The following is a 144,179-nucleotide window of genomic DNA, read 5'->3' as shown; positions in this document are numbered from 1 at the left end:
TCAAGAACAGATATCCTATTCCTAGGGTAGATGATCTTCTTGACAAGCTTAGAGGATCAAAGGTCTTTAGCAAGATTGACCTAAAGTCTGGGTATCATCAAGTTCGCATGACTAAATCTGACATATTCAAGACTGCATTTAGAACCCAAACTGGTCATTATGAGTTTTTGGTTATGCCATTTGGTTTGACCAATGCTCCAGCTACTTTCAACCGTATGATGAATCGCATATTCCTTAAGTTTCAAAGTTTTGTTATAGTGTTCTTTGATGACATTCTTGTTTTCAGCAAGGATCGACAAGAGCATGAACAACACTTGGAACAAGTGTTCAACCTTTTGAGAGAAAATGAATTGTATGTCAATCCTAAAAAGAGTTCTTTCTTTCAAAAAGAGATTGAATACTTAGGTCATATAGTGTCGGCTGAAGGGATTCGTGTAGATCCTAAGAAAGTTGAGTGTATAGCTTCTTGGCCTAAGCCTAGGAACATACATGACCTTAGATCTTTTCTTGGCCTATGTAGTTATTATAGGAAGTTCGTCAAGAATTTTGCTTATATTGCTCATCCTTTGACTGAACTCCTTAAGAAAGCTACAAATTTCAATTGGACTTAAAAGCAAGATAAATCTTTTACAACACTCAAAAATGCTTTAACACAAGCACCAGTTCTAACACTACCTGATTTTCAAAGACCATTCTTTATAGTAGTGACTGATGCTAGTGGCAAAGGATTTGGAGCTGTTCTTATGCAAAGACAACCATCCTATTGCTTATCACAGTAGAAACCTTAAGCCTGCAAAGCAAAATTATAGCACATATGACAAGAAATTAGCAGCAGTAGTGCATGCTTTGAAAATCTGGAAGCATTACCTAATGGGTTCTGAATTTCTTATCAAGACGGATCAACAAAGCATTAGGCATTTGCTTACGCAACCCCTTATTTCAGATAGGCACATCAAATGGGCATCTTTCATTCAAAGTTTCCAACCTATGATTCAATACCAACCTGGAAAAGAAAATGTTATTACCGATGCTTTGAGTCGAAGACCAAATATCAACAACATTTCCATTATTGAAAGTGAACCATTTGTACTGATGAAAGAAACTTATGAAGTTGATCCAGATTTTTCTGAAATATGGATCAAATTCCGTGAAAACAATTGGACACCTCAAGGAAGTTATTCTCATAATGATGGCTATCTTTTCTTTGAGAAAAGATTGTGTGTTACTCAACCTTATAGACAACTTGTCTTGGAAGAGATGCACCAACCACCATTTGTGGGACATAGAGGAGTTTCCGCAACACTTCAAGTAGTTTCTTGAGAATTCTTTTGGCCTCATTTGAAGAATGATGTAGCTAAATTTGTAGCTGAATGTAACATTTGCCAAGCAATTAAAAGCTACAAAGGCAAAGCTTTAGGATTGCTTATGCCTCTACCCATTCCAGATAGACCATGGGAACAAGTGTCTATGGAGTTCATTACTGGTTTTTCTACTACTTCCAGTCATCATGACATGATTTGGACAATAGTGGACAGGTTTAGTAAGTAAGCCTATTTCATTCCATGTAAAAAGACACTAACTTCTCAGCAAGCCGCGAACATATTTGTCAAGCAAATCTTTGTTCATCATGGACTACCCAAAGTGATAGTTTGTGATAGAGATTCTAAATTTTGTAGTCACTTTTGGGTTGCTCTTTTCTCAAACTTAGGCACTAAGTTAGATTTTTCCACGGCTTTCCATCCGGAATCGAATGGACAGACCGAAGTCACAAATAGCACTATCCTAGATATGCTTAGAGCCTATGTTTCCCAGCAACCTAGTGCATGGGATAAGTACATACACCTACTCCAATTTGCTTATAATAATACTCCTCATACTGCTACTGGTCGAGCACCATTTGAGATTATCTATGGTAGAGCTTTGCCTATTCCGGCTACTAGACTCTCCCATAAGATTGAAGTTGCTGACCAATATGTTAGAGACTTTGATCGCATTTTATCTGAAGTGCGTGATTGTATTGCAAGAGCTCAAGAGAAGTATACATCTCAAGCAAATAGGAAGCGTAAAGATTTTTCATTTCAAGAAGGTGATTATGTACTTTTGAGAATTGATTATGTACTTTTGAGAATTGAAAAACGGCGATTAAAGAGTGTGAAAAAATTCCCTGCAGTTAAGCTAGCGCCTAGATATTATGGGCCATTTAAAATCCTTCAAAAGATTAATGATGTGGCCTATAGACTAGAGCTTCCATCTAATTGGAATATCCACAATTCTTTTCATATCCATCTCTTGAAACCCTTTCACGGAACACTTCCTACTCACCCAACATATGAGGAACCACCTCTTATTGAAGGAGAGGAAGAAGTACTAGTTCCTGATGCTATCATTGACCAAGAGATAACAACAACAAGAACAGGTAATCAATACTTCAAGTATCTTTTGACTTTCAAGAATCATCCTCAAGAAGATGCTAAATGGATGCCTGACAGATTTTTCCGAGTTTACCCTGAAATTCTTCATTCTTTTCAAACCCAGCAAATCCGCAATTGAGGACAATTGCAAACTCAAGCAAGAGGGATGTCATGAGAATATATTTTAAGTCCTCTAGAAAAATATTATTTATCCTCTCTTGAGTAATTTGGGGACGCCTAGGTTACTCTTGCATCATGCCGGCTAGGTTAATATCGTGGGTGACACCACTATAAATATTAATACGTGCGGTATAGTGACGTATATTTGGGGCCATCTATGATTATTTCAGTTAGGTTCGTATGGCAGGGTGATTCCTGGGGTACTTACGCCTGGTAGTCATGAGTTGGTTATGATTTGTGCCTGTTTAATATTTGTGGGATTAATTTAATTATTAATTGGGCTTATATTTTCAGGTGATGAAGACTATGGGAATTGAAGAGTTTACTTTGGAAGAAATGTCTTGGTTCATCACATTTCATTTTTTGGCAAGCATAGTAGCTTGCAACCTTAGCAAATGATTTTTCCATTTTGAACTTTAGGAAAGATACATTTATAATGTGGAATTTATTAAAGCCTATGGCTTTACCCTAGTCCCAATATTTGACACTCTATTTTTGTAAAAGAAGAGTGCCGTGCTCCCTAAAATCACATTTTGTATATTTTGGGGCTATGGCCTATTTTTGGTGGAAAGAAAGCTAATAAAGAAATACTCTTGTGTGGGGAAGGCCACGCATAAGGGGGGGGGAAATTGCACCCAACATGGTCTATTGAGCTAAGTATTTTAATTTTGTTAAGTGTTTGAATTTCAATTAATTTGATTTAGTTGAAGCTGGCAAAGCATTGGTTTTTATGGTTGAATCAATTCTCGTGAATTCTCTACTCTTCCACAATCTATCCTAGAATAAGATTCCGGTTGCATTTCATTATACTGGTTCTATAGAACCACCCAAGCCTCATATGAGGAATCAAAGTTAACAAAGAATCACTCATGCTGGCACATCAAAGAATCAGTGAAACACACTAGCACATAGAAGAGTATACATGTTCCTTCTCCTCCATGCCAAGGCAAGAGCTAGATCTAACGGTATTGTTTGTAATGGATTCGCTAGATTTGAGGCTGGATTTGGCGTCACATCAACCCCAGTAGCTATCTCCTAGAAGTCATAAGAATGTAGAATGGGTCTTATCTTGAGCTTCAAGAGTGTATAGGTGGTTCCATCCATTTCTAGTTACCAATGTGGTTAAGCCCTTGTGGCTATAGGTTGTGTCATCCCTCTAAATCTACTCCCAAAGAACCACTTACCCCCACCAAGCTTTGTCTAGAGCTTGACATCTAACACCATGTAGGAAAAAGACACTAAGCGAAACTTAAAGACAAAAGAACCTGAAGCAAGAAATATGGAAAGTAATGTTGAATCACTATTGTAACCAAAGTTACTTATAAATCAATGGCGTCTACCCACATACTGTGTATGCCGCCCAACTTTGGGTTCGATGAAAGTTACAACAAAAATTTGGTTACAGGATAGTCTGTGTATAGATTATGAGTTGCTGAATATATGTTTATGTGATTCATTTGCATACAATTGTAGTATAACACATTTACAGTACTACTTTGTTAGAGATTACAGATTTGACACAAATGCAAAAGTTTTTTGTAAGCACTATTTGAATATATGTTTATGTGATTCCTTTGCATACAGTTGTAGTATAACAAATTTACACTTACTTTGTTAGAGATTACAAATTTGATGCAAGTGTAAAAGTTTTTTGTAAGCCTTATTTGATACCTACAAGTAAAGATGTCTCACAATTTATCACATTGTGAGTGAGAGGTTGTGGACAAGAACAATGTCCAAGCATAAAAGTTCAAGATAAAAAACTTCCTCATTAAAACGAATACTAGGAGTTTATTTTAAGTGTGACAAGGAGGGACCGAAGCTTCCTGAAGAAAATGTCACTTCTCAACAAGCGTATGCTTATAAGTCATGGCATAAGAAAGCCAACAAAATGATGTATTAGTTGTGTTTATTAGTGTATCGGATGCTATGATTGATCTTATATAAGATGCTACAACACCTAAGGATATAGAGGATACCCTGGTTAAGTTGTATAGCACAAGTATCAAGGCAAGAAAGATGCAGTTGAAGCAAGAGCTACATACTATGCAGAGAAATAAGATGAGTATAAGTGATTGAAGGTAAAAGGGCTTAAACATGGTGCTACTTTTGAGGTCTGCAGCACAAACCATAAAATAATGAAATGGCAAAATGAGTTGAAAGAAGGTAGCTAGGTCGATAGAGCTCTTATTGGAGTTTAACCTAAAACTCCACTACCAAAGAGGTAAATTTAACGTAGTGTGGTGAATACACTAAGTCACATGTCTCGATGATAAAGGAATTAAGTTTTACCACAATCAAGAGTAAATTCTTAGATTTACTATGTGGAATGTGTGAGCATGATCCTAGTTTTTTAGAGGTATGGCGGCTTGTACTTGTCATCAGCAGCCTACACCTTCCTCGCTCGTCGAAAGGAGCGCCAATCTAGAGCGATTAGTCAAGGTTTCGACAAGAAGAAGAGCGAGAACTAGTTTGGAGAGATAAGGTGAGTCTCTTGGGTTATGTACCGAGACGGAGAGGTCAGGGATGAACCCTTGACAATCACTTGACATTGGTTCATTTGCTGGTGATAAAGTTTGTCGAGGAGAAAGGTAAAGAGAGTATTTCATTCACGCCGATAAGTACCTACTCTATAAGGATAGAGTTTGTGTACCAACTAGTGGTGACTTTTGGCACCAAATTCTTATTGAAAGTCACGACAGTCCGACGAGTGCTAGACATCCCAGGATACAAAAGACCTATGCACTAGTTAAAAGAGAGTTTTATTGGCCTAGTTTCTTTAAGAGTATCCAAGACTTTGTGCTGAAATGCAACAAGTGTCAAGTCAATAAACATGAAATCCTCAAGGTTGGAGGTTTGCCACATCCATTGGACATCCCCAAAGGTAAATGGGAGAGTGTTTCCATGGATTTTATCATTAGTTTACCTAAAATGAATCGAGGGAATGATTCGGTTTACGTAGTATAGTTAAGAGACTGACCAAGATGGTCAAGTCTATGCCTACTAAAAAGGAGGTGAAAACTCCTTCGCTAGGTTATTTATCGAACATCTCTACAAGCTATATGGCCTAGATATAGTTTTGGATAGGGATAGAAAGTTTGATAGTCAGTTTTGGAGAGAAGTCTTCAAAAATTTAAACACTACTCTTAGTATGAGTACAACTAATCATCCCCACAGTCTGACAATCGGATCTAGAGAGTCAACCAAGTCTTAAAGAACATGCTTCAAGCATATGTTAGTAAAAAACAATCCAATTAGGAGGAGCACCTCCCATATTTTAAGTTTACTTAATAGTTCCAAACATTCAGCAAACTGGATTTAGTCCATTCATGTTGATGCATGGTTTCGAGCTGAGATCTCCTATGGCCGTAGGGCTACAAAAGGAGAAGATTCAGTCTGTCAAGGATTTCCTTGAGACATGAAAGATATGCTGAAAGCAGCAGGAGATAGCATTCGTAGTGCACAAGGTCATGCAAAAACATATGCTGACAAGAGAGCCAGACAGAAGTGACCTTTGAAGAGGGTGACTTTGTTTTCGTGAAAAACCTTACAAAGTCGGAGACTCTCAAGATGGGAAAGTGTCGACTCTCCTTCCGTTTAAAATCCTTGAAAAGATTCATACCATAGTATAAAATTTTTAATTGCCGAGAACATCCTGTTTTTCATGTTAATAGACTCTGAAAAACCATTGATCGTACGGAGAATATGGTTATTCTAACACCAGCACGACCAACCAAGATTGCAGAGATTATCTTCCGCTGCTTTTACACAACATGTAGCACAATATCCATCCAATTGCTTTAAAATGCAGGCACTTATACGAGAATCCTTTGGCCTTGGTGGATATGGAAGGAGAGCGCTCAATGTGGCATGGCTTATCCTCTTCTAGCTCTACTATACGAGCTCTTAAATTTCCATTTATCCATCAGGCTAGTCTCTTCAAAGTTGAGAATTTCCTTGAAAGAGAGCAACGATCGGTGTTCAGACGTCCAAGAACAAGAAGCTTATGAGGCCTACTATGTCCACAGGTAATATTCAGATTCACTTAGAGAGGTGGTGCATGTTTAGATATCGAGCTCAACTAATGCGAATATTGGTGACATGCCAAGATGACAACTTTGCACTTACGCCATTGGCATGGTTGATATGCCAGCAATGGATGACAAGATGTGTGACAACCACATTTGGATTACTAGACTATAACATAGTTATAACGCCAGTTCATATAGTCAGGTTCACACTATGCATCGACTTTTGTATGATATAGTAGGAGAGTACTTTCCCTTATAGTATGTGCTCTTATTTATTTATGTTAATGGTTGTAAATAAAAGAAGAGAATAGAAGAAAATTCAACCATCCTTCTCTCATGTGTGCTTAGCTACTCTTATATGTGTATGTGTGTGTTTTCTTGGAATGAGCTCAAGCTCATCCTCTCCCTCTCTTATGATATCAGAGTGCCGATTTGTGTGAAGAGCTCAAGAGGCAAGCAAAAAAAGCGGTATACACTGATATGGGTAATTCTATCTCTTTCCCTCTTTGATTTTGGAACAAAAAATTTAGGTAACTCTATGAGATTTAGGTAACTCTATGAGAGTTCAAGGCAAATAGGAAAGTCATTATCTCAGATTGAGGCTCCTCTTGAATGAAGGAAGACCTTATTGTGTATAACTGAGATTATGCACGTTTCAATCATTTCGAGACGCTCTGTTTTGGCTTTATAAATTTTATGCATTCATTATGAAAGTGTCGATTTTTTACTGTGTATGCCCAACTTTGGGTTCGATGAAAGTTACAATAAAAATTTGGTTACAGGACAGTCTGTGTATAGATTATGAGTTGCTGAATATATGTTTATGTGATTCGTTTGCATACAGTTGTAGTATAACACATTTACAATACTACTTTGTTAGAGATTGCTGATGATTTGACACAAGTGCAAAAGTTTTTTGTAACGACTTTTTGAATATATGTTTATGTGATTCATTTGAATACAGTTGTAGTATAACAAATTTACACTATAACTTTGTTAGAGATTACAAATTTGATGCAAGTGTAAAAGTTTTTTGTAAGGCCTATTTGATACCTACAAGTAAAGATGTCTCACAATTTATCACATTGTGAGCGAGAGGTTGTGGACAAGAACAATGTCCAAGCATAAAAGTTCAGGACGAGAAACTTCCTCATGAAAACGAATACTAGGAGTTTATTTTAAGTGTGACAAGGAGGGACTGAAGCTTCCTGAAGAAAATGTCACTTCAACAAGCGTATGCTTATAAGTCATGGCATAAGAAAGCCAACAAAATGATGTATTAGTTGTGTTTGTTAGTGTATCGGATGCTATGATTGATCTTATATAAGATGCTACAACACTTAAGGATATAGAGGATACCCTGGTGTTGTATAGCACAAGTATCAAGGCAAGAAAGATGCAGTTGAAGCAAGAGCTACATACTATGCACAGGAATAAGATGAGTATAAGTGAGTATTCATTGAAGGTAAAACGGCTTATACTACATGGTGCTTTTTTTGAGGTCTGCACAAACCATGAAAGTATGAAATGGCTTTCAAGTCAAAATGAGTTGAAAGAAGAAAGCTAGGTGGACATAGCTCTTATTGGAGTTTAACCTAAAACTCCACTGCCAAAGAGGTAAATTTAACGTAGTGGTGAATACACTAAGTCACATGTCGATGGATAAAGGAATTGAGTTTTACCACAATCAAGAGTAAATTCTTAGATTTACTACGTGAAATGTGTGAGCATGATCCTAGTTTTTTAGAGGTACTACGGCTTGTACTTGTCAACAGCCTACACCTTCCTCGCTTGTCGAAAGGAGCGCCAATCCATAGCGATTAGTCAAGGTTTCGACAAGAAGAGAGAACTAGTTTGGAGAGAGACATGGTGAGTCTCTTGGGTTATGTACCGAGACGGAGAGGTCAGGGGGGTGAACCCTTCACAACAACTTGACATTGGCTCATTTGGTGGTGATAAAGTTTGTCGGGGAGAAAGGTAAAGAAGGTATTTCATTCACGATGAGTACCTACTCTATAAGGATAAAGTTTGTGTACCAACTAGTGGTGACTTTTGACACCAAATTCTTATTGATAGTCACGATAGTCCGAGTGCTAGACATCCCAGGAGGATACAAAAGATCTATGCACTAGTTAAAAGAGAGTTTTATTGGCCTAGTTTCTTTAAGAGTATCCAAGACTTTGTGCTAAAATGCAACAAGTGTCAAGTCAATAAACATGAACTCCTCAAGGTTGGAGGTTTGCTACATCCATTGGACATCCCCAAAGGTAAATGGGATAGTGTTTCCATGGATTTTGTCATTGGTTTACCTAAAATGAATCGAGGGAATGATTCGGTTTGGGTAGTAGTTAAGAGACTGAGCAAGATGGTCAAGTTTATGCCTACTAAAAAGGAGGTGAAAACTCCTTCGCTAGGTTATTTATCGAACATCTCTACAAACTATATGGCCTAGATATAGTTTTGGATAGGGATAGAAAGTTTGATAGTCAATTTTGGAGAGAAGTCTTCAAAAATTTAAACACTACTCTAAGTATGAGTACAGCTAATCATCCCCACAGTCTGACAACAATCAGACCTAGAGAGTCAACCAAGTCTTAAAGAACATGCTTCAAGCATATGTCAGTAAAAAACAATCCAATTAGGAGGAGCACCTCCCACATTTTGAGTTTACTTATAATAGTTCCAAACTTTCAGCAAACTGGATTTAATCCATTCATGTTAATGCATGGTTTCGAGCTGAGATCTCCTATGGCCGTAGGGCTACAGAAGGAGAAGATTCAATCTATCAAGGATTTCCTTGAAGACATGAAAGATATGCTTAAAGCAGTAAGAGATGGCATTCGTAGTGTACAAGGTCTTGCAAAAACATATGCTGACGAGAGCCACAGAGAAGTGACCTTTGAAGAGGGTGACTTTGTTTTCGTGAAAGTCCTGATGAAGTCGGAGACTCTCAAGATGGAAAAACATCAAGACTCTCCTACCGTTTAAAATCCTTAAAAAGATTGGTACCATTGTATAAAATTTGAATTGCCGAAGAGCTCTCAAGAACATCCTTTTTTTCATGTTAATAGACTCTGAAAAACCATCGACCATAAGGAGAATATAGTTACTCCTAATGTTCTGGTACAACTTCTTGAACCATTGACTACTTCACATGAACTTGAAAAGATTCTAGAATTCAAGGATCAAAACACGAGACATACTATGTACCGAGAGGCACTTGTTAAATGGAAAAATAGGAAACAAGAAACATCTACATGGGAACGTTTAAGTATGCTAACCAAGAACTATCATGAGCTTGTTTTCGCGGGCAAAAACTCTTCTTAGAGGGAGGTAATGTAACAAGGCATGTAACACATGTAAGATTCGACAAGGCTTCGAGTACGCACCGGAGTGTGGGTGATGAGTAACGGGTTCAAGGGTGAGTCGTCCACGTCAGAGTATCACCGACGACGACCACACTAGTGTGGGCAGGCAAGCCACTACATATAGCCTAGCGTGATGGGTGTGTGCTCATTCTTGCTCTATGGCTGGGAGATAAACATGAGCCATTCCTCTCTCGTAGCCACAGTCTTTTCGTAAGAGTTTATAGTGATCGAAGCATCACAATAGATCTATTAAGAAGAGCGGTAATCATCATATTAGGATACTTATGAATGATATCCTTAAGACAAATTTTAGAACTATATACGATTATTATGAGTTCTTCTTTGTATAATCATTTGGACTCATAATGCTTATGTGACTTATTTTGACACCAGCACCACCAACCAAGATTGCAGAGATTATCTTCTGCTTATACACAACATGTAGCATAATATCCATCTCATTGCTTTAAAATACAGGCACTTATACGAGAATCCTTTGGCCTTGGTGTATATGTAAGGAGAGCGCTCAATGTGGCATGGCTCATCCTCTTCTAGCTCTACTATACGAGCTCTTAAATTTTAATTTATCCATCAGGCAAGTCTTATAATAGTTCCAAACATTCAGCAAACTGGATTTAGTCCATTTATGTTAATGCATGGTTTTGAGCTGAGATCTCCTATGGCCGTAGGGCTACAAAGGAGAAGAGTTAATGTCAAAATAGTGGATTTATTCACTTCACTAGAAGTAGAATTCTTCGAAAAGGACATCAATGGTTGAATTTTGATCACCTATCTTGCAAATCAACGGTGCTTTATATAGTAGCCTGTAGCAAATGTATGCATATCTTAGATTACAATGGGAGTCAATTCCACGATGAGAATGACATCCGTGGTAAAATTCTGGTTGTTCGACCACTACAATGTAGACCAAGATGCAAATCTTCACATACCATGTACAAATGGCATCGATGATAAAATTTTCATTGTCCAACCACTGTACTGCAGCCCAAGATGCAAATCTTCACATACCAAGTACCATTTCTCATGCCAATTAAAGTGCCTTAGTTATCTTCTCAAGGTGAACCTTAGAGGTTCATCGTTGTGGTTATGTAGAAAGATGCACCCTCACGTGCATGAGGATAATGATCAATGTTCTGCATGAACATTCTTCTACATCAGTGGTGGTGGTTGCTACCCATGTCTAGTAGGGTAACAACATCCCATTGTGCCATTTAATATATTTCATACATTTGTTTGCCATGTAACAATGTATGCATATGATGACCTACCTAGGAGACAGATACATACGGTATATTAGTACGGAATAGCTTCCAAATTTATCATGATTGATGTTTGTCCAAGGGTAGCTTTGTAGGATGCTCATATGGCGAAGGCTAAATCTCTCTCTGCTTAGAAACTTCTTCATTTAGTCTAACTCTCGTTTTGAGCTACAAAACACTGTTGGTACATGTCTATACACATCCTAGCGCATTGTCTACTCTCATCACATGTCTTTCTATCTAACCTAACTTCGCTACTTCAAAAAGCCCTCTGGTGTATTTCACTTCCATATGGGGAATGAGAGGATCGGGGTAGACCAAAATCAATACAATACATGAGGGGGAGGTCAAACAAGCAAGCCGCCCCGGGGGCAGAAGACAAGGCGAAAGCCTGGAGGGATGCAGGTGGATTAACAGGAATGGTGATACCATATATATATATATATATATATATATATATATATATATATATATATATCATATCTAGCAAAAGTTCCGCTGTTCGCGAGAGTGTTTACGCATTGAATTAACTCTTTAATGAAGAAGGCACCCCGGGTTAACCACCAGGTATTATACCCACCTAGTTTAAATTAAGGTTACGCCCACCTAGTTTAAATTAAGGTTACGCACGTTAACCAGTTAAACAAATAGGACATAAAGCACCTGGAGGGAGGAAATGTGGGCGGCATGGTCTGTCCCAAAGAGTAATGGCAGCGACGCTGCTCTCCAAGGCGATGGAATATGCCACCCCCCACACGCCCCGCACATGCAACCGGAGACAGCAGAGACACCGGAGCATCGCTCTGTCAATCCACGGCTGCAGCGTAGGAAGGGATACTGATGAGCGACGCTAGCGCAGGATCCTACGGCACAGAATTGTGAGCCGCTCCGTTTAGGCGCTCGGCCGGCGCCCCTGCCAAAGGGGTCACCGAACCACGTCGAGAGAGAGAGAGAGAGAGAGAGAGATTGAATGAGTGTGTGTGTCTGTGTGTGTGTGGAGAGAGAGAGAGCGCTCTGTTGCAGAGATGCCTCCTCATACCCTGAGCAAGAAAACCCTAAAACAAGCAGCGTTGAGCGAGAACCTTCTTGTAAAACCCTAAATATGTATAAGATGCAGGCAAGTGAAGCTGTGTGGTGGAGATACCTCCTCAAACCCTAAGTGTGTGAACCCATACCTACACAGATGTATCAGAAACGTAGGCTTTACGAACCCTAAATATAAATATGTACGCCTAACAAGATGCGCAGATTTACACCAGTCCGGCCCGGCCCATGTAAAACTTCTAATAGCCACTCCACACATGTTGGTCGGGCACATGTAATGTTCACACGTTTTGAAAGCTCCAACTCAAGGAATTGTGAAGTTCAACCGCGCCCGTCCGAAGTTCAACTTATAAACTCATTCTCTGTGCAACAATTGCTCTAGGATATTTAATATGGCATGAGTGTTCTTTTTTATGTTCCTTGAGGAGGAGGACAATGCAACCAAGGTTACAAATTCGACATTCAAATGCCTTCACTATAGACGGCCAGGCATCCTACATCTATTGTTCTTCTTCCATCTAAGACTTCGGAATTATTTTCAAAAATTGGATTTCATTGATAAACTGTATTAAATGTGCATTTTTGTCTTGTTGACAAATAATAGCTAGAGCTAGAATTGATAACATTTTGACAACTTCTGGAATTTTTGTAGATGCTATGATAAAAGAGAGTTTCATGAAAATGAACTCTAACAATACACAATTTAGTACACTTTTATGCAAAGGACTATTACTTTCTTTTTCTATGTCAGAAGCCCCACATCAATTTTATCATGATTCTTTTAACACTAATGCATATCTCCAATTTTAGTGCCCCACATCACCCACAACATGTTCAATGCTCACACCTCCTTTCTCTCAAGTTCACATGGAAACTCTCACACCTACCATTTACATTTAGCACTCCCTCCGAGATCTCTGTCTCATCATTCCTCTCTCTCTCTCTCTCTCTCTCTCTCTCTCTCTCTCTCTCTCTCTCTCTCTCTCTCTCTCTCTCTCTCTCTCTCTCTCTCTCTCTCTCTGCTAAAGGGGGGGAGTGGGGGGAGAGTTCATTCTTTGTGTGGATTTTAGTCTTTCTCCTAGAATAAAGTTAATGTGTTGTAAGAGAGGAAGGTTGGGCTAGGTAGAGAGGTATTCATCCTCCTATAGAACTCAAGTAGTGTAGTTGAACTTAACAAAGTGCTATCAAGGTGAGTTTTCCACCCATACTACTTGAACTTCAACCTAGCGTTATTGATGTTGGTTTTTCACGCTTTCATCTTGAAGCTGTGTGTATTCATAGTATCAAGATTTTGGGAGGTTTCTACATAACTTCATGTTCTAAGAGCTTATAGAATTACTTTTAGATTTCTTGATGGTCTCCCCTCCATGACAATTAAAGCTTGGCTTTTTCATCCTTTTAAAGGTTTCAAAGATAGAGTGGGTTGCTTTAGGTGGGAATGGAAACAAAAGAGGTGCAGACGGCTACAAGGACAGTGGTTTTTTTTTGGGGGGGGGGTGGAGGGGGGGAGGGAGATGGGGGTGGCTAGATCATGTATAGGCTTTAGCAAGTACTCTCACTTTACCATTTAGGAAGTACTCTCACTTTACCGTTTCCATGTTTATGCTCCATTTCTTCTCACATTACTAAGGGGTTGTACAATATGAGCAAGAAATGCATAACTTTTCCCAAAATTAAGTGTGGGTGGGGGGGAGACTCCCTATCCACGAGTTGGGTAGGGATGATCTCCCTAAATTTTCATCATTGTCACTGTACAGGGGTGATGATGGGGTTGCTCCCCTATCTCGATAGTCATTAGTTCGGTAGTCCTTATTTCATATCGAGATCAATAGCTTTAGATTTATCTTCACTATGTTGTGTGCCCTTTTTTTAATAGACTAGTTTAGTTTGGTAGTCCTTATCTCATATCGAGATCAATAGCTTTAGATTTATCTTCACTATGTTGTGTGCCCTTGTATCTCTATCTAGAATCTACCTAGATTACCATCAAAGCTCCTTGATAAAGTGCACAAAAAATCGACACTTTCATAACGAGCGCATAGGTCTTTTGTATCATGGGATGTCTAGCACTCGAACTTTCGTGACTTTAAATAAGAATTTGGTGCCGAAAGTCACCACTAGTTGGTACACAAACTCTATCCTTTTAGAGTAGGTATTTATCGTGAAGAATGAAATACCGTGTTTACCTTTCTCCCCGACAAACTTTATCACCACCAAATGAACCAATGTCAAGTTTTTGTGAAGGGTTCACCCCTGACCTCTCCGTCTCAGTATACATAACCCAAGAGACTCACCTTGTCTCTCTCCAAACTAGTTCTCGCTCTTCTTGTTGTCAAAACCTTGACTAATGGATTGGCGCTCCTTTCGAGACGAGCGAGGAAGGTGTAGGCTGTTGACAAGTACAAGCCGCCATACCTCTAAAAAACTAGGATCATGCTCACACATTCCACGTAGTAAATCTAAGAATTTACTCTTGATTGTGGTAAAACTCAATTCGTTTATCATCGACATACGACTTAGTGTATTTTCACCACTACATTAAATTAACCTCTTTGGCAGTGGAGTTTTAGGTTAAACTCCAATAATAGCTCTATCCACCTAGCTACCTTTCAACTCATTTTGACTTGAAAGCCATTTCATACTTTCATGATTTGTGCAGACCTCAAAAGTAGCACCATATAAATAATGTTGACACTTTTCAAGAGCATAAACTATTGTTGCAGGTAATTCTCGCTCATAGGCCGAGTAGTTATGCTGAGCATGGTTAAGCTTTTTGTTTTCAAAGAAAACTGGGCATCCCCCTTGCATTAAAACCACACCAACGACTTCTCCACTAACGTCTGTTTCTATGACAAACAACTCATTAGGGGGGTCGACTATTTTTAACACAAATGCCGCTGCAATCGTATCCTTAAGCTTTTCAAAGCTTTTTCATTGGAGTTTTTCCCAACGAATTGATTTAGCTTTTGTTTTTAACTGGTTAGTCAATCCGACTCTCATGGGATTGCGATTTTTGTGTAGTCCTTCCTGTACATACTGTTGGTAAAATCTTGATAAACCAAGGAAAATTTACAATTCTTCTAGGTTTTTAGGCTTTGGTCATTTGAGAATGGATTCGATCTTCTTTGGTTCCATCCAAATTCCCCTAGCAAACATAATATGACCCAGATAGTCAATCTTTTTAGTAAAAAATAATTCACATTTGCTTTTCTTTGCAACAAATAGTAAATTTTTCCTAAGTAATTCAAGCACTAGATGCAAATGTTGTAAGCATTTTTTGTGTGACTTACTATAAACAAGTATGTCATCTAGGAAAACTATTATGAATTTTCCTAAGTATGGACGTAAAACATTGTCCATCAATTTCATAAAGGCTATTGGTGTGTTCGTTAAGCCAAACAACATAATCAGGAACTCGTAATGCATAAAGCGAGTCCTAAACATAGTCTTGGGAACATCCTACTCTAGTATACGGACTTGATGGTAACTTGACCTAAGTTCGATCTTAGTAAAATATCAAGCTACAATGAGTTGATCAAATAACACATCAATTCTAGGTATTTGATATTTATTTTTAATCGTTTTTTGATTAAGAGTATGGTAGTCTATGCACATCCGCATAGATCCATCTTTCTTCTTTACCAGAAGAATGGGCAATACCCGAGGGCAAAGAAATAGGTTTAATAAAACTCTTCTTAAAATAGTCTATCAATTGTCGCTCCACCTCCTGTGCTTCGGAGTGGCTAAGCATGTGCAGGCTTACTTAAAAGTTTTGAACCAAGCAATACCTTAATGGTATGATTAACAACCCTCAACAATGGAACACCATTTGGTAGGTCTTCGAGAAAAACATCCCTATATTCTTGTGTTGAAAGTAATTACGTACTTTTCATTTTTAAAAATTCTCATTTTTAACTTTGGACTGTTTTATGTTTTGATCACAACAAGCAAATAAAAGAGGGTTTATAAATAGTGGATCTCTGCTAAATTCATTAATGTGTTCTGTTTCAACTACAGAAACAATAACATCATCAAAACAAAGAGTACAAGAATATACCTAATTAACCAGGTCGAGCTCGATGGCGTGGTATAACTTTATGGAAGAAATCAATGGTGATGTCGGTACATCATGCTCACCATGCAAAGAAATAATTCTACCCCCATATCATTGGGAAGAATAATAATTTGCTTGACATGGCACGGAGATATATCCTCACCAAGCTTTATGATGAGCTTTTCTTGATCTTGAATAGGCATTTGTACGTTGTGATCATGGATAATGTGCATCCTACACTCGAGAAAAATGGTGTAAATATCTTTTCACATGTCTCAATGAGATACATAAATTTAATGATTGTGCTTCCTTTGGTAAAAAACATTATGATATTATTTGTTTAAATGGATAGGTACAAAAGATGGAGGTACTTATGTGGTGATTTACTTAGCTTGCATCAAAACATGTGGGATTCCATACATTCTACTATGATGGATGTGGTTGTTCTTTGGAAAGGTCATGGCACAATTACAATCAATGCACAGTTACTCATCTTATATAAAACAATATTCTTGCTCACTCCTCGCATCATGAGTAGTGGGATTATAGTACCTTTAACCTTTCAACAGAGTATTCAATAACGATACATTTTTCTACTTTAGTGCACATTCATGGCTAGTGAAGTGGAGTACCTTGGTCATATAGTTGGAAAGATGGGATAAGAGTGGATCCCAAAAAGGTGGACTATGTGCAAAAGTGGCTTATTCTAACCAATACAACACAATTGAGGGGTTTCTTGGGACTCTCTTCATTTTATAGGAGACTCATTGAGAAGTATGCACATATAGCAGCACCATTGACGGACAAGCTTAAGGAGGAGACATTCTTTTGGGATGTAACTTCGAATAAGAGTTTTGAAGAGCTCAAAAGAATGCTTACATCAGCACCTATTTTGGTGCATCTTGAATTTTCAAAGACATTCACAATAAGGGTGAATGCATGTGGAAGAGGCATTGGGGCCCTATTGTATCAAGATCATAGAGTAATTGCATATGAGAGCTACAAATTGGATGATAAAGACATGGAATGATAAAGACGTCTATGATCAAGAGATGATTTCCATCTTACATAAAATCAAGAAATGGCACCATTATCTCTATGGGAGTCATTTCTATGTGAGAAGTGATCATAGGTTGCTCAAATATTTTATATCACAACCGACTCTATCTCCAAAGCAAAGAAGATGGTTGGTTGTTTTGCAAAACTATGATTTTGAGATCACTTATACAAAGGGAAAAGATAATGTAGTGGCTGATGCTCTTTCACAAATGTGGGCTTGTTCATCGAATGCAATATCTGAGCTACACAAAGATCAGATCATGGATATTCAAGAGGAATATCTCTTGGATGAAGAAGTGCCACAAGTGGTGCAAAAATTATAGCAAGGCACCCATGAAGATTTCTCTCATTATGAGATCAAGAATGGTCTCTTGTACTATAAGCACAAGATTTTATCTTGTACATAATTCATCATATAAGAGCAAGGTGATGTAGGAAATGCATGCAACCCCTATGGTGGCGAGTAATTTGGGTCTCTACAAAACCTTCGACAAGATAAGGAAGAGTTTCTTTTGGAAAGGGATGTGCAGAGATGTGTTACAAGGTGTTTGCTATGTCAATTAGACAAGCTTCTAACACATAAGCCGAGAGGTTTGCTTTAGCCCTTACCTATTCTCGAGGGAAAGCGGATGCATATATTCATGGATTTCATCACAGAACTTCTCGCATAAGGAAGGGTTGGGACATCTTATTTGTAGTGGTGGACCAATTGACATAAACAGCACACTTTACTCTTACCAAGGTCACCCATTTGGCATCCATGGTTGCAAGGCAATTTGTGGAGTTTGTATTCGAGTTACATGGAATGCCTCAACAAATTATGAGTGATAGAGATGCTGAGTTTATGGGTTCATTTTGGAGAATGATATTTGAGATCATGGGTACCAAGCTGACTGCTAGCACTGGCTATCACCCGAAAATGGATGAGCAATCAAAGAGTGTCAATAAGTGGGTGGAGATGTATTTGAGACACGTTTGCCATGATACTCAATTGCTTGGAATGAGTGGTTACCTTTTGTAGAATTTGCTTACAATAGCACAAGTCATGTAAGCATTGGAATGTTGTCTTTTGAGGCTACTTATGGGTACAAAGTGAATACACCGATGATGATCAATAAGGAGGAGATTACAAATCCAAATGCAATGGATGAGGTGGAAAGAATGAAAATCCTCATACAATAATGAAAGGATAATTTGAAGAATGCACAAAGGAGTATGAAGCAATATGCTGATGCCCATAGGATATTTGTGGAATTCAATGTGGGAGATTGGGTACTTTTATGCATACCAAAATCTAGATATGCATCTCTCGAGGGTAACATAAACACCAAACTATCTCATATAGGTACTATGGTCCATACAAGATTGAGAGAAGAGTTGGGCAAGTAGCTTATAAGGTATTGCTCTCGGCAACCACACGTATACATGATGTGTTTCATGTCTCTCAATTGAAAGCTTATGTGGGACCAATAGTGGAAGTACAAGATGAGCTACCTCCAATAAATGAAGAACGTATGATTGAATATATACCGAAAAAGGTATTGGGAACTAGAGAGAAGGTGTTATGCAACTGCTCCTTTAGTGGAGTACCTTGTCAAATGGAGAGGTTTACCCAATGATGAAGCTTCATGGCAGCTGGTCTCAAGCTTGCAAGGTTATGAAGACATTATGGGTGCATTTGGTGGATCAAATGAAGAGGCATAACAGTGGTTTTGCTTGCTAGAATTTCATGTAAATCACTGTTAGAGAGCTTCATACTACTTGGAGATCATGGAACTTACATTTGGAAATGTTGGCAAAGGAGCTATCATCATGGAGAGTAAGTTTGGGGTTGTTTTGCATGCTTAATATGCAATTTTTGGCCATTGGAAGCAATTTACAGCCATGGATCATTTGGGAATGTTCTCACATGAGTCATTCTTTTCCATATACTTGGTGGACATGGACTTGAGTACTTTTATGTGGATGCCCAACCCATTTGGAAGCCTAAATGTTATAAGGTTTCGAGGACGAAACCTATGGGTGGGGATGGTTTGTAATAAAGTGGTAAATGACTATGGTTTTGGGCATGGCCCAACGTGGGGGGCAAGGTATTACTAAGTGTGAAAAGGGGCCAAGGGTATATAAGACAATTATAAGGCCAAGTTGTAAATAATAACTTTTATCATATGTACTCAATATCAATCAAGTCTTTGCTCATGCAAGATTCCATGATGACCTTCACCCATGTATTGGACTCCATTCCCGACTCCACGTTAACTAGTCTCCTTCCTTCCTTCTTTCACAACCTTTGATAAAAATAAAATATATCAAATCTTTGCTTCACTATGGTTGATTTGATTGTATTAATTTAAGTAATATATGTGCACAAATTTTATGCTGCACATAAACTCAACCACGTTAACTAGTCATCTACTTCCCACCCACCCCCCGAGCTAGAGCTAAAAAGAAATTACGAAAAAGCTCGCACCCAACTATAGGCTGCTCTAAATCAAGTATAATGGTAAGCCCCCACCCTGTCCCACACCCCCCAACTAGAGACCAAAGAAACCATAGCAAAGCTCGCACCCTCAATGCCTACATGTGTCCTATACCATGCACCCACAATCCTCTCACAACTGTCACTAGTGCGACTAACCATCAGCTAACCATAAGTTGGATCCATTAGGAGAGGCCCCTCTCCTAAAGTAGATTTCTACATATGAACTCTCTCAAATTAGTCCCAAACCCAACTATATAGCCCATAACCAGTTCACACTAAGTAAACCACGTGGTTGGCCTCTATACTAGCCTCGTTATGTCCACACATAGGACATAACAAGAGGGGCTACTAGAGTCCTTCCCCTTATCTTTATTTATGTTAGGAGAGATGGTGGAATTAAGTGGAATCACCACCATCCCTAATCTTTTGATGCATCTCCTCCTCCACGAGCATGCCACTAAACTCTTCAAAAGTTAAGACTCAAGAGGATTCCTCACGTAATTGTTCAATGAGGTGACCAAGCTATCATACTTTTGGGGTAAGATCTTGATATATCTTCGTGCCAAATCTTCACTTGACTTGTTGATCCCAACCACAACCATCTAAGCTTGAAGATCCTTGATCCATGCAATGAATTTCTTGGTGGCTAGTAAGATCCTTGATCCATCTAATGAACTACTCGACTACTTCTCCATCAAAAAGCTTCTTTGATAATAGCTGATTCTCAAGCATTTGTATCCTTGTCAGATTCATTATTTTGCTATACTAGTTCTATAGAACCACCCAAGCCTCGTATGAGGAATGAGAGTCAACAAAGAATCGCTAATGTTGGCACATCAAAGAATTAGTGAAACACACTAGTACATAGAAGAGTATACATGTTCCTCCTCCTCCATGCCAAGGCAAGAGCTAGATCTAACAGTGTTGTTTGCAATGGATTTGCTAGATTTGAGGCTGGATTTGGCGTCACATCAACCCCAGTAGCTATCTCTACAAGTCATAATAATGTAGAATGGGTCTTATCTTGAGCTTCAAGAGTGTATAGTTGGTTCCATCCATTTCTAGTTACCAATGTGGTCAATCCCTTGTGGCTATAGGTTGTGTCATCCCTCTAAATATACTCCCAAAGAACCACTTACCCCCACCAAGCTTTGTCTAAAGCCTGAGATCTAATACAATGTAGGAAAAATACACTAAGCGGAACTTAAAGACAAAAGAACTTGAAGCAAGAAATATCGAAAGTAATGTTGAATCACTATTGTAACCAATTTTACTTATAAATTAATGGCATCTACCCACATGTGCACTTTAGCAAGGAGCTTTGATTGTAATCTAGGTAGATTCTAGATAGAGATACAAGGGCACACAACATAGTGAAGATAAATCTAAAGCTATTGATCTCGATATGAGATAAGGACTACCAAACTAAACTAGTCTCTATAAAAAAAAGGGCACACAACATAGTGAAGATAAATCTAAAGCTGTTGATCTCAATATGAAATAAGAACTACCGAACTAAAGACTATCAAGATAGGGGAGCAACCCCATCATCACCTGTACACTGACACAATGATGAGAATTTAGGGAGATCATCCCCAAATCGTGGATAGGGAGTCTCCCCCCCACCCACACTTAATTTTGGGAAAAGTTATGCATTTCTTGCTCATATTGTATAACCCCTTATGTAAGGTCCCTCCTCGGCCCCTAAAGATGTATAAGTTCTCCTCTCAGTCCCCTGTGATCATGCCCTTTTTCAGAATACAAGAAAACATGGTTTTCCTTTGTTTTTGGCCTAGAGAGAGATAACAAAAAATTGAAATATTATTGGATAAGTATTTTCTTCCAGTCAATAGAAAAAGATCCCCTGAAATAAAATTTTACTCAGAATTTTCTAAGTTGCATTAGATTTGGACAATGGGTGAGCCAAGGAGTCCCCTAGTTCAAAGTTCTAAGCCTTATTAAATTCTTTTGAATTTAAAAATGTGATACCCTTATTCATTAAGGTTGGAAAATAAGAATTAAAGAAAAATGAGAAATTTTGGAATTATCCACAAAATAATAATAAAGAAAGGCTCACATAAGGTGAAGGCTCGATAATTATGAGCAAGCCAAAAACCAAGGGTAAGCCTAAAACAATGGTGTTTTACTCTCTTCTTGGATGGTAATCTTCTTCCCAACCTCTCTACATGCTTGGGAAGCATTATAATTCACGATTTCTTCTTAAAACCAAGCCCTTATTGATTTATGTTGTTTTGATGAATTAATGTTAATCTCTTATGCTTAAATGTATTGTTTTTGAATTGTAGTCTCTCTTTTTGAAAGAATACTCACTTTTATGGTTAAATCCTTCTTGGAAGGATAAGCTTTAATTCTAATCTCATTTTCTTACCCAAAACTCTAGGCCTAACAAGCTAGAGTTGGAGATTAAACATTTTTGTGATTTTTAGTATACTAAAAAATGAGGTTAATTAATTTAAGCTTGTTTTTATGTTAAGAAAATTCATATTGATTCATTTTAAGATGAAAGAGAGCTTATGCTAACATTCTTATAATTATTTTTTCATAAGGAAGTTATATTTGGGTATTTTTTTAATAAACAAGATGCTTAGATGCAATTATGCTTAGGTTTATACATAAAGAATTTTTATATTAAAAGAGGAAGTCCCACAATATTTTTATGTAATTATGTTTATGCATAAATTTGATAATGCAAAAAGAGGAATTTTCATCATATTCTATGCATAAACATTTTAATGCATAGACGAGGAGGGTGCTGGCGGATCACGTGTGATCGACGAGCACACTCCGGATCGGACAACGGTCGGGCGTATACGGCCTGACAATTCGGTCGGGGTCAAACCCGCGACCGAGGACAAGAGACCTGAAAAACCTAGAGAAGTAGAAGGCGGTGGGGACACACTACGCCTAGCAGACATCTTTAATTCTTGCAAAAAACAATGCGAGAACTCAGAAATTACAAAAAAAAACGCTAATAAAATGAGCAATGGTGGAGAGAGAATAGTCACCCCCCTTTACGGTCGCCTGTCGATTTGTGTTGCGCTGCGAATCTCCAGACAGCGCCGCTTCTCCGGGATGCTCCGATCCGAGAGAAAAATGCCTGCAACTCATAAGAAAAATAAATTTGCTACCTGAAACAGTCGGTTATCCCTTGCCGGGATTACCCCTCCCCAGCCGAGCCGAGAGAGAGGATCCGTTTGAATTTAGTTTTATTTTTAATTTTATTAAAAATGAATAATTAAAATATATAAAAAAATAAATAATTTTTTTCTTCTTCTTTGGTGGCCGCCTGCTGCGCTGGTTGGCTGGCCCGCCGCCGCCGCTGCCTGGCTAGCTGGCCGCGCTGGCCGCCGCCTGGCTGGCCTGGCTGCGCTGGTTGGCCGCCTAAGGGCTGGCCACCTGGTTGGCCGCCCTTTGCACAACGACGCACGCAACCACTGGCTGGTCTTCGCCCCCCCCACGTAGAATCAATATGGCGTTTCAGCAAAACGGGTCCTAGGGCTGGTCTTCCCCCCCCCTCAAACGGCGCACACAATGCTACGGGTGGTCTTCGCCCCCCTCAAACGGCGCACACGCATTGCTTTTAGCAGGTCGTGGTGGGGCTAGCCACCGCAGGCTCTTCCCCCCCCCACACAGTAGAGAGACGGAGCTTACATTAAACGAAAATTTGCTTCGCAGACAAGCTTCCTCTCTCTACCAAACGAAAATTTGCTTTGCAGACAAGCTTCAACGCAGAAAAAAAACGAAATGCTTACCTGCAATTCGCTTTGCTATGTGCGACGGGGAGAGAGAGAGAGAGAGAGAGAGAGAGAGTTCTTCCCTTCAAAAATGTCTTTCTTTCAATTCTGGCCGCCTCCCTCCACACACTCCATTGTGGAGATAAGGATGAGAAGATGAATGGTTGAAAACCATTGAGTGGGCTCCGGTCCCCCGGTCACGTGCGGACGCTGATGACGACCCAATCGAACCGACGCTCTGATACCAGTGTTAGATACCTGTAACGCCGCTACGGGCGTTACAGGAGGGAACGGCCTCTGGCTCACCACCCAGCCATAGAGGAAGAATGAGGATTGCCCCTCATCCCCTACTAGGCTATATAGTGTGTGGCCTGCCGTCCACACTAGCCTGGCCGCCCATGACTCCGCATGGGCGTCCTCTCCCACTGAACCCCGGACATGGCCATCCGGTCTGCCCGTTCACAGGCGTTACAGCCTACGTGACAGTTGTTGTATTGGTAAGTACCACGCATGCTAGGGCCCAAGTGGAATAACCACTCCCTCACTAGTATTACATTAGCTCTAGTCAAGTGTATCACTTGAAAGTCTCCTTGAAATGAGATAAGCACTCCTAAAACCACCATGTCCTAAACAGTCTGATAAAAGTCATTCGCGCTAAGGAGACCATGTACTTATGATCGTTACATGTTTCAGGAAATTTGAATTTCTTAACCAATGCGTGGCACTGTCGTTAGATCATTATGACGACTCTATGGTCATTGATTAAACCGTGCATTCGGATCAAATTATGTGGCCCAAACAATAGCTAGCAAATTGCCTACGTAACACTACCAACGTGGGTGTTATTAGTTTGACAGACTATCACCTCCCTCAACTCTATAGTGTGGAGAGGCAACACTTGCACACCGTGTATACTGGCCTAGAAGGCTTAGCATCCTTCTTACCCTCATTGGAATTTTATTCAGCACCCAGCCCAGCAAGCTACCTTACTATGTTCGGGTTCAAAGTAGTGAAAGCATAGTTTATCCTTTTTTTCTTGCTTATATTGCTCTTTTTTTAAAATGTGCATGGGATTCCTTTATTTGTGAGATTTTTCCGTCTCTTGGTCCAATGCCCCCCTTGTCCCCATTTGCTTTCTTGCTCTCCATGACGCGCTTGCCTGCTTGTACCTTGTCACTCTCAAAATAATTTCTTTTAAATTTTGATGTCCCACTCTCCCGGGCTATTGTCTGAAAACTGACTGTGATCTATAAGATATAGCATTGTATATCTAAGTGTATTTGATCGCTTTGTCGAGGTCTTTAGGTTCTTTGGGTTGCACATAGCTTTCGTACTCAAGTTCTAAATCATGCATAAATCCACACAAAATTTAGCATGCATCGATTCCCTTCAATTTCAAAACTATCGTGCAATACTTTGAAATATACTACGTGAGTATTATGCTCCTCATGGAGCATCTGTCCCACTTACGCCATGACCTCTCAAGCTCGTTCACAGTTAACAATTCCTTGTGGAATGTTCTTTCAAACTCGACACACGTGCGAGGCTATCTAACATTATGGGCTAGGCTCATCCACCATTTGTACATCAAGCTGGTCTCTCAACCACTCTATATTCCTCAGGTGTATGTCTAAGGTTATGTAGAGCAGACTATTTTTGCAAAATATTTTGACTACATGCTTGTTGTGTTCTTTTTCTTCCCCCCCAAAGACCGGCGCTTTGAGATCTTTTAAGATGTTTGCAGTTTCTCTGGACTTCGTGGCAGACGCTACGAACTACCTTTATGAAGATCGCACGAAATCTCGTCAAGTAGAGTCTAAATGCAATCTGCTTAGTTGAGAGAACTCAACAAGAAATGATGGGGCTACTGATTGGCCCCCCAAATGGTGGTGTATGTCCCAAAAGGCTTTCAAGATATCACGTTGGTTAACCCAGCCTAAGATCTATCTTAGTAAAATAACAAGCTACAATGAGAAATAACTCATCAATTCTAGGTATTTGATATTTATTTTTAATCATTTTTTGATTAAGAGTATAGTAGTCTATGCACATCCGCATAGATCTATCTTTCTTCTTTTCTAGAAGAATGGGCGATACCGGAGGCAAAAAAATAGGTTTAATAAAACTCTTCTTAAAATATTCGGTCAACTGTGGCTCCACCTCCTGTGCTTCGGGGTGGCTAAGCTTATTTAGGCTTACTTATTGGTTTTGAACCAGGCAATACCTTAATGGTATGATCAACAACCCTCGACAATGAAACACCATTTGGCAGGTCTTCGAGAAAAACATCCCTATATTCTTGTGTTTAAAGTAATTACATACTTTTCATTTTTTAACTTTGGATTGTTTTATGTTTTGATCACAAGCAGATAAAAGAGGGTTTAAAAATAGTGGGTCTCCACTAAATTCATTAATGTGTTCTGTTTCAACTATAGAAACAATAACATCATCAAAACAAAGAGTACAAGAATATACCTACTTAACCAGGCTAAGCTCGATGGTGTGGTATAACTCCATGGAAGAAATCAATGGTGACATCAGCACATCATGCTCACCATGCAAAGCAATAATTCTACCTCATGCATAAACTCACAACTGTTGTATTGGTAAGTGCCACGCATGCTAGGGCCCAAGTGGAAGAACCACTCCCTCACTAGTATCACATTAGCTCTAGTCAAGTGCATCACTGGAAAGTCTAGTCTCATAACCTTGAAATGAGATAAGCACTCCTAAAACCTCCATGTCTCAAACGGTCTAATAAAAGTCATTCGCTAAGGAGACCATATACTTATGATCGTTACGCGTTTTAAGAAATTTCAATTTCTTAACCAATGCATAGTTAAGAAAATTATGTGTGGCTCTATTGTCGGATCATTATGACCACTCTATGGTGATTGATTGAACCGTGCATTCGGATCAAATCATGTGGCCCAAACAATAGCTAGCACATTGCCTACGTAACACTACCGGCGTGGGTGCTATCAGTGTGACAGACTGTCACCTCCCTAAACTCTGTAGTGTGGAGAGGCAACACCTACACCGTGTATACTTGCCTAGAAGGCTTAGCATCCTTCTTACCCTCGTTGGAATTTTATCCAGCACCTAGCTTAGGACAAGCTACCTTACTATGTCCGGGTTCAAAGGAGTGAAAGCATAGTTTATCCTTTTTTGCTTGCTCATATTGCTCTTTCTTTCGCATGTGTGTGGGATTCCTTTCTTTGTTAAATTTTTTACGTCTCTTGATCCAATGGCCCCCTTGTCCCCCTTTTCTCTCTTGCTCTCCATGACGCGCTTGTCCCTTGTCACTCTGGAAAAAAATTTCTTTTAAATTTTGACGTCCCGCTCTCTCCAAGCTATTATTTAAAAACTGAATGTGATCTATGAGATAGCATCATATATCTAAGCGTACTTGATTGCTTTGTCGAGGACTTTAGGTTATTTGGGTTGCATAGCTTTCGTACTCGAGTTTTAAATCATGCATAAATCCGCACAAAATTAAGAATGCATCTATTCCCTTCGATTTGGGTTGCACATAGCTTTCGTACTCGAGTTCTAAATCATGCATAAATCCGCACAAAATTAAGAATGCATCGATTCCCTTCGATTTCAAAACTATCTTGCAATACTTTGAAATATACTACGTGAGTATTATGCTCGTCATGGAGCATCTATCCCACTTATGCCATGACCTCTGAAGCTCATTCCACAGTTAACAATTCCTTGTGGAATGTTCTTCCAAACACTCAACCCAAGTGCGAGGCTGTCCAACACTATGGGCTAGGCGGCCCATCCACCATTTGTACATCAAGCTGGTCTCAACCACTCTATATTCCTCAAGTATATGTCTAAGGTTATGTAGATCAGACTATTTTTGTAAAAATATATTGACTACGTCCTTGTTGTGTTCTTTTTTGTCCCCCCCAAAGACTGGAATGCGTGGTAGACACTACAAACTGCCTTCATGAAGATCGCACGGAATCTTGTAGAGTAGAGTCTAAATGCACTCTGCTTGGTTGTTGAGAGAGTAACATGCATGTATTACTCGGTGCTGCATACGAGCAAGCTCGACTTGTGTTGTCAAGCTAGAAAGAGATGACAAGACCCTGGAAACACCCCCAAAGGTACCCCCTGCTGAGGTCAGGGTTGGGCTATCACTCGGGCTATCACTCGATGAGATGAGTGCAAATGATAAATTATGCAAAAAGAAAGATGCACGCGTCGACGGTAGTTTATTGTCACCATAGTGAGTGCACACCATGCTTTGACGGCTTAATGTAGCTTCGTGTGGTGCCACAAGAGAGATAGAAAAGTCTTCTTGCGGTTTGATGGCACCCCGAAAGACTCCGGCTATGCGGAATGGCTTGTGTTCACCTCCCCATTGTAGAGCAAGAATGAGCATGCATTCATCATGCTGGGCTATATGTAGTGGCCCGCCTGCCCACACTAGCCCGGTTGCCCCGGTATTCTAACCCAAACGATTCACTCCTAAACCCCTGACTTATTCACCGCCCGCACTCTGACATGCATACTCGAAGCCTGATCGAACCTTACATGCATTACACATTGTGTGACATCTATCTTTGTGAAGTATCATGCTCCATAATGCCCGATCAATAAGGTTAATCATCCTCATTAATGCATATTTGTTCACAATAAAACCCTTATAATCCACACACATTCTTTTTATTTTGTCCTTCTTTTCCATTAGGAGAGCTATGGTGGCTCACCAAGGTGGGTGATTTTCTAGGTCTCACATGCCCCACATTTATAATCATTGTTTAAGACCCTTATAATGCATACACATTCTTTTTGTTTAAACATGGCAATAGTAATTGAGAGTACGTGCTAAATGGTAAAGTGAGAGTACTTGCTAAAGATTATGCATGATCTAGCCACCCCCCTCGTACAAAACCATTGTCATGGCTACCCTTCCCACATCTTTTCTTTGCATTCCCACTCTATCTTGGAAAACTTCCAAAGAAAAAATAAGCTAACCTTCAGGGAGGAGAGACCATCAAGAAACCTTCCAAAGATTAAATAAGCCTTATTTATTCTTTGAAACCTTCTAAAGTATAAATAAGCCAAGCTTCAGTTGTAGTCAAGGAGGGGACACCATCAAGAAAGCTCAAAGTAAAGCTCTTCTTACATGAAGTTATGTTGGAAAACCCCCCAAAATCTTGATACTATAAATATGCATAGCTTTATGATGAAAAGCCTCAAGATGAAAGGTTTGTAACACTAGGTTGAAGTTCAAGTAGTATGGGTAGATGGTAGCACTTCATTGAGTTCAACTACACTATTTGAGTTCTATAGGAGGATGAGTACCTCTCTACCTAGCCCAACCTTCCTCTTTAACAACACATTGGCTTTATTCTAGGACAAATACTACAATCCAACTCCTAACCCCCACCTCGTGGCCCCCTTTAGCAAAGAGAGAGAGAGAGAGAGAGAGAGAGAGAGAGAGAGAGAGAGAGAATTGAGGTCTAGTAGTAGGAAGTGCTAAATGTACATCGTAGTGTTGGTATACACTCAATGCCCGCCTCTCAGCATGTATCTCACTTTGATGTATAATGTACATTTGTTAGGCCTCCATTATGATGAGGAATAACCATGGTGTATATGTCTTTAGTGGGAACCTTGGCTTAGACGCCGATGGGGTCATTATTGTGACCATTGATGATGGTTAGGAGATGGTCAAGGGTACAAGCCTTAGCGGGGGCAATGGTACCAGGAATATTTCCCAGAAATGAGAAATATTCCCTAGAATATTCTCTCGGATACCAAGTTCATCATTAGTGGGCAGTGGTCGGTGGGCCGCGTTCTTGATACACGGGTGGTGATCGTGTCTATGCAGTGTAATTGCCCTCATTGTATACGCGGCTACCACACCGCCTATAGTACTATATATGGACTTGGAGTTAAGGCATCTAATGCTCATGAGTATCCACCCCCCTTCTACACTTCGTACATCCTCCATCCAGAGTCTGTCTAGATCACCACCTAAGCTCTACTTGAGAGCGCATGGGTGGACAGCACCATCACTTGTACCTCTTTGGCGTAATCATAATTTTTTAAATCTCCATTATGTATCTATTGCATTGTCTATTGTGTTTTGTCTTGCTATCTCTCTCCGCTGTGACATATTCTTATATGGTATCACAGCTCAGGTGCTCTTACAAAAAAAGTGCATAAAGCTTTGTTTTTCTTTGCATAGAATCCTCTGAGTGATGGCTTCTATCTCTGCTGCTTGCTGCTGCTGTGTGCTGCACCAGTCTTGCGCATTCATCCACCTGCCTTCATGGAAGGCAAGCTTGGTGGAACAAACCACTCTCTGGAAATTCAAAATTAATGCCATTCTAGACTTTTATGAGCTCCTAGAAACTGTTCTGGGAATGGATACAGAACCAATGGGAAGTCTCGACACCCCAACAACCCTGCAAACATGCTTCCACCAAATGTTACACTTCTTCGGGCATGCAAAAGGTGCAATGCTGATGCACTTTGTGCCATCATCACCAGTGTAAGTGATTCTGTTCTCACTCTAATTCAACATACTACCAAGGCTACAAAGACTTGGATCATACTGAGAAACCATGATGAGACTTGGAATCAAACCAGGATTCAGAACCTGGAGAATCAGCTTACTGCTGAAAAGTTTGATGAAGGAGAATCTGCTGAAGCATTTATGTCATGGATCAAAAATCTACAAGATTAAATGGTTGCTGTAGGGATTACACACACTAGTGAGGAGTTGGCTTAGAGGTGCATCCAAATTCTTCCAATAAAAGTATGATGGCTTGGCTACATTACTAAACACTTAGGTTAGAGTATGACCTTTATCATTTGAAGAATTTAGTGCTATGTTACTTGAGGAGGAGATGCGGCTGAAGACCCGTGATGGTGGTGATGGTGCATTTTGGCCAATGCTAAAGGCAAAGGCATGATATCTTCTGATGAGAAGAAGAAAAAGCCAAAGAAGATGCGGCTGAAGACCCGTGATGGTGGTGATGGTGCATTTTTGGCCAATGCTAAAGGCAAAGGCACGATATCTTCTGATGAGGAAGAAAAAGCCAAAGAAGATGAAGTTTCAAGGGAGTTGCTATTACTATGACAAGAAGGGTCACACTATCAAAGACTGTAGAAAGAAGCAGGTAGACGAGAAGAACATCACCCCTTGAAGTCTTCATGGAAGAACATCACCCCTTGAAGTCTTCATGGAAGGGAAAGGAGTCAGTCAACAATGTTGAGACCGAGCTTGAATGCAAGAAGTAGGCCCACTCATCACATGGAGTAGATAGCAAGGGTGTAGGTCACTATTCTAGATCTCATATGGAAGAAGGTCACCCCCATGAAAGCTTGGGCATGAGCACCAAGAAGACATAGATGCCTATAGAGTGAATATGATAAAAAAGGTACAATGCCTATGAGCCCTATGCCTAATATACCCCAAGGACCCCTAAAAGTACACATGTAAATGACCCTAAGCCCAAGTGCCTATACCCCATTCCCCATGTGTGTGTGCAACCAAATCTACTTCATTACATTGAACTTTGAAGAGGTATGGTCATCTTCTCAAGCTCCAGTTTGTTGATAATTCATGGATTTTAGATAGTGGAGCATCCTAACACATGGCTAGTAAGAAGGGCTAGTATAGTTCTTGGAAGCCTCTACAGGAACCCACTATGAAAAATGAATATGATCAAAAAGGTACAATGCCTATGAGCCCTATGCCTAATATAGCCCAAGGCCCTATGCCTGAAAAGTTTGAAGAAGGAGAAGCTGCTGAAGCATTTATGTCACACGGATTAAAAATCTGTTGGATCAAATGGCTGTTATAGGGATTACACACACTAGTGTGATGAGGAGTTGGCTTGGAGGTGCATCCAAATTCTTCCACAGATGTATGATGACTTGGCTACATCACTAAACACTTACGTTAGAGTACCACCTTTATCATTTGAAGAATTTAGTGCTATATTACTTGAGGAGGAGATGCGGCTGAAGACCCGCGATGGTGGTTATGGTGTATTTTTGGCCAATGCTAAAGGCAAAGGCGCGATATCTTCTGATGAGAAGAAGAAGAAACCAAAGAAGAAGAAGTTTCAAGGGATTTGCTATTACTGTGACAAGAAGGGTCACACTATCAAAGACTGTAGAAAGAAGCAGGCAGACGAGAAGAACAGTACCCCCTGAAGTCTTCATGGAAGGGAAAGGAGTTATTCAACAATGTTGAGACCGAGCTTGAATCCAAGAAGTAGGCCCGCTCATCACATGGAGTAGACAACAAGGGTGTAGGTCACTATTCTAGATCTCATATGGGAGAAGCTCACCATTAAAGCTTGGGCATGAGCACCAAGAAGACACAGATGCCTATAGAGTGAATACGATAAAAAAGGTATAATGCCTATGAGCCCTATGCCTAATATAGCCCAAGGCCCCCTAAAAGTACACATGTAAATGACCCCAAGCCCAAGTGCCTAAACCCCATTCCCCATGTGTATGTGAAATCAAATCTACTTCATTACATTGAACTTTGGGTCGCCTTTGAAGAGGTATGGTCATCTTCTCAAGCTCCAGTTGTTGATAATTCATGGATTTTGGATAGTGGAGTATCCCGACACATGACTAGTAAGAAGGGTTGGTATAGTTCTTGGAAGCCTCTACAAGAACCCACTATGCAAAATGCATATGATCAAAAAGGTACAATGCCTATGAGCCCTATGCCTAATATAGCCCAAGGCCCCCTAAAAGTACACATGCATATGATCAAAAAGGTACAATGCCTATGAGCCCTATGCCTAATATAGCCCAAGGCCCCCTAAAAGTACACATGTAAATGACCCTAAGCCTAAGTGCCTAGACCCCATTCCCCATGTGTATGTGCAACCAAATCTACTTCATTACATTGAACTTTGGGTTGCCATTGTGAAGAGGTATGGTCATCTTCTCAAGCTCCAGTTGTTGAAAATTCATGGATTTTGGATAGTGGAGCATCCCGACACATGACTAGTAAGAAGAGCTAGTATAGTTCATGGAAGCCTCTACAAGAACCCATCAGTGTTGTTGTTAGGAATAATGCTAAATGTCCAGCCGAAGGTCTGGAACCATATCTTTTGTGGCAACTATAGATGAAGAGAAGAACTGCCAGATGTGCTCCATGTATCCCAAATAAAGAAAAATCTACTCTATCAGTTGTTGCGATGATAGATCTTGGGCTTAAAGTACACTTCAAGAAAATTGATGCAGAAATTCTAGATGCTATTGGCAAGGTAGTCGGCAAAGGAGTAAGGCACAACAATCTCTATGAGCTGAATGTCCTTATACGATCTACAGATAAGAGCACAAGCAAGCTTTGGCGCACAAGCGATTTAGTCACATTGGAGTGCTAAAGGAGATGTAGAAAAAGGGTATAGTAAATTTTCCTACATTTAAGAATTGTAGGAACCATGTGAAGCTTGCATGATGGGCAAGTACCAATGCAAGGCATTTCCATAGGAAAGCAACAATTAGGCAAAGACTCCTCTAGAGCTGGTGCATGATGCTGATCTTTGTGATAAAATGTCTACTACTGCATTAGGGGGATCTTCTTATTTTATGCTATTAGTCGACGATTATAGTAGAAAGATGTGGGTTTATTTCCATCGGGATAAGGCTGAAGCTTTTGGCAATTTCAAGTAGTGGCATAAGTTTGTGGAAAATGAGACAAGAAAGAAGGTGAAGAAGTTTTGAACAGATCGGGGAGGAGAATTCCTTTCAATGGAATTTGACAGCTACTGCAAGGAGAATGGCATCAAGTGCCAAATCACCACTACTCACACACCTCGGCAAAATGATGTTGTAGAATGCTGCAATCAAACTGTCATGGAGATGACGATGCATGTTGAAGGCAAAGGGTTTGCCAATACATTTTGGGCTGAAGCAGTCAACACTGAAGTTTATGTCCTCAATCGAAGCTACACAAAGGCACCCAAGGATGTTACACCTCAAGAGGCCTACTCTGGTAAGAAACCTTCAATTTCTCATTTCAGAACATTTGGCTATAAATGTTATGTGCATATTCCAGATGTATCCAGGATCAAGCTAGATGCCAAAAGCAAGAAGTACATCTTTCTTGGATATAGTTAAGATCTAAGTGGTGTATAAGGTGAAACATAATAGTGATGGTAGCATAAGCAGGTACAAGGCTAGATTGGTAGCCAAAGGGCGAAGGCATATCGGCTCTATGATATATAGAGGCAAAAAAGATTGTGGCCAGCCGAGATGTGGTATTTGCAAAATAGCCACACTCAGTGGAGGAAGGAGGTCCGTCCACTCTATCATTAGCCGGAGAAATACTCCACCATGAGCCCAACCCACCAGTCAGATTTCGTCTCAAGGAGGAGGCATTTTTAGAGGATGAAGACTCTCACACACCACAACAGCCTGCTGTTGCACCACAAGGAAAGCCACTTCCAAAGTGGTCACAATAGCTCTTTGATGAACGTAATCCAGTACTTGAGAAGCTAGAATCTTAGCAGACAGACCATGCAGATCAAGGAGAATAGAGGAGAAGAGAAGAGCATCTGATCTCATTATCAATATGGCCTTGATGGGCTGAGATAATGGGAACAGTGAAGGAGCTAGGCACCGTAGAAGAAGCCTTAGCAAATCCAAAGTGGAAAGCCACTATGCAGTGTGAGTATGACAACATCATAAAGAATAACACTTGGGAGCCAGTTGACTGACCACCAAACAGAAAGGTAATTGGTACCAAATGGGTTTCGAAAGCTAAGTATAAGGCTGATGGCTCACATGAAAAATACAAAGCTAGGTTGGTTGCACATGGATTTACACAGGTAGAGGGTTTTGACTTTGATGAAACCTTTGCTCCCACAGCTTGCATGACAACTATCAGGGCGGTACTTGCCTTGGTTGCTCACAAAAAGTGGCCAGTCTTTCACATGGATGTCAAATCAACATTTCTGACCGGCCATCTCAAGGAGGAGGTATATGTAGCTCAGCCACCAGGTTTTGAGATGCACAGATTAGAAAACAAAGTTTGCAAGGTGAGAAGGCATTGTATAGGCTAAAGCAGCCCCCAAGGGCTAAAACAGGACCCAAGGGCAAAAGAAGACATTGTGTGGGCTAAAACAGGCCCCAAGGGCATGGTATCACAGGATAGACTAATTGTTCAAAAACAATGGGTCTATAAGAAGTGCTTTTGATGCTAACTTGTATGTTCTAAAAAGGCATGGCAAGATTGTTTTGATTGTCTTGTATGTAGATGACTTAAACATTTCGAGTGACAATAAAGAGATGATCTAGCAGACAATGGATATGCTGAGCCATGAGTTTGGGATGACACACTTGGGTCTTATGCAGTTCTGTTTTTGGGGATTGAGGTCTGGCAAGAGCCAGGTAAAATCTTCATTTCACAGCAAAAGTATGCTTGGGAGATTCTCAAAGCATTTGGGATGACAAACTGCAAGCCTGTGTCTATGCCAATGGAAGTGAACGTGAAGCTTTTTGCAGAGGATTCTTCATCACTTGTTGACATCAAGAAGTACATGAATTTGGTGGGGAGTTTGATTTTTCTCACTAACACTAGACCTGATATCAGCTTCACAGTTGGTGTGTTGAGCAGGTTTTCCAACAAGCCACGAGAGAGTCATTGGAAGGAAGGGATGAGGGTACTTGAGTATGGCATCACTTACAGCATGGGTTGTGACACTCTGACAGGTTATTGTGACTTAGATTCGGCAGGAGATTGTGATTCTAGGAAATCAGTTTCTAGAAATTATTTTTTGCTTAGTTTCGATGCTTTCTCTTGGACCTAGAAAAAAGCAACCTACTGTGGCACTTTCTTCCATAGAGGCTGAGTATAAGGCAACTTGCTTTACTGCATGTGAGGTAGTATGGCTGAGGAGATTCTTGGTTGACATGGGAGTTCAGATCAGGGAGGCTACAATCTTGCAGTGGTGCGACAATCGGAGTTGCATGGCTATCTCCAAGAACCTTGTGTTTCATGCTCGCACGAAGCACATTGAGATTCAATATCATTATGTGTAGAAGTTGATAGAGAATGAGATAGTGGAGCTAGAGTATTGCTCTATAGAGCAAAACTGCGCCGACATCTTCACCAAGGCTCTTGGGAAGGACTAGCTCACTCGGCATCTTCATCGACTTGGCGTTGGACCAAAAACCTAGTTCTTCTTCAAGTGGACATTGAGGGGGGGTGTTAGTATACACTCAATGCTGCCTGCCTCTTAGCATGTATCTCACTTTGATGTATAATGCACATTTGTTAGGCCCCCATTATGAGGAGTAGCCATGGTGCATACGTCTTTAGTGGGAACCCCAGCTTAGACGCCGATGGGATCATTATTGTGACCATTGATGATGGTCAGGAGATGGTCAGCGGTACAAGCATTAGGGGGGCGACGGTATGAGGAATATTCCTTAGAATATTCTCTCAGATACTAGGTTCATCATTAGTGTGGACGGTGGTCGGTGGGCCGTGTTCTTGATACATGGGCGGTGATAATGTCTATGCAGTGTAACCACCCTCATTGTATATGCAGCTACCACACCGTCTACAATACTTATATGGACATGGTTGCCATGAGCTACCACACCGTCTACAATACTTATATGGACATGGTTGCCATGAGCTAAGGCATCCAATGCTCATGAGTATCCATGCCCTTTCTATACTTCGTACATCCTCCATCCTGAGTCTATCTAGATCGCCATCTAAGCTCTACTTTGAGAGCACACGGGTGGACAACACCATCACTTGTACCTCTTTGATATAATCATAATTTTTTAAAATTCTCTCCATTGTGTATCTATTGCATTGTCTATTGTGCTTCGTCTTGCTATCTGTCTCCGCTATGCCATATTCTTATACGTAGGTGTGAGCATTTCCATGTGAATCTAAGAGAAAGGAGGTGTAAGATGTGAGAGTTGAACATGTTGTGGTGGGTGATGTGGGGCACTAAAATTGGAGATATGAATTAGTGTTAAAAGAATCATGATAAAATTACTCTGGGACTTCTCACAGAAAAAAAGTAATAGTCCTTATCCTTTGCATAAAATTGTACTAAACTCTATGTTGTTAGAGTTCGTTTTCATGAAACTTTCTTTTAATATAGCATCTATAAAAAGAGAATGTTGTTTCAAAAGATGTCAAAACGTTATCAATTCTAGCTCTAGCTGTTACTTGTCAACAAGACCAAAATGCACATTTAATACAATTTATCAATGAAATTCAATTTTTGAAAATAATTGTGGCTGCTTGAAATTCTGAAGTCTTAGATGGAAGAAGAGCAGTAGATGTATGATGCCAGGCCATCTATATTGAAGGCCTTTGAATGCCAAAATTATAACCTTCATTGCATTGTCCTCCTCCATGCATGAAAAAGGAAATTCATGTCATATTAAATATCCTTGAGCAAAAAAGACAAATATACAATTGTTGCACAGAGAACACGTTTATAAGTTGAGGAAATAGACCCTGGGGCGGGAGCGATTGATTAAAAAAGAACTTTACAATTTCTTTAGTCGAAGCTTTGGAAATGTGTGAACATTACCTTACTTTCTTTGTCTTTGCGTGTTCCTTTATGAAACAAAGGAACATTGGAGGACACTATTTTGTCTGCTATGTCATGTGTCCAACCAATATGTGTGGAGTGGCTATTAGAATTTTTACATCCTAAGTGGGCAGCACTGGTGTAAACGGTGCATCTTGTTAGGGTTTAGGGAGCAATGGGTGTACGTAACGATGTTCTCTCATACGCTCGTTCAACGATGCATTTTCTAGGGTTTACTTTTTTTTAGAAAAAAATTGATTTTACTCTAGGGTTTACTTTTTTTTAAAAGAGAAAAAGTGATTTTATTATTAGTAAAAGTTAGTTTTTTTAAAAAAAGTTCTCTCATACCCTTTAAAGTCGGAGCTCCTGGACTCAGCTATTTATCTCACAAGCGATATATCACTTTTTGTTTCTAGAGTTTAGGGTATGAGGAGGCATCTCTCCACAGGAGCTCTCTCTCTCTCTCTCTCTCTTACACACACACACTCTCTCTCACGCTCACCCATTCTCTCCCTCGACGTGGTTTGGTGACCCCTTTGGCAGGGGCGCCGGTCGAGCGCCTCAACGGAGTGGCTCACAAATATGTGCCGTAGGATCCTGCGCTAGCGTTGCTCATCAGTACCCCTTCCTACACTGCAGCCATCGATTGACAGAGCAATGCAAAGCTTCTCGCTTCGGTGTCTCTCCTTTCTCCGGTTGCATGTGCGGGTCGTGTGGGGGGCGGCATAATTCCATCGCCTGGGAGAGCAGCGTCACTGTGCCACTCTTTAGGACAGACCATGCCGCCCACATTTCCTCCCTCCAGGGTAACATTGATTTAAATTACCTTATGGGTGATTATAAAACCATGGAGATTTATCGTGTTAAGCTTGGTTTCATTAAGGAATGGATGTGGGATCTATAGGGAGGAATAACGAGGTGTAGAAAGGAAAGAAATGTCATTATGAGCACGGGCTTGATGTGTCATCGATGATATATGCGTTTCGAGTTTACAATGAAGTCAGCCATTAGATATTGATAATGAAAGGAAGAGATTATTGTTGGCATTGTGTGGATGAATGACCTGCCCATGGAGGGTTGTTAATGGTAGTATATGTTATCGAGGAGAATGTGTTGCGTCAGCAATGTTAGGTAATGGAAGACATGTGATGTGGGTAGACAATGGTTTCCCAATATAGTTAGGGAAGAAAAAAAGACGTTTCTTCCATTAAAAACATGGCAATATGATACCCTCACCAAGCTTCACAATGGGTATTTTCTAGCTCTTGAAATGGCATTTAGGAATTGTGATTATGGATAATGTGCAGCATACGCACAGGGAAGATGTTTATGTGTCTTCCACATGTGTCGATGAGATAGAGTGATTTGATGATTGTACCTCTTTAGATAAATTTACTGTCCAGTGTTGAAAATTGGAGCCTTCAACAAGCATCATGGTTGTCTGAAAACTCACAGGAAGCTTGTTGAAAAATTCAATTTTTGTAGAAAATCCTACCTCAACTGAATGCTTTATCGGTTTGAGATGGAAAGGCAAGACATTCTTAAGGCTTTCAATTTGAAATGGGTTTTTGATGAAGTTTTTTAATGTACTCAGCACTCAAGGTCTACTAGGCAAGGCAAGGTAAAGGGTATGTACTTGAAGGTGGTGAGTTAAAGTGGGTTTGCTTGTCATTGTCAAATTGGCTTTATTTGTTACTGATCAGTATTTCATCAATTATAGTTTAAGCCAATCAATTTGAGGAGAATATGAGAGGGCAAGAAAGGAAAACGCTTAATAGAAGCGAATGTAGTGGGATTATCCTAGTGGTTTAATGTGCATGTGGTTGTGCATGCATTGGTACGACAGGAGGTATGGAGTGCTTGCCTTGCGCATGCCAGAGGTTATAGAATGGTGAGATATTGGGGCAAATCGAAAGATTTTGGAAACGGTGGATAGGGTGAATGGCAATCAGAAGAGGAGTTGAAGTGGTTGGGGGGTAAGAGCTTGAAGGTGATAGTGTCGTGTGAAGAGACGATAGAAAGATTAGATCCCCTCACAATTGGAGGCAACTCAAAATATATGTTAACATCCCATCAGATGTGGTCGAAAGAGAGATTGGTCTATTTTTCATATGTAGTGGCATCTTGTTCTATCTAGGAAAGTCGCCTAACAAGGCAGAGATTGGGAAATGGTTACAAGACAAGGTTTTCCATGAGAAAGTAGTCTCTCAATTCTCTTATCTTGGAAAAGGATTCTTCACTATATTGTTTGTCAAAGGCTAGATGGTCGCTAACTTGTTTGGGAGGGTCATGTTGTTCATGGATACGAAGGTGGTGCATGCAATGTCTTTTGACCTCTCATTCGAAGTTAATAGGAGTCTTCAAGAAGCCTGCTTGTTGTGGGTTGATATACTAGGTCTTCCGCCTTGGCTGAGATTTGCAATGTAGGCTTTGGCAAGTGCTTTAGGCCCAATACTATTTGTGCCAAGGCATGATGATAATGGTCGCTATTCGAATGAAGTCTGTATCTCTTAGAACACATTGGTGGAAACATTGAAACCGTTAGAAATGGATTTGGGGGAACTAGGAAAAATGCAATTGAATATTTTTGGGATCATGCCTTAGATGCGGGGACTTTGGGCACATAGCAATGTAATGTGTATTAGAAAGTAAAATGGAGATGGATGGAGAAGGAAGAAAGGAAGAGAGTTTAGAGAGGAGGAGAAAAGTTGAAACCTCTAGCAGACAAGTCCATAAGGAGGATAAGGGAAAGGGGAAGATGGCTAAAGAGTAAAGGAAACCTGAAGAGGAAGGATGGATAAGGGTAAGGGGTAAATCTAAGGGGAGAAATAATCTCAGCCAAGTTGAAAGAGAGGCTAGGAAAAATCAAACTAAGATGGGGAAAATAGGGGTGAGGAGGGGCAAGCAAAATCTTTGGAAGGGATGAGTCCTCCTGTCTACTCCAATCCAGTTAGTCCTCTAGGTGATGATAGTGAAACTTCTTCTATGGGGAGGTTTAACTAGAGAGTGATCGCAACATGGAGGGAGTTACAAACAAGAGTTGGGGAGCAGAGGGTAGAGATGGGAGGGGGGGGGAAGAAGAGTTGGATGTAGAGATGGAACCAAGCACTGCATCAGAATGATTAAGGGTAGTAGGACTAAGGGGTGTACTTGGAATGTTAAGGGGTTGACGGCGGATAAGAAGAAAAATATAGCTTTTTGGGGGATGGAAAAAGATTGGGGCTTGTCTATAATGGCTATCCAAGAATATAATCTTTTTTCTATGGAAGGGGGGAGGAAGGAAAGTTTTAAAGATTGGGTAAGTGCTGTATGGGGGTATAAACTCAAGATTTAGTGGGGTACTAACTATTATCAAGAAAAAATTAAAGCTCAATATTATTGCTAATCACCCTAAAGGTAGGATATTAGTTGTAGAGATTTAGGTAGATGAAGAGAAGTTGTGGATAGCCAATATGTATGGGGTTCACAATCACAAAGTTAGAGAAGAGATGTGGGAGTGGATTTCTAGATTAGATATTTAGTGTCCTTGTATTATGATGAGGGATTTTAATATGGTTGAGAATCAAGTAGATAGGTGTGGGGGAAGTACAGTCATGATGAGCCAAGAGAAGAAGAATCTTAGAGGAAAGATGGGGTTGATTGATGGCTAGAAAATGAGGCCATGGGGTTTTGATTTGGGACATACTTATTTCAACCTTCAGCATTTTGGATCATCTTCTAGATAGAGTTTTTTAAAAGCCATCAAGCCTCTTGGGTACCACATACCTTCTTAGCTAAAGTGGAAACTTATTTATGTTATCTGATCACATGTCTTTGATGTGGGGGTGGTAGCTAGCTAATTTGGGGGGAGGGGGGGGGATGAGCTCAGAAACTTTCCAATGAGAAAGTTGAGGGTGAATAACCTATTGTTGAAGGATGAATTATTCATAGAAGAGGCAAGCGGGATATGGAGGGATCTTGGAGGAAATTTGCTAATGAGATGCAAGGCTTTATTAGAAGGGTGGGCAAATTGAGGGCTCAACAAAAAAGATAGTAGAGCAAATATTGGGGGGATTTGTTAAAATCACTCTACGAAAGAAGAGGTAGAGGGGACGCTTGTCCAGGATGGAGATTGACCAATATGCAAAGTGCCAAGTGCATTTAAAGAAGAAAGATAACAAGTTAGCCGAGGAAAGAGAAAAGAGGGGTAGGTGGATATCTTTTAACAAGAGGAGAAAACTAGCTAGATATCTATTTGGGTTAGCAAAATATAGAGGGAGCATAGAATTGTAAGGACAAATCACAGATGAGAGGCCAACAACCAGGGAATATTCACCAAATTGCTTTGAAATGGCTAGAGTTTCTAGGTGCTACTTTGAGTCTCAAGGAGGATGCTTTCTAGGAAAGGTTTCAAGCAGAAATTAAATTGCTAGATATGGTTAATAAAGGCATACAAGTTGATAGAGCCACATGGTTGGAGAGGGATGTTGAGATTGACGAATTCTAGGAGACTCTTTAAAAACTGGGTAAGGAGATTTCTCCACAATGGAATGGACTATCAATAGAATTCTTTATAGTCTTTTGGGATTCTTTGAAGGCCTTTACCATGGGGAGGTTGGACAATGATTTGAGGGAAGGGATGGTAACATTAATCCCTAAATAGCCTGCTTGCAGCAACTTCAATCATTGGAGGCCTATTGCTCTATCCATAGTAATATATAAGATTTTAGCCAAGGTGATTGTATCGGTAATTAGCCCATCCCTACAAAGAGGTGATCTCTAGTAAACAACATGGGTTCATTAAAGGAAGATCTATTTATGATGATATCTTATCAGCAATAATAGGCAAAGAAGTAGCTCAAAGGACTGGCTAGGAATGTGTTATCTTCCAATTGGATCTAGAGAAAGCTTATGACAGAATACACTAGTCAACAGTAATGGAGAAACTTGGGTTTGGAAACAAGATTGCTACATGTACCTATACTCTTACATGTTGAGCTTGTTGAGAAATGTGGTACCAAAGAGCACAAGGAAGAGGTAGGGAGTGAGTTGAGTAGGTAAGAAAGTGCAAAGCATAGCATGAAGTCACATGAGCAAAGGGATATATCCCACATTGATGTATAAGCCCAAGGATGTACCTCCTCATATAAAAGGGGGATGTTTTAAGCAATGAAATCACATCACTTTGCACACATCTAAATCCTTTTTATTATGAGAACAAGTCTTAATCTTGTAACCTAATTGTGCTTAAGTCTATTGTACATACTCATCATCACTCATGAGTAAGCTTAAATTACATCCACATTAAAATTTTATACTAATCACATTAGATTAGCATAAAATTAATACTACTAATCATCTTATTCATGCACATGATATCCATGGATTTTGAACCTTGTATCAGAGCCATCCCTCTTTCCATAACTTCTCATTAGCTAATGTATGCATAATTAATATTAATCTCATCATCAAATTCACTAATCATCATCTTATCCATTCTTCCTCTTTGTGGCCCAAACTTCAAGTGCTTAGCATTGCTTGTCCTCTCAACCATTAGATAAGCCTTCTTAGGAGAGTGTTGCTCAACCCTAGGCTAAACCACAATCGAGAGGGTTTCAGTGATTTTGCCTAATCTGCCCAAATTTGGTGCTAATCGTTGGATTGCTCTTTTCGCTCTTTCTCCACGTATGCTTTACATTAGGCAAAGTCCTTCTACATGAAGAAAGCCCATGATATAATCAAAAGTCTCACCAAATAATTTTGCATTTGGAGCACTAGCGTGCTCGGGGCAAGCTCATAAAAACCAATCGCTGAAGATTGACAAAAATTGACCGTTTTTTGTGTATTTTGAGCTCTTTGGCTTAGTCTAGCCTTTGATCCTCATCAAGGGCAAGAAGCTAAAGAAAAAGCCCCTTCAATGCTTCCTCCCTCAAGGTCAATTGAAGCCTCCAATAATTATTCTTGTTAATCATTAGTATAATATTAGTAAAAATTGGGCCAAATTAGAATAAAAAATAGATGATTGGAGTATCAACATATTGTGGAAAGTTTTCTCTTGCATTCAAAACTCATCGAGTTCATTTGCATTGCTTAGTTTGAGTGGTTTTCACTACATTGAGTTCATTTTTAATGCATAGTTTGCAAATAAATCATCTATATCAACTTGAAATCATCATTGCATGAAAAATTCATAGCACATCACCAATCTTGTATGAGATTAGACACTCCTAGTGAAGCAAAACACAAGCCCATTGGTAAGACCTTCTCAAATGGTAAACATTTTGTATTTTAAAGTATCATTTAGGGAAGGGTTAAATCCTTGGGAAACTCATCATGGATAAATACATATGCATAAGCATCAAAAGTAAAGGAAAGGTGCATTAAACACTATCATGAGCATGCTCAAAGCTCAAGTGCATGAGATGACCATAATACACAACATGGCATTCACACTAAAAGCATCAAAGGAAGCATCAAAGCACCAACTATCAAGTGGCAACAAGACGAATGACGTCCACACCAAAGAAGCTGTCAAAGAGCCAAGAGTCAAGCCAAAGAGCAAAGACCAAGAGCCAAGAAGTAGTCAACAAGGTGAAGAAGGAAACGAGATCGACATGAAGAACAAAGGAAGCAACAAGGGATCTTTATTATCAAGCAAAAGTAAGAAGATCTTTAGCCAGCAGAAGCACTAAGCAACATCAAGCTACTAACCACTATCTTAACTTAAATCATGTCATAAAGGCCACCAAATGAGTAGGCCAAAAATTATTTGTTGTATCTACCCGACCACCTGACAATAGCCAGATGAGCACCCAGGGGGGTAATTATTGTTGTAACCCTACTCTTAGAAGAGACCTCTAGACCTCAAAGATAGGTCAAGTCTCTATCAAGGGGAGACCTTACTCCTAGAGATGACTTCTAGGCCTTAAAGACAGGTCAATTCACCATCAAGGGGGGGTAAAAATATGTTGTAAAACCTTGCACCCGACCACCTTGAGTAGCCCAAAGATTTGGCACCAAGGGAGGGTGTTGAGAGATGTGGTGCCAAAGAGCACAAGGAAGAGATAGAGAGTGAGTTGAGTAGCCAAGAAAGTGCAAAGCATAGCATGAAGTCACATGAGCAAAGGGATATATCCCACATTGATGTACAAGCCTGAGGGTGTAGCTCATATAAAAGGGGGCCATTTCAAGCAATGAAATCATATCACTTGCACACATCTCAAGCCTCTCTATGAGTACAAGTCTTAATCTTGTAATCTAATTGTTATTGAGTATTACTCATCATCATGAGTAAGCTTAGATTAATTCACTCTATTCACATTAGATTAGTGTAAGATTACTCATCATCATGAGTAAGCTTAGATTAATTCACTCTAATCATCTTGCTCATGCACATGATATGCATGGATTTCAACAGAGCCCACTCTAAGCTGTTATTAAATGGGAGATTAGTTGGGGGATTTGAGATCAGAAGCTCCATGAGACATGGCTATCCTTTGGCTCCTCTGCTATTTACTATGGCTTCTCATCCTTTGTTAGTGGTCCTAGAAGAAGCTAGAGGGGACTAAAACTAAAAAATGGAGATCAGTTGATTATCCAACACACCACGGATTGATATCTCCACCTCTCCTTTCACTCTCACTCACTCCCTCCTAGACCTAGCCATGTTTCCAACAAACTCTACACTAGAAAAGGATTATAGCCCTAATTAGAGACTCCGATGATGGTACGAAGGTATCAGCATGGTTGGCCTGGGATACAATCAGCCTGCCCAAAAAGATGGAAGGACTAGGGATTCTACACTTGCCTACTCATGCTAAGGCTAGGGTAGTAATTAGCCTTCCTAAATATCTTCAACAGGAAGGAATCTAGACCAGGATGCTCAGAGAGGTGGTGGAAGAATCAGAGGTCCAACTTAAAGGCAAGTGAATTGGGTTGTATTGGAAGGAGAAGTTGCTATCATTTTCTCTTCTGAAAATTGTGAACTTCCCCTTTTGCAAATTTTAGGCTTGAATTGGAAAGAGGTGATGACCTTGATTAAATGGAATGGTTGCACTAGAGTCTCTGGGAACTCCTTCTTCAACCTCAACATTTGGTGGACTCATAGATTTAAACCCCCCCTTGGCTCAACTCAATACTAGGACATCTAGAAGATTAAATAACAAGGGTTTAAGAAGACTAGGGGACCTCTGGGATTGTTCACAAGTGGGATGGAAAGAGCTACATCAGATTGAAAGATAATTTGGAGTACAACAGAGTGAGATTCATGTATTGAACTTTGTGCTAGAAGAGGTTGATGAAGGCTGGACCTCCATATAGTCTTCAATGGAGCCTCTTGGATACATGATTGGGCCTAGTTCAATGGTGTCAAACTGGATAGAATAACTACCAAGGAATTATATGAGGAAATGTCTAAGATTGAGATTAATGTCAAATACTATAATAACAAAATCTAGAAAGTTAGGTGGTGCTTGAGTACTTGGAGGAAGAGGTGAAGTGTAATTTGGGAATCCCATGCTCCAATGAAAGTTAAGACATTTCTTTGGAAAGTATGTTTGTTGGCTTTTCCCCTTGGATTCAAACTGCTACAAAGAAACTTTACTGCTAGAATCTATCCCTAGATGCAAATCAACAATTGAAAAGGGGAAGCATGATGTCGTGCAATCTGGGGGTTTTGGGGTAGGATAGGCAAATGGGTGGATGAGAGCTTGGGGGTTAAGGGGTCCTGGGGTGACTTGGTACTGGTGGGAAGATTAATTAATGGGACAGGAGAGGTGGATTTAATATTATGTATTATAAGATATTGTTGCTTGTGGTGGGGGATTTGGGTCTCTAGGAATTTGCTGATATTTAATAAAGGATCTAGCCAGGGGGTAGATGTGTCAGAGATGATGTTCAAATGTGTGCACTATTGTTGGTATGTACATTATATCAATAAGCTGAATAATAATTTGTTTGTTGAGGCTATTCAAGCATTACAGGTAGGGATTAGTTGATGTAGGCCTCAATTGATGGGATATTAACACATACTAGGGTACCCTAGTATTTGTTAGTATGTGGCAAATGTACACTTGGAAAGATGTGAGGGCCAAATATCTCAAGTTTGGGCCCAAAACTAAAAGTTGGTACCAGAAGGAGAAACAACGAGTGGATATCTTTCTGGCCTTAATTGAAAACCCTGTGGGTAGGAGACCAGTGGTGTAGGTCTCGACTTAGGGGGACTATTTTAAAGAGAAAACCCCTAAGGGATTCACTTCTGATATTTTGTTGATTGCTTGTAGTTGGGCTTCCACATATCTTGTGTGTATGAAAAGACTTATTGTAAATGGTTGTTTTTGCCCTGTAAATTTAAATATATAATTATTGTTCCCAAAAAGGCAATCAATTTGGTGATTATTAATCAAGCATTAATTAAGTCTATCTTCGGGTGGAAGTAGTTGTGCTTATGTTGATTGTTGAAATTTTCCATTTCGATAATGCTAGCGTAGAAAACCCCCATAGGGGGTTTTATGGTCTCTCTCTCCTTTCCTTTGTTAAGAAAACACACAACCAAGGTAGGATTAAAGATGAACATGTGGTTTTTCCTCCAACCATTTATAAATACCAACAAAATTTAGAGTTATTACATTTAGGTGGTAATTTTGATACTATCAAAACATCCAACAAAAAAAGAGAGGAGGGGTTATGTCTTTCAAAAGTAATTTGACTGGTGAGATTACCCTTTAAAAAATACTTTAATTGCAGCATGAATTGTCCATTGTTTAGAGATATAATTCATCCGCTATAGCTATAAAAAGTAGCAAAGGGTTGTCATGAAATTCACTAGCAAAATCATCTGTATGAGCTAAAAAAAACTTCATGATTTGTAATTACAGTGCTCTTCTCTCTTTCTCTCTAGCTCTTTTTTATTTTTCCCATTTAAAATAAAACATAAAACATTTTCTTAAACTAATTCTTCTCTCTCTCTCTCTCTCTCTCTCTCTCTCTCTCTCTCTCCCCCTGTTTTTCTCTTTTCTTTCTCCTCTCTTTTTCTCCCCTTAGAAAGAGCTCATTTTTTATTTTTTCCATTTAAAGCAAAATAAGATAACTTTTAAAAAAATACGATATTTATAGATCTCTCTCTCTCTCTCTCTCTCTCTCTCTCTCTCTCTCTCTCTCTCTCTCTCTCTCTCTCTCTCTCTCTAACTTATTATCTCTCTCTAAAACTTGTTTGTTTCTCTCTAACTCTCTCTTCTCTCTCTTTGGCTTCTTTTTTATTTCTTCCATTTAAAACAAAACAAAACATTTCTTTTAAACTGATTCTACTTGGTCTCCTCCCTTTCTTTTTCTCCCTTCTCTCTTTTTCTCCCTTCCTTCTCTCTTTTTTTACCTCTTAAAAAGTGCATTTTCCCCCATTTAAAACAAAATAAAATCCCTTTTGAAATCTCTCTCTCTCTCTCTCTCTCTCTCTCTCTCTCTCTCTCTCTCTCTCTCTCTCTCTCTCTCTCTCTCTCTCTCTCTCTCTCTTGTTGCCACTCTCTCTAACTCTCTAACTCTCTCACTCTCTTGGGAATAAACACAAATTTTTCATTCAAATATATTCTCAAAATTGAATCTTCTTTCTCTAGACTTATTTTCTCTCTCCAAATTTTTATTAGACAAATAGGAAGACTTCAACTTCCTAGTTTATAGGGCTTTAAGGAGAGATCTTACATCTTTCCCCACCACTTGAAAATTTTGAGATACCCTCATCTCGGAACTAGGAATTCAATAGGTCCTCATCTTTCATCCAGGTGTTCTCTACTAGATAAAACTTTCATTTTACCAGACATTTTCGTAGAATCATGTCTCTAGTATATGGTTTGGATGTAGCATATAATTTCTAAGCAAGTTAGACATAAAGCACATTATCAACTTCCAAGTACAGGGGTAGAGCAATATTTCATTTGCCTAATCCCAAACTTTTTTAAAAAACTACTTGCATAGGGTTCACACAGTATCTTAGAGATAATCTTTCTACTCCCCTAAGAATACGGTGTCCCATTCGGTTTGTATCCACCACAAGGATACCCTGTTGTATGTGTAACAAGTCCTAGGAATCACATCTGTTATGACTCAAAATCATTTCTTAGATACATTCAGGGTCAAATACTCCTATGTAAACAATTCTCAAGGCATCCACCATGAATGTATAATAATTAAAAATAGTCACAACTCTGACAACCATATCATAGCTCAAATATTATAGGCTTTGTGCTTCTGATGTTTAATTATGGCCCATTCATTTTAGCCTACTTGGACTACATATTCTTATCTCGACAAAAAGGTTAGAAGGCTTGGTTGACATTCTTTGCACCTTGTGGGTGTCACTTACACGGTATGTCCCTTTATCAGTAAGGTACATACGTCAGTTTATTTTAGGGAAACAAAGCTTCTTTTTATATAATGGAGGAATATGGCTATAAAAGCTTAGATTTCCTATTGAAAGAAATATCAACCTCAAAAGCAACTGACTAGATATGGATCCATCCTATCCCTCCCCCCATGGTTGGGAAGATAATCCCTGGTTAAATAGGGTAATCCTTCCTTAGGTGGCCTTGCTATCGACATATAAAGCATTTATTATCATGGGAAAGATGGTTGCGTTATTTTTTAGGCTTATCCTTTATGGATAATTGAGGGAGAACTCTTCTTTTTTATCCTATTTTCTAGAAGATTGGTCTTCCTTGTGATCTGGCATCGAGATGATCCTAGCTAGAAGGGGAAATTTTCCCTTTGATGGCCTTGTTGTTAGCATCTAAAACCTCTTCTTTCTTGAAAAGTCCTGATGTGCTATTCACGAGTCGGAGTCTGTCTCTCTAGTTCCGTTATCCATGTTTCCTAACCTTGACTTTTCTCTGGCTCATGGTTCCTCTTAGCCAGGAGTGGGCTGTAGATTCCTCTCAAAATAGGGGAGCCTCTTCTGGTTAAAATGGAAGGATTTGTGTCCTCCCAAGCACAAAAAAGTTTTGACATATTCTTTGGCCATAATTATGACTTCTAAAATAGAGGAGATGTCTTTAACATTCTTAACTAGACTGTCCAGAGGCATGTTGGGTTTTTAACAAATCAATGAATGAAGAAGAGCTATCCCATCCATCGTGGGGGAAAATTGGGGAGAAGTTTGGAAAAGTCTTGGTGGTATTCTTCTAGGGTCTTTAAGGATAACTCCAAAATTCATAGACAAAACCTTTGCTGAAAGTACCCTTTCATGACATCCTAGGATAACTGATCATGGTTCTAATGATTACAATGATTCTTTAAACTCACCCGAGTGTTTCCCATGATTTCTAGATGGCCGAGGGCATACTTGCTTCTTTGTTGTATCTTGCTACATCAAAATAATTATACATGGACTCTATCCAAGCCTCTACCCTTCACCCAATTTCTTTCCTTCTCCCTTAAAGGGTTTCAGTCGGATTTTATATAGGGCTTTGCTGACATCGTTATATCCAAGGGCTCTTGATGAGAAATTTCCTCTTACCTAAAACATTCTATCTAATAGATAATACGAAAAAGTTCTTTATTTAGTAGGTCAGTTTTTATACATAAGTATGGTAGCTTCATGAATTATTCTGCCTAGTAAGTTTATTTTTCGTGATCTAACTCTTCACAAGGTTTAGATTTAACTATTATGGGGGAAATAATACTCCCCTTACATTGCCTATAATGGACTAGGGAAAGCAATGATTGATGATCTTCAAGGTCTAGTGGCCTTATACCCTTGGTCATAACTTTTCCAAAATTATCATCTCATCAAAATTATAGATGGGTAAACTTTCAAGTTTCCATTGGTTAACATAATACTTAGGATTTTTATCAAAATATGAGCCACTGTCTCTTTCAAGATATGGCCTTTAAAAATATGAGCCACTTTCTCTTTCAAGATATGGCCTTTAAAAATTTATATCTTTTTCCTTTTAATAGTAAAGATTCAAGAAGATTAGACAAAAAAGAGACTGAATCAAAAAAACCATTTAAGACTTAAGCTTTCCTTTTCATTTACCATAAAACTACCATGCATGTAAAACCCAAAACCATCAAATACGTGGAATAGTTTATTGTATATTTCTTGATTATTGTTGCTTTTAAGGTGTACTACAAATCACTTGTCTCATAGCATCTGGGATGCCAATACCCAGACATATACTAGCATCCATCATTCAAATATCTTGGTACTCATCCAAGGGTGCTCAAGATTAACACATCTGAGAGCATCAATTTCTAGTAATTACACATCGAGCATTTGAGATACCAACGGGGTCAACATATCTAAGGGTATCATTTTTTGAGAATTGTACATCTAGCATTAACATTTAAGGACGCTCAATATTAACACATCTAAGGCTATCACCTTTCAAGAATTACACATCCGACATTTGGGATACCAACAGGATTTACACATCTAAGGGTTTCGGTTTTCGATAATCACATCTGGCATTCACATCTAAGGGCATCAAGATTAACACTTTCTAGAAATTACACATCCAATAATTGGGATACTAACAGGATTAACACATTTGAGGGATCATTTTCCTTAGGAATTACACATCCAAGGTTTAGCATCTCCTAGGAATCACACATCCTAGTTCATTTTCCCTTGGGAATTACACATCTAAGGTATAACATCTCTTAGGAATTACACATCCAAGGTATAACATCTCTTGGTTCATTTTCCCTTGGGAATTACACATTACACATCCAAGTTCAGACCCATGCTCGTCTAAGATAGGGTCGAGATCTCGAACGATTGCCCTTTGTGTGAGGAATTTGATCAATGACATCCACACCTCAATTATTAAATTCTATGTTCGTACCTTATAAAGGCCTCTCCCCGTGATGATGGACAACACAAGACAATGAGATGTATCTTAATAATCACTTCAGCGTTACCAACAACAGTGGCCTCTTTGATGACTATTTCATTTTCTCAGAGCCTTACATGATAAATTACTCCTAGAAGAATTAATCCTCTCATCTTGTTGAGAAGAGTATTCAAGACATAAAGATAGTTGTCTGTTATTACTTTTTCCTTCACAGACCAGTGCTTAGACTTTTTGAAATTAGTGATGCTAGAGTGCCAAGTCACCTAGTCAAAGTTATTCCACATGAGTTATCAAAGCCTTGTTGTACCTCCCTCATATAAAAGGGGTCATTTTCAATCAATGGAATCAAGAAAGCTCTCAAGCCTCTTTGTGATTATACAAGTCTTAATATTGTAACGTAATTGTGCTTGAGTCTAAAGCTTAATTAGTTTAGGGTATTCATCGTGTTTGTGTTTAGGTATCATACTCCCTAGCTTAGATTAACACTAATCACATTATTAATTAGTATAGGAATAAGTCTTTCTTATCATCACCATCTCCATGGGATCTTAGATCCACAAGCTTTAACATGGTATCAGAGCCAGTCTCTTGCTCCCTATATCTTAGCATTCATCTCCGTTATGGCTCACATTGCATTAATCTCATATCATTAGCTATATCACTCACTTAACCCCAACCTTATCTTCTACTCAAGAGAGAGGCTAAGATTGTAGAGCTCTATTCTCCTCATCCTCTTTATCATTGGCCAAGATCTCTTAGAAACTTACTCTACATCCCTAGATGACTAATCACACCAAAGGAAATTGCCAATTTCATCTTCTATGCAGTGAACGTGACGTACGGCTACCATCGCGATTGGTCTTTTACGCCATTCAGTGCCTACACTCCAAATTGGTGTAAGACCTCTAAGGTGTGTCTAGAGTAGTCCACATCTTGAATCTCAAGGTGTTTCATCAATTGAATGAGGAGAAATCAAGGAAAAACTAGTCGCTACCAGAGCAGGCACAATTCTGCGTGTTTTTAGGATATTTGAGCTAAATCTTGTTACAAATGGCACTTGGCCTCATGAAGAACATTGCTAAGAAAAATTTTCCTTCTTAATCACTATATTAAGAAAGTAATTAAGCTCATTAGACCAAAATTAGTACCAACAATCATGATTAATCAAGGCCAAAATTGAAAGAGTAAGAGTATATTTGGATGTGCCAAGCATCAAGTCATATCAAATTGCACTTTGGGTAAGAGTATATTTGGGTGTGCTAAGCATCAAATCATATCAAATTGCACTTTGGGTGGTGTGGTGAAAGTCCAGGAAGCAAAGAAATCTCATATCTCTGGGAAGTTTTGGGATTAAATCTATATGTTGAGCATTACTAATCTTGCATTATCATCTCCAACACCACAAAATAAAAATATTTTCTTGTTATCACTTCATTGTGCACTTTTCCTACTATCGCATCAAGCTTCACCGAACATTATATCGCCGATTTGTAAGAGAGTACAAGCATTGACATAGAGACTTGGTACAAGCTCATGGTAAGACCCTCTCATGATGGAGCATGTAGAATTTGTCTCAAGATTTAATGATGATGGGTTTTACACATGGCAAAGCAAGACCATGTACTTGCTTATGCGTAAGGTGCTTTGGCACCTAATTGAGGATGAAAAAGTAGAGGTTGATAAAGCACTGGGCCTTATTGATCAAAACCTCGGTGATGATGTGATTTGTCACATTGTTGGCATCAAAGATGCCAAATTTGCATGGTAGGATCTTATGTGAAGATTTTTGATACCGACTCGAAAAGCTCAAAGGTCAACCTTCTTATGCAGTTTTACAAGCTCGACAAGAAGGATACTAAGACCATGGCATAACACATCAGCAAGTTCAAAGGTATCATGCAACAACTTAGTGCATTAAAGAAAGTTATTAAAGAAGATGAATCTATTGTTGTGTTGTTAAAAAGTGTTGATAAAGAACCATATGAATCACTTATTGCTAAACCTAAAAATGTGACCAACACTAAAATTCAAGATATAAAATCATCTTTGTTTGAACACGAATTAAAAGTCAAGAATAAAGAATCATTAAAATCACATTCGAGTTATCAAACTCTATACAAAGGGTGGGAGATTTCAAAGGAAAAATTATTCAACATCTCAACTTCCAAGATGCTATCACTATGGAAAACTTGGTCATACCAAGAATGAATGTCAAAATAAAGATAAACCAAAGCTTGTTTGTGAGACTACTATGCAAAAATCGATCAACCACTAGAAGAAGATTTCTATCACAAAAAGAAGCAGGCAAACTACATCAAGGTCAAAGATGCTCCAGCAAAAACCTATTTTTCACTTGCTTTGGGCAACGCACTCTTTGTTGTTCAAACCATGGCAAATCACCTTGCAATCTGCTAAAGGGTGTTTAGCTATTCTTACTTGATAGGCCTTTCAACACCCCCCCTTGTTGCTAGATTGGATACAATTTTTAGGCTTTCACTCTTCCTCTCTCTCTCCCTTTGTGCTACTTTGGTATTATACCTACTTTGGCTATGAATTTTAGCTTGAGTGCATCAAAGGGATATGCATAGACACATGATTTGGATTATGATGAAACATTTAACCCCATTGCTAAGATGAAAACGGTGAGATCTATGATTACATTGATGCGTCAAAAGGTTGGGAAATGCATCAAATGGATGTAAAGAATGCATTTCTAAATGGTGAACTATAAGAAGAGGTGTTTATGAAGCAGCCAGAAGGTTATGTATGTCTCGATTATCCTTACACATGTATGTAAGTTGAAGAAGGCCTTGTATGGGTTGAAGCAAGCACCACGTGCTTGGACAAATAAGATAAGCAAGTATCTCATAAGCATTGGTTTTCATATAGGAACATCGGATTCTTCACTATATGCAAAAAAGACAGCAAATGGTATTGTGGTGATTATCTTCTATCTATGTAGATGACTTGGTTATGAGACTGGTGATTCAAGTAAGGATATTGCTAGTGTGAAAGCCTCATTGTGTGGTGAATTTAACATGAAAGACTTCGGAGAATTGAGATACTTCCTTGACATTGAAGTGGAAAAAAAAAGACATTGATTTGGTTCAATGGCAATATGCATTAAATATGCTAGCAAAATATGACACGACATGTTGTGAGCCAATGAGCACACCATTGGAGCATAATGTAAAGCTAAGGGTTGACTATGGTGAAGAGATTGAGGATGTGACAATGTATAGAAAGATGGTTGGCAGTTTGATATACATGAATATCACTAGACCGGAGTTATGCTATGTGGTTGGGCTTGTGAGGCAGTTTATGCAAAGCCCAAGGAAACCACATTTGGATGTAGTGAGAAGAATCTTGAGGTATGTGAAAGCTACAGCACATTATGGACTCTTTTATGAGTATAGCAAAGCCATGAATGTTCGTGGATATACATACGCACATTGGGTAGGTAGTTCTTATAACAAAAGATCTAGTAGTATACTTTCACATTGGAAAGTGCAGTAGTAAGTTGGAGTAGCAAAAAGCAACCCACAGTTGCTTTGTCTAGCATTGAAGCAAAGTATAGAGGTGCAGCAATGGCCACATGTGAAGTGATATGGTTAAAGAAGCTACTTGAAGATTTGGAATAGCAATGTGATGGAAAAGCTCTCATACATCGTGACAACATGAGCAGCATATAATTGGCAAGCAATTTGGTTCCTCATGCACGAACAAAACACATAGAGATGCATTACCATTTTGAGAGAAAAGGTTTTGGATGGTTAGATTGATTTGGTATATGTGAAGACGAATGAACAAGTGGCCGACATCATTTACAAAAGAACTTGGGAAAGAGAATTATGAATACTTCCGCACAGACTTGGATTTCATGAGATGGACATGATGAGCTTGAGGGGGAGTGTTGAGAATGCAAGCTTGTCTAGTGATGGTTGACAGTGGCGGTAGTTATGTGCTGTGTGACAACTAGCATTAGTCATGTGTAGCCAATAAATGGCCATGTCTAGCTGGTCATGTGTGTGGACTAGTGTGAACTTATTATTATGTAGATTGTGTGGATATGAGAGAAGAAGACTATGGCTTCTCTCTATGGCTATTAGCATAATGGAATATTAGGTTTTACATCTATCTATGTACTCCTCTCTTGCTTCTATTCTTTTATCAGTACCTCCCCCATATACAAGGCATCATTTTCAATTAATAGAATCAAGCAAGCTCTCAAGCCTCTTTATGAGTATAATTCTTAATCTTGTAACCTATTTATACTCGAGTCTAAAGCATAATTAGTTTAGGATATTCATCATGTTTGTATTTAGATATCATTCTCTCTAACTTAGATTAGTAATAATCACATTGTTAACTAGTATAGGATTAATTCTTTCTTATCATCACCATCTCCATGGGAGCTTGGATTCACACGCTTTAACAAGGCATATATTTGACTCGTATAGAGTTCAATCCATCTTTCTAGTAATTCAAGTCCTCAATTTTTTAATAAGACTACCTTGTCTTTTCTCAAAAGGTTACCCCTAATCTTATATGTCAAGTTTTAATAGTACGGATATCTTGTATATGTACCCACAAGATACAAGAACAATTTAGAATGACTACCATTAGCATGTGAGGATACTCGAACCATCTATATGGGCCAATAGAGATGATTAATTAATTCTTATATGATAACAATCACATTAAATTTTCCAATAGTTTCAAGTAAAGCATTGGATTGGATCTCACTTTGACTAATGGAATATTGTAATGATGCATCCTTCTAAACACCCCATCCATATTTTAGGAGAACAAGCTACAATTACAAAGAAACCATTACAGATTCAAGCTTGGCGACTAGCCATAAAAAAGTTTTAATCATGGAACTTACATCAAGTAGAAGGGGATGTTAATCGCATTTTAGACTTAACAAACACTTTCTACTACAAACGAGAGTAGCACAAAGCATTACAAACATTGATGAGAAAAGCTAGCAAATAACCAGGCTTAGGAGTTTAGGGTTTAAGTTTGGGTGCCCAAGCGTGAATAAGGACCAGTTGTATATACATAAATTTCTCATAACGTAATGGCACAATCTCCCTTTGTACTAAGTGAGCTCTTATCTTCTCCTTACTCTTCCAAGCTCTTATGTGTTTATGGGGGAGAGAGAGAGAGAGAGAGAGAGAGAGAGAGAGAGAGAGGGGGGGGGTGGGGGAGGGGAGTGAGTTGAGAGGAGATGCTTATCTTCTTACACATGTGAGAGGTGAGTCCTAACAGTGCAACAAACTTCTTGGTGACAACAAAGCAAGAGAGAGACTTGGGAGTTGGAGCTAGCCAACCATTGGTGGAGCTTGGAGGTCAAAGAGATCCCGAAAGCAAGGTAATAATCCCATGATGAAGGTTGTTGCATGTTTCACTATTTTCTTGCTCGTCGACACGTCAATGTGATCTACAAAGGTAGCTCTAGCACCCGCAAGCAGCAATTTGTGTGGTATCAAGCATCAACTATATGCATCTGAAAAAAAATATGTATCATCTTTATCCTATTGTGTGTGGCAAGGTGACAATACCATTCCTCAAGTTTTAATGTTAGGTCATAAAATGCATTGCCAATGCACCACATGACTGACAACATTATGGTATGTTCATAACCCATGTAAAGTAACTTGGTTATTTTGTGGTCTTGAACTTATGTTTCAAAGGCTCATTATCTTGGTGATACTCTTGGTGTGTGCAAATCCCTTGAGGATAAGGAAAATTATTTCCCAAGTTGAAATGTTAACTCTTTGAGTAAGTGGTTATTTGGGATAAGTGAGAACTTCTACTGTATGTCCCTAGATTACAAATGTCACTCCTATGTGGCGTGAATGTATTTGAGTAAATGTCAAAGTCAATGGACTTAGCAGAGTCATCCAATCAAAAAATTGGTTTAAAATATAAATCCAAAAAAATCACATAAAAAAGATGCATCACTCCACACTACTCACATTGGGCAAAGGCCCTTGAATTTTCAAATTATTTGAGCAACACCCTACATGTATATGGTGAAGGATGTTTTTATGAGTCTTGAAAATAACTCACTCCACTAAGTGGAAAGTGTTCACAAACTGGATAGTGTTAGTTCACTACCTCACATCTCCTTGTATAGTCCTCTCCATCTGTAAAGGGTTTCCTTGTACTATGTGTACATGGACTAATATGGGAGGATACTTTAATAAGACAAAAAAATTTGACAGGTCCAAATTTCACACTTCAAGCATTAAAATGGAGATGGCCTTAATTGATAGTAATTATGAGTGGTGCATAACATGATTCCATAGATCATAGTTCATTCCAGCCTTATCTAGCAGTTATGTTCCCAAACATAGTATTGTGTCAAAAATCTGTAATGATATTCCAAAATATATCTAGGAGTAACCCGCATCATAGCCACAATCGTGGTTAAAAATACCACATCATTCTAATTTGAGAAAGCTGCCCAAAATTCAAACAATCATCTAAATCAGAGTTCAAAAAAATCCCAGTATAGGATTTTTTTTTGAACATAGCATTTTTTATATAACAAAAATTCCAACCATTCGTGGAATAATGTCCCCAAAACTTAACATAATGCCAATATATCGGCCAGACCCACAGTGTGCATGTTTGCAACAATCTTCTAGTAACAACCAGGTTAATATGCAATTTACATGTAGGTACTACCAAGTCATCCCTTACTAAGCAAAGGTTAACCACCAGTAAGCCATGTTTTTACTTGAGAAGAAACCAAGCATTGAAGTACCTGTGATAAAGCACTTACAGCAATAGCTAGCACTAAGAACATGGTAGCAGTATTGACACACAGAATAGCACACACAGACTAAGTGAGTCAGGAGGACTCACCTGTAGGTTTTATATAGGAAAAGGATGAGCAACTAAAGTAGATGATAGTCATCCAGGTAGGTGCCCCATATCCTTATCGGATCTCCATGTGTAGAGCCAGATTTACAGTGCGTCGATGTGCAGAGCCCAAAATGGAAAGCAAGAAAATAAATGGCACTGGCTCCCCAAAATCCAAAGTTAATCACAATGACATACCATTTATGATAAGGTAGGCAGGGAAACCCCTATAAGCTAGCTAAGATGTGGGCCAAATACTCCATCCATACTAAGTTTATAAACAAGACTCTTAGGTCCCAAAAATTATGTCCAGGGCCACCATCCATCCTAATTATTTCCAAAAACAACAGGCCATAATTCCCACACTAAGCAATATCCCAAAAAGAAATGTGTAAAAAGCATAGTAAATTTAAGTATTAATTAAAACATAGATGCGTGTGTGCATGCGTGCGTGTGCGTGTGCATGCGTGTGTGTGTGTGAGAGATTATATTAATGCCTACAAAAGACTATATGGGTCTATGAGACCAACGTGTGTTCAAAGTTCCATGTGTCAACTGTGGACATCGAAACAAAATGTATAGATGAAATGCACAGAAGACCCTTGTACTACATGGGCCTCCCATGTACATGTGGTACTGAAAATTCTAGAGCAATATAAAAACCTAGTGTTTTTGACAACCCCAACATTGGTCATTGAAAGATAGGAGACAAGTGAAGGTGACAAGATCAATAGAACATCATGAGTGTTCATCACAGTTGTTTTCATGCATATTGATTGTTAATACATACCATTTAGATGTAAACCCATGAGGCTTGTAAAGTTAATGACTTATTGATTAGTTGACACAATTAAATTAAGGATTGTTTGATCTTAAAGGAAAATAAAGAATCTGACGACTTTGGTGCTAGACAAAAAGCTAAGTAAAAATGCATCACAAACTCGAGGTGGATCTCCCCCGTCAGCAACATGTGCATCCCCTCCTCATGTCCTATCTTTAGCCGCAGCTTCACTATTGCCATTTCCCTCTTTGCCTCTGCCTCCCTTCACTTTCTTCCTCTCCTACCCCTCCTACTATGCTCTGCACTGCTCCCCCTACACAGTCTGCCTGCTTCTGCCACCCCCAGCCATCCCGTCTGACCACCCCCTTCCCCCCCTCCCCCCCCCACCCCGATTATCCTCTGCACTATTGCTATCTCCTTGTGCTACCCACCTCCGTTTTTGCCGCTCTCCGCCTGGGCGACTTCTACGCTCCGCCTCTCAGCTCTAAGCTCCCTCTTCTTCTCTAGCCCTCCCTCTTCCATTGCCCGCCATTCTCCGAGCAAGTGTTTTGCTTCCGGTTTGTTCTTATGTTGAAAGACAGTCCGTCGCCCTAGGCAGTGCCACCACCCGCCTCTCTCCAGGAGCGCCACCAAGCAGGTCACCATGCCAGTGGCTCCCTCGAGGTAACGGTTCCCATTGGCAACTGTTATGGGCATTTAGTTCCTAACGAGAAGATGGATGACATGGCGATCCCGCACACCAGCTAGGAGATTCTTGTAGATCTTAGCGTCGCCCTCTGAGGTTCTGGAGCCAATAGTCCCCTTCTCCCCCCAACCTCTATTGTGATCCCCCATGTGGCGTGGTTCCCTCCCCCCTCCTCTCTCCCCCTTCAGATGCCTCCTCCCCCTCTTCTCTCATCTCTGTTCCCCCCACCCTCAAGCCTCCCCTAGTCGTTCCGAGCGCTTGCCCCCTACCATGCCCAACCCCCTCAAAAGTCCATAGACTGTCTCGGCTAGGCTACGACTCCAATTCACAAATCCAATGGAGATGACTATTGCAACCTCCTCGATGGCTGCCCTTCCCACGGAGTCCACATTCCTTTCCCCCATCATGGAGGTGCGTGTTGACTATGACCCGCTTAGATACCTTCCTATTGAGGCTGGATAGCTCTGGGAGATTACGGCTCCTCTCTTCGTTTGTGTGGCCTTCCACCACAACGAAGGCAGTGGAGTGGAGTTCCTCTCTTTCCCTCTCCAGAGACGCTCCCGACAGAGAGTGAGATTGCGAGTCTGCCACTTCCGCCATCCACTCTCAAGCGGTCTCCCTATCTCAGCACATGGGAGATAGCCGTTTGGTTGATATCGTCATCCACATCTGGGCCCTGGCTTACATGGAGCTAGCAGACCGTCGTTGTGTCTGACACCTACACATACTCGTATCATGGTTCCCAGGTTGCATACAATGCACACAATACATCAATGCGCGAGAGAACACTCAATGCTCGTGTGATTTTACCAACATATTGAGCACCATACCAACTCTCATCGGGAGTATAAATGTTGTGGATACATTGTCACATGCACACCCAGTTGTTGTACGTGTGTCATGGCATTCTTAGCATTAAGCATGGCATTCAAACATTAAGCAAGCATTGTGGGCAGCCGACTACAGTTGTGGGCTTTTTACTACAGCCGACAAGGCCTGTTCAGCACCCTACTAGGCAATCCATTGCAGCCGACTGGTATTATTCAGTCATGGGATTTCTCTAGCAGTCGACTGCTCATCAAAGGTAGTTGTGGAGATATTCTGCAGGCCAACAGCCCTACGCACAGCCCGACCAGCAATAAATGCACATATAAAAGCATGGTACAGTAATTCAGTCCAGGAAGCTCTCCATCGTTTTGGTGGTCTTCAGCCCAAGACCCTAGAAAGGTTCATAAGTCAGCATTCAGAACCATATAGTCAAAGTCAGCATCATCATCATCATAGATCTTTTTAGATCTCTATTGTAACCATCTCATTTAGTATAGTTGCATTGCATTGAAACTATTCTTGTGCAGTTTAGTTAAGGCTAAGGTTGTTTTACTACGATCAATCCCTCGCATGTCACATTGGTATCAGATCTCTATAGGGTAACCAGCCTTAGTTCATGTTTAGTCCCTAAGCCATTCAGCATCATGACAGTCGCTTCCACTCAGTTAAATCCAGTTCTCAAGATCTTGCACGCCATCCTTAGGGTTTTCCCCTTAGGCATGCATCAGTAACCCATTCATTTGCATTCTTGCATAGCATATAGGGTCACATATGGTTTGCATCAGTATAGTATTCATCCTAGTAGTCTAGTAAAGATAGTCAATCTAAGCATCTTGCATCTGCAAGGCATACAAGATTTACCCATGAGTTTTCTGGGGAAGAATGGCATCCATCAACAAAGGAGAAAATTTTGTTTTGGGCATCAACTGGCATCAGCAGCAACAAGCAGAGGGTTCTCTTCCACATAAGAAGACGGAAATGGCTCCCACATCGCCTCAAGAGGTTTCAGAGGTCCATGAACGATAGAGATGGTGAGTGAAAGAATTCCACAAACAAGTAAGTGGTGATTCAGGTTTTTCCAAAGCAGATTTATCAGCTTTTGCCATGCAGTTCCCACAGTGGAGAAGTCTTTGGCTCAAAGGATTCAACTCTTGCAGTCGACCTCAATGCCGACATAAGAACACTAAGTGGGGCAATGGTTTCAATGGAGGGGGATCATCAAAAGAGTCGAAGGGTTGTCAGGTGGTACACCTAACAACATTTTAGCAGAGAGAAATGTCACATGCACACCCAATTGGTGTACATGTGGCATGGCATTCTTAGCATTAAGTGAGCATTAAGCATGGCATTCAAACATATTAAGCAAGCATTGTGGGCAGCCGACTCGACTGGGTTGCACACGGTCGTGGGGTTTTTACTACAGCCAACAAGGCCTTTTCAGTGCCCAACCAGACAATCCATTGCAGTCGACTGGTATTATTCAGTCATGGGATTTCTCTGGCAGCCAACTGCTCTCATCAAAGGTAGTCGTGGAGATATTCTGCAAACCGACAGGCCTAGGTACAGCCCGACCAACAATAAATTCACATGGTATAGTCATTCATTCCAGGCAGCTCTCCATCGTTTTGGTGGTCTTCAGCCCAAGACCCTAGGAAGGTGTGGAGTTCAGCATTCAGCAGTACAGCAGTTTAGTATTCATAAGTCAGCATTCATAACCATACAATCAAAGTCAGCATCATCATCATCATAGATCTTTTTAGATCTCAATTGTAACCATCTCATTTAATATAGTTGCATTGCATTGAAACTATTCTCTATCTCTTAAGTGTTTCTAAGTGCAGTTTAGTTAAGGCTAAGGTTGTTTTACTACGATCAATCCCTCGCATGTCACATACATCCCTTACCTCTTTTATCTTTATCTTATCTAGAAGTGCAATGCTTAGCTCATCTAGAGTTATATTCTTTATTCGTCTCTCTAAGGTAGTCGTGATTGTTTGGTCCAACACATGCGACAAAGCTAATGTTAGTGAGAAATTTGGTGTCATCAAGTTGTGGTAACTCGAGCATGTTATCCTCAAAAGTCCATGGCTAATCTGCAACAATCATCAAGCGATGTTGGCTTGGCCAATAGCAAGTAGTCATGCATCTTAGTATCCCTTACGAAGCATAACAATAACATTGCTCGTCTGACCTCTCCCTAAGCTTACATCTTGAGTTTTGATTTTTCAAACGTGAGATGTAATCTCTCATAGATTCATACTCCTCTTGCTTGATGTTGTATAATTGAGCCAAAAGGCTCCACTTACCTCTGCTTCGTGCAAAACTAGGTACGAACACTCTTAAGCCATCCAAAATTAATCATGTCATCTGGCTTAAGCAATCGATACCATTGATAGGCCTTCCCTTCTAGTGTAAGGGAGAACGGGAAGAGCGCGGATGTGCTTGCGGCGGCAGAGTGGGCTACCACAGTGGAGATCATTGGCCCCAGCATGTAGTGGGCTTTGTTGCAGATGGGGAGCCTTCCAACAACAAGGCGTAGGAGCTATCCTCCAAGGTATGCATGGACATGTCACGGTGTCCTTTTGTATGGTTTATTGCCTAAACAACCTCCTCAAGGACATAGGGGCATTGCCATGGATCAGCCCGCTCATTGAGGAGGCAAACACCATGGTCTCCTTTGTTCTCAACCACCAACGACTTCAGCATGAGTTCAACAAGAGGTCCTCTCTCTCTCCCCTCAAATATTCCGACACCTGGTTTGCCTACAACTTCCTCATGTTGGGCCGGTTGAAGGATTGTAGCAATGCTTTGATAGGGCTTTTCCTTAGCGAGATGAGTTTGTTGACATGCAAGAGTCCCGTACAAACACTGGCCGAGAGTGTAAGTTACGGACAGATGACGCCTCTTGGTGGGAGAGTGTGAAGACCACGGATGCTATGCTGAGGCCCCTAGTCCACCTATTGAGGATTGTAGTCAATATGCAACCATGCATAGGCAAGGTCTACGAGGCCATGGATCACATGATACAGAAGTTGAAAGACTTCGTGCCTAACGAAGACAAATACGAGGAGATCCATGCCTTGTGTCTAGGAAGATGGAATTCCTACTACTCTCCATTGCATGTAGCAGCTTATGTGGTGGAACCAGAATTTCTCCAAGGCAATAAGCAGGAGAGCGACCAGGAGGTGAGCGCTGGGTGGAGGATCATCTTGGACCGTCTTGTGCCTGCTGCATCAGTTAGGCGCAAGATTAGGGACCAACTTTCCATGTACAGGTCATTTCATGGCTCCTATGGCTGTCATGATGCACAGATTGAGCGCTCCAAAGTTGGTGCTGCTCTATGGTGGGAGAACTTTGGTTCGGATGAACCGGAGCTGCAACAACTGGCCATTCGCATACTTAGCCACGCCGTCGGCTCCTCTTGCTTGGAGCAACTTTGAAGCACCTACAGTCACATTGCTTCTAGGAAGAGGAACCGAATCAGGGTAGAGCGTGCCAATGACCTTGCCTTCGTCAGCGCGAATTGCGAATGCTTTGCATGAGCGTGACCAAGAAGGCAGATCCTTTCACCGAGTGGGAGATGAGTCAACAAGATGAGCAACAAGAGGATGAGGTGCAACAACAGCATGCCAATGAGGATAACAGTGAGGATGAGCTTGATGTTCCTTTGGCACAAGCTACCCATGACCATAAGACGAGCACTTCCCGTGGATAATCATTCATGGATCATGATTCACGGGCCTTACTACTTAGCTCTAGTCTCTAGGCCTTAGCACTTTTTGTCATTCGAGTCCTTCCATGTATTGTGCCTCCTTAAGGCTTAGTCTTGAACTCGAGTCATGACTCATTTTGTATCTACTTAATTATTAATACAATCAACCGTCAACGCCTTCACTCTTTGATCGGCGTGTTTTATTAATATGACTCAAAAGCTTACCATTTTAGTGTAAATTTGTGCTCATTTTGATGTACTTCCAAAGTAGAATAAGTGTAGAGTAGAAAAACTTTTTAAAAAAAGTATTTTTTGAGTACCATTCCCTCCCCCGTCCCCATTCCCTACTTATGGCCGTCCCCCGTCCCGTTCTCGTTCCCATTCCCCGTTACCGTCCCCCGTCCCTTGTGACTATGTTGGCCGCACACCAGGCTTAGCCACACACCGAGAAGCCTTTGCTTCTCTAGATTAGACCAGAGGATACAGGGACGGAACCTCTCGCGCATTGACAGATTTGAGTGGGCTTGCAACAGAGGTGGTTTGATTGGTATTCTCCCAAACAACATGCTCTGAGATCATTCGCCAGTTGTCTTTCTCGTGGAGACACACGGAGACCAGAGCATCATTAGAGTGTCTGCATCCCTGAGTGCTTGATCCAAGATTCAAAGATCACTAGAAGAGTCCATGAGATTTGGGAGACCCTCACTTTTAGGCCGAGAGAGGCAGCAACAGCACTCGACTCTAGCCTGTAGGAGGTCGACACCCTTTTACAGAGCGCAGTCCAGGACAAACTCACCAAGTTCATGGAGCAGGAGAGGAGTCTCCACAGGGGCCTAGCCTCCCTCCAGTAGCTGCAAGAGCAGACCCAGACAGTCCGTGGGTGGAGTCTCAGATGGAGGCAACCCACACAGAGGAGGGAAGAGTATCTGTCACGATTGTGACTAACTCTCTCTTAATCTCTCTCTAATTACTCATTAATTCCTCATTAACTGTATAGACACCTGTGAAGGGTCACACCCTTGCAGATGGTCACTATCAAAGGACATGCATATTCATTAAAGACACACCCCTAAGTCCTAAGGACATAACCATTGATTCAAGAGCCACACCCCTTCACAGGGATGTGCCTCTTCAGTTGTACCTTTTCGGCCTCTATTTAAGAAAGGCCCCCGTCTCAATGCAATCACTCAATCTTTTCCTGCAGCATTTGTCTTATATTCATTAATTAAATCTTAATCATGTTAATTAAGCTATAAAAGCTTTACAGTATCGATACCATGCCAGGGCCTCCTCTAGGTCACCTGTGATTTCTTTGACACAACGAGCCCACACCATTGCAAATGGGGTGCAGAGGCTGAGCCCAGATGATACCACAGAGGCAGATCCCCCTCAAGTTCAGACCATAGCCACAGGTTTCTTCAGGGATCTCCTCTCAGCAAATTCCCTCACCCCACAAGTGGAGGCGCCGAAGGAGAGAGACTGACAGCATGGAGGAAGCCTCGAAGTCCCCTTGTGATCCCCTTTCTCTCATATCAAGTTGCGAGATTCACTTCCAACCCTTCCAAGGGACAAGCGTCCGGTTAAGATAGCTTCTGTCCATACATTCATCCACATCAATACACATTATCCACACATCAATACACATCATCCATACATCCATTCACGTCAATCCACATTATCCACACATCAACCTACATCATCCATCCACATCATCCACATCAATCCACATTATCCACTCATCCATACACATCAATCCACATTACCCTAATCAAAATTGATGAGAATAACTCTTTTGAAAAAAAAATTCTTTATGTATCTTTCTATGCATAAAATCAAAATTGATGAGAATAACTCTTTTGAAAAAAAAAATTTCTTTATGCATCTTTCTATGCATAAAATCAAAATTGATGAGAGTAATGCTTTTATAATAAAAAAATTCTTTTATGCATCTATTTATGCATAAATTCAATTTTAATAAAAGTAACACTTTTATATAAAAAAATCTTTTATGCATAAAAATCAATTTTGATGAAAGTAACACTTTTATAATCAAAATATTCCCAATATGCATCTTTGTATGCATAGAAATTAATTCTAATGAAAATAACACTTTTATAATAAAAATATTTCTAATATGCATTTTTCTATGCATAGAATAAAAATAACACTTTTAGAATACACAAGCGGTGGGGATTACTCTTTTTTGAATAATAAAAAGATAAAACTTACTTCACCAAGTTTTTAAAAAAATTATCATAACCTCCTTTGTAAGGCTGACCATTTTTAAAAATTTTAGCTCTAAAATCTACTAAAAATTATCTAAGATGATTTAAATCATTCTAATCTAATCAATTTTCACTTTATTAAGAGTAAACAATATGAAAAGTTGAATTCCATCAATTTGATTACACATCTAGGATAAAGAAAGGCTAGATTTAATAATGAAGAGAAGGGGGAAAGCCTTTCCAGCAAGGCATAACATCCATTTTCATTTTAAAGAAAGCAAAAATAAACCATCAGCCGGCACCTACAGCCTGACACGATCCATGGCACCCAAATCAGCTTCATCCAAGATAGGAGCATCTTGGATAACATCTTCACCTTTTGAGAGGCAACAGCTACAGCCAAGCTTCACAGGGACGACATGGTAGTTTTACTTCTGGATAGCCAAGCTTCGCAAGGACGACATGGTAGTTTTACTTCTGGATTTTGAGGACTATGATAGGGTCGATCAGGCTTTTCTGGAGGGCACCATGCTTAGGATGGGTTTTCCGACTGGATGGATTAAAGGTGTCTCCACCCTGTATTCGGCAGCTCACAATCACATCCTCGTCCAGGGGACCATGGGGGATAGGTTTCCAATCTCCGGATCAATCAGACAGGATGCCCTCTTGCCCCTTTCCTCTTCCTCTTTGTGGCAGAAGCGATCAGAAGCTCTCTCCGCGCAGGAGACAGGCCTCCAGGGTCTCCCCTTCCCCATCAGATCCCAAGAGGAGCTACTTGACTCGGAATTCACAAACGACACAACCGCTTACCTCTCAGGAGAGGAGGGGAACCTTCACTAATTTATCCTCGCCATTGAGACTTTTTCTGCTCAACTGCGGGAGGCGCGGAGCGCCGGGGGAGGGGGGTGGGGGGTGGGGGGTGGGGGGGACTCATCAGGATGTCCCTCAAGCTTTGAAACAGACTCAGCCATCCACAACATACTTGGAAGCAAATGGCACATGCAGCTAACATCCAGGAGAGGAGGGGAACCTTCACTAATTTATCCTCGCCATCGAGACTTTTTCTGCTCAACTGCGGGAGGCGCGGAGCGCCGGGGGAGGGGGGTGGGGGGGACTCATCAGGATGTCCCTCAAGCTTTGAAACAGACTCAGCCATCCACAACATACTTGGAAGCAAATGGCACATGCAGCTAACATCCAGGCGTCAACTCCGTCTTACAAGACCAATCTTCCCCAAGGAACAAGGAAGGAACTCTCAGTGGAGAGAGATGTACCAAAAGAGGACTTGCAAATACTTCAAAAAGAGCTGTTGAGTCTTGACCAACCTCATTTGGTGAATCACAAGCTCTGTCAAAGCGCTTTATGGCATCCTTTGGTGAATCACAAGCTCTGTCAAAGCGCTTTGTGGCAGCTGCAATAGCGTTGAAGATTTTAATGCATTATATACCGAGTTTATATCTCTAGTAAACAGAAGCATACAGGGTTACATAACCCTAAACAAGCACTTAATAAGTCTGATTGACATTGTCAAAACTGCAAGTACCAGTTTACTAAGGTCATAAAATTAAACAAAAAGAAACTTAACGCTTGACAAATTCAGAAGTCCACTGTGGCCGTCAACCATGACTTAGTTATAAAGATCATCATCATCTGCACCAGCTGCTTGTACAAAAGTATCTGCATCAGCTGCTCCAGTACCACCACGAACAGGCTGGTCTGGGAAGCGGAACTCTGATCCAAACCCTCGTGACTGCTGCAGAGTCTGCGCAAAAGCCTGGTACTTCCTGATATCAGCATCACTAACACTTCTACGAGCGTACTTCATAGACTCCTCAAAATGGGCTGCTTTTATTTCTGCTACATCGTCAATTTCATCCTCTTCCATTGCCTCCGGGTTTTCTTTTCTCCTCTTCTCCTGCTCAATATCCTGCAGCAGATAACGTACATGATTAAGACTGGTGGACAAGCATTACATAGCATAAGGCTGATAAGAGGGAAAAAATGGCACTCTTTATACAAGTACCTTTTCAATGTTCTCCCTTATGGCATATTTGCAAGCCCGTTGACAAATTTCTGTGATATCAGCCCCACTAAAACCCTGAGTATATCGAGCCAAAGCAGTCAAGTCCACATCTTTTGCAATCGGTGACTTCCGAAGACAGGCTTGGAAAATTTTCAAGCGCGATGCCTCATCTGGCAAGGGAATGTATATCAATTGATCTAGGCGACCAGGCCGAAGCAATGCTGGATCTATGATGTCGGGCCTGTTGGTTGCTCCAATGATAAAAACTGTTTTCTTTGCATTCATTCCGTCCATTTCTGTTAGAAGTTGATTCAGAACTCTGTCAGCAGCACCACCAGCATCACCGACACTGCTCCCACGCTGCAAGATCCCAATACACCAATAAGTGTGGAGCTTGTATCATTCAAGCTAATAAAGCGGAAAGTGCCTTTTGTTCAATCAAGCCAGCATGACCTTCAATAGCTTTGTAGCTTTAAGAATAATCATAGGGAACATTATGATCACCTGCGTAGCTATGGAGTCAAGTTCATCAAAAAACAGCACACAAGGGGCAGATTGCCTAGCTTTGTCGAAGACATCTCTGACATTGGCTTCGCTTTCACCAAACCACATGGTCAGCAACTCGGGACCTTTCACACTGATGAAGTTTGCTTGACACTCATTTGCAATGGCTTTTGCAAGTAAGGTCTTCCCGCATCCAGGAGGTCCATAGAATAGAACACCTTTTGAAGGAGACATTCCAAATTTTTCGAACTTCTCAGGATGCTCAACAGGATATTGCACAGTCTTCCATCACAGATGAAATTTGCAATCTCAGTATATTTCCAACTTCACTATAGTAGCCAACAATAAACAAAATCAACATACCCAGCTCTACACAGAAGCAACCAAATTCTACCTCTTGAAGCTCTCGCTTGACATTGTCAAGACCACCAATATCCTCCCAAGTAACATTGGGGACTTCAACAACCTGAAAGCAGATTTCCGAGTTAAAGCCACGAGAAGAAGCATAGATTGACAATATGTAAACCCATCAAGCTCAAAATTCTTGTACTCACAGTCTCTCGCAAAGCTGATGGATTACTTATGCCCAGGGCTGTCTGGAAATGCTCGTTCGTCACAGCCATAGAGTTCAATATTTCGGCATCAATTGTCTCATCCTCAAGGTCGATAACATCCATTTTCTCGCGAATGCATTGTAATGCAGCTTCAGTGCATAATGCTGCCAAGTCTGCTCCTACAAAACCATGGGTATCTTTGGCAATCCTTTCCAAATCAACCTATACAGCATAACACTGTCAGCATCCATGATATGCCCCTGGGCTTGTTATTACATGATAGAATGACATGGAATAGGTGTACCTAACAAAGTCTTACGAACCACTTACATCCTCTGAAAGCTTCATGTTCTTTGTGTGGATTCGGAGAACCTCAAGGCGTCCGACCTCATCAGGTACTCCAATATCTATCTCCCTATCAAACCTTCCAAAACGCCTTAGCGCAGGATCAATACTGTTAGGCCTATTTGTTGCGCCCATGACAATCACATGAGCCCGAGACTTCAGACCATCCATCAGGGTAAGCAGCTGCGAGACGATACGGCGCTCGACTTCACCATGGGTTTTCTCTCTCTTGGGAGCAATAGAGTCTAGCTCATCAATGAATATAATTGAAGGAGCATTCTTCTCTGCCTCCTCAAACGCTTTCCGAAGATTACTTTCACTTTCTCCAGCAAGCTTAGACATGATTTCTGGACCATTGATGAGGAAAAAGAAAGCACCAGTTTCATTTGCCACAGCCCTTGCAATGAGTGTCTTACCAGAACCAGGAGGCCCAAACAGTAGAATGCCTTTGGGAGGCTTCACACCAATTGACTTGAACAGCTGAGGGTGCCTAAGAGGAAGTTCCACCAGCTCTCTTATCTGAGCCATCTGTTTGCGCACCCCTCCAACATCATCATATCCAACTTCATCAAGTCTTTCTTCATCCTCCCGTCTGATGGGTTCACCCTCACAAAAGATTTCAGTGTCCGGGGCAACAATGCAGTATTCAGCAGGATCTGTCTCAATAACCTTGAATTCGACACTCCGCATACCTCCACGCACAAGGAAAAGATCTCCTTTTCTGACTGGGCGGTAGGCCTCTAGAAAGTAGGCTGCAGTTGAGAAAAATCAACTCAGTCACACTTATAAAACAATCATTACAATTCCTATCTTAAATCATAGAAAACTAGGTGGTGTTGTAAGAAAGCAAAAGCAAGAAGTGAACAAAACACATACGTTTTAAGTACGCATCAAAGAGATTTCCTGTGATTCCCTCTATGGTATCATCAATGGGAAGAATGTGCACCCGTTTTCCATACTTCACGTCAGCACATGAGTGAACTGACACGACATCTCCCAGCCGTACCCTCAAATTGGCTCTGACCACTTTGTTCATTTTGATTTTGTGCTCATCGCACGTATCATCTCCAAGCACTATGCAGACAGTATCTTTTCGCTTCTTTCCCTGTATCAATCATAAAAAACCAGGAATCAACCACCTCATGCTTGTGCAAAATAGTGTGTTTTTCCCTTATTACTGACATGAATGATAAATCCTCATAAACTTAGGCCCCCAAGACACAGCACGGCTGCTGATGACATAGCTACTCAAAACATCTAGCATCCAGAAAATACTTATTTGGTTGCATCAGTGAGAGGCACCATCTGGCATCAACCAAGTTACAGGCATCATCCAGAAGGTGGGAGGGAAACCTTTGTCTAGGGAGGACAGGCCTGTTGTAGGTGGTAGCTGGAAAGCTTTGAGCAAGTGCCGAATGGGACATATAGTGGCTACTTTACATGGTCAAAAGGATCCATGAGGTTTCCTACAAAGTGAATTGAACACCTAGGATGCAAGTAAATCCAGCTGATGTCTAAAAAGCAGATTAAGAAGATCTGTCCAAGACTATCTAAAAAGACACATTTTCTTGACTTTCTAACCAAGTGAAAATACACCTCAACCAAGGATATCTTCTAGGAAGGCATAGATTCCTTTCAGAAGGCAATCCATTACGTTCTTCAGCATTTTAAGAAACAATAGGTTCGATCCAGAATGTCATGTGCACACTGTGTATCTACCGTGTGCTACACGCACACAAGACTAGCTTCGAGGTTGGGGAAGCTTGGAGCTAGGCAGGCTGATTGGCGAGCTGAGTCAGGGATAGACTAATGGGCGGCACCCAAGTATCGACGGGCGGGTGCCCAAGTGTGGACGCCCGATGACCAACCAAGAGCCTATAAAAGGGTGGCCAAGGTTAGTCATTAGTCATATAGAGTCTCGCGTGACTTTGTGAGATCTCTATGGTCAGGAGCCTGGATCTAGTGCAGACGTGCACCTGCTTCATGCAATCGAGGCCGGCAGCAGTCTCAAGGCCCGTGAGGGTAGCTTCGTGGCGGGTATGGGACGTCACGAGGTAGAGATTGGTCGGTACGTGCATCTAGTTAGCTCAGCTCGTGGCTCGATGGGGACAGCCAAGTCTTGTGGGCTTGCCCACGGCTGTTGAGGTTGGGAGGTGAGTCAGGCCTGCGCCCCCTTCATGTTTGTTTGGTTTGTTTGCAGGTTTCGAGTCATGTACCAGGAGCGTTCTACGAGGAGATCCTATGGGGATTTGACAGTGGTATTAGAGCATGCCTCGTGAACGAGCAAGTCGGTAGGTAGAGAAAAAGAGATCGAAGAAAGGTATGAGTTCGAGAAGCTTGCTGTTTTTTCTGTGCATACTGCTGTTTTTCAGAATTCAGTATGTTGCTTTTTCATCGTAGGAGCCCGTGATGGTGGAGATTGTGGTTTAGAAAGGGTTGGTTTGCTTAGCAAGAAGAAGGGCTGTATGTTTGCTGTTTGAACAGTTTGGAGAGAGAAAAGAAGAAAAAGCCTATCAGCTGTTTGTGAGAGAGAGAAAGAGAGAGAGAGAGAAGTAAAGCCTGGTGTGTAGCGCAGCCCTGAAGCTTGTATGCGCAGCCAGGGCAGGTGACTGTCCTTGTGCAGTTAGGTGGACAAGTGCACGGGTAGGCGCGCACATCAGAAAACAGCCGGCCTTGTAGCAGTCGCTGGCGGGTGATACACACAAGCAGGCAGGCAGCCAGGTGGTACACACGCAAGTAGGTGATTGCACACGCAGGCGCAGGCGGCCAAGTCTATGTGCAAGCGGCCAACCACGTGCGCAGGCGACAGCCGATTGCAGGCGCATACACGCAGTCCGACGGGTGACAGGAAGGCGGCGATGGAATTAGCGAAAAGTAACGTAGCGTGGAGTTTTTTTTAGCTTTTGTTTTTTTTTTTAACAAAAAAAACCCACGCCACGTTTCTCTTGCTTTCGTTTTTCCTAAACCTTAGTATAAAAAACCCACTTATTGCTTTATAAGTGTTTTTTTTCTTTTTTAAAGAAAACATTATATATATATATATTGCCAAAAAAAAAAGAAGCTAAAGCTAAAGTTAGCTTTTGGGGAAGCCTATAAATTCCCCTTAAGCGGGCTTCTTGCCACACATCTCTCGAGTTCTCAAGCTCTCAAGTTCTCTAGCACTCTCGTTGTGCAAGATAAATATTTTCTCTCACCTTGCCGTCTTAATATTTTCTCTCACCTTGCCGTCTTCAAGATGTCGACCTAAGAATCCGAGTTGGAGTCCCTTATCGAATGTGAAGCCCTGCCGGCTACGGAAGACACCGATGCCGATCTTTTCAACGATTATGTGTCAAAATCAGATTTCCAAGAATCTAAAGTTGCTCTCGAAGCTTCTTCCTCGGAACGTCAAGCACAAATCGCCGCGCAGATGCAGACTTTACAGAACTCCATCTCTTTATTGACCACTACCCTATCTACTCTTTCGGGTATGGATACCTTGGCATCTGCTTTAGGCCCCAATATTACTCCGGAATAGTTTGGGGGCGAGCAAAAGCAACGTACCAAGGAGATAGTGGACACTTGGCTACATAAGTGGCAAGTCCATTTTCAGTTCCATCCATATGACGATGGGAAAAGGATCCAATTAGCAGCAGGTTTCCTCTCAGGCAAAGCTTTGCTTTGGTGGAAGGAACTCAACCCTAAACCAACGACTTGGGCACAGTTCGAAGACGTCTTCAAGAAAGAATTCCTCAAGAAAGAGGATGACTATGATGTTGTTGCCCGGTTTACTACTTTGACCATGACCTCGCAAAACCTCACTTATGAGGTCTATCTCCAGAAATTCAGGGACTTACAGATGAAAGCTACGAAGATGGATCCCACAACTCTTTTGGGTTTCTTCGTAGCCGGTTTACCCGACTCATACCGTTTACAGGTTAAAAACAACAAATGCAAAACTTTGGACGAGGCCATTCATTCCGCTCGTATCTATGATGATACAATGGTCTCTTCCAAGTCTAAACTCGTTACCGAGCAAGGGAACAAGCACAAAAGGAAGTTCTCCGCACCAATGGCTAGCACGACAGAAGGAAAGTCTTCGGACCAACCTTCGAAGAATTAAACTTCAACACTAGCGAAGAAGAAACGTCTTCTTAAGACTTTGAAGCTCAAGAAGGAGGGACGTTGCTTCATCTGCGAAGAAAATGGACATATGCGTAACGAGTGCCCGAAGCAAAAGGATGCAACGACTAACACAAGACCCAAGCCAAAGGCAGCTAACCAGTTTTTTTTGACACGTACATCAGTTACTGTACTTTCTCGCCCTAGTACATATTCTGATTGTCTGTTCAACTCTAAAGTTTTTGGCTTGCATGATCTTCTCCGAGTTCATGGAGAAGTGAATGGCCATAGAATCCACATTCTTCTAGACCCTAGCAGCTCACACAACTTTGTTAATTACAAACTTGTGCAGAAATTGGGTCGACACAACACCCAACGATCATACCTATGAGATACGCCTACCTGCGGGTCGACAAGTATGGGATCGAAAGGTGAAGACGCTACCGATCCGGATTCAGGACTACAAAGATACTCTGGAATGCTATATTATGCACCTAGAACATGTATACTTGTTATCAAGGATTGAGTGGTTTAAGACTCTTCAAGTCCAGATAGATTGGTCTAGTCATATTTTTTCTTTTGAACATAGAAACACCCAGTATAGTATCTTAGGTGATTGAATGAGCTATCGAAGCTCAGCTGAAACACAGTTAGGGTTAGGTTTCATGTGGGAGACATACACAGAGAGAAAGAAGGGGGTGGGCATAATGCCTTTACCCCAACAACCTCCCACTTAAAGGCAAAGTGCCCTTAAATGAAGGAAAAGAAAAATCAGCATGTACATGATAATATACAAGACCATATCAAGGCTGAAACTGGCCTCATCCAATGCCCATCAAGTGTCTGCAATGAGCAAACCGCTCTGGAGGCAAACTCTTTGTCAACAGATCAGCCGGGTTGTCATCCGTATGAATCTTAACAAGCTGAATTTGCTTGTTCTCTATCACCTCTCTGATGAAGTGATACTTCACATCCACATGCTTCGTCTTTGCATGAAAGACAGGGTTCTTTACCAACTGGATGGCACTCTGACTGTCACAATGCAACAATGGAATATCCCCTGTATAACCTAAATCAACCACTAACCGAGATAGCCATAATGCCTCCTTGCAAGCCTCTGTGGCTGCAATATACTCGGCCTCTGTAGTAGATAAGGCAGTGCACTTCTGCATCCTGGATATCCATGACATAGCACCTCCTGTGAATGTAAACACATAACCGGTAGTAGACTTCCGGTTATCTGAATGACCGGCATAATCCGAATCCGTGTAACCATGCACTAATGCATCCTGTTTGCCAAAACAAATGTGAAATCCTAGGATTTCATGAATGTATCAAATTTATGATACCATTCCCTTGGTGCCTATTTGAGCCCATAAAGACTCTTTTTCAGCTTGCATACAAGCTTCTCCTTTCCATTTACTGCATAACCCTCTGGCTGTTGCATATATATCTCCTCATGGAGATCACCGTGAAGAAAAGCAGTCTTCACATCCATCTGAATCAAATCCAGATCATCATGAGCAACCAAAGCTAATACAGCTCTAAGTGTGGTCATTTTGACCACTGGAGAGAAGATCTCATCAAAGTCCACACCATATTCCTGATTGAAGCCCTTAGCCACTAACCTGGCTTTGTATCTTGGCTTTGCATCAGGTGCAACTTTGAGCCTGTAAACCCACTTGCATGGCAAAACCTTCTTGCCTGTAGGCAAATGCACCAACTTCCATGTTCCATTTTTGTGCAGAGAATCCATCTCTGACTTCATAGCACGCTCCCAAAAAGCCTTGTCTGCCCTCTGTAAAGCCTCCTTATAACAAGAGGGCCTCCACAGTCAGTGAGCATCAAGTAGTCAACCCCTGGAACAAACCTGTCAGGGGCTCTGGAGGGTCTTGTGGACCTCCGTACCCAATGATCATCATTTGCAAGTTGCTGTCCAGCCTGCATATCACCTATTGGTGGCTCTTGTTCCATGCCATAAGGTTGAAAGATCATGCCCGGTATCTCCTCTAACTGTGGGATATCCATAGGGATATCTTCTGCCATCTCTGGTTGTCCATTTGGACCATTTTCAGCACCATTTAAGGGCTGGTTTTGTTGCTGTAATGGCTGATTTACAGCCCTTGGTTGTTGTCCATGATGTCCATCATCATCAAAGATGACTCTGCCAGGCTACTGTTGCCTTGCAGGCTCCAAAGTCTATACCCCATTTCACCTCTGTCACCATATCCTAGGAATATGCATTTTTGAGACTTAGGATCAAGTTTGGTGCGCATTTCCCTACGTATGTGCACGTACGCAACGCAACCAAACACTCTCAAGTGCTTGTAGGACGGAGGCTTCCCTGTCCATACTTCCTCTGGCACTTTCCCACCAAGCCTCGTGTTAGGTGACCTGTTTATAAGATGAATGGCTGTCATAACAGCTTCAGCCCAAAAACCATGAGGTAACGCAGCATGTGACAACATAGAACGGACCTTCTCCTGAATGGTCCTGTTCATCCTCTCTGCTGTCCCGTTTTGTGGAGGATCATAAGGAGTAGAGAGCTCCTCTTGATGCCTTTAGCATCACAAAAGTCCTGAAACTGTTTGGACGTATACTCTCCATCATTGTCAGAACGCAAAGCCTTCAGTGTTTTGCCAGTTTGATTCTCAACATGAGCAACAAACTTCTCAAACACTGAGAATGTATCACTCTTCAAACGAAGAGGATAAACCCACACCTTGCGTGTGGCATCATCAATAAAAGACACAAAATATTTTGCCCCTCCCAAAGAAAGCTGAGGCATCTCACATACATCTGTATGCACAAGCTCTAACTGAGCATCTTTCTGTCCAAGAGCTTTCTTGTGGGGCACTGGAGTTGCCTGCCATATATACAATGCTCACAAAACTGAAAACTTGAGAACTTTAGAGAAGGCAAGTAACCAAAACGAGACAATTGCTCCATTCCTTTGACACTCATGTGTCCCAACCGGCTATGCCACAGAGAGATTTCCGGCAGCTCGGTTGCATTTACATTAGCATGGTGACAAACACCTGCATGCATGAAGTAAAGAGTGTCCACCTTAGAGCCTCTGGCAACAACCAGTGAGCCCTTACTAATCTTCCACTTTCCACAACCAAATGTGGTAACATAATCAGCATCATCAAGCTGTCCAGTAGAAAGCAGGTTCTTCTTGATCTCAGGCACATGCCTGACATCATGGAGCATAAGCTGTGAGCCATCTGAAAACACAAGCCTCACATCACCTCTGCCAAGAATCTTGCATGCATGGTTGTCACCCAAATAAACTACTACTCCATTGCCAGCAGTATACCTGACAAACAAGTCTCTGCAACCTGTGACATGAAAGGAGGCACCTGAATCAATGATCCATGAGTGCATACCATGACCATCTCTTGCAAGAAGTGAATGGGCATCAAGTGAAGACGTGAATAGGACTTCATCCTCACTGTCACCTGCATGTGACACATTGACTTCTTCAATCTTGACTCCACTTTTGCCCTTTGGCTTTGCATCTTTGGCTTCATCTTTGTCTTTGTCTTTTCCTTTGCCCTTTTCCTTTTGATCATTCTTCCATTTGTAGCATTGCTTTTTGATATGTCTCTTCTTGCCACAATAATGGCATTCCAAGTCCTTTTTGGAGCGGGACTTGCTCCTTCCCCGTTCTTGGCTTTTACCCCTTTGCTGGGATCTCCCACGTGCATTCATTGCATTGGACTTTCCAACAGAGTTGTTCTTCCTGTTCATCTCCTCTTGAAGGAGAGCACCCTCCACATCTGCATATGACAGCATAGCATTTGAATTGCTAGTGGCTGTCCTGAATGTGTCCCAACTCTCTGGCAAAGTGCATAAGAGAAAGATGGCTTTGAACTCATCGTCCATTGCCAACTTTTGATTGATTACCTGGCTGACAACACCATTAAACTCATTTAGATGGGCTGTCATAGACGCCCCTTCCTTCATTTGAAGACCTATGAGTTTCTTCAACCAATACACTTTGCTTGAGGCACTTTGCTGGGCATACAAGTCCTGCAATCTTTGCCACATTCCCCAAGCTGTCTTCTCTTCACGTATGCTGAAAAGTAAAGAGTCTGACACAGACAACATGATGGTAGATCTTGCCAACTCATCCATATCTTCCCATTCTTCAACAGTAAGAGAAGCGGGCATTACACCCCTTTCTTTGATAGGCTTGTGCTGCTTCTTCTGGAGCAATACATTATAGCACTGGGTTTGCCAAATGTCAGAATTATGTGAGCCTTCAAGCTTTTTGATGTGAAGCAATGAAGAGCTCTCACCTGTGGTTGCCATAGCAATATGCAACCTTTGACACAATCAATGCCTGACTCCCTGCAAGATGTGCAAACACTGCACCAAAGCACACAAAATGCTCACAATTGTTCTCCCAAAGTTTATCTCCCACTGCGGAAGCACAAATGCAACTCTACTCCCACTGAATGTGATAAAATCACCAAAATCTGGTTGCTGCAGATTTAGGACAGCACCTTAGATGTGCTCTGTTCCCCTTCCAAAGTACTGTACAATAATACTTAGTGCTCACCAATGATGTACCAAATCTGTACCGGCAAGTACAACAGCTGAAAATGAACCTTTTCCTCACTCAAATCAATGTACAGCCATGTCAAAACTTGAACAAAGTTGTACCAAATCTGTACAAGCAAGTACAGCAACAATAAATGCTCTCCTGGCTGTCCAAATGAGTGAAAATCAGACCTTGACTGTCCTCACCACTGCATACAACAGTCCCGGACAGAAATTGAGCAAAAGCCCCTTGACTGCAAGTGGATTTCTGAGGGTTCAAGGCCTAAAAGTCTTCCCTGCTGCTTTGCCAAGCCCCTTGACTGCAAGTGGATTTCTGAGGATTCAAGGCATAAAAGTCTTCCCTGCTGCTTTGCCAAGCTCAACAAGCACAAAATCTTGAAAAGCCCCTTGATTCAAGATCAATTTCTGATCATACATGGTACATTAACGCACATGAAGGCATCCAGAGTCTTCACAATGCTTCCCCCTGGCCACATATACATCCAATACATAAAAGCCCCTTGATTTACTGACACATTGAGTGCTTGACAGACATCAACACATTGCCCAAAGCATCAAATGCCAGTGCCTGCATGCAAATCAACTCAATTGGAACAAAAGCCCTTTGATTCGCACTCCAATTTCTTGCAATTTTGGCCCGAATGTGAGATTGCTCACATCATACAGCATGTATGAATGCCCAATGGCACAATTACATCAAAAGCCCCAAATTTTGACATCCAATTTCCTGCAAATTGACCCGGAATGTGACCAATGTCACCCAATTTTGCCAATTTTGCTCAAAATCTAAGCCATTTGGACCCGTACCTGCTCAATTGATGAAAATGAACAAGCAAATCCCAAAATTGAAGGCAAATACCTCTGAAATCAGCTGATTTCTGTTGCAGAAAAGGGGGGGGGGCGTCAAATTTGCTGACTCGTGAAGGAGCTGATGCTGCTGCTCTCAAGCCCGCTTCTGTGGTTGCCTCCTTTCTCCAATGTGAATCTGGCCTTCGGGTTGAAGCCTGCGAGCAGCAGCATGGGGAAGGTGCAGGCGTACAAGGTGACCTTCAAGACCCCGGCTGGAGAGTTGTGCAAGTGTGAACGACTTTGTCCGAAGGGGCTGCGTGTGGGCGGCAGGAGCTATACGGGGACACGTAAACGTGCCAGAGGCGCTCTGTGGTGGCGGGTTGTGCTCGCCCAGCCTGGCTTCGACGGCTCGCTCGTAGGCGTGTTCGCCTGAGTATGGACGCCCGCCTGCTTGCATGCGCGTATCCGCCCAGTTGAAGGGACTGGATGGCGGCGGCTCTAATATCGCTATTGGTCCTGTAAGCGCACAAACGCGCACAAGTGATGGTGATGGCGAGGGCAGGCCTGGCTCTGGCAATAGCTGCGGCTACGAGTGACAATGGTGGCCAACCTTGCTTGTTTAAGCGCAGACAGGCTGGCGCACTTCTCCAATGCTGGCGTACCTCGAGCTGGTTTGCCCTGTTCTGCACACAGCAGCTTCACATGTGCCTTAGCACCTACACAAGCTTCTGCCCACGTAGCACACCCAGGCGACCAGTTCTGATGCAGCACGCAGGTCCGTACAGTACACGCAGGCTCTGATACCAGTTGAATGAGCTATGGAAGCTCAGCTGAAACACAGTTAGGGTTAGGTTTCATGTGGGAGACATACACAGAGAGAAAGAAGGGAGAGAGAGAGAGAGAGATATGTGGGGATAAGTCAACTCATTGTATGAGTGTGTGACTCCCCTATCACACATGTATATTTGCTCTAGTACACATAGTGCACTTAGTACATTAAAAGTACTAAGTGTACTATGTCCTATACAACTTATGGGCTTGTACACACTATAAGGGTGGGCATAATGCCTTTACCCCAACAGTGATTGTATGTTCTTCAGGGAGCTGTGGACACCCCTTCATTGATGTATACCATTTTATACCCCCAGTATGGTACAGGATGGAGCTAGCTAGGTTGCATATCATGATTGTATACTCCATGCATATAGCTTTGCATTCTCCTAGTAGTAGAGCTCCATCCCCTCCCCCACTCATTGTACTTATTGCACACCCAGATTCAGCTTTTTAGTTCAGTACTTTTTCATTTTGTTGGGATGACAGAGGATACCCCACACAGGTACACTGATTTGTCTCATAGGCCGAGTTCGATCTTTTGGAAGACGTTAATAAAATCTTTCTTTCTTTCTTTCTTTCTTTCTCAGGGACCTCTTGTAAATACAGTTGATTTTGTTAATATAATGGATTCTTCTTTGTATACTGCTTTCCATTGTGTATTGATTCCACTTTCTTCATTTCTCATACCTTCTATGGACGTCAATGAATTAAGTGTATTTGAAAGCAAAGAATTGCAGAAGATACTTGATTAATTTCAAGATGTATTTCTAAGGAACTGCCATCGGGCTTACCACCTGAAAGCGCAATAGATCATCGTATTGACCTGATCCCTGGTGCTCACCTTGTTAGCATTCCACCTTACAGGATGAGCCAAGCTGAGGAAAATGAGTTGACTAAATAACTCCAAGATTATTTGAGGATGGGCCAAATCCGTCCAAGTAAATCACCTTGGGGTGCACCTGTGTTGCTTAGGAGGAAGAAGGACAACACCTGGAGAATGTGTATAGATTACAAGAGATTGAACAAGCTGACAATTAAGAACAGTTATCCTCTCCCTAGATCAGATGACCTGATTGACTAGTTAGCAGGAGCGAAATATTTCACGAAGATAGATTTACGTACTGGCTATCACCAGATACGTATTCATGAAAGGCATGTCGAAAGAACCGCCTTTCAGACTAGGTATGGCCATTACAAGTTTCTCGTATTACCTTTTGGGTTAACCAATGCTCCAACCACTTTTCAGCAAATGATGAACGATCTTTTTTGTCAACATTTGGAAAAATTTGTGGTTGTATTCCTGGATGATATTTTGATATATAGTCGTACTCTTGAGGATCACGTTAGACAACTCACGATTGTCTTCACTATTTTAAGACAGAATCGACTATATGCTAAATTAAGTAAATGTGAGTTTTTCATGACAGACATCATTTACTTGGGACACAAGATCACTAGAGATGGATTGAGCATTGACTCTGACCGAGTTCAGAAGGTTCTGACCTGACCTATACCGCGAACAGTGAAACAACTTCGTTCTTTTCTCGGTTTTGTTGTTTTTCTTCGAAAATCTGTGCGGGAGTACTCTCAGCTCACACTACCGATGACCGACTTGTTCAAAGGTCGTGGACGTAAGTCAAATCAGCCTATCACTTGGAATAACGATTTGGATATGGCCTTCAGACTTTTGAAAGATAAAGTCAAGAAAGCACCTATCTTAGTATTATCCAATCCTAGTCGGCCTTATGTTCTTGAAACTGATGCCAGTGACTATGCCATCGGGACTGCTCTATTTCAAGATGATAGACCTGTTGCTTTTGAAAGTAAAAAGCTAGACGACACTCAATCTCGTTGGCCAACCCTTGAGAAGGAGCTTTATGTTGTGATTCACGCTCTCAAGGTTTGGAGACATTATTTATATGGCTCCAAGTTTGTGGTATTGACTGATCATCAATCAATCAAGTATGTGTGTGATGCGGATGATTTGAGAGGAAGGAAAGCTCGATGGGTGAATTAATGCAAGATTTTGATTTTGAGATTCGTTATAGAAAAGGGTCCATGAATAGTGTTGCAAATGCGCTTAGTCGAATTAGAGAGGTGAATACTTTGTCGTTCACCAAGATTTCTACTGACTTATTTCAGTCATTGAGAGGACTTTGCAAGACTGATAGTTATTTTGGTCCATTTTGGCAGAAGATCCAGGACGGGAGCTCATTGATTGAACAAGACTCGATGACTGAGCAGCTTACCATTCAGGCTGCAGGAGGCCAGTGGATGATTTGGAATGGTTTACTATTCCGTAATGACAAAATTTGTGTACCATAGATCCCGGACATTAGGTCCAAGATTCTTAAGGAGTGTCACGACGCCCCTTCTGCTAGACACCCTGGGGTACAAAGGACACTATCATTAGTGAAACACGCTTTTTATTGGCCAAAGATGAAAGGATATGTAGAAGATTATATTCTCAAGTGTCAAGTTTGTCAAGCAAATAAAGCTGAACGCTTTAGACAAGCTGGGTTGTTGCATCCTTTGCAAATCCCAGGTAATAAATGGGTAAGTATTTCCATGGATTTTATTACCGGATTGCCAAGAACAAATCAAGGCCACGATTCTATTTGGGTTGTGGTAGATTGCTTGACAAAAATGGCTAGATTTTTACCAACCCGAAAGACTATTACAGCTATGCAATTAGGAAGGCAGTCTATCGAGCAATTGTTTAGACTGTACGGGTTACCACGGGACATAGTCAGTGATAGGGACTCTAAGTTTACGAGTGATTTTTGGAAAGTTGTTTTTGAGAAGTTGAAAACAACTTTGAATTTGAGTTCCTCATATCACCCTCAATCTGATGGCCAGACTGAAAGAGTGAATCAAATTTTGGAGGATATGCTTTGAGCATATGTATCCAAAAGGCAGAGTTCATGGGAGGATTATCTTCCTATGTTAGAATTTGCATATATCAGTACTAAGCATACGAGTACAGGTTTTAGTCCTTTCATGCTTATGTATGGTTTTCAACCTAGATCACCTGTTACAGTGGGATTCTCAGGACTTCAGCATGATGCATTTCAACTGGCATGGTTGAAAACTGTCACGTGCATCCCACACTTGGATGCCACGTGGACATATCTGAACAAGAAGGTGCAGAACCTGGAGTGGAAAACTGGTCCCATGTGAGCCCAGTCCGGGACGAGTCAGCCAGGGTTCCACTCCATGGGTCCGAGGTCAGGTGTGCATTGTCCTGCACATGCGTCCGAGGTAAGTTGTGCATTGTCTTGCACATGAGGCAGTGCCAGTCTGTGCTGTGAGTCTCCCTCTGGAATGATGTCAATTGTTCTATATATCTGGTAGGTTACTGGATGCCAGACAGCTATGTAGACATATAGATTGTGCATATAGAGATGGGGCTACCCCAAGACTATGCATGTGGGCTTGGAGGAGGTGTAGACCCACCCGCAAGGGGGCAAGAGGGCCCCAGCTGTACCCACCAGCCATGACATGGGCTAGGATGGGCTGTCGGCCAACCCTATGGCCATACCGACTGGGCCCCAGGCCTTACAGGGGTTGTCGGCCAGGTGTGGGACAGCCCACACAGGCTGTCCAGCAGCCCATGGCCCATGCGCAAGTGGCCAGGCCTAGTCCAGTGTGAACAGGGATTTTTTACAGCATTTTATTGGTATTAAATGCTGGTCGTGGAGTTTGCTGCTGGCCAACTCCTTTAGTAGCTCGTCGACTGGATGCCTTTGGGGGTATAAAAACCGAAGGCTAGTTTCCATTCATTCATCTGACTCTTCACAAGGTGCTGAAGCTACTCAAGGGGCGCAGACAAGCCAAGGAGAAGCTAATGCAAGGGTGAAGGCTGAAGGCTGCCGCCATGTGAAGTCCCAGCCTAATCCAGGTTATGTTCGCTACCCTTTCCTAATCCACCCTTGCTCAGGCCTCCAAGGCAGCAACATAAGTGTTAGAGTTCTATCTTTGCGAGGTACATCCACATGGCCAAGGGTGCAAGCAAAGAGGAGATAGTCGAAATGGAGGATAAGCTGAACATCTCCATCAGAGGAAACAAGAAGACGGCGGACTCTGCCATCAACCGACTTTCCAAAGTCGAGAAGGAGATCGAAGCTTTACAAAAAGAGAAGGAAGCCTGGAAAAGGGAGAAGGAGACTTGGGAGAAGGAGAGGGAGAAAGAGAAGGAAGGAGGGAAGAAGGAGAATAAAGCATGGAAAGAGGAGAGAGGGATGGAAGAAGGAACGGGACACTATGAAGGAGGAAATCGACATCCTCAAAGCGGAGGTGATCTCTCTACGGGACCGACCACCACGGGAGGAGGGGGAGATTGTGGAAGTTGACAAAGAGGTCATCAAAGAGGAACTCACCAAGGCAATCACCAAGAGCCTAGAAGGTAAGATGGAGGCAACAAGGGAGGGTTGGGTAGAAGTGGTGAAGAGGAACATCAAAAAGGAAGTGAAAGAGAATGCCCAAAAAGAAGGGCTCCAAATCGTCAACACCACCATTGAGGAGGAGCGGATGCGACATGCTCGTAGACTCAATGTGAGAGTCACAGGGATTCACGAGGTAGCCGACTCTACCCCCGAGGGGGATGGGCGGACACTATGCACACGACTTGGATACTCACATGAGGGACCCCCCCCCCCCCCCTTCCGCAAAGCTTGGAGGACTGGGGAAGACATGACAAAGAAGAGAGCTCTCATCATACAGTTTCGGGATGTGGAGGCACGCACCATCTTCATGAGGAAGAGGATCATACTATGAGGCTTAGAGGGAGCTCCTATTTTCTTGGATGATGATCTCACGAGGATGCAGCTAGAGCATAGGAGAGCTTGCATTCCGCGAGTCTTACACACGAGGAGAGAAGGCAAGAAGGCCTTCTATCGAGATGGTCGGGTCATCATTGATGGCCGGCCCATGGACTAGCGGTTTGGGGCCTATGGGACACAGACCAGGCCACTGACAGAGATACACATGGCAGTATGGAACTGTAATGATTCACTATGGGTGCAGCCTGGACGACTGGAGCATGTTATGATGAGGAGAGACATCATACTTCTGACAGAGACACATCAGAGCCCAGAGAGAGGGCTACCTTGAGTAGAGGGATTCCAGTGGGAGTCAGCATACAGGAGGACCACACGCCAGGATCCAGAGGTCAGATACATGTGGATCAGCTTACATTGTTACCTTCTCTGCAGCAGCCACGCGCTTCACCATGGGTTCAGCAGCCAGAGCTAGATTGACACGGGGATATGCAACATTGGCTATGCTAGAGAGACAATGCCACCAGGCGCATTTTCAGGAGCCCCAAACGAAAGGGTGGCTATTTGACACATTAGTCACACCGGCACTCATGTATAGAGTAGCGATATGGGCACCAGGACTTGCTACCCATTGGTGGACACAGATAGAGAGACCACAGGCCCTCATGATGGCACGCATGATACGCAGCAAACCGTCAATACCTCATGACATTATCCGAGCAGAGTTTGCTGCGCCTCCTATGACGGTAGAGGCCATATTCCAGACTATATGCCTGCTAGACAGATTCAGAGAGATACCACAGGACAGATTGTCATACAAAGCTTTTGAGGCATCTAGACAACTGGCTAAGGCAGGAGACAGAGGATCATGGTATGCACAGGTCACACATTGGTTCTCACAACATGGCCTAGACAAGGATCATCTACCACCATTCCAGTATGACAGGGATGCACCACATATCCGTCTCTCTCATAGTGAGAGGAACAGAGTATTGAGACAGGACCTATGGCAGCTCTATACACGAGAGACATACATATCACCTACACAGCCTCTTCCACCGAAGATGCTATACTACAGAGATCACTTCATGAGTATCACTGATGATGGATTTATAGAGAGGCCTAGATACATGGAGGGCTTTTTACCACACGGCTCCCGAGTAGCTATTGGTCAGCTTAGAGTCTCATCACATCGATTGGAGATCGAGACTGGCAGAGCAGCACGAATCCCCCAAGAGGAGAGGATATGCAGATTGTGCAGAGAGGAGGTGGAGAGTGAGGAGCATTATGTATGCAGATGCAGAGCATATACAGCCATCAGAGAGAGATATCCCATTTTATTCAGAGAGCCACATTCCCTACGCCAGATCTTTGAGGCAACAGACCAGCGCATACTGGGGAGATTCATTCTAGACATACAATGTCATAGAGAGACATCATTACAGGCTCACACAGCTCTAGAGGGGGGACGACAGACACAGATTACTACATTCTTTCAGAGATCCACCCCACTCCCAACCCCTACACAGCAGGGAATTACTCTCCAGACAGCAGAGACACTCAGAGCCCGCGAGGACACCTGGCTTTCGGACACCACGCCTATACCAGAGAGAGATGACAGAGATGAGAGCTCAGTTTCACAGAGAGAGTGCGGAGCGATTGGCTCGCTTCAAAGCAGACCTAGGCATGTTCTTCACGGAGCTGTGGACACCCCCTTCATTGATGTATACCATTTTATACTCCCAATATGGTACAGGATGGAGCTAGCTAGGTTGCATATCATGATTGTATACTCCATGCATATAGCTTTGCATTGTCCTAGTAGTAGAGCTCCATCCCCTCCTCCACTCATTGTACTTATTGCACACCCAGATTTAGCTTTTTAGTTCAATACTTTTTCATCTTGTTGGGATGACAGAGGATACCCCACACAGGTACACTGATTTGTCTCATAGGCCGAGTTCGGTCTTTTGGAAGACGTTAAAAAAATCTTTCTTTCTTCTCCCTTGCTCGCGCCTCGCGCCGCTGGCGTTTGCACATCGCTGCTCGCATGCTGCCGCACTCCTCGCTTTGCACCCACCTGCATGCACTGCCCATCTCCCTGCCCGCCCGCCTGTGCGCTAGTCCCTTCGCCACCCACCCTGAATTGCATTGTAATGACTATGAGGTACCCGTTTCTGGTCCAGTACCCGTTTCTGGTCCCATATGCCTTCAAGGCATACTGTGAACGTCTCTCTCTCTCTCTCTCTCTCTCTCTCTCTCTCTCTCTCTCTCTCTCTCTCTCTCTGTGTGTGTGTGTGTGTGTGTGTGTGTGTGTGTGTGTGTGTGTGTGTGGCTCTTTGACACTTTGGTCACTTCAGCCATGCTGTATGGAGTGGAGATATGGGGACCCTCAGTGGATCACCACAGCCGAGCTGGTAGCACTGATGGATGGAGACGTATGGAGAGGTCCTTGGTTTCTATGATTTCCCGGATGATTAGGGCCAAGGCCTCCGTACCACATGATATTATCCGTGCACAGATGGCTGCCCCCCCATTGGTAGTAGAGGCACTCACTCGATCTGTCTCCTTTATACATAGCACTTGGGCTCTCCCTAGAGACGGATATGCTCGCTTAGCCCTGGAGTCTTCACCACAGTTGGCATCAGGGGGAGACAGATCATGTTGGTATGCACAGATGACAGCTTGGTTCCAACTCCATGGCTTTAGTATGGACAGGCTACCTCCATTTCAGTACTCCCTGGATGCGCCCTCCCTCTCTCTCACACGGGCAGAGATTACCAGACTTATCAGGCAGGACTTGACTCAGCTGGACACTAGGAGGACATGGATACAGCCGACACACGAGCTTGGTACGAAGATGGCTTTCTGTAGAGATCATCTTCTCCAGCTCACGGGGGATGCGTTTGTGATTAGACCCAGCTACATGGATACTCATCTTTCTCATGGGGTACGGTGTGCTATTGGTCAGATGCGCACATCCTCACACCAGCTAGAGATTGAGACTGGCAGATTCAGAGGAGTACCAGCTGAGGCCAGGATTTGTCAGATGTGCCAAATGGAGCCAGAGACAGAGTTACATTACATATGTCACTGTCCAGTATATTATGAGATACGAGGCCGTTTTCACTGCCTGTTCAGAGAGGGCTTCGGACCACTTTCTAGAGTCATGAGATACCAGGATCAGAGATGCCTCGGATTGTACTTGCTGGAGCTGCGTAGACATAGAGAGGGTCTCCTGAGAGGGAGGGGATCAGAGAGGGAGAGACACCTACAGAGGCAGATTACAGACTTCTTTCGACCAGAGATTGAGCAGTCAGGCCAGCAGGCATTGCAGCTAGCCCCAGAGTACAGCCGCACCAAAGGTACACTGATTGATCGGGCTATAGAGCTGGGGCGGTCCAGGCACCCCAAGATGAGAGGCCCATCTCGACACCGGCGGAGACTACAACAGAGGATCAGGACCATACTAGCACGGCATGGGAGACGTCCAATCAGAGTACTCACCATGGAGGACATTGAGGATATCCGCCATCGACCGATGAGAGACATCTTTGGATAGTGATGTGTATGATGCTTACCTTTGTTGCTGGAGTTTTCCTCCCAGATGTTATCCATTAGGAGCTCCTAGTACCGTACTTTTCCTCATAGTTGTTTCAGTTTCAGTTAGTTGTTTAGTTGTTTTTAGCTTTCCTTACACAGACATTGTATCAGATCCACCAATTGTTGTAACCTTTTTGGTCTCATAGGTCATTTTGGCCTTCTGAAGACGTTAATATATCATTTCATTTCATTTCATTTCTTTCTCTCTCCCTCACCTATAAATAGATCCTTAGTCTTTTGTAAAAAAATCTGTGAACTATACCATGCTAGTATTACATTAAAATAATGATATTTTCTATTATCCCTAAAAAACCCTCTGCTTTTGGAGAACTTGGAGATGTATGATTGATCAGGCCAGAGTGAGGAAGAGAAAGCTCTATTGCTGCTTTGTGGATTTCCGCAAGGCATTTGACACAGTACCACGAGAGAGGCTCTTTCAGCGCCTGCAGTCTCTTGGCATACCAGCAGATATGACATGGGGCATCTATGCATTATATGAGCAGGTTTTTGGGCGAGTCAGATGTCCAGGAGGTATGTCCGAGACTATTGCTAGCACCATTGGTGTGAAGCAAGGATGCCCACTTTCCCCCACGCTATTTAGGTTATACATTGATGAGGTGGCTGACTTCATTACACAGGGAGGCGGAGATGGAGTTGATTTAGCAGGTACCTCAGTACATATTATGCTCTATGCTGATGATATTGTATTAGTGTCTGAGTCCCCAGGGGGTCTACAGCAGCATCTACATGCACTCCATGATTTCTGCACACACCATGATTTCTGCACACAGAGGGGTCTTACTGTGAACCTTGGGAAAACCAAGGTTATGGTCTTTCATACATCGAGACAGGGCAGGAGTCATCTGACATTCACTCTCGCAGGATGCCAGGTGGAGGTGGTGACATCATACGTGTACCTAGGGGTTACCTTCTCTGCAGCAGCCACACGCTTTACCATGGGTTCAGCAGCCAGAGCTAGATTGACACGGGGATATGCAGCATTGGCTATGCTAGAGAGACAGTGCCACCAGGCGCATTTTCAGGAGCCCCGGACGAAGGGGTGGCTATTTGACACATTAGTCACACCGGCATTGATGTATGGAGCAGCAGTATGGGCGCCAGGCCTTGCTACCCATTGGTGGACACAGATAGAGAGACCACAGGCCCTCATGATGGCACGCATGATACGCAGCAAACCGTCAGTACCTCATGACATTATCCGAGCAGAGTTTGCTGCGCCTCCTATGATGGTAGAGGCCATATTTCAGACTATATGCCTGCTAGACAGATTCAGAGAGATGCCACAAGACAGATTATCATACAGAGCTTTTCAGGCATCTAGACAGTTGGCTGAGGCAGGAGACAGAGGATCATGGTATGCACAGGTCACACATTGGTTCTCACAGCATGGCCTAGACATGGATCATCTACCACCATTCCAGTATGACAGGGATGCACCACATATCCGTCTCTCTCATAGTGAGAGGAACAGAGTATTGAGACAGGATCTATGGCAGCTCTATACACGAGAGACATGGATTTTGCCTACACAGCCTCTTCCACCGAAGATGCTATACTACAGAGATCACTTCATGAGTATCACTGATGATGGATTTATAGAGAGGCCTAGATACATGGAGGGCTTTTTACCACACGGCTCCCGAGTGGCTATTGGTCAGCTCAGAGTTTCATCACACCGATTGGAGATTGAGACTGGCAGAGCAGCACGGATCCCCCGAGAGGAGAGGGTATGCAGATTGTGCAGAGAGGAGGTGGAGAGTGAGGAGCATTATGTATGCAGATGCAGAGCATATACAGCCATCAGAGAGAGATATCCCATTTTATTCAGAGAGCCACATTCCCTACGCCAGATCTTTGAGGCAGCAGACCAGCGCATACTGGGGAGATACATTCTAGACATACAGCGCCACAGAGAGACATTATTACAGGCTCGGACAGCTCCAGAGGGGGGGCGACAGACACAGATTACTACATTTTTTCAGAGATCCATACCCCTCCCAGCCCCTACACGGCAGGGAATTACTCTCCAGAGAGCAGAGACACTTAGAGCCCGCAGGAGACAGAGGACACCTGGCTTTCGGACACCACGCCTATACCAGAGAGAGATGACAGAGATCAGAGCTCAGTTTCACAGAGAGGGTGCGGAGCGACTGGCTCGCTTCAGAGCACACCCAGGCATGTTCTTCAGGGAGCTGTGGACACCCCCTTCACTGATGTATACCATTTTATACCCCCAGTATGGTACAGGATGGAGCTAGCTAGGTTGCATATCATGATTGTATACTCCATGCATATAGCTTTGCATTCTCCTAGTAATAGAGCTCCATCCCCTGCACACCCAGATTCAGCTTTTTTATTCAGTACTTTTTCATTTTGTTGGGATGACAGAGGATACCCCATACATGTACTCCGATTTGTCTCATAGGCCGAGTTCGGTCTTTTGGAAGACGTTAATAAAATCTTTCTCTCTCTCTCTCTCTCTCTCTCTCTCTCTCTCTCTCTCTCTCTCTCTCTCTCTCTCTCTCTCTCTCTCTCTCTCTCTCTCTCTCTCTCTCTCTCTCTCTCTCTCTCTCTCTCTCTCTTGTTTGCACATCGTTGCTCGCATGCTGCCGCACCTCCCCGCTTTGCACCCACCTGCACGCACTGCCTATCTCCCTGCCCGCCCGCCCGCCCGCCCGTGCGCTAGTCCCTTCGCTTCCCTTAGCCAACCCACCCTTCCTAAGTGCACCCCGAATTGCATTGTAATGACTGTGAGGTACCGGTTTTTGGTCCCATATGCCATTCTGTGGACTATGATGATGACTGACTATGACTATGACTATGACTATGACCCACACGCTTTACCATGGGTTCAGCAGCCAGAGCTAGATTGACACGGGGATATGCAGCATTGGCTATGCTAGAGAGACAGTCCCACCAGGCGCATTTTCAAGAGCCCCGAACGAAGGGGTGGCTATTTGACACATTAGTCACACCGGCATTGATGTATGGAGCAGCAGTCTGGGCGCCAGGCCTTGCTACCCATTGGTGGACACAGATAGAGAGACCACAGGCCCTCGTGATGGCACGCATGATACGCAGCAAACCATCAGTACCTCATGACATTATCCGAGCAGAGTTTGCTGCGCCTCCTATGATGGTAGAGGCCATATTTCAGACTATATGCCTACTAGACAGATTCAGAGAGATGCCACAGGACAGATTATCATACAGAGCTTTTCAGGCATCTAGACAGTTGGCTGAGGCAGGAGACAGAGGATCATGGTATGCACAGGTCACACATTGGTTCTCACAGCATGGCCTAGACATGGATCATCTACCACCATTCCAGTATGACAGGGATGCACCACATATCCGTCTCTCTCATAGTGAGAGGAACAGAGTATTGAGACAGGATCTATGGCAGCTCTATACACGAGAGACATGGATATCGCCTACACAGCCTCTTCCACCGAAGATGCTATACTACAGAGATCACTTCATGAGTATCACTGATGATGGATTTATAGAGAGGCCTAGATACATGGAGGGCTTTTTACCACACGGCTCCCGAGTGGCTATTGGTCAGCTCAGAGTTTCATCACACCGATTGGAGATTGAGACTGGCAGAGCAGCACGGATCCCCCGAGAGGAGAGGGTATGCAGATTGTGCAGAGAGGAGGTGGAGAGTGAGGAGCATTATGTATGCAGATGCAGAGCATATACAGCCATCAGAGAGAGATATCCCATTTTATTCAGAGAGCCACATTCCCTACGCCAGATCTTTGAGGCAGCAGACCAGCGCATACTGGGGAGATACATTCTAGACATACAGCGCCACAGAGAGACATTATTACAGGCTCAGACAGCTCCAGAGGGGGGGCGACAGACACAGATTACTACATTTTTTCAGAGATTCATACCCCTCCCAGGCCCTACACGGCAGGGAATTACTCTCCAGAGAGCAGAGACACTTAGAGCCCGCAGGAGACAGAGGACACCTGGCTTTCGGACACCACGCCTATACCAGAGAGAGATGACAGAGATCAGAGCTCAGTTTCACAGAGAGGGTGCGGAGCGACTGGCTCGCTTCAGAGCACAACCAAGCATGTTCTTCAGGGAGCTGTGGACACCCCCTTCACTGATGTATACCATTTTATACCCCCAGTATGGTACAGGATGGAGCTAGCTAGGTTGCATATCATGATTGTATACTCCATGCATATAGCTTTGCATTCTCCTAGTAGTAGAGCTCCATCCCCTGCACACCCAGATTCAGCTTTTTTATTCAGTACTTTTTCATTTTGTTGGGATGGCAGAGGATACCCCATACAGGTACTCCGATTTGTGAGTTCGGTCTTTTGGAAGACGTTAATAAAATCTCTCTCTCTCTCTCTCTCTCTCTCTCTCTCTCTCTCTCTCTTTATACATATCTAATCACATTAAGCACATGGTGATTTTACCATTGTAACATGTAACTCTCATGAGTCATGAGAGCTTTGAAGTTAGTTTCTTTTTGATCCCACATGCACTTTTCTTTAACCGATACCCCGAAGTGGATTGTAACCAAAGATGTATTCTGATCTGTCCTATAGGTCAGCTTTGGCCTCGACAGGACGTTAATATATCTTTCTTTCTTTCTTTCTTTCTCTCTCTCTCTCTCTCTCTCTCTCTCTCTCTCTCTCTCTCTCTCCCCGAACCTGTCGCCTCCCGCCTGCTGCCCTCCCTCTCTCTCTTCGAACCTCTGTCGCCTCCCTCTCTCTCTCTTCGAACCTGTGTCGCCTCCGTCCCGCCTGCTGCCCCACCTGATGACAGAGGATACCCCATACAGGTACTCCGATTTGTCTCATAGGCCGAGTTCGGTCTTTTGGAAGACGTTAATAAAATCTTTCTTTCTTTCTTTCTCTCTCTCTCTCTCACTTCGCTTCCTTCGCTCTCTCGTGTAGCCGCCTCTGGCCTCTCTCTCTGTGGGAAGCACTGCAGACACGCACAGAGCTCTTCCTATGGCCAAGGGTTAATTAATTTTTAACCCGAAACCAGCCTTTTTCAGCCCAAGACAAGACGAGAGGATTGACATTGAAGACCTGATCAAGGCAGCCATCCAACAACACAAGAAAGAGACGGACAATGCAATTAATATGGTCAACCGGAGCCTTCTTGACAAAGTCAAGAAACTTGAAGCGCGAATAGCAGCCCAAGATGCAGAGATCGCAAATCTCAAGATAGAGATAGAAGAAGCACGTGCTCAACATAAGCTCGAGGAAGGTGAAATTCAGCCCGTCACATGGAGGAGCTGAACACCATCAAGGCCTAAGTGAGAACACTTCAAGAGGGAGAAGAAAAGAAGGCCCGGGAGACCTCCTCGTGGGTGGAGGTGCTCACGAAGACGCAAAAACAAGTAGATGAAACGGAGAAATGGATAGAAGTGGTCAAGAAAGGTAAGAACAAGGAGGCCGAAAGCACATCTACCTCGAAGATTATCAACCTAACCATTGAGGAGGAACAAAGAAGAAAGACAAGGGAACTTCATGTGCGGATCACGGGGCTTAAGGACGGTGACAATGTAGAGGAGGAAGCCAAAGATTTATACACACGCATGGGCGTTTCGAGGCCTACACACACGGGGGCTTGGAGAGTGGGCAAGAAAGACAAGAATGGAGGAGAGAGCTCGAAGGAGAGAGCTCTCATTTTATGCTTTCCCACCTTGGAGGCCAAGAAGGATTTCTTGGCCAAGCGCTCCGCCCTTAAGAAAACGGTCATCTTTTTAGGAGATGACCTCACCTTGGCACAGCTAGCACGCCGGAGATTAGGGCAGCCAGAGAAAAAGGGAAGTTAGCATTTTACAGAGGAGGCAGAGTGGTGATACTAGAGAGACGAGCCACCTGACAGTGCGAGACCTATGGGACCAGTCTGAGACTTGCAGTATGGAACTGCAACGGAGCATTGAGACTGGATGTGGGGGCCTTTGAGGACAGCTTCAGAGATAGGGACATCATCTTCTACTCGTAGACACATCAGGCCCCAGGCAGCACATTACCGAGAGTGGCGGGATACAGATGGGAGACGACTTGTAGACAGGAGGCCCGTTCGAAGCATGGTGGTTGCGGATCTGGAGGAGTTGCAGTTCTTTTTAGAGAGGAGCTTCAGCCACTCATCCATGTTATGCGCCGTGATGAGAGCGCGAGGTACATGTGGGTCAGAGTGAGGGCAGATGAGGGTAGACCCCTATACATTGTTATATGTTACTTTCCACCCAGCACATCTCATTATGCAGCGCCCAAGGGGCAATCTCCATATATGATTCTAGATGAGGACATATGGGAGTTCTCCAGGGAGGGAGATGTTATCATACTTGGGGACTTTAATGCTCGAACGGCTCAGTACCAGACCTCCTTCTTTGACACTTCGAAGGAGATGTTGAGAGAGATAGATGTGGAGGAGATGTGTTTGACCCGGAGATCACAGGATGAGGTGGAGTGTACTCAGTATGGGAGATACCTCTTGGAGATGGGGACTGCACATGGGCTGGCCATTTTAAATGGCCTAGAGAGGTATCCACTTGCCAGTGGCTTTACTTGCTTTCCACACAGACATGGGGCCAGCACATTGGATTATGTTCTAGCCTCGCCAACCTTCATCGCGAGTATCTTGGATTTTGCAATTGGCCCCAGGCCCATCGGAGTTACGGTGGATCATGCACTTCTCTCCTTTACGGTGGATTTCCACTACAGTACCCACCAGGTTGGGCAGTCCTATCACCCGAGATATACCTTCTATAGAGAGACTAATGGAGTATACACCGCAGAGATCTACAGCTTGTTGAGTGCAGAGGATCCACAGAGGCCTTTAGCAGAGCTCACAGAGATCCTGACAGAGGCTTTACATACAGCTGCAGCGACGGCCTTCCCACACACGCAGCCCACAATACGACCACGTCCTGGGAGTATGCCCCAGAATAGTTGGTATGATGATGACTGTAGGGAGCTCAGAGCCCGGCTACAAAGAGAGTCGCATCATCTTCCGATCCCTCATTCGGCGGAAGAAGAGAGCATTCTTAGCTCGGCTGGAGAGAGACATCTATCAGTTGTTTTTTAGTCAGGATTCTGGGGAGGCCAATTGCTTAGAGAGCACCCCCCGCCTTCGGCCATTACCTCTCCAGATACAAGGGGCGAGTATGCAGCCTCCCTCTACACAGTACCATGGCAGCCACCACTACCGAACCCTCCAGAGCCTTGTCCACCCACTTCTATCTTCTTCACAGCAGAGATGGTGAGGAGGGCCATCAACAGATTGCATACAGGGAGGGCACAGGATCATGAGGGCATTGTAGCCGAGCATTTCATACATGCTAGAGATATGATTGTAGACTTGCTAGTTCTCATGTTTAATAGAGCCATGTGTGAGGGGTTTCCTGGGACTTGGAGTACTTCCACGATTATGCCGGTACTCAAGTTTGGAGATCCAAGCCTGCCGACTAACTACCGCACCATTATGATTGGTCACTCGCTGGCCAAGCTACATGCCTCTATTCTTGAGCAGGAGTTGAGCAGGAGTTGAGCACATGGGCAGAGAGACAAGGGGTCCGAGCTCAGGGACAGGCCGGTTTCAGGAGGAGATTCTCTACTTTGGATCATATCTTTACCCTCAGGGCTATCATTGAGGAGGGCAGAGCACATGGGAGGAGGATCTACTGTGGCTTTGTGGATTTCTGCAAGGCCTTTGACACAGTGCCCAGAGCTAGACTGATGCGCAGGCTGCAAGACTTGGGGGTTCCATGTGAGCTCATTTGGGGTATTATGGCACTTTATGAGACAGTAGTTGGGCAAGTGCGGACTTCAGAGGGTCTCTCCCAGCCAGTACACTCCACTATAGGGTTGAAACAGGGCTGCCCGCTCTCTCTGACTCTATTTGGACTATACATTGATGAGATCTCTGATTATATTGGGACACAAGGGGACAGAGGAGCCCAGTTGGCTGGCACTTGGATACCTCTGCTCTTATATGCTGATGATATTGTGCTTATAGCAGACTCACCAGTAACTGAGAGCCCACTGTCCTGTGCATAAGCATGTAAAGTATCCAAGTGCCTCTGCATACCCTACCTTGATAAGACCAAGGTTATGGTGTTTAACACTACAGCTCACTGGGTTTGGAGATCAGCGCCTATTTTCACATATGGGCAGGAGACAGTGGAGTATGTTGACTCATACACATATCTTGGAGTGGTGTTCACTGGGCCCACATTTTCCATGAGGGGGGCAGCAGAGGCCAGATTGACTAGAGGATATGCAACACTAGGAGGTCTACAGAGGATGTGCTCACAGGTACAGTTTCAGGAGCCACGCACTAAGCTGTGGCTTTTTGACACGCTGGTCACATCGGCTATGCTATATGGAGTACAGATCTGGGGGAGCCTAGATCGTCACAGTCGATCAGGACGCACATATGATGGATGGAGATCGATGGAGAGACCACTTGTGTCCATGATCTCCAGGATGATTCGGGCTAAGGCCTCGGTACCCCATGAGATTATTAGAGCCGAGATGGGAGCACCACCGATCGTAGTCGAGGCTCTTGCCAGATCAGTGTCCTTCATTCATAGCACCTGGGAGCTTCCCCGATACCGGTATGCACGACTTGCTTTAGAGTCCTCTCATCAGCTAGCCATGGAGGGAGACACTTCATGTTGGTATGCGCAGATAGCATCCTGGTTTGACCTCCACGGGTTCAGTTTAGACAGACTTCCACCCTTCCAGTACTCTCTAGAGGCACAAGTGGAGTTACTAGGCTTCTCCAACATGTTGGAAAGGTGGGGGGGCAAGTTGCGCCATGCAAGGAAGTCCCCCTTGCTATATCCGATGAGATCTTCAACAAGATCAAGGGTGGATTGGGTGCTCACTATGATAGTGGTAGAAGCTCAAGGGCGGATGATGAGGTCATTTCCCCGCCTTGTGATACATCCTCCCCCGCCGCCTCCATCGGTGCCACCTCCATCGGTGCCGCCTCCGCCTCCGCCTCCTCAAAGAGACAAAGGCTTGAGTCTCCCATGAGGCAAGCCATTCTAGCCCAAGCCACCGGGGGGTTCTCTTCTTCTCTATCACATCTCCGAGAACGGCAACGGCTAGCGGATATAGAGATTGCACGCACCATTATTGAGTGCAATCTCTCATTCCATGTGCTCAAGGTAGATCAATGGAAGTCAATGGTGAAAGCCATTGCAAATGTGGGCCCATGTGAAGGATGGACCGGCGTCTCCTATCATGACATGCGCACGAAGAGGCTTGTGGACGAGAGGGAAAGAATCGATAGATCTCTCAATCCGGTGCGGGCGGCATGGTCCAAGTATGGGTGTAGCATCCTCTCCGACGGATGGAGTGACCGGAAGAAGAGAGGCATCATCAATATACTTGTCTCTTGCCCTCTTGGCACATACTTTGTGCGGGGCGTGGATTCCGGAAAGGCGGGGAGGAAAACATCGGGTGCATTCATATATCGCCATATCAAGCAAGCCATCATGGAGGTAAGTTTCAACTTTCAATTGCACTAAAGTCTTTAAAGTTTAGGCTTTGGTATATGTGATATGAATCATATGATCATATGTGGCTATATCATGAGTCATGACTCAAGTCTCATACGGCATACGCTCATTGCATCCATTCATGTGCATTGTGACATGTAGGTTGGATCGAAGAACGTGGTGCAAGTCATCACCGACAACGCTTCAAATTGCCGTCGGATGGGGAAGTTGCTCGAGAAGGACTATCCCTCCATAGTATGGACGCCTTGTGCCTCCCATTGCATTGACTTGCTCATGGAGGATATGGGCAAGTTAGTGTGGATGAAGGAAGTAATGACCGAAGCTATCTCTATTGTTACCTTCTTCACCACAAAGGTGAAGGTGCTTGCCATGTTCCGCGAACATAGCAAGTTGGAATTGAAGAAGCCTTCATCTACACGCTTCGCCTACATGTGGCTCGTCTTGGAGCGCCTCCACGATGTGAAATCCTCCCTTCACCAAACAGTGGTCTCCACAATGTGGAATGAGTGGGATGAGCGAGAATCGGCGGAGGCCAAAGCCATGCAACGGCTTTGCCTAAAGGAGGAGTTTTGGCAGTCGGTCCGCACTATTGTCATTGCGGTCACGCCCTTCTATAGGGTATTGCGGATGACCGACATGGAGGGAGCCACCATGGGCCTTCTTGTTCACTTCATGGGAGAGGCCATAGCAGAGTTACGCGTTTCTCCTTCCATCGACGAGGAGAAGCGCGATGGTATGTTGGCCATTGTGGAGAAGAGATGGAAGTGGATGCGAAGACCTATCCATGGTCTTGCCGCTTTATTGCATCCGGCTTACAAATCACCCGCCCTCTTCACCAACGTGGAGCTACTTGAAGCCCGAGATGCTTACTTGCCCAAAGCATTGCCGGAGGATCGCCATGGGAAGTTCCTTGAGGAGCTCATAAGCTACAATGACCAAAGGGGAGGAGCCGCGTTTGCATCTACTACCTGTTGGAAGAGGGAATCCCTTGTGAAGCCCCTCTTTTGGTGGGAGACATTTGGGTATGCGCTCTCAAGCCTCCAAAAGGTGGCTTTGAGAATCCTAGCTCAGGATTGCTCTTCAGGTGCATGTGAGAGGAACTGGAGTTCCTACTCACTTGTACACACGAAGTTACGTAATCGCTTGAGCACGCAACAGTTAGAGCGGCTAGTGTATTGCCGCGCTAACTTGCGCATGCTGCGCGCAATGCAAAAGATGGAATCAGCGAGACAGGTATAAGTTACAACTTATAAGTTATAAGTTATAAGCATTCAAATTTCAAACTTCAATGTTTATTGAAATTTGGAACCAAATTCTAATACATTGCTTGTCACTTGATCATTGTACAATGTAGGTGAATGTGGATGCATTCAAGCTCACAGGGGACACTCTTCAGAGTGTAAACAAAGTGCAGGATGAGGAGGAGGAGAGGATCTATGCAGAGATCTATCGAGAGCTCGAGTCATTTGATCGACGACCTACTCGCACTCGTCGTGGGCGTGGAGGTAGTGGCAGAGGAGTGCAAGTAGGAAGCCGTGGATGCACGGTTCGTGGTGCTCCCAGGGACATAGTGCATACCTATGTGCGGCGTGGATCGGGTAGCTCCACACTCGCTCTTGCAGATGAGGATGCTCCCTTTGGCTTCTCACATGAGCTTAGAGAGCCCGAGTTCGATGATGAGGGCAACCTTCTTAGCGATGGCGACTTCGGCGAGGCCACTGATGTGTCCTCTTCTCATGAGGATGATTTCAGCGAGAGCTCTGATAGTGATGCCTTTGTCTAGTCTCTCCTTGGGCCTTGGCTCTAGCCTCTCTTTTTGTACTCGCGCCTAGCGCGCATGATCGCACCTCTATACTTATGTACTTTTGTTTGTCACTTCAAACTTGTTTAGTTGTTTTTAATGATATTTTGGTTTGAAACAACTTCTCTAGACTCTACCCTTCCAAATTGAAAATGTCTATGTTTGTAGGTGTTCTTTAATTTAAAAAACCGTATTTTATCGTACCGTATCCCAAAATTTCATATCGTACCGAATATTCCCGTACGGTATCGTACCGTACGGTATCGTATTTTCGTACCGTGACAACTATGGCGACAGCTTGGCAGACTACTACTAGAGCTTCATAGTTCTCGAGAGAGACTCCTCCAGACACCGGCTCCCACTAGGGGTGGGAGACAGTCCCAGCTCACAGATTTCTTCTAGAGAGCTATGCCAGTGCCAGCTGATGTACCACGTGGGGTGACCGCACAGAGAGCAAAGGAATTGAGAGCCACGAGGAGACCTAGACAGACTGGACATAGAGCACCCCGACTCCGTCACCGAGAGATAGCAGCTATCCGAATGAGACACCAGATGGAGACACAGGAGAGGGTAGCTCGCTTTCATTCAGACTCAGGGTACATGTTCACGCCATTCAAAGCCTCAGCATCCGTGATGTATGATATCTTATATCCCTCTTATGGCACTGGATGGAGTTAGACATAGATCTGCATAGCATGCTTGTACTACCCCTTCAGCATATAGAGATACATCTTGCCTTAGCACTCCATCCACATCCCCACCCCCCCTTATATTGTTTGTATATGGGCTCCACCGATCCATGATGATTCATGGTTGTATCCAAACACATGCACACTTTTTCTTTTCTTTCTTTTCTTCCGATGACCGGAAGAACACAGTTGTATTATTTTTTGTCTCATAGGCCGACTTTGGCCTCTCGTAGACGTTAATATATCTTTCTTTCTTTCTTTCTTTCTCTCTCTCTCTCATGACATTATCCGAGCATAGTTTGTTGCACCTCCTATGATGGTAGAGGCCATATTTCAGACTATATGCCTGCTAGACAGATTCAGAGAGATGCCACAGGACAGATTGTCATACAGAGCTTTTCAGGCATCTACACAGTTGGCTGAGGCAGGAGACAGAGGATCATGGTATGCACAGGTCACACATTGGTTCTCACAGCATGGCCTAGACATGGATCATCTACCACCATTCCAGTATGACAGGGATGCACCACATATCCGTCTCTCTCATAGTGAGAGGAACAGAGTATTGAGACAGGATCTATGGCAGCTCTATACACGAGAGACATGGATATCGCCTACACAGCCTCTTCCACCGAAGATGCTATACTACAGAGATCACTTCATGAGTATCACTGATGATGGATTTATAGAGAGGCCTAGATACATGGAGGGCTTTTTACCACACGGCTCCCGAGTGGCTATTGGTCAGCTTAGAGTTTCATTACACCGATTGGAGATTGAGACTGGCAGAGCAGCACGGATCCCCTGAGAGGAGAGGGTATGCAGATTGTGCAGAGAGGAGGTGGAGAGTGAGGAGCATTATGTATGCAGATGCAGAGCATATACAGCCATCAGAGAGAGATATCCCATTTTATTGAGAGAGCCACATTCCCTACGCCTGATCTTTGAGGCAGCAGACCAGCGCATTGTAACGGGAGGCGGACGCGTGTATTGGAATCGTATAAATGTGAACAAGATTCTGAGCAGTTAACACTTGAGCATTACAACCACAAAGCTGAAAATTGACAGTACACCACATAAAGGGGCCGATGATAGGCTGACCCCCCCCCCCTTTAGGTTATATTACCAAAAGAGTCTGCAAAGTACAAGATTACGGGTGCCTGGGGATTCACCACCAGCCTGCACCTGATTCTTCCAAACACATTATGAATGAAGAAAATATTCCGCCTGCCATCATAACACACCATGTGTGCATGGCCGGAATCCACACGGGCACCGCCCGAAAGTCCACAAATGTCTTGCCATGTCCTTGGACTCATATGCATCCACTCATATGATCCATACACATGCCCAGGTATAATACATACATGCATCCGCATGTTTCTAGGCCTGACACGCATCCGCGTGTCCCTAGAATATAGGGGTTTGTGACACGCATACTGGGGAGATTCATTCTAGACATAAAGCGCCACAGAGAGACATCATTACAGGCTCAGACAGCTCCAGAGGGGGGACGACAGACACAGATTACTACATTTTTTCAGAGATCCACCCCACTCCCAGCGCCTACACGGCAGGGAATTACTCTCCAGAGAGCAGACACTCAGAGCCCGCAGGAGACAGAGGACACCTGGCTTTCGGACACCACGCCTATACCAGAGATAGATGACAGAGATCAGAGCTCAGTTTCACAGAGAGGGTGCGGAGCGACTGGCTCGCTTTAGAGCACACCCAGGCATGTTCTTCAGGGAGCTGTGGACACCCCCTTCATTGATGTATACCATTTTATACCCCCAGTTTGGTACAGGATGGAGCTAGCTAGGTTGCATATCATGATTGTATACTCCATGCATATAGCTTTGCATTCTCCTAGTAGTAGAGCTCCATCCCCTTCACCACTCATTGTACTTATTGCACACCAAGATTCAGCTTTTTTTAGTTCAGTACTTTTTCATTTTGTTGGGATGACAGAGGATACCCCATACAGGTACTCCGATTTGTCTCATAGGCCGAGTTCGGTCTTTTGGAAGACGTCAATAAAATCTTTCTTTCTTTCTTTCTCTCTCAATGAGAGGAACAGAGTGATGTGACAGGACATATGGCAACGCTACATACAGGAGACATGGACAGCACCAGAGAGCCCACTAGCACCGAAGATGCTGTATTACAGAGACCACTTTATGAGCATCTCAGGGGATGGGTTTATACAGCGACCGCGGTATATGGATGTATACATGCCCCACAGCTCTCGCGTTGCTATTGGACAGCTACGAGTCTCATCACATCAACTAGAGATAGAGGCTAGGAGAGCGGCACAGGTTCCCAGAGCCGAGCGGATATGCAGATTGTGCTGCGAGGAGGTGGAGACTGAGGATCACTTAGTATGTAGATGTACAGCCCACCAGAAGGTCAAAGATAGTTATGCAGGATTGTTTGAGGAGCACTCTTCACTACATCAGTTGATGGAGGCCTCGGACCAGCGACAACTTGGCAGACTACTACTACAGCTTCATAGTTCTCGAGAGAGACTCCTCCAGACACCCGCTCCCACTAGGGGTGGGAGACAGTCCCAGCTCTCAGATTTCTTCCAGAATGCTATGCCAGTGCCAGCTGATGTACCACGTGGGGTGACCGCACAGAGAGCAGAGGAATTGAGAGCCAGGAGGAGACCTAGACAGACTGGACACAGAGCACCCCAACTCCGTCACCGAGAGATAGCAGCTATCCGGATGAGACACCAGATGAAGACACAGGAGAGGCTAGCTCGCTTTCATTCAAACTCAGGGTACATGTTCACGCCACTCACAGCCTCAATATCGGCGATGTATGATATCTTATATCCCTCTTATGGCACTGGATGCAAATAGACATAGATCTGCATAGCATGCTTGTACTACCCCTTCAGCATATAGAGATGGATCTTGCCTTAGCACTCCATCCACATCCCCACCCCCCCTTTATATTGTTTGTATATGGGCTCCACCGATCCATGATGATTCACAGTTGTATCCAGACACATGCACACTTTTTCTTTTCTTTCTTTTCTTTTCTTCCGATGACCGGAAGAACACAGTTGTATTATTTTTTGTCTCATAGGCCGACTTTGGCCGCTTGCTTCACTTCGTTGTTCCCTGTTCGCTTCGCGCCTCTGTGCGTAGCCGCCCTCTCTATTCGCCACTAGCGGCCAGTACTGCTGGCAATATGCTGGCCCGCCTCCCTCTCCGTTAGGGTCTGGGCCCCCCTTTCCCCACCCACCCTTTCGTTAGGGTCTGGGCACCCGTTTCCCCACGCACCCTTGCTCAGGCCCCCAAGGCAGCAACATAACTCTCTCTCTCTCCTCAATCTCGAGGAATGGCCCCGAGTCTCCAAGAGAAACTCGAGGCCCTCGAGACGGCAATGAAGGCACTAATCAAGGAGAATAAGAAGACATCCGATTCCAACCTCAATGAGGTGGAGAACAAACTACACTGGCACATCATGGCCCTCCAAGCACGGGTCACGGGCCTTGAACAAGAGAACACAGAAGGAGGTGAGTGCATTGAAAGTGGAACTAGTAGCCGTCAAGAACACCGAGAAGGAAGAAGGGGAGATCAATGAGAACACTCTCACGGCCATCAAAGAAGAGATCTCCAAGGAGATCACAAAGGACATGGAGGGAAAACTCGAAAACAAGCAGTCAGGATGGGTTGAGGTGGTGAAGAAGAACATCCGCAAAGAAGTGAGGAAGGAGACTCAAAGGGAAGAACATCAAATCATTCACACCACCATTGAGGAGGAGAAGATGAGGCATGCCCGCCGCCTCAACATTCGAGTCACAGGTATAGCCGAGACACCCGACTCCACTCCTGAGAAAGATGGACAGCTTCTATGCATGAAGCTCGGCTATAGGAAAGAGCACCCTCTCCCCTTCACCAAAGCATGGAGAGCCGGGAAAGACTCAACACGCAAGCGAGCTCTCATCCTACAGTTTGCAGGAGGGACGGAGAGGGTCACCTTCATGAGGAAGAGGGTCATACTACGAGATTTAGAGGGAGCTCCTATTTTCTTGGATGATGATCTCACGAGGATGCAGCTTGAGCAGGAGAGCTTGCATGCCACGAGTCTTGCACGCGAGGAGAGAAGGCAAGAAGGCCTTCTATCGAGATGGTCGGGTCATCATTGATGGCCGGGCCATGGATTAGCGATTTGGGGCCTATGGGACACAGACCATGCCACTGACAGAGATACACATGGCAGTATGGAACTGTAATGCTTCACTATGGGTGCAGCCTGGACGACTGGAGCATGTTATGGTGGGGAGAGACATCATACTTCTGACAGAGACACATCAAAGCCCAGAGAGAGGGCTACCTCGAGTAGAGGATTCCAGTGGGAGTCAGCACACAGGAGGACCACACGCCAGGGTACTTCGAGAGGGTCGGGGGGAGTAGCACTTCTATTTAGACGGGAGCTACAGGGGAGACTGAGAGTGGTAGCACAGGATCCAAAGGCCAGATACATGTGGATCAGCTTACAGCTCTCACGGGACAGGGTTATATACATAGCCCTATGTTACTTTCCTCCATCAGGATCCTCGTATGTCATTACAGAGGACATGCCACAGGAGGAGGAGACAAGAGCCTCGCCATACACTGGTCTGTCAGAGGAGATTATGCATCATTCTACACTAGGGGAAGTATTTCTTACGGGTGACTTCAATGCCCACACACAGAGCAGACAGTGTGAGGCGTATGACTATGATGACATGGAGATCCTCCACCCTGTGGATCCAAAGGAGATTGGGGCTAGTCGGGCATCAGAGGACACTCGACTAGACAGAGGACATTATGGGGACCACTAACTAGAGTTGGGAGCCAGGCATCGTCTCGTTATTTATAACGGGATGCTACAGTGGCCGGGATCAGGAGGGCTGACATGCTTCCCACATGGGGGTCATACACGGACCTGAGGCACGGTGGTGGACTACATTATGGGATCTTTGGAGGCCTCACAGCTTGTCACCTCATTCTCCATCCCACCTTGTCCTATTGGGGCAGATCATACATACTTGGCATTTTCACTAGCCGGATTACCAGTATCACCAGCCCCCCACATACCGACGCCACACACTACCATCTACTTCACACATGACATGGCAGACATATACACTCGCAGGTTGACGTCAGCAGTCCACGATGGCAGACCGTCGGGTTAATCCAGGAGGGATGGAAAAAAAAAAAGAAGAAAACAAGGAAAGCACGTTTTTTGAAGCTTTCGTTTTCTTTTTTGAGTTTAAATTTTATTTTATTTTTTTAAGTTTTAAAAGAACTCTCTAAGGTTTCCAAGGTGTTTATTTTTTTTAAGTAAAGAGAATATATATATCCATATATATATATATATATTAATATATATATATATATATTTATTCAAGAACAAAAAAAAAACACAAAAGCTAAAGCAAAAGCTAAGCCTAGCTTTTGGAGTTTTTTTTGGCTTTTGGGAAACCTCAAGTTTTCAAGCTCTCAAGCTCTCAAGTTCGCTCGCACTTTTGTTGTGCAAAGATCGAATTTTCTCTCCACGTACCCTCTTCACGATGTCGACCCAAGAATCAGAGTTGGAGCCCTTTGTGGAACGCGAAGGCTTGCCGGCTACGGAAGGTACCGATGCCGATCTTTTTGACGATTTTGTGTCAAAATCAGATTTCCAAGAGTTCAAAGTAGCTCTCGAAGCTTCTTCAACGGAACGTCAGGCACAAATCGTAGCCCAGATGCAAGCTTTGCAGAACTCCATCGCTCTATTGACCACTACCCTCTCTACTTTCTCGGGAATGGATACCTTGGCTTCAGCTTTAGGCCCCAACATTACTCCGGAACCGTTCGGGGGCGAGCAAAAGCAGCGAACCAAGGAGATCGTGGACACGTGGCTACATAAGTGGCAAGTTCACTTTCAGTTTCATCCATATGATGATGGAAAGAAGATCCAGTTAGCAGCAGGTTTCCTGTCCGGCAAAGCTTTGCTTTGGTGGAAGGAACTCAACCCTAAGCCAACAACTTGGGCACAATTTGAAGATGTTTTCAAGAAAGAATTCCTCAAGAAAGAGAATGATTATGATGTTGTTGCCCGGTTTTCAGCTTTGACCATGACCTCGCAGCACGTCACTTATGAGGTCTACCTCCAGAAGTTTCGTGACTTGCAGATGAAAGCTACAAAGATGGATCCCACTACTCTTTTGGGGTTTTTCGTAGCTGGTTTACCAAACTCGTACCGATTACAGGTTAAAAATAACAAATGTAAAACATTGGACGAGGCCATTCATTCAGCTCGTATCTATGATGATACGATGGTCTCTTCCAAGTCGAAACCCGTTACGGAGTAGGGGAACAAGCATAAAAGAAAGTTCTCCGCACCTATGGCTAACACGACAGAGGGAAAGTCTTCGGACCAACCTTCGAAGAATTCAAGTTCGACACCAGCGAAGAAGAAACGACTCCTTAGGGCTTTGAAGCTCAAGAAGGAAGGACGTTGTTTTATCTGCGAAGAAAAGGGACATGCGTAACGAGTGCCCGAAGCAAAAGGGTACCAAGTCAAACGCAGGACCCAAGCCAAAGGCAGCTAACCAGTTGTCTTTGACAGGTACGTCAATTACTGTACTTTCTCGCCCTAGTACTTGTTCTGATTGTCTGTTCAATTCTAAAGTATTTGGCTTGCATGATCTTCTCCGAGTTTATGGAGAAGTGAAGGGCCATAAAATTCACATTCTTTTAGTTCGCATAACTTTGTTAACTACAAACTTGTGCAGAAATTGAGTCTTGAGACGACACTTAGCGACCATACCTATGAGGTACGTCTACCTACGGGAAGGCAAGTTTGGGATCGCAAGGTGGAGATGCTTCCAATCCAGATTCAGGACTACAAAGATACTCTGGAATGCTATGTTATGCATCTGGAAAATGTCGACTTGTTATTAGGGATTGAGTGGTTTAAGACTCTTGACGTCCAGATAGATTGGTCTAGTCATATTTTTTCTTTTCAGCATAGGGACACCAAGTATAGTATTTTAGGTGATTGTATCCATCCCTCTCAAGGACCTCTTGTAAATACAATTGATTTTGGAAATATAATGGATTCTTCTTTGTATACCGCTTTCCATTATGTATTGATTCCACTTTCTTCTTTTCTCATCCCTTCCATGGATGTGAATGAATTAAGTGTGTTTGAAAGCAAAGAATTACAGAAGATACTTGATTTATTTCAAGATGTATTTCCTAAGGAACTGCCATCGGGTTTACCACCTGAACGGGCAGTAGATCATCGTATTGACTTGATCCCTGGTGCTCATCCTGTGAGTATTCCACCTTATAGGATGAGCCAAGCTGAGGAAGATGAGTTGGCTAAACAACTCGAAGATTATTTGAGGATGGGCCAGATCCGTCCAAGTAAATCACCTTGGGGTGCACCTGTGTTGCTTAGGAGAAAGAAGGACAATACTTGGAGAATGTGTATAGATTACAAGAGATTGAACAAGCTGACCATTAAGAACCGTTATCCTCTCCCTCGATCAGATGACCTGATTGACCGGTTAGCAGGAGCGAAATATTTCACGAAGATAGATTTCCGTACTGGTTATCAACAGATACGTATTCATGAAAGGCATGTCGAAAGAACCGCCTTTCGGACTAGGTATGGCCATTACGAGTTTCTCGTATTACCTTTTGGGTTAACCAATGCTCCAACCACTGTCCAGCAAATGATGAACGATCTTTTTCGTGAACATTTGGGAAAATTTGTGGTGGTGTTCCTGGATGATATTTTGATATATAGTCGTACTCTTGAGGATCATGTCCGACACCTCACGATTGTCTTATCTATTTTAAGACAGAATCAACTATATACTAAGTTGAGTAAATGTGAGTTCTTTATGACCGACATCATTTACTTGGGACACAAGATCACTAGAGATGGATTGAGCATTGACTATGACCGAGTTCAGAAGGTTTTGGACTGGCCTATACCACGAACAGTGAAACAACTTCGTTCTTTTCTCGGTTTTGTTGTTTTTCGAGGAAGGAAAGCTCGTTGGGCAGAGTTAATGCAAGATTTTGATTTTGAGATCCGTTATCGGAAAGGGTCCATGAATAGTATTGCAGATGCGCTTCGTCGGATTAGAGAGGTGAATACTTTGTCGTTCACCGAGATTTCTACTGACTTATTTCAGTCATTGAGAGGGCTTTGCAGGACTGATAGTTATTTTGGTCCATTTTGGCAGAAGATCCAGGACGGGAGCTCATTGATTGACCAAGACTTGGTGACTGAGCAGTCTACTATTCAGGCTGCAGGAGGCCAGTGGATGATTCGGAATGGTTTGCTATTCCGTAATGACAAAATTTGTGTACCGCAGATCCCGGACATTAGGTCCAAGATTCTGAGGGAGTGTCACAACGCCCCTTCTGCTGGACACCCTGGGGTACACAGGACGCTATCGTTAGTGAAACACACTTTTTATTGGCCGAAGATGAAAGAGTATGTAGAAGATTATGTTCTCAAGTGTCAGATTTGTCAGGCAAATAAAGGTAAACGCTTTAGACAGGTTGGGTTGTTGCATCCTTTGCAAATCCCAGGTAATAAATGGGAAAGTATTTCCATGGATTTTATTACCGGATTGCCAAGAACACATCAAGGCCACGATTCTATTTGGGTTGTGGTAGATCGCTTGACAAAAATGGCTAGATTTTTGCCGACCCGGAAGACTATTACAGCTACGCAATTAGCTCGACAGTTTATCGAGCAATTGTTTAAACTGTACGGGTTACCGCAGGACATAGTCAGTGATAGGGACTCTAAGTTTACGAGTGATTTTTGGAAACTTGTTTTTGAGAAGTTGGAAACAACTTTGAATTTGAGTTCCTCTGATCATCCTCAATCTGATGGCCAGACTGAAAGAGTGAATCAGATTTTGGAGGATATGCTTCGAGCATATGTATCCAAAAGACAGAGTTCATGGGAGGATTATCTTCCTATGTTAGAATTTGCATATAACAGTACTACGCATACGAGTACAGGATTTAGTCCTTTCATGCTTATGTATGGTTTTCAACCAAGATCACCTGTTACAGTAGGATTCTCAGGACTTCAGCATGATGCAGCTCGTAATTTTTTGCAAGATATGCAGGAAATGTTACAAGTTGCGAAGGAATCTATTAGAAGTGCTCAAGACCGAGACAGGTTTTATTCTAATAGACATCGTTCACCTAGAGAGTTCTCTGAAGGAACGATAGTGTATTTGTGAATTCCGAAAGATTCCGAGACTTTACGGACAGGTAGATCTCCGAAATTATCCCCTAGATACTGTGGACCATTTCGTGTTACACGACGGATTGGTTCAATTGCATATGAATTGGATTTGCCTTCTCATGTGAAAGTTCATCCTGTATTTCATGTCAGTAGACTTAAGGAAGTACTGGGTGGAGCAGATCAGTTAGTTACTCCTCAAGAAATTATAGATGTCCAGGACATGACATTTGTTCCGCACGAACCTGAAAAGATTCTTGGATTTCGTGAACGAAGAACATGCTTATCACGGAATACAAGATCAAGTGGAAGGATCGTGTTGAGGAGGATGCTACATGGGAGACATTGACTACTCTTCAGAGAGATTACCCTGGCTTTTTAGTGAGCTTAGGAGTGAGCTCTTAGAGGAAGGGGAGTATGTCATGTGCACAGTGTGTATCTACCGTGTGCTATATGCATGCAAGACTAGTTTCGAGGCTTGGGAAAGCTTGGAACTAGGCAGGCTGATTGACGAGCTGAGTTAGGGATAAACTAACGAGCGGGCATCCAAGTATGGACGGGTGGGCGCCCAAGTGTGGACGCCCGATGACCGGCCAAGAGCCTACAAAAGGGTGGCCAAGGTTAGTTATTGGGATATAGAGAGTCTCGCGAGTTTGTGAGAGCTCTATGGTCTTGGAGCCTGGATCTAGTGCAGACGTGCACCTGCTTTGTGCAGCAGAGGCCGGCAGCAGTCTCAAGGCCCGCGAGGGCAGCTTCGTGGCGGTATGGGACGTCGCGAGGAGGAGATTGGTCGGTACGTCATCCTAGTTAGCTCAGCTCGTGGCTCGGTGGGGACAACCAAGACTGTGGGCTTGCCCACGGCTGTCATGGTTGGGAGGTGAGTCAGGCCTGCACCCCCCTTGCTTGTTTGTTTATTCGTTTGTTTGCAGGATTCGAGTTTCGAACCAAGATCGATCACGAGGGGATCCGTGGGGATTTGACATTTACTATGGCACAGGCAGCCAGGGATAGACTCACACAATGTAACTTGCGGTGGGTGCCCGGGGGACTAGGGCCTTTGACACACATGTTGATACCATCAATGCATATTAAAACATTTAAACATCCTGAAGTCCACCAGACCCCTTTCAGACTGGGAAATGTCCAGGCTGGTGACAAGGGTATGCAGCTTTGGCCATGCTAGAGAGAGAGTGTCACCAGGCACACTTCTAGGAGCCCCGCATGAAGGGGTGGTTGTTTGACACACTAGTCACTCCTGCTTTGTTGTATGCTGCAGCAATATGGGCACCTGGGCTCGCCACCTCCACATGGTCTTAGATAGAGAGGCCTCAGATTCTCATGTTCTCACGAATGATCCGCAGCAAACCCTCCGTCCCACATGACATTGTCCGGACGGAGTTTGTTGCACCTCCTATGCTAGTAGAGGCCCTCTTCCAGACGATCTGCTTCATACAGAGGATCAGAGATATGCCATCAGATCGACTCTCACATAGAGCTTTTGAGGCGTCCAGGCAGCTCGCAGAGAGTGGAGATAGGAGATCATGGTATTCACAGATGATACAGTGGCTCACTCAGCATGGTCTTGACATAGATCACCTGCCACCTTTCCAGTATGATATACATGCACCACACACCCAGCTCTCTCACAGTGAGAGGAACAGAGTCCTTCAGCAAGATTTATGACAGCGATACACTTAAGAGACTTGGATTACACCCAATCAGCCTCTACCGCCGAAGATGCTATACTACAAAGATCAGTTTATGCGTATCTCAGCGGATGGATTCATACAGAGACCTAGATACATGGATGTGTACATGCCTCACAGTGCCCGAGTGGCGATTGGCCAGCTCAGAGTGTCATCACACCAGCTTGAGATTGAGGTAGGTAGGGCAACACGAATCCCCAGAGCAAAGAGGATATGCAGACTATGCCAAGAGGAGGTTGAGAGTGAGGAACATTATGTATGTAGATGCAGAGCATATAGTGTCATTAGAGAGAGATACACCATCTTCAATGGACATCCCTCACTCCGCCAGATCGTGGAGTCCACAGACCAGCGCAGATTTGGCTAGTTCTTGCTAGAGACACAGCGCCACAGAGACATTGCTACAGACTCATACCACAGGGAGAGGTGGGCGATAGCTCCAACTCACTGATTTCTTCCAGAGATCTATCTCAGTGCCTACCCTGACACATGAGGAGGTTACACTTCAGCGTGCTGTGGACCTCTGAGCCAGACGGAGACTGAGAGCACCAGGCTACCAGACTCCCAGACTACATCAGAGGGAGATCACAGAGATACGGGCTCGACATCAGCACCATATCCAAGAGCGGCTAGCTCACTTACACTCACACCCGGAGATCATGCTCCGAGGTATTTTTGCCTCGCCATCGCCTATGTATCACATATTACACCCCTATTATGGTACTGGTTGGAGCTAGACAGATCTGCATTGCATTCTTGTTTACCCTACGCATATAGGTTGCATACTGAGCCTCTAGCAATAGTGCTCCATCCATCACACCCCCCCACTAGCTCAGTACTTTCATAGTTTATTTCATGTTTATTTTGTCCTTTTTTTTTCAGGACATCCAGAAGACATTGTCAGTTGTACATTGATTTCTCATAGGCCGAGTTCAGCCTCTAGTAGACATTAATACAGCTTTCTTTCTTTCTTTCTCTCTCTCTTCTACACATCTACTTTCAGTTTTGTGCGTTATTCTCGTCGTGAACGATTGCTGATTTCTGAGCATTGAGGGTACTAATCTACCCTAAAGCTTCCGCATGTTACAGTGGTATCAAAGCCTACTTCAAGTGTAAACATTCAGCAAGAAAAAGAAGAAAAAAAAACCCAAAAAACATTTCTCGCTCATGTGGTTGGTTTCCAGACTCCGGTGGACCACCCCTTTCGGAGTGACTCCTATCCCTCACAGAACAGTTGGTTTCAGCCTCCAGAAGTCTCCCACACACATAGTGGATGGTCAAATTACGCTCCGGAAAGGTAGTGCATTTTCCTGCTATGGCGAGCTACGACGTCGATAGAGAACAAGAACCTTGGGACCGAAGTGCACCAGGCAATCCATGGCATGAGTGTACCAGAGATGTTCCAAAAGATGATGCGAGCAATTGCAGAAGAAGGTACCAAATTGGAAGAGCAGAAGGCACAGATACTGACTCTGGAAGAGCGCACCCATTCTCCAGCTCCTCTTTTTCCGTCTCCTCCTCCCTCTCCTTCCGTTTCCCAGATTCTAGATCCTCCCTCTACAAAGGGACCCTTTCGAAGAGTCACGACCGTAGCCGAGTTCGATGCTTGAGTTGCAGATGCGTGCAATGGAGATTCAACAACGTGAAGACGATGCCATGCGACGCGTGGAACATAAACGATACCTTGTGGCTTTGGACACTCAAGCCATTTTCCCGAGAAAATAAACTTTAGTAAGTATAATGGTAAACTTGACCCCACAACTCTTTATTCATGGTTGCATCAATTTGAAGCTTACTTTGCCGCAATTTGAAAAAGTGATACTGACAGGGTGATCTTAGCTAGTTGGTACTTGGAAGGTGAGGCCATTCCTTGGTGGACCCAGTGGGCTCATGCCCACACGAGATTAGGTATGGCAGTTTATGTTTGGGACGAGTTTGTCCTCGACCTTAAGCAACGATTTCTACCGCCCCATTACCTTGGGCGAAGACAAGTTTAGGGGAGCGCGTCAGAACATGCAACCAGTCCTTCAGTTTGCCAATAAAATTTCAAACTTATGTTTGCAGTTGGGCTTATCTGATACGGACAAGAAAGGGCAATTCCTTTATGGCCTTCACACGCAAATCCAGTGGGAGGTGCATATGTTTAGGCTAGCCACCTTCGAAGACACACTCTCGCTTGCGCAGAGTGCTAAAATGAAGCACAATGGCGGAAAGCCCAAGACTTCCCAGCATACTACTCCCAAGGCTAACACCTTGGGGAGAAAAGGCCAGAAGCAAACAGGGTCTTCCCCAAGACAAAGCACAAGAGCCTCTGGCTCCAAGAACTCAACCAATGCGCCTAAACTTACTCCAGACCAAAAAGCTCAGGCAAGTAAGACCGGTGGCAAGTTGAGTGCTGAGGAGATCGTTCAATACAAGAAGGAGGGTAGGTGTTTCTTTTGTCATACAAAAGAACACACTCCTCGAGAGTATCCTAAGAAGACTACCACTCCACAGACCACCACCCTACCCTCCACAACTTCAGTGGTGAGCCCAGCTTTCACACAAACCCAAGTGGTTGTCCCTAGTTCTTCGGATCCCAATGTTTCGGTTGGAGCAATCATTAGCCAGGAGCTCGAAGATAAGCAAAAGGGCACCCATGACCAGGGGTATGAGCGCAACGAATTGCTCGAGACCTTTGGCTACATAGGTGGCCAAAGAGTTGTTGTCCTGTTTGACAGCGGCAACACGGAGAATGTGGTCACAAAACAAGCCGCTCTGTGTGCCCGTTTCGTCCTGACTTCAGTGGACAAGCAAGTTGAGGGTTTAGCACAGGTATGACGACGAGCATCAAGTTTGAAGCTCTAGGTACTAAATTAGTCATTCAGGGCATAAGAGTTTGTGCATGATTTTATGGTTGCCCCTCTTGTAGGAGCAGACATAATCTTGGGCATTCAGTGGTTTCACAGGTTCCTTCCTGATGTCAAGTGGGACAAGCACACTTTCCAAATTAGCCGGAATATGTCCAACGCCCAAGTGACCATTAAGTAAGAGCCAAGAATCCCGAACTTTCCGCTCATAAGCCACTTGCAGGCTAAAGAAGCAATCAGGAAAGGCGCACATTGTGCGATGATTTACATCCAGACTGTCCAGACAATGGCCAGTGCTTCCGAGAAGTATTTGACTCTCCATGAAAAGTTCCAGAAGATTTTTCTTCAGGACAATCTCCCTCCCCAACTCCCCCCGTCCAGACCGGAGGACCACAAGATCAACCTCCTCCAAGGCTCGGAACCCCCGAGCAAGTTTCCACCTCGCCTTTCCAAGGCAATGGAATCAAAGTTGGACCGCCAACTCCAAGAATTGTTACAATCTAGCTTCATCCGTCCCAATGTGTCGCCATTTGTAACACCGATCATGTTTGTCAAGAAGAAGGATGGGTCTTCTTGATTGTGTGTCGATTATCGTGCACTCAATAAGATGACTATTAAGAGTAGATTCCCAATGCCTCGAATAGACTATATTCTCGAGAGGCTGAATGGGACTAAGGTGTTCTCAAAACTTGATTTGAAGAGTAGGTACCACCAGGTGAGGATTGTTGAGGGGCACATCCCCAAGACAGCCTGGAACGAACCCACTATGAATTTGTGGTCATGCCTTTTGGCTTGACGAATGCCCCAGCCGCATTCAACCACATGATGATGCGGGTATTCCGAGAATCAATTGGAAAGTGTGTTCATATTTCTAGACGACATACTGGTATTTTCAACTCCTGTTGAGCAGCATGACATTGATGTGGAGAAAGTCCTCAAGTTCCTAGAAAGCAGCGAGCTCTACGTCAATGAAAAGAAGTCGGAATTTTATTTGTTCGAGGTTCATTACCTTGGATTTATAATTAGTGCAGAAGGCATTCGACTTGATCCGACCAAGGTGGCCGAGATTGTTAATTGGGAAGTACCACAGACTGCTTATGACATCAAATCCTTTGTGGGTATCAAAGTCATGGCCATAAAGGAAATGTTTCCAATGTTTATAACTGCGAGGAGTTTCCGATCATAGACCGAGTAATTCTTTTCCGCAGGCAGTAACTTACGAGACATGTAAGCTACTGGATGGCCATTCTGTTGTAATACACCTCCAATTGCGATGTTACTCACATCGGTGATCACTTGGAACGGCTCATCCCATGAGACAAGTGCTAGACAAGACGCTTTTGACCAAGTCACCTTGAGATTCTTGAATGCCTCCAACGCTCTTGGAGTCATTCGAATCCGCTGCCTTTTAGTCTTGACACCCTTTAGCTGATCGGTGAGGTCCGTCGAGAGGTCAGAAAACTTGTCTATGTAGACTGACCATCAGTCATTACGTTGGATTCAGACAATGCCAGGTGCAGAAGGGAGTGACCGCCAACACCGCTGGAGCCAAATATTCCAGCAATTTGGTGGTATGATTGAGTACCTTCCAGGAAAGGCCAATCCAGTGGCCGGTGCTTTGATCCGGAAGGGACACGTGACTTTGATTCAAACCACTAGACTCGACCTTGTTGGTACGGAAGTAGACGACATGAAGCACACGTACGCAGATTCCAAATTCCCGGAGGAATTCGGTACACAGTGGGAACAGGCAGTGGATGCCACAGGACCATGCCACTTTTTGATACGCGATGGTTGGCTTTTCTACAAAGGCCGATTGTATGTCATGAAGTCATTCAGGGCAACTCTTCTCCATGACACCCACGACGCCATTACTGGTGGTGGCATGAATTAGACTTTGGAGAAGTTAGAACGGCAATATTATTGGCCAAAGATGAGGCGAGATATATTTGCACATGTGCAACAATGTGACATTTGTCAAAAGGTGAAAGCTCCTCGTGGAAAGAAGATAGGGTTGTTACAGCCCTTACCAATTCTTGAGGGATCTTTCCAAGATATATCAATGGATTTTGTCACGAATCTGCCTCCCAATCCGAGTAAACGTAATACTCAGTACTTGACTATTTTCATAGATTTAGCAAATTTGCTATGCTTCTTCCATGCAGGGCCAATGTGACCGCCGAAGATGTTGCCCATTTGTTCATTCGGCATTGATACCCGATTGGCGGAATCCCTAGGACCATAGTGTCAAACCAAGATGCCAATTTAACCAATCATTTTTGGAGGGCATTGTTTGATAGCTTTGGTACAAAATTGAATTTTTCCAATGCATTTCACCCACAAACTAATGGCCAGACAGAAATCTACAACCAGTTGACCTTTGATGTGCTGAAGTGTTATGTCCATGACCAGCAAGGTAAGTGAGAATCGTATTTGCCTTTAGTTCAAGCTGTTTTGAATGATTCCTTTTCTTCAGCTATTGGCAGGACTCCATATGAAGCAGTGTTTGGAAGACCATTCCAGTCGCTATTGACCAGAACCTCGTCTCCAGTACCTGAAGCAAATTCTGCCCGGCGGTCCACGATCGTTCCCTGGCATCGTTCCACCACCTGCACGTTCCTGAGCGCCGTTTCCACCGTTCTTTTCTTGTTGGCTAGGGGGGAACCCGTTCCACCGTTCCCCAAGGGGGGAAACGGGGTTCCCCTACTACTATGGCCAGGAGGACCCCGACTATACCCACCAGCCATGAGATGGGCTAGGAGGGGCTGTTGGCCAACCCTATGGCCATAGGACCCCAAGCCTTACAGGGGTTCTCGGACAGGTGTGGGACAGCCCACACAGGCTGTCCAGCAGCCCATGGCCCATGCGCAAGTGGCCAGGCCTAGTCCAGTGTGAACAAGGATTTGAAGAAAACTTAAAATATTCAAATCAATGGGCAAGTCCGGTACACAACATTGGAAACAAGGAAACTTAAAATATCCAAATTTGTATAGCATTTTATTGGTATTAAAGGCTGGTCGTGGAGTTTCCTGCTGGCCGACTCCTTTAGTAGCTAGCCGACTGGATGCTTTTGGGGGTATTAAAGGCTACTCAAGGGGCGCAGACAAGCCAAGGAGAAGCTAATGCAAGGGTGAAGGCTGAAGGTCAAGCGCAAAGGTTTACCTCACTCAAGAAGGTCCAGGTTCAATCTTTTATTTTCTAATTTGCATAATTCTAATAGAAGCAAATACACCATTCGTGGTGGGGGCCCTACAAAGGGTATTCGGGACCATACTAGCACGGCATGGGAGACGTCCAGTCAGAGTACTCACCATGGAGGACATTGAGGATATCCGCCATCAACCGATGAGAGACATCTTTGGATAGTGATGTATATGATGCTTATCTTTGTTGCTGGAGTTTTCCTCCCAGATGTTATCCATTAGGAGCTCCTAGTACCTTACTTTTCCTCATAGTTGTTTCAGTTTTAGTTGGTTGTTTAGTTGTTTTTAGCTTTTCTTACACAGACATTGTATCAGATCCACCAATTGTTGTAACCTTTTTGGTCTCATAGGTCATTTTGGCCTTCTGAAGACGTTAATATATCATTTCATTTCATCTCTCTCTCTCTCTCTCTCTCTCTCTCTCTCTCTCTCTCTCTCTCCTTACACAGACATTGTATCAGATCCACCAATTGTTGTAACCTTTTTGGTCTCATAGGTCATTTTGGCCTTTTGAAGACGTTAATATATCATTTCATTTCATTTCATTTCATTTCTCTCTCTCTCTCTCTCTCTCTCTCTCTCTCTCTCTCTCTCTCTCTCTCTCTCTCTCTCTCTCTCTCTCTCTCTCTCTCTCTCTCTCTCTCTCTCTTAGTTAGTTGTTTAGTTGTTTTTAGCTTTCCTTACACAGACATTGTATCATATCCACCAATTGTTGTAACCTTTTTGGTCTCATAGGTCATTTTGGCCTTCTGAAGACGTTAATATATCATTTCATTTCATTTCTCTCTCTCTCTCTCTCTATTTTCTGCACATCTACTTTTAGTTTTATGCGTTATTCTCGTCGTGAACGATTTGCTGATTTCTAAGCATTGAAGTTACCGATCTACCCCGAAGCTTCCGCATGTTACAAAAACGTTCCAATCATGTTGTTTTTTTTCATTGTTTCAATCATGATGTGAACTTTATTTGGGTATGTGTAGACTAAAGACTTTAAAACTCGATAGATTATAGACTTAAGAATTAATGTTTGTGTGCACTGTGTTGTGAGTGTCTTGATTATTGAGTCCAAGTCTAGACTCTAGTGGCTTGTATGTGTACGACTAAAATGCTACAATGTTCAATGTGTGCAAACTTCACTTCTTACTTGTCTATCAAATCATATATATATATATATATATATATATATATATATATACACATATGTATATACATATGTATATGTATATACATATGTATATACATATACATATATGTATATATACATATGTATATGTATATACATATGTATATGTATACACATATACATATGTATATGTATACACATATACATATGTATATGTATATACATATACATATACATATACATATACATATACATATACATATACATATGTATATGTATATACATATACATATACATATACATATACATATACATATACATATATACATATACATATATGTATATACATATTCCTACTTTTTGACCAAGAATGGTGCTTTTTCTTAATCAAACCTATGGACCCTGTCCCTGAAACCGGCCTCTGGTATAAACCAAAGTGCGGTGGACTAGCAGTCACCCTTCCACTTGTAGTCTAGATATGAAAACAAAATAGATTGGAGCTAATCCCCTTTTAAGAGAGAGAGAGAGGGGAGGAAAGAGAATGGAAAGGAGAAGAAGGAGAGGAAAGAGGGGAGAAGAAGGAGAGGAGGGAGTTTTTTTACTCCCTCCCTCTCTCCTTCCTTGCATGCAGACCCGGGGGAGGGGTGCGCTGCAGCCAACCGGTGAAAAAATCGCCCCCCCTTAAAAAAATCAAATCCCTTAAAGCTTAGTGAAAATGTATATACATATACATATATGTATATGTATATACATATACATATATTACATATGTATATGTATATACATATATGTATATACATATGTATATGTATATATGTATATGTATATACATATACATATATACATATACATATGTATATACATATATGTATATACATATACATATGTAATATATGTATATACATATGTATATGTATATATGTATATGTATATACATATACATATGTATATACATATATGTATATACATATACATATATTACATATGTATATGATATATTACATATGTATATGTATATACATATATGTATATACATATACATATATTACATATGTATATGTATATACATATACATATATGTATATACATATATGTATATTACATATGTATATTACATATATTACATATGTATATTACATATACATATGTAATATATGTAATATACATATGTAATATACATATATGTATATGTATATACATATACATATGTAATATATGTATATGTATATACATATGTATATGTATATACATATATGTATTTACATATACATATGTATATGTATATACATATACATATGTATATGTATATACATATATTACATATGTATATACATATATTACATATGTATATGTATATACATATATGTATATACATATATGTATATACATATACATATGTATATACATATACATATATTACATATGTATATGTATATACATATACATATATTACATATGTATATGTAATATACATATGTAATATATGTAATATACATATGTAATATGCATATATGTATATACATATATGTATATACATATACATAGTATATGTATATACATATATGTATATACATATATGTATATATGTATATACATATATGTATATACATATATGTATATTACATATGTATATACATATATGTAATACATATACATATATTACATATGTAATATATGTATATACATATACATATATTACATATGTATATGTAATATACATATGTAATATATGTATATGTATATACATATATGTATATACATATATTACATATGTAATATATGTATATGTATTACATATATGTTTATACATATATTACATATGTAATATATGTATATGTAATATACATATGTAATATATGTATATGTATATACATATATGTATATACATATATTACATATGTAATATATGTATATGTATTACATATATGTATATACATATGTAATATACATATATGTATATTACATATGTATATTACATATATTACATATGTAATATATGTATATGTATATACATATACATATGTAATATATGTATATGTATATACATATGTATATGTATATACATATATACATATATACTTATACATATATGTATATATGTATATACATATACATATGTATATACATATACATATATGTATATCTGTATATACATATACATATATGTATATATATACATATATGTATATGTATATACAGATATACATATATGTATATGTATATATACATATGTGTATATATATATATATATATGATTTTAACATTGAAAAGTACTTAACGTTTTTTTACGTACTTTATCGTCGTTCAACATTCTGTACCACGTACTAAACTCGTACCATTTCGTACGTTTGGAACTACCTTGGTCTAGGTAGAGCTGCACAGGTCAATGCATGGCTCGCGGTTCTTGCATGTACATGTAGGCTGCATATGACATCTTTGATTAGTCTTTTTCTCTCATGGGCTTACACAATTACTATCCAAATAGAAGTTGCCAATTTTCCTGCAGCCACTTCCCAACGGGGGCCAGTGGAAGCTCCGCCTCAATGACCACCTAGCAGGTAGAGTCACAAGCTCTCACCACAAGGCCACTCAAGCGTTGGCGTGCGCACACCCACCCTTTCCAAATATTGCCATTTTGGCACCAAATGCTATGCTAGGGGGGAGGTCATGCGCATGCAGATGGCAAACTTATCAGCAAGCCTATATAAATGCCTGTACGTCATGTATGGATGGTACGGTATGTATGTGTTCATTTCAGGAAGGATGACGTCTGATGCAATGCAATACCCATACATCTTGGACCTCAAAACGATGAAAAAACCTTTTTTGGGGTAGAATAAGAAAATTTCTCACCTTGATGAGCACCGTGTCGCCTCTAAAAAGCTGCAGCTTGTCCATGGTCTCCATGTTGAGTGAGACAACAGAGTTGTCGTCGTTGACGGCCTCATCGACGACCAAGCGGTTGGGCGCCTTCTTGCGGTCCAGGATGGCAGTGCTGAAATCCCTCTTGGTCCCTTTCCTGCATATGACGAGACAGCACAGAATAAATGAGGGCTAGACATGCTCCTGCTGGCTAGGACAAGAGAGCCAGCAGGGGCGAGACTATACCAACAAAAACACAGCTTTAGGAATACTCTCAAGAGTGATTTTTTGAAAAGCAAGACAAAACGAGGAGTTTTCTTTTGTTGCGAGCTTACGGTTCATCAGGAGGGGTTGAAGAGGATCCTGAGGCTGCCATGGTGGATGTGCGCGCGTACACGGACACAGAGAGAAAGAGAGAGAGAGAGAGAGAGAGAATGCTGGGAAATTTTATAGGGAAGGCGGACCGCTTTCGCTCTTTTGGAGAGCACGAAAAGAATTTTGTTACGTTACTTTTCTACGATCCAACGTGTGTTTTTGGTTGAGTTTGTGAAAGGTGCTATGAGTGAGAGACAAAGAGAGAGATTACATCTAAAATGCATTTATTTGGCACCACACCATGCATCCTACCCATTAAATTTTAAATTAAATTAAATATTGATTAATTAAAATTATATGTATATGTGTATACATAAATTTATTTATATTTACAAATATGCATACAAATGTATGTATAGATATATGTGTTTAAATATAATAAACATAATATTATATATAACATATATTTTCATATATGTATGTGTGTGTGTGTCTGTGTGTGTGTGAGAGAGAGAGAGAGAGAGAGTGAGTGTGTATATGAGAGAGAGAGTGTGTGTGTGTGTGTGTGTGTGTGTGGGAGATTGTGTGTAAGAAGAGGGAGTGTGTGTGTGTATGTGTGTGTGTGTGTGTGTGTGTGTGTGTGTGAGAGAGAGAGAGAGAGAGAGACAAAGACGTAGAATTTATGTGTGTGTTACTCCTTTTCTATACCACTTTGTAATCCCCGCCCTAGCTTAGGTATTTCACATTGTACATGGCCAAAGGTCTATCATTGTAACAAAAGTCGCCTCATATAAGGCTTGGATTGTATCGAGAACATGTTTTGAGCACCCCCCATAAGTGTGGGCGGTCGAGCAAAGTCCACTTGTATATAAGAGACTTATGGAAGTGTATAAAGGCACTTTTTGCTAATATAATCTACATTTGAGCTCAAGCTTGGGAGCTCCTTCATTCTTGCTTGTCCTAATCTTTTTTCAATTCTTACATGCTTTCATGTTTATGTTTATCATTAGCTATGAGTTGCTTGCTTACATATGTGAGTGCGTTGGGAGTCTTAAGATCCTTCAATATTAAAAATGATAGAGTAAAGACAAAAACACAATATTAAAAATGATATTGTAGAGACAAAAACACAATATTGGGTCCAATTTGACCCCACACAAGAGTGAGCTTATGCTTCCTCTTGGTGTGTTTTAATCATGTTAACTTGAAATAGCTTGTGAGGCTCAAAATAGCTTCTCTTTTATAAATATGTCGATTTCAAGCAAAAATAGCTTGCTTTATTGAACGTGTGAATCTTTAGCCATACAAGTGACCTAGACCTGCCTTTCGGCGGGTTGATTGCCCTTCTCTCTCTCTCTCTCTCTCTCTCTCTCTCTCTCCCCTCTTTTTCTCTCTCTTCCTTTTCCTCTCTTTTTTCCCCCTTTAAAAAGGCTCATTAATAAAATAAAGTATGTTTTAAAATCTCTCTCTCTCTCTCTCTCTCTCTCTCTCTCTCTCTCTCTCTCTCTCTCTCTAAAATTCTGTCACTCTCCAACTCTATATCTAACTCTCTCTAGCTATGTAATTCTCTCTCTACCTCACTCTCACTCACTCACTCTATCTCTAACTCTCTCTCTCTACCTCACTCTCTCTTTAACTCTCTCTCCCTCTCTTTCCAACTCTCTCTCTCTCTCAATCTCTTTAACTGTCTGTATTTATCTTAGACTAGCCAACTCTCTCTAAAACACTCTCTTTCTAACTCTCACCCTCTCTTTTTCTCTCTAACACTCACTTTCTCTCTCACACTCTCTGTATCTCACTGTCACTCACTCGTTGTCTCTCTTTAACTCTCTTAAGCTCTCTTACTTTCTCTACGTTTCTCTGTTTCTCTTAAACTGACCAACTCTCTGTAACTCTCTCTCTCTCTCTCTCTCTCTCTCTCTCTCTCTCTCTCTCTCTCTCTCTCTCTCTCAATATCTCATACTCTCTGTAATTATATCTATTTCTCTCGACTTGGCCAACTTGTTGAAATTAGAGCATTGTGATGAGCTATGGTGGATCAAACACTAGAATCAACATCATTAATAAAGTGATTAGTAAATAATTAAGACGTAATTAGTGGGTAATTAGCAAATAGATTAATGTAGGCATGGATACTCAAAAACCAGCAAATTCTCTCATTAGGGCTATGCCTCAATTTATAGAGTTTACATCAAGCATCAAATCCCATTGATTTCTCCATGATTCACTCCACCTCTTTTCCCTGATTCTCTCCACCTCTTCACTTTTTCCAGAATATCTCCTAGAATAACTCCACACTTCCCAGAATATCTCCACACTTCCTAAATCTTCTCATGCTACCCTTTATTCTCTCCCAGTAGATTCTTCTCACCTTTTCACAGGTTCTTTCACATTTACTCATTCTCTTTTACAGCCTCTAACCAAGGGCTTGTTCCCGCACACACCCTATTCACTTGTATTTTCAACACCTCCCCTCAAGTGAATACTCCTAGCACACCTGGACCCTATATCAAGTTTCTCTCTTACTTGATAGCCTGTGACCAGTGCCTCGAGTCCCTAAACTCATAGTCCTTGACACTCTCTCTCTCTATGTGTCCAAGGCTTACTATAGTTGCCTGCGCGGCGAGCGACCTTGACTAAAGTGCTCACACATACATCTACCACGTGGCCTACATCATCGGTGGCTCAGAGGTGGTTTTACTTTGTTGGGGCAGGTTACATTGGGTTGTGGGGTCTCTCTCTCTCTCTCTCTCTCAGAAAAGATGATCTGACTCCACTTCCTTTGGAGCCTCCATGAAGTTTGCCGATGTCGTTCCTTCTCCACTGGGTTTGCTGTAGCAGTCTCTTGCCATGTGACATGGCTTTCCACAATTGTTGTAAGTGAAGATCCTTCCTCCTACTCTGCCTCTTCCTCGTCCTCGTCCTCGAGAGAATCCTCCTCGGGTGAAGAATGCTTTTTCTTCTCCTGCTGAGTCGAGCCATTTCTTCTCTTTGCCTCTGCTCTCTTGCTCTAGTAGAGCTGCTTCTATCTCGTGTAGCTTCAATTCAGGTATATTCTTTAGTGTTGCTACAATGTTTTCATAATCACCTTTGTCCACACTCTTCAGAAGCACTGCTAGTGCCTCATCATCTTCTATCTTTTTGCCAATAGCTGCCAGCTGTTGCTTAATACTTTTATATTTGTTCAAGTGTGTGATTAAAGGTTCACTTTCCTTCATGTCTAATTTGTAGAATTGCATTAACAGATTTATCTTTGAATTTTTTGCTTGTGTACCAAATAATTTATTGAGTTCATCCCATGCATCTTTTGCCCATTGTATCCCTGTGATGTGATGAATGATTTCATCATTTAAACTGAGTGCAATAAGTCCCAATGCTTTTTCATTCCTACTCTTCCACTCATTTTCCCCTCTCTCTGGGCATTCATCTCTCCCTTCAACTAATCCCCACAGATTTTTCCTCATGAGCAAATACATGGTTTTTGTCTGCCATGTGTAAAACTGCTCCCCATTAAATTTGGCTATTTCCTGTGCTGTACTCATGGTGATGTGAAGGGGGTCTTACCTCTTGATCCAATTTCAAGATTCAAGGGCAGTGTCTACCCTTTTACAACTCAATCTGGTGTTTAATAGATGATTACAACAAATTTATCAGCATAAAATCACAAAAAATTACATTAAATCAAGGGTAACCAATTTGTACGGAATGGTTGGAGTATCAAACTAACTCCGAATTGCAATCTGAAGTTATAGGGATCTGTATCAGATACATAATGGTTAATTTGAACCCTCAATTGTACCAAAATATAGTGATTAGCACTGATTAAACACTGATTAGCAAATTAATCCACTGTTTTGTGTGCAGAAAACAGAGTATGCGGGGAGTCCAGATCTGGTGCCTTAGACTTCAAATGAGCTCAAATGCTTTGAAAGGCATCAATAGCAATGAGTCTAGTAGAGGATTAAGCCAATAAACACAAGATTTGACCAAATATTGAAAGCTTAATCTCTGTTTTACCAAAGTCACCTGCTGCTGCTGCTGCAGATTTGATGAAGAGCTTGGATCTCACTGTAGACTTGATGAAACTGAATTCTGTCTTCACCAGCTTGTAGAGCATGCTTGAAAGCACCTTGGGCTAAGAGGAATTAGAGACCTTTGATTTGTGGAAGTTGCAATGTGAAAAACTCCTCAGAAAAAAGGCACGGGCGAATTTCGCGATTTCTCCTTCGTTGCTTGGCGGTTTGCTGCGCCGATTTGATGAGCTTGAAGCCAAGTGGGTTGGCTACCATATGCTAGAAGGGTTTAAGCTAAATGTGAGTATGCAAGGTGAATGAGATCCTCCACTGGCTGGGGGTACAGAGATGAAGTGAAAAATAACTAAAATTTTGATTATTTTCTAATTATCTACTAATCCTAATTAATTAGATAATGGGCTCATAAATCTGATGGATTCTAGGCATGGCTCTGATACCATGTTGAAATTTGAGCAATGTGATGAGCTATGGTGGATCAAACACTAGAATCAACATCATTAACAAAGTGATTAGCAAATAATTAAGACGTAATTAGTGGGTAATTAGCAAATAGATTAATGTAGGCATGGATACTCAAAAACCAGCAAATTCTCATTAGGGCTATGCCTCAATTTATAGAGTTTACATCAAGCATGATTTCTCCATGATTCACTCCACCTCTTTTCCCTGATTCTCTCCACCTCTTCACTTTTCCCATAATATCTCCACACTTCCTAAATCTTCTCATGCTACCCTTTATTCTCTCCCAGTAGATTCTTCTCACCTTTTCACAGGTTCTTTCACATTTACTCATTCTCTTTTACAGCCTCTAACCAAGGGCTTGTTCCCACACACACCCTATTCACTTATATTTTCAACACAACTCTCTCTCTCTCTCTCTCTCTCTCTCTCTCTCTCTCTCTCTCTCTCTCTCTCTGTGGCCAACTCTGTCTCTAGTTCTCTCTCTAACACTCACTCTTTTTCTCTAACCTACTCTCTTTATCTTTCTCTGACTCTCTCTCTCTAGCTCTCTCTCTACCTCACTCTCTCTCTCTCTCTCTAACCCTCTCATACTCTTTAGTCTCTCTAACCCTTTGTATTTGAGCTCTGTTTCTCTCGAATTGCACAACTCTCTCTCATTAGAGAGAGTAAAAGTCTCTCTCCCTAACACTCTCTCTCTTTACCTTTCTCAGAACTCTCTCTAACTTTCTCTATCTTACTCTCTAACTCTCAAACTGGCGAGCTTTCTTTAACATACTCTCTCTCTCTCTCTCTAACTCTCGTCTCACTCTCTCTCTCTCTCTCTCTCTCTCTCTCTCTAACAATCTAACTCTGTTTCTTTCTCTTTTTTTCCTCTCTCTCTCTCTCTCTCTAACACTCTAACTCTGTTTCTTTCTCTTTTTTTCCTCTCTCTCTCTCTAACTCTCTTATCCTTTAACTCTCTCTCCAACTCAATTTCTCTCTCTCAAGAGCAGTAGTATAGCATAATCTCTCTCTCTCTCTCTCTCTCTCTCTCTCTCTCTCTCTCTCTCTCTCTCTCTCTCTCTCTCTCTATATATATATATATATATATATATAACTCTATTTCTCTAATTCTCTCTCTCTAACTCTCTCAATATCTCCTACTTTCTCTAACTCTCTATTTCTCTCTCTAACTCTGTCTCTTTATCTCTCTCTCTCTAATTGTCTCTACCTCACTCTCTCTCTAACTATCTACCTCATTCTCACTTTCTCTCTCTCTCTTTAACTCTCTCTCTCACTCACTTTTTAACTCTCTCTAGCTCTGTATGGTTCTCTCAAATTGGCTAACGCACTCTCTCTCTCTTCCTCTTTAACACACTCTATGCCTTTCTGTAAGTTTCTCTAACTCTCTCTCTATGACTTACTCTCTTTACCTTTCTTTACCTCACTCTCTAATTCAATCTCTCTCTCTAATTGTTTCTTTAACTTCTCTAATTCTCTCTATTTCTCTCGAACTGGTCACCTCTATAGCACTCACTCTCTTTCTAACCCTCTCTCTCTCTCTCTCTCTCTCTCTCTCTCTCTCTCTCTCTCTCTCTCTACCTTTCTCTAACCCTCTCTTACTCTAATTATCTCGAACTCACCAACTCTCTCTCTCTCTCTCTCTCTCTGTCTTTCTCTTTCTCTCTCTAATACTAACTCTCTTTACCTTTCTCTAACTGTCTCTCTCTCTCTCTCTCTCTAACCCCCCCTCTCTCTCTTTCTCTATTTAACACTCTCTCTCTCTCTAACACTCTATAATCCCTTCTCTTTCTCTCTCTAACTCTCTTTCTCTTTCTAACGCTCTCTAATCTCCTTTCTCTCTCTAATGCTCTCTAATCTCTTTTCTCTCTCTAACTCTCTAACATTCTCTCTGTCTAACTCGCTCTCTTATACTCTCTCTAATCTCTTTTCTCTCTCTAACTCTCTAACACACTCTCTCTCTAACTCACTATCTCTCTCTCTAACTCTCTTTCTTTCTCTATCTAACCCTCTCTCTATCTAACACTTACTCTCTCTCTAACTCTCTTTATCTCTCTCTCTATGTCCTCTCTTTCTCTTTCTAACCCCCTCTCTCTCTCTAACTCTCTCTCTCTCTGACCCTCTAACTCTTTCTCTCTCTTTAACACTCACTCTCTCTCTAACTCTCTTAACCTTTTTCTAACTCTCTCTCTAACACTTATTGTTTCTCTCTAACTCACTCTCTTTACCTTTCTCTAACTCTCTGATGCTCTAACCCTCTCTCTCTCTCTCTCTAACTCTCTACCCTTCTCTCTCTCTCTCTAATGCTCACATTATCTCTCTCTAACTCACTCTCTTTACCTTTCTCTTACCCTCTCTCTCTCTCTCTCTCTCTCTCTCTCTCTCTCTCTTACTCTCTCTAACTCTCTTGAATTGGCCAACTCTCTCTCTCTAATGCTCACATTATCTCTCTCTAACTCACTCTCTTTACCTTTCTCTTACCCTCTCTCTCTCTCTCTCTCTCTCTTACTCTCTCTAACTCTCTTGAATTGGCCAACTCTTTCTCTAACTCTCTTTACCTTTCTCTAACTCTCACTCTCTCCAACTCTCTTTCTAGCCCCCTCTCTTTCTCTCTTTCTATCTTACACACACTCTCTCTCTAATTCGATTTACCTTTCTCTAACTCTCTTTCTTTCTCTTTCCAACCCCTCTCTCTCTCTCTCTCTCTCTCTCTCTCTCTCTCTCTCTCTCTCTCTCTCTCTCTTAAACTCATTGTTTCTCTCTAACTCACTCTCTTTACCTTTCTGCTATAACTTTCTCGAATTTACTCTCTCTTACTTTCTAACCCTCTAACTTTCTCTCTCTCTCTCTCTCTCTCTCTCTCTCTCTCTCTCTCTTAAACTCATTGTTTCTCTCTAACTCACTCTCTTTACCTTTCTGCTATAACTTTCTCGAATTTACTCTCTCTTACTTTCTAACCCTCTAACTCTCTCTCTCTCTCTCTCTCTCTCTCTCTCTCTCTCTCTCTCTCTCTCTCTCTCTCTCTCTCTCTCTCTCTAACCCTCTAATAAGATATTACATTTCTCTAACTCTCTCTATCTCACTCTCTATAACTCGATTTCTCTTTCTAACCTCTCTCTCTCTCTCTTCTCTCTCTCTCATACTCTCTCTAACCCCCTCTCTATAGCTCTCTCTTTCTAACCCCCTCACTCTCTCTAACTATGTCAGGACCTTAAGACACTTGGAGAAGGAAACTCTAATTTCTCAACACAAATATTAGAGCATAACATATACTTACACAAATTAAAAATATAAACCTTAATAAACCAAATAAAATAAACAAGAGAGAGATGGAGAATAGAGTAAAGCTCACCGTCAACATGAGTGGGTTGAATCTCCCCTGGGTAGAGTGTGGCCCTTGTACCACTTACCCATATTTATATGCATTAGAAAAAGCATTTGCTTTTCAAAAAGATAATTCCAAAAACAAAGCACAAGTGCTTTTGAGTTTATGAGCGTGCAAGCTCTAAAAAACATAGTAAGCATTAATATAAAGTCTTCAGCCTACCAAAAGTATAAAATACTATTTGTATGTACAAAGGTATGAGACCTTAGCCGCCTTGCAAAAATATTGATGCCTATATATGAAACCATAACATGTATTCACATATATTCCAAAATATCCCATAGTGGTCCAACACATGTTCCACCCGCGATTGACACATAACATCACTCATTCATTGCCTTCATCTAAAATAATATTAGTCAGTCCACACAGGTGATTAAACACATTAATCCTCTTGACCATATCATACCAGTGCACATAGCTAATTAAACACATTAATCTTGGTAGACATCATATTAGTGCACATAGCTTGATTAAACACATTAATCCTGGTAGGCAATATAAGTAAAAGGCATATCAAAAATAAAATATCCCAAAATAAAATAATGGACGTCCCCATAGAGATTACATTCCCTCTTGCTTAGGTTGCAATTACATGGATGGTATGAGTGGATGAGATTTTGGTAAGAACGAAAAACGTTTCTGGCATCTTCAATAGAATGGTTCTTAAAAGTCAGAAAATACTTAACATAAGTGTTGCCAGTGTATGTAGTGTTGGTCTCATGGGGGTGAATGACAGAATGAGGTATAAGATATTCTTGTTGTATAATGTTGAAAGGTCCATAAAATTTATGAGATAATTTTAGTATATGTTACTTCCTTATGCTTAATTTATGGTTTTATTTTCATCATCATCATCATTATTATTATTAGAAGCATATGAGGTGAGAGTTTATTTTCAAAAGGTTTAGGCATACTTGGATCATTCAAAATACCTTCATGAGCAGAATTACCCTCTTGCTCGAGAGAGAAGTCGTCATCGTCACTCATGATTGACTTGTGGAGAAAAAAAAAGTTGAAGAAGCGTGAAATCTTGATGTTGAAATTGCCCTTGAGGCTTTAATTTAATGTGCAAAGCAACCTTCGAGAAAAACTTTTGATGTAGCTCTTTGATGCTCTTGATTTGCTAGAGATGTAGCACTTTCGAAGAAGTGTCGAAGAAGCCCGAAAAATGAAGGTCGCTGATGATATATATTTCCTTTGAAATCTTGGATTTTGTTGGTAAAAATCAATCTTGGATAAAGCTTTTCAAATCTGCAAAAAGCAAATCTTAACAAAACCTTTGAAATTATCTTCTCATTGATGATATATATTGCCTTTGAAATCTTAGATTTTGTTGATAAAAATCAATCTTGGATAAAGCTTTTGAAACCTGCAAAAAGCTCTATAAAACAAGGGTGATGGTGATCAGAGGGAAGAGAGAAATAAAACGATTGCGAAAAACACACAGACATAAAGAGAGAGAGAGAGAGAGAGAGAGAGAGAGAGAGAGAGAGAGAGAGAGAGAGAGAGAGAGAGAGAGAGAGAGAGAGAGAGAGAGAGAAATGAAATGATATATTAACGTCTTCAGAAGGCCAAAATGACCTATGAGACCAAAAAGGTTACAACAATTGGTGGATCTGATACAATGTCTGTGTAAGAATGGCGTCGGCATTTCGTATTTCTCCTCCCGTGCTTATAAAGCGTCAAATACTGCTTCTTCCCTACCATTTGCCAAGCGTCTGCATCTACAAACTCCAAAAGTGAGCTAGGCCATTGTGCGCTGTCAACTTTCTGTTCAATGTTTAATTCATGTTTTTCTCTCTCTCTACACCATCACACAGACTGGCGCCTTTATGTTCAATGTCCAATTTGTGCTTTTCTCTCTATATACCATCACAGGCTTGCGGGTTAATTTCTGTTTAATGTTAAATTCATGTTTCTCTCTCTCTCTCTCTCTCTCTCTCTCTCTCTCTCTCTCTCTCTCTCTCTCTCTCTCTCTCTCTCTACATATATATATATATATGTGTGTGTGTGTGTGTGTGTGTGTGTGTGTGTGTGTGTGTGTGTGTTAAATTCATCTCTCTCTCTCTCTCTCTCTCTCTCTCAAACAGCAACAAAACCTTAACGTCATGTAGCGAAAAGCACCTAGGCGCCCGAGTCACCTCCTCTACATGTCACACTGTGTGACAATCACACACACTCTTACACACCGTTTATAATACTAACACATTGCATGCATTTCAGCAATGCTTTGGACTAGATGGTAGAGCGCATGTGCCAGAAGTACGGGGTCTTTGGTTCAAACCTTACAGCGCTTATACAAACTCTTACACATGTTTGTACTATCTTGCACACGTGCACTTAGAAAAATTTTGTGTGCTCGAGGCGGTGATCGGTTCAACGGGTGACAGGCAAATATGACAAGCCAAGGGGCTTGGAATCTATCCTTAGCGGTTGTCTGTATCTACGAGATCTTCCTGCTCTCTATCCGGAGAGCTTCGCGTGGGACGATGTACTGGGCCTGTTCATATCGGCCTCCCTCGCGCGGTGTGCTCTTTTCTCCATCTCAGAAAATGGCACAGTTGGTTCATCCGAGAAGAAGACTACACAGGCATGGCGACCACCGTAGGAGTAACCCGCCTGCTCGCTGTAATTAACAATGTTTTTGACCACCCCTCTTCCTTCAATGGCCTCCCCTCTTACCATTTAGACACCAGGTCCTGCCTCTTCCTAGCCAAATTTGATGAGAACACTGGCCCTGACGATGTCACCCTTGATGCAAGCGGAAACGCCTATGTCATTGATGCTGCCAATGATATCATACTGAAGATGAGCCCCTCAAGTGAGTCCTCTTGTCTTTGCTCAAAGCCCTCTTTTCACATCTCAGCCCATTGTCGCTGTTGATCCACCTGCATCAAACAAATAAAAAGTAGCAGCATTACCTTCTCTATCTTGTCGACTCTGATACGCATCCACGAAGAAGAGCAAAGCAGCGGTACATGTTGTGATCGTTCTACTATAAGCATAGCACCCAACAAATAAATAAAAAGCAGCGGCATTACCTTCTCTTAGCTTGTGCACATGTCTCCGACCGGTGGCCTCTGTCCGGCAAAAGAGTGACTGGTCGTACCTTGCCGAACGGAGTGGTATCTCGCACATGATCTCCAAAAAGTCCGACCGGTGGCAAAGAACCCACCGGACATCGCCGGTCGGACATGCCACATTGACCTCGCACATGAAAGTCCGACCGACCAATGGACGGCCAACCGATCGCCCAATGCACCTATTCACATGCATAAACAAAATTATCGAGCCTAAGGGGAATCGAACCCCTTGGTAGACCGTTTTATGTCCAAGAGGCTCCCCTGCCCACCCTCCCATCGCAGCATGAAAACGCACGTCAATATTGTGGGATAAAAAAGGCCTTCCTTTGATCTTTATAGAGGTGGAGGTGATAGTCGGTGTGTTGGGCTGGAATGACAATAGGTGGGGTCGGCCAAAGGAAACGTTCGGTGCAGAGGAGGATTAAAATATAATAAAACAAACTTTTTTATTATTTTGAGTAGCTCTTCGTCGGCCTGAGCTCCTGAGTCCTCATGTGCGCAGGCTATCTATCTTGTCGACTCCGATATGCATCCACGAAGAGGAGCAATCGCACACAATCAACAAAATAAAATAAAAATAAAAATAAAAATATAATATAAAGAGCCTAAGCTTGAGAACCTTTATGTTCAAAGGTTCTACCTTAGCTTATAATAAATTAATTAATGACGATGGTAGTCGTCATTAATTAAATAATGACGATGATAGTCGTCTTTAATTAATGAATTAATACGTGAAAAATTTACACAAACAGTGTAATAGCAAAAAAAAGAAGCTTGCATCCATGCTTTCAGTGCCTTGACGAGTCTCTTATATGTCATATAGATTCTTTTTCACCAAAACCTTTGTAGTGCCTCTCGCACATTGCTAGAAATTTCTCTTATTCTTAAGATAAATCATAAACTACTAGGGGCTACTTAGGCTAGCGGCTTAGTCCTCCTTATTACCATGGTCCCAAAGCCTTTCATGGAAGAGATTCTCCATCCCATTCATAAATGAACTTCATGGAAGCGATTACCAAAGTCCCAAATCTTTCACGGTGGAGATCCTACATCTCATCATAAATGAACTTCATGAAAGTGATTTCTGATTTGGTTTGTGAGCCACCATTTGGATTATTTTCACAACCCATAATATCTTATAGATTAAATAAGAAATAAAAAAATATTTCATTAATATTTCTTCATGATAATGATGTACAATATGGATACAGAGAAAGTCATTATGAGGTGTTCCATGGATGTTGAGGATAGAAGCCATTGTGTGGAGTATTCAGGACTTCAACAATCTGAGGCAAAAGTAGATAATGAAAAGGCTAAATGAATAATGTATGCTTTTAAGCAATGCCAAAGGAAACTAAAAACCTCTACTAAGTGGGTGCGACATAATGATGGTAAGAAGACTCGAAATGGAAAGAAGACAATAAACGTAACATTAGAGAAGATACTCCATTTGGTCAACGACACAAACTCTCATGTGTTAAATGTGGAGAGCTTAATTGTTGATCTTGGTCTGTGCGTAAGAAATCATGAAAGTGGGGAAAGCTGTTTAACTCGAGAATCAATTTCTGCCATTGTAAGTGGTAATCACAAGATCAAGGATATCGTCAAAGCTACCTACATCCACATAATGGATACATGTGGTGCTTTTTGAGAAGCACACATTTGTGATGTTGCCTGTCAAAAGAAAATTGATGTTATAAAAGAGCAACAAGACATGTTAAGTGTCCATGTTGACAAGCTTGGAATGGAAGTATCAAGTCCTAAAGTAACATTGAATAGGTTTGGGGCTTTACTTACCAAAATGAGTCATATTTTGTAACTTTGAGCTCTAGGTACTGGAATGATAATGATGATCCTTTTTATCTCTCAGATGCTATGTGGAGTGTGAGAGAGAGATACATTTTGTAATTTTGGGCTCTAGGTAGTGGAATGATAATGATGGTCCTTTTTGTCTTTCATATGCTATGTGGGCTCTAGGTAGTGGAATGATAATGATGGTCCTTTTTGTCTTTCATATGTAGTGGAGAGAGAGAAAGAGAGAGAGATACGTTTTGTAACTTTGGGCTCTAAGTACTGGTATGATAATAATGGTTCTTTTTGTCTCTCAGATACTATGAGGAGAGAGAGAGAGAGAGAGAGAGAGAGAGAGAGAGATTTCTAGGCTTAGTTTGGTCATGTATACACATTGAAAGAACATTGGATGCTGATTTTATAATGTAGGTACTTTATACGGCTGGCATATTGTTTGTTGCATAGTTTGGTCTTTTGATATAAGCTACCAAAACTTTGCTTTGTTTTTCTTCTTAATTGTATGTTTATTTTTGGACTTTATGATTTTTAAATACGAATAGTTCATTATAGTTTGATAAGAGCATAAGGATTTTTATTATGCTCACGAGAAAAGATGAAACTTGGCAAGGATCAAATAGGTTTATGGCATATCTTACCTACCTACATACAAGCACAATCTTCACATTCTTAAAAATTTTTTGTGTATTTAGACTTTTGAGGGAGATATATATTTTCTTTTACTTCTTTAATTAATCATGCGTCTTATCCAGGAAAATGGATGACACCCATAGTCCGAGGGCTCCACTACATGATGCCATATCCCTTAATGTTGATAATATTGGAGACCAAGTTATTTGTGATGTTTAGAATGATTGGAGACAAGTTCAATGATTGTTATCACTCTTAGAGAACACGCAATCTATTCGCCATGAGAATGCTAGGAATATAACAATTTTGAAAGAGATAGAGCTATGTTTGACTCACACATTCGTAGTGTATTACCTAATTGTTCACCTACACCAAGGCTCCACTCAAATGATTTCACCTCAATGCAAATAGAAAATGGTATGTGTTTACAACATAATAGAGAAACTCATGACTCTTGCAATGAGAGTATTATACTTCAAGGGTGGACCTCTAAGAGATCTAAGGTGGTCTCCAATATAGATCATGTTTCTCATTACTTCGAAAGATCACTCTCTAGGGACTTAGACAATACTCGCGATCAAAATGCTAGAAACGGGACTTTATTGAAATCATCTATGAGGGAAATGGCCTGTGGTATCCATTTAGGTATGTCCGTGGGTGAAAGTTTGAGTTACTAGAAGATACTAACGTTTCCTTGCTAGGAATAAAGTCATCACTAAAGCAAGTGGCTTGCATCCTCAAAGAGTTGCAGTTGATTGTGGCTACACATTTGTGGCTCATGGTAGACAAATTTATGCAGTATTCTAGTGTGATGCCTATGTTAATATAGATGTTAGAAACCTTCCCCGCCGCTATATTTTTGATCAAAGTAAGGGAGGTATATTGTCAATTCTCCACGACCTTCCTCCTTTACAAGGGATACATGCTTTGATGTGGTCTCTACTGTATTCGAGTGCTTCTTTACATCTTTTGGGTGTAATGACTCATTAGTGTAACTTTTGTGGTGCTTATATTTATACTAAGTGCAAAAGAAAAGAGAGAGCCAATGGACAAGATATTGGGAAGTTTTGTTGTAGATGTGGACGCATTTCTCTTCCTCCATTTCCTCCACCTCATGAGCACCTTGAATTCTCTTTTGAATGGACAAGATAAGATCAGTAAAAAATTACGTGCCAACATTCGTGCCTACAATAATGTTTTGGCTTTTGTATCTTTGGGCGCAAAAATTGATCAATCTTTTGTTGTCAATAGTGGTGTTTATACTTTTATGGTGCATGGCACTATGTATCATCAGATTGGATCCTTGCTCCCTGATGAAACATGTAATCATAGACCTCAATTTGCTCAGTTGTATGTATATGACACCAAGCATGAGTTGCATATTTGTTTGGGCATAATGAGTACCTTGGATTTTGGGATACTTGAATCACTTCAGCGCATGATGCATGCTTGCAATCCCTTTGCACAAGCTTAAGAATGTGTAAGTTGAATGTTCAATGAGAACCAGGGTGTGGAATTAAAAATGACAATATGTGAGACTAAGATAACGTCAAGGTAGTCAATGGAAGTTGCAGGAATTATGATTGGCCAAGGTGATGATCATAATGTTGGTCATTGTGATATTGTGCTCTGTACTAAACAAGGGGGTCGTCAAAGAATATCAAATTTGTATAGATCTTATATGCCTATATTGTATGTTATATTATTTCCCACGGGCTATGATGGATGGCAGCTAAGATCTCCTTATGCTGATGTGCTAGAGAATATTCCTGAAAGATCATTGACTAGCCAATGTATTACTCAGAGAGAATATTATGCCTATGTATTACAAGTTCACCATGACATAAATGCTTGCTTACTGCTGCGTGGTGGATGACTACTTCCAACATTATATTTTTTGTGCATATTGCAGTGTGGAAGAATCTCGATTATACTGGCTTAGAAAAAATCAAAAGAATTTTTGTAGAGTGAAGTCTACTCTGGCTCGGCTGACATGGTGTATGGTGATGTAGTAAATGATAATATTGTAGGCAGAATTGTGGGTAGTAGTAGAATAGTGATACCTTCAAGTTTCCCTAGAGATCCACGACAAATGTACTAGTTTTATCAGGATGCTATGGTGATTGTTCATTCAAAAGGTAAGATGGATCTATTTATTACCTTTACATGCAATCCGAACTAGCAAGAGGTAATTAATTCTTTACTCCCTGGACAAATTGCAAATGACCGTCTTGATTTGACATGTAGAGTGTTTTATCATAAGCATAGAGATATGATGAAACAAATCATTCAAGGTCAGTTTTTTGGTAAAGTGATTGGCCATGTCTCGGTTATTAAGTTTCAAAAGAGAGGCTTGCCTCATTCTCTCACACATTACTTATATTGGATGGCCCTCATAAATTGCAAATAGTCCTTCAATATAATAGGTTATTTTGTGCTAAATTGCCTGATAAGGAAGTGTTTCCAACTTTGCATCATGTCATCTCTCAATGCAATATCCATGGGTCATGTGGACCATTCAACCCAAAGGCTATTTGTATGAAAGAAGGACGGTGTATAAGGAAGTATCCGCGTGAATTTACACAAGAGACTACTGTTGATAGTAGTGGTTACCATGTGTACATGCGACGAGATGATGGTAATATTGTGATTGTGAAGAAAAATAAAGTTAATAATAGATGGGTTGTGCCTTACAATCCATATTTGTCAATTACTTACAATGCTCACATTAATGTGGAAATATGTACTACCATATCAGCTGTCAAGTATATTTACAAGTACATATACAAAGGGCATGATAGAGCAACAATAAGATTTGCAAATGTGCATAATAATGGTGTTGATGTTGATGCAACTAATTGAGTTATTGATGAAATTGAAACTTACTTGGATGCACATTATATCTCTGCCTCTGTTGGAGACTATATGAATTTGATTTGCATGATGAGAAGCCAGATGTACAAAGATTACAAGTACACGAGGATGGTGGTCAAACCATTAAATTTAGAGACAGTGACAATATTATTGATATTGTGAACATAGAGAACTCAAGGAAGACAACTTTGATAGAATGGTTTACATGCAATGCACAACATCCAGAAGCTAATGATACATTATATTGTGATTTCCCGTTGCAATGGGTATGGTACCAAAGAAAAATGTGGACTAAGCGGAAAAAAGGGAACACGATTGGCCGAATGTACTTTGTAGCCCCCTCTGCTGGTGAACGGTTTTATCTTCAACTGCTACTAAGAGTTTATAAAGGATGCAAGTCCTTTCAAGATTTGCGCACATTCAATGATACTATTTATCCTACATTTAAAGCTTCCTGCATTGGTAGGGGTATATTGGAAGATGATTTAGAATGGATTTCATGCTTAGAGGATGCTTCTTTTATGCAAAATGCCCTACAGTTGAGATGCCTATTTGTCATACTATTGCTTTTTTGTGAGCCTTCCAACCTTGGATTACTATGGGAGAAATTCCGTGAGCACATGATAGAAGATTTTTTTTATTCTCTGACTAGAACTATGGGTGATACATATGCCGGCATTGAAGTCATGGTTGAGACTCGGGCTCTTCTACACTTGGAGGGATTGCTTTGTGATAAGGGTAAATGTTTGGCTGGTTTTGAAGGAATGCCTCAGCTTAATGAAAGAGATTTTCAGGATTTCAGTGGTAATAGACTCCTTTTGGAGGAGAAGGCTTTTGATTCAATTGAACAGACCATCATTTCACACTCCATGGAGTCCTCTTTGACAACTAGTCTCAACGATATGCCTATGACATTGTGGTACAAGCCGTTTTATGGGTGATGAATGTGGGATTTTCTTTTTGGATGGTCCTGGTGGGTCAGGAAAAACATATTTATATAACTGCTTGCTTGCTCACATACAGCTCAAGGATTTGTTGCCCTTGCCATAGCATCATTAGGAATAGCTTCCCTATTGCTAGCAAATGGACGTATTTCACACATTAGATTTAAGATACCCCTATATCTAAACAACACTTCAATGTGCAAAATTCTTGTCCATGGTGATCTTGTTGAACTTTTGAGAGAATGTAAGCTCATCATTTGGGATGAGGCTCCCATGTGTCACCGTCATGCCTTTGAGGCTTTGGACAGAACTTTACAAGATGTTTTATTGACAAATAAACCGTTTGGTGGGAAGGTTTTCCTTTTGGGGGGTGACTTTAGACAAATTTTGCCGATTGTTGTTGTAAATGGAAGATGTGAGGATATTGTTGATGCTACACTGTGTAGATCTTACCTGTGGCAATTTATCAAGGTCTTAAAGTTGGTTGGCAATATGCAAATCACGATAGATCATTCAAGTGAATTTAAGCAATGGGTGATGGTGGATAGGGTTGCATTGTAATGGATAGAGATACTACCAGCTGACATGGTGGATAGGGTTGCATTGTAATGAGGATAATCCAATAGAGATACTACCGGCTGACATGGTCATGGAAAGATCTAACTTAATGGACTTGGTGCATTGGGTTTATTCTGATTTGGGTGTTACTATGTCGTATGTATCATACTTTAGTGATCATGCTATTCTTGCTTCCAGGAATAGTGAAGTTGATGATATCAATCAATGTGCATTGAATACAATGCCAGGTGAACTCAAGGAGTATTTCGATGCAGATTCAGTTCTTGATACAGATTAAAACTCATTCCTTTACCACAGTTTCTTAATTCTTTGAAGCTCGGAGGTGAGTATCCACCACATTGTTTGGCCTTGAAGCTTGATGCCCCTGTTATACTACTTTGCAGCATAGATCCAAAGCATGGCCTTTGTAATGGCACCAGGATGATATGCAAGGCATTTCACTCAAAGGTCTTAGAGGCAGAAATTATCTTAGGCAGCAAGGTAGGTGACAGGGACTTTATTCCAAGGATCACTTTTATCGTCACAGAAACTCAACTTTACTTCACCATGAGAAGAAGACAATTTCCACTATAGCTTGCTTTTGGAATGACTATAAATAAAGCGCAAGGCCAGTCTTTGGGCATCTTGGGTTTGTACTTGGCCTCACCAGTATTTACCCATGGGCAGTTGTATGTGGCATTGTCACATGCTCGCTCTCCTAATGCCGTGAAGGTGCTGCTTCAAGATAATAGAGATGTAGCCATAGCTGCAACTCTTGAAAGCCATATATGCACGACAAGGAACATTGTGTATAAAGAAATTTTGCGGGGTTGAAAGTAAGTCATTGTTTTTTGTTTCTATAATAGACGATTCGTGTTCTTATTGCGCGTATACTTGGTTGCGCGATTTTTTTGTTTGGGCAAATAAATTTGAAGTCATTTGTATTAATTACATATGTTCTGCTCTTATATCTTTCCCTCTCTTTCACTGTCTCTCACACATAATCACGCATACACATGATTAATGTGTTATTGTTGCATATTTATAGATAGAAGAGCAATGTCGGAAGTAAATTTCAATATGGGGATGTCATGGATACAAATCGAGAAAAATCCAGGTAAATAACCATTTTCTTATTGTTTTTTTTGCATTATTATTTATCCCACATGACATACCTTTGTTTTGTACAGTACCACCATTTTGGTTTGCACCTGATGGGCCCTACTTTTCTGTGTATGAAGCAATAAATGCCTATCAGGATGGGTAAGCAGTTTGTACTTTCCTCACTATTTGTTTTCTCACTAAAATAGAAGTTTGAGAACTGTGTTTTGATTAACTTTAAGATAGCAGTTCCTTCACTGCCAACAAAGACTCTCCTACTTGGAAAGTGTCGTTTCTAGGATATCAAGTTCCAAAAGGATGGATACAATACCGCAAGAGGACAAATTTCTATTGTAATGTTTTTTCATGCCACCTCCTGAGGCACCAACTAAAATGCCAACTATGTATAGTGATTCTTAAAATCATTAGCATTCAATTTGTCTTTGTCTCTCTCACTCACACTTGCGCTCTTAAACGCACACACCAGTTACTTTTTGTGTGTAAAAACACATAAATTAAATACAATATATATGCCATTCCAAACAATGCTGCAACATCGCGCGGGTCCCATACTAGTTAAAGAAAAGAGAAGGATTTATAAAAAAATGCAGGAGCAAAGAAAAAGGAAGAAACAAACGTAAGTAAGGCAGCCGATTTGCGAAAAAGAAAGAGAGGGATAAATTGAATCGGCACACAAAAAACAATTGAGAAGCAAATAAAGTTTTTGATAAAAACTTGGTGAGAATTTTTATCGTATGGATTCTTGGGAGATGAAAGCTTTCAGAAAATGAGATGAAGCTTTTAGTTGAGAATTGAGGAAGGTGGTTTCGTAAAGGAGAGGGGTGGTGGTTTGTGGTTTTCATAGGTGGTTTTGAAAAAGGTGATGTTGGACTCTCTTATTCTTCATCTAATGGCTCACAAAATTCCCATAAACCATGCCACCTTCTTCTCTTTACCCTTTGGATTTTTGGTGAGCTCCTCTCTTTGTCTAAGCACTTGTACCTTTGCTTGTACCCTCCTGGAGCTTTTTGCTTTTGCAGCTTTTTGCAAGTCTTTCTTTTTCAAGTGATATTTTTCCTTTGCAGGTTCACAGCCACCTTCGTTAATGTGGCAAGGCAAATTGGAATGCATGCAGCGCGGCTAGCCTTCATCTCTTCCATTTCGAGCGAGCTCCCCTCTTGAGTCTTGTGTTCCCTGCTTGTGAGGCAACTCTCTCTCTCTTTGTTTCTATTCTCATGATGTGTTTGTTGTTGTACAGGAGGCTATTGCAGACATCCTCTTACTCGATGTGCGAGAGCTCCTCTCCTCGGTCTACTAGTTGGCCCTCACGTTGTCCTCTCAACTCGACACATGCATCCCCCCCTTTGGTCTCTCCTGGTTGGCCCTCCCTATATTATCCCTATATTACTGGTTGGCACTCCCTATCTCTCTCTCTCTGGTCGCATCATACTCATGTGGACACCTTTCTCTCTCTGGGCATCGGGCATGTAAAAGTGAGGGGAAAGCAGGGGGAGAGAGTGAGAGAGAAGGGGGTCACACACACATCATTTATTCTAGCTTTAGAGGTGGCAAAACAAAGGTGAGCTTACAATATATTGAGTAGGGTCACACACACATCATAATCGTGGTGGCCTTCTCTCTCTCTCTCTCTCTCTCTCTCTCTCTCTCTCTCTCTCTCTCTCTCTCTCTCTCTCTCTCTCTGTGTGTTTTGGCAAGTTGTTTGCAAGCCGCCCTCGATAGGTAGCAGTTGTTTCCTTGTTGTCCGTGTTGCGCTCTCTAAAGTAAGTGTGCCTATAGTGGTGCAATCGTTTTCATTCTTATGGATGATGATGTGTGTATGAACAAGAGCCACATGCATACAGGTTTTCATTTATGGATGATGGTGTGTGTATGGACAAGAGCCGCATGCACACACAAAGCTTTGTGTTTGCTAGAGAGAGGAGAGAGGATAGGAGGTGTGCGCTATGAGAAAGAAGAAAGAAAGAAAGCTGTATTAACGTCTACTAGAGGCCGAACTCGACCTAAGAGACAAATCAATGTACATTTGTCAATGTCCTCTGGATGTCTATAAAAAAAAAGGACAAAATGAACATGAAATAAACTATGAAAGTACTGAGCTAGTGGGGGGGTGTGATGGATGGAGCACTACTACTAGAGGCTCAGTATGCAACCTATATGCGCACGGTATACAAGAATGCAATGCAGATCTATCTAGCTCCAACCAGTACCATAATGGGGGTGTAATATGTGATACATAGGCGATGGCGAGGCAAAAATACCTCGGAGCATGATCTCTAGGTGTGTGTAAGTGAGCTAGCCGCTCTTGGATATGGTGCTGATGTCGAGCCCGTATCTCTGTGATCTCCCTCCGATGTAGTCTAAGAGTCTGGTAGCCTGGTGCTCTCAGTCTCCGTCTGGCTCGGAGGTCCGCAACACACTGAAGTGTAACCCACTCCTATGTCAGGATAGGCACTGGGATAAATCTATGGAAGAAATCAGTGAGCTAGAGTTGTCGCCCACCTCTCCCTGTGGTATGAGTCTGTATCAGTGTCTCTCTGTTGCGCTGTGTCTCTAGCAAGAACTGGCCAAATTTGCGCTGGTCTGCGGACTCCATGATTTGGCGGAGTGAGGGATGTCCACTGAAGATGGTGGTGTATCTCTCTCTAATGATACTATATGCTATGCATGTGCATACATAATGTTCCTCACTCTCAACCTCCTCCTGGCATGGTTTGCATATCCTCTCTGCTCTAGGGATCCGTGCTACCCTACCTGCCTCAATCTCAAGCTGGTGTGATGACACTTTGAGCTGGCCAATCACCACTCGGGCACTGTGAGGCATGTACACATCCATGTATCCAGGTCTCTGTATGAATCCATCCACTGAGATACGCATAAACTGATCTCTGTAGTATAGCATCTTCGGCGGTAGAGGCCGACTAGGTGTAATCCAAGTCTCTTGAGTGTATCGCTGCCATAAATCCTGCCGAAGTACTCTGTTCCTCTCACTGTGAGAGAGTTGGATGTGTGGTGCATGTATATCATACTGGAAAGGTGGCAGGTGATCTATGTCACCATGCTGGAGTGAGCCACTGTATCATCTGTGAATACCATGATCTCCTATCTCCACTCTCTGCGAGCTGCCTGGATGCCTCAAAAGCTCTATGTGAGAGTCAATTTGATGGCATATCACTGATCCTCTATATGAGGCAGATCGTCTGGAAGAGGGCCTCTACTAGCATAGGAGGTGCAGCAAACTCCGTCCGGACAATGTCATGTGGGACGGAGGGTTTGCTCTGCGGATCATCCGTGTGAGAGCATGAGAATCTGAGGCCTTTCTATCTAAGACTATATGGAGGTGGCGAGCCCAGGTGCCCATACTGCTGCAGCATACAACAAAGCAAGGGTGACTAGTGTGTCAAACAACCACCCATTCATGCGGGGCTCCTAGAAGTGTGCCTGGTGACACTGTCTCTCTAGCATGGCCAGAGCTGCATACCCTCGTGTGAGTCTATCCTACTTGTGCCATAGTAAATCTTCCTGGCAGAGTCGTAAATGTAATCCCCAGGTACACATATGAGTCTACCACCTCTACCTGTCCTCCTGCTAGTGTGAGGATGGCCTGTCTCGTCGAGAACCGGGCCCTGAGGTGGAAAATCATGGCCTTGGTTTTCCCAA

The 144,179-nt window shown here is 42.2% G+C and overlaps 2 protein-coding genes and 2 pseudogenes across 2 annotated transcripts; 3 read left to right on the top strand and 1 right to left on the bottom strand.

The window, feature by feature from the left end:
• Positions 1-67,582: 67,582 nt before the first annotated feature.
• Positions 67,583-121,882, bottom strand: LOC147608163 (cell division cycle protein 48 homolog). The gene is made up of 9 exons (XM_086789890.1): positions 121,639-121,882; positions 121,295-121,460; positions 70,468-70,696; positions 69,577-70,343; positions 69,247-69,468; positions 69,087-69,158; positions 68,693-68,974; positions 68,189-68,548; positions 67,583-68,092 (listed from the first exon to the last, which is right to left on the bottom strand). The coding sequence occupies exons 1-9, from the start codon at positions 121,677-121,679 to the stop codon at positions 67,793-67,795; spliced, it is 2,439 nt and encodes an 812-aa protein (XP_086646016.1). The 5' UTR covers positions 121,680-121,882; the 3' UTR covers positions 67,583-67,792.
• On the top strand, positions 83,880-84,858 carry LOC147608166 (uncharacterized; annotated as a pseudogene).
• Positions 93,404-95,668, top strand: LOC147608165 (uncharacterized; annotated as a pseudogene).
• On the top strand, positions 97,948-99,644 carry LOC147608164 (uncharacterized). Its single transcript, XM_086789891.1, has 2 exons — positions 97,948-99,036; positions 99,158-99,644. The coding sequence occupies exons 1-2, from the start codon at positions 98,002-98,004 to the stop codon at positions 99,584-99,586; spliced, it is 1,464 nt and encodes a 487-aa protein (XP_086646017.1). The 5' UTR covers positions 97,948-98,001; the 3' UTR covers positions 99,587-99,644.
• Positions 121,883-144,179: the final 22,297 nt, after the last annotated feature.

Source organism: Cibotium barometz, chromosome 54 (assembly GCF_041138505.1).
Source record: "Cibotium barometz isolate CiBa-2024 chromosome 54, ASM4113850v1, whole genome shotgun sequence".
Taxonomy (NCBI): domain Eukaryota; kingdom Viridiplantae; phylum Streptophyta; class Polypodiopsida; order Cyatheales; family Cibotiaceae; genus Cibotium; species Cibotium barometz.
This window is presented reverse-complemented; position numbering and strand designations above follow the sequence as displayed.

Coding starts and splice junctions, on each gene's coding strand:
- LOC147608163 (XM_086789890.1), bottom strand. CDS start 121,679: ATGGCAGCCTCAGGATCCTCTTCAACCCCTCCTGATGAACC. Junction 69,159..69,246: donor CATCAGCTTTGCGAGAGACT/GTGAGTACAAGA, acceptor ATCTGCTTTCAG/GTTGTTGAAGTCCCCAATGT. Junction 68,549..68,692: donor TTGACTCCATAGCTACGCAG/GTGATCATAATG, acceptor GGGATCTTGCAG/CGTGGGAGCAGTGTCGGTGA.
- LOC147608164 (XM_086789891.1), top strand. CDS start 98,002: ATGGGGAAGTTGCTCGAGAAGGACTATCCCTCCATAGTATGGACGCCT. Junction 99,037..99,157: donor AGATGGAATCAGCGAGACAG/GTATAAGTTACA, acceptor TGTACAATGTAG/GTGAATGTGGATGCATTCAA.